Here is a 144,179-nt window from a genome sequence, read left to right as displayed (position 1 = left end):
TCCAGAATACCTCCCCTATTGTCCCATTACAACATCAAGCGGTTGCTTAAATGGGCCTTGTTCAGGTGAGCGTTAAAGATCCCATGATATTAGCTGTGAAGTTTGTCTCCAGTTTCCTGACCAGCAATCTCCAGATTAATTGGCCATTCACCTTATGGCTGTTTGCTGTGCAGAAAATTGTGTGTCTGATGGCAATTTCTATGGAACACTATTTTCAGCACTATTTAGTTTCTTTTTCCAGCGAGGTGGCCTCAAAAGGTTTCTTCTTCTCTGTGTTCTGGTGAACAATTCCCCCAAAATACAACCGGTCACACATTCCATCTGGGACGTTGCTGTGCGCAGCTGGCTGCCGCATTTCATCTCACAAAACTTACGGTATTTCCATGAAGCGCTTTGAGACGTCTCAATGATCTGATAAGGCGCTAGGTCAAATGCAAGGATTATTTTTAGTATTTCCTGTGGAGGAGGAGGAGAGAGCATACACAGCACCGCACTTTAAACTGGGATTCATTTACAATGAAATGAGTTTAAGTGGAATGAGATGGGTTTTGCCAGATTACTGGCAGCTTATTGTCACCCTGAATCAAGCTCACTATTAGGTCGATGCGTTTAGGCTGTTAGGATACTGCATTTTGCACACTTCCTGATGAACGCTTTATGCCTCACAGCAGTCAGGCTTTGGAAAAGTGTTGGGATCAGTGGCCTCTTGTTCGGACTTGGGAGACTGTGAGGGGACAATGGTTGTCTGCGTTTTACTCACATCTCAAACTCGGCAGAGCCAGGGATTATTGCCCTGTGACTATCCCTGGTTATCACTTTAAAATGAGTCTCTTGCTTTCTCCCCATTCCCCAGGTGGCTGCCCTCACAACCCCAATTGTCAGTGAGTCACCACCACCTGCCTCACCCCCCACACCCAACCACTCACCGACTCCTTAACCCTCCTCCGCTCTGCTTACACTTAATAAATACTTGGGGGATTGTTGGCCAAGACACAGAGAGAGAGAAACTCCCTTCTCTTTTCCAATAGCGCCTTGGGATCTTTAACATTCGCCTGAACAGGCAGATGCGATCTCACTGGACGGCCTTGAAAATGAGGATTTTGAATTCTATCCTGTGAGGGATGGGAGCCAGTGGAGCCGGGAGAGGGTGGTGGTGAGGAGGTCACAGAGCCTGGTCTGGGAGAGGACACAAGCTGCAGAGTTCTGGATGTTCTGCAGCTTGTGGAGGGAAGTGTTGGGGAGGCTGACAAGGAGGGAGTTTCCGTAGTCGAGCCTTGAGGTGACGAATGCGTGTATGAGGTTTTGGCGGCCTGAGGGGGTCGGGCAACATTGCGGAGGTGGGGGAAGGCAGCAATAGACTCATCAGATGTAATATCTTTGATCTCCTGCCACTGAGTGACATAGATATCCCGTACACTGCCTCAGCTTATGCTCGTAGCTGTTAAGTGTACTCAGTTCTCAACGGAGACAGAATCCTGCCCATAAAACTTACAAGAGTTGTATTACAGCACTGCAATAAGCATGGAATTGCAGAGAGCTGTATTTATGTCCTCCTGAACACATCAGGTGAAATACTGTAATCATTCCTACAAGCACAAAAGCAGAGATTGAAAACTCATCAGTTGAACAGACACAGTTGGGGGCAGATGCATGGTTTTATGCAAGTTTTTGAAATACTTCAAAGACTTTAATCTTACAAAGCATCTTGCCCTGAGGGTGGAATGAGGCACGTGTATAGTGGTAAAGCTGATCAGGCATTTGATTTCACAGCATCCTTCACCGTATCTACCTGCTGTTTCTGAATTGTAAATGCTTATTTGAGGAACAATGCCTACGAGATTACTTTAACAGTATTAAATGCCTTACATTTAACAGTATTAGAACAGACTGGAACAGTGCTACCGACATTATAATTATGAAACGGAGCAGTCAATTGCACACAGCAGTGTCCCACAAACAGTCATGGATTGAGTGACCAAAATCAATATTTTTTTTTGAAAGGATTATTATCCCTGGAAAACAATCTGCCAATCAACTAACAACCAGGTTCCTACTTATTGCTAGGTAAACAGAAGCATGTGGAGTAAGGAAAGATTTCGCCCTGCTGGGAATCAAACCCAGGTCTCTCGCTTGTGAGGCGAGTGCTCTAACCACTGAGCTACAGGACTCCACTTCTCTACAGATGTTTTATAACAGCCCTGTTATTGCAGAGTCTGATTTTATACAGCCAAACAGGGTCTTAGAGTCTGAAATTTCGATTTCAAGATCCTCACACAAGTCTTCAAATCCCTTCACGCCGTGGAACCTCCCTACCTATCCGACTTGCTTACTCACCCAATCCATACCAGTCACCTCCGCTCAACAGACTTCGGCCTCCTGCTTCTTCCTCCTGCCCTCCGTTCCACCATCAGCAGCCGCGCTTTCAGCCACTACTCCCCGAAACTGCGGAACTCTCTCCCTCCATCCCTCTGCCTTGATCCCTCCCTATCTTCAGGTCACACCTGAAGCCTTTCCTCTTCTAACATGCTTACGGTCAACTCCCCACCCCCCATCTCCCGGCTTAGCATCAGGCTCCGCCTCTGACAATCTCTCTGAGATGATACCCTGCGTGAGGGGTGCTATACAACAACAAGTTGGATTTATATAGTGCCCTCCACGCTGGACAGTGTCTCAGAGCGCTTAACAGTAACAGATCCCGGGACCGAGCCGGGGGGGAGGGGGGGGAAGGTGACCAAAGGCGCGGTCGAAAAGAAAGGTCTCCAGCAGAGACCTGAAAATGGGAAGAGAGGGGGCGAGATGAAAGGAGTGAGGAAGGCAGTTCCAGAGCCTCGAGGCATAGTGGCTGAAGGCACAGCCGCCGAGGGTGGAGTGGAGGACTCGGGGAACGAGGAGGAGGCCAGATATAAATCCAGTTGTTGTTGAGCATCTTTTACTGGGATTTCAGTCAACATCTTTAGTTCTCCCTTTGAGACAACAGCTCTGGGCTGGAGAATGGTCTTCCTAAAATCAAGCCTTCCTTCCTCTTTCTTCCCTCCCCCACCCTCCCATTTTTAGTTCAAGTCAATCATTTCATATTTTCATTAATTTGAAGGCTACACCCAGTTACAAGTGAGGAGAATAGCTGGAATAAGTTATAGAAGGTGAAACAGGAAGCACCTTCGTAGCTACTGAATAAGGGTTACCTCGCACTTATCTATATTAAACATCATTTGCCAGTGATCAACCTACAACTATCTAGCTCTTTATAAGGCCTTTGCTGCTTCCAATTCCCCCAACCCTCTTGGACGTAATAATAATAGCATTTGATATCGCACCTTATCACATTATTGAGACATCTCAAAGCACTGAATGGCTCACCTGTCTTAAAGGGGTCTGACCCTTTAACAGATTTTTCACTCCCCCCCCAAAAAAAAAAAAGTATTTTCACCTGCTGCCTATGCTTGCCTTGGGCATTCGTTCCTCCCAAGTCTTGCCAATCACAGCATTTAAGGTACTTTCCATCTCATCAGCACCACCACAACCACAGGGCACAACTCTCAAACTATCCTCAGGATTCATGCTTTATAATAGTCACTAAGTATTCCTGAGCCTTGGATACAGTGCTCTAGGTTGATCAGAGCCTAACATGAAGCTGGGCCAATGTTGGTTACAGGCTTCACAGGGTTCTGTCTGTGGGTGGTAATGAATCTAATTTGATCACAGACAGACCTGGTTTATTTCCATTCAAGGAGATGATTGGTAGCTGATGAGAGAACTCAATTCTCGGGATTTTAATTCAAGATGGTAGATTGAGTGACACCGTCCGAGTTAAGCTGCAATCACGGCCCGCACCTCAGCACGGCGGATTGATACAGGTGGCTCCATGTTGCTGCTGATTCAGTCGGAGGATGTGCGTGGGCAGCTTGAGGAAAGCCGTCTTATTTATACTCTGGATTAACATCGATGCTGTCGGTTCTACCTGTGTGAGGAGAGGGGCATAAAAAAACTCCAGCTAATCCACTTACTCTGTCACTCTGAGTGAGCCAAGTCCATGGCTGCACTCTTGTGGGGTAGAAATTGAGCTTCCTATGTCAGAAACCCAGCTATTGCACACAGTTTTCTCCAGAGTTTCCTTTGTTAGAATGGCTGGAAGGAGTCGATGTGATTAATAATAGCATTTGATATACTCCTTATCACATTATTGAGAGATAACTTCACATTATACTCTGTGAAGCAAGTGCTTCACAGAGTATAATGTGAAGTGGATTGACTGTATTTTGTGTCAAAACGCAAGAGCCAATTGCGCACAGTAATATCCCACAAAAATCACGGATTGAAAGACCTGTTTTTTTGGAGGGTGGGGGGGGAGAAATTATCATCACCAGAAAGGGATTCGCCAATCGACTATCAACGGGGTTCCTACTTACTGCTACATAAACAGAGGCATGTGGAGTAAGGAAACTTGCCTAAGGGAATCGAACCCAGGTCCTCTCTCTTGTGAGGCGAGCGTGCTAAACACTACGATACAGGACTCCGCATTGGGACACTGTATAGTCTTGCCTTAATCAGCCAGGACTTTACAGTGCGCAGCCTACAAATTGAAGCCTGAGGTAGGTGCCCCATCCCCAGAAAATTAAGATGCAAATTGTACTGTGCACACTGCCTGCTGCAGGTTGCTTGTGCTTTGATCTACAAATATAGTGTCAGCCTGACACAGCACTCACTTCTGGATCAAAAGGACACGTGTTCAAACCCTCCCCCCACCCCAAAATCAGGTTACTGCTAACCAGAAATAGCATCTAAAGAGAGAGCGAGTCAAAGCTGGGGGAAAAGCACAATTAACCAAAGCTTACATATTGGGTTGTACATAGTAATCTTTGATGATCCTCAATCTCATCACCGTGTATAGGAGCAGAGAAGGCTGGTATGTCAGATTGACGTCTGCCAACTGTAAGGAGTCTATAGTTTGAGTCCAAGAATAGTTAAATAAAGCAAGTTAAAACTCCTTTGGTGCAAGTGGATCGAGTTAACACAATGACTGGATGGCATTGCACATTCCTACCTCACTGCCATAGCCATGGAGGAGCTATACACAAAGCCATACCACAGGTTAGGATGTTTCTACTATGCGAGTCTCTTGCATTTCCAATACATCCATCCCACAAAATACAGAGTCCATCCACTTTACAATATATTATGACGTGATAAGGCGCAATATCAAATGCAAGGATTATTATTATTATTCTCATCCCAAACCTCAATTCATTCCATGTCTAGGCTGACCGGGGCTGGGGAGGGCTGCCTTGTTGGAGATACCATTCTATGGATGAGACAACACCTGAGCCTGTTCAAGTAGACGTTAAAGGTCCCATGGCACTATTCAAAGAGAGAAAGGGTCTTTCTCCTAGTGTTCTGACCAACATTACAGCTAAAAAAAGCTTTCACTTCCTTTCTGTCCATTTGTGGGACATTTTATGGTGCACAAATTGATTGCTGTTTTCATCCACAAATAGTGTTTTGAGACTTCCTAGATAAAGAGATGGACACTCCTGGTGTCTATTGTAAGCTTGCTTTTCATATCCCAAATGAACACATGCTCAACACATGCCCTGTCGCCTTTGGTGAATGTAAAGCACTTTCAATAATAATATTAACAAAGATAATCCTTGCATTTGAAATAGCATCTTCTCATGTCGTTGAACCATCTCAGGATATACTGCAAATTGTATTGACTGTGGATTTTGTGGCCAAAATGTGGCAACCAGTTTGCACATGTTACATATTGTTTTGAGGCTAAATTGGCAATTGGACATTAACCAATGTGAAGCAAGCAGGAAGCATAAAAGGATTCTGGCAAAGGGATTGGACGGAGTGTTGAAGAGAACAGTTGAAATAAAGGAGCTATTGAATCTAAACCGTGTTGTGGATTGACAAATAATACATGGTGTCAGAAGTAAAAATGGAACCTGGAGTGAAATGGGCTATGAGATTGAATATGGATTGAAAAGCAAAATGCAGAGAGAAGCAGAATTGAATCCCATGTGCAGATACCAAGACCACTGAAGTTATTGGCTGGAAGTTTACAGCACAATTAATTGGCAACGGTTTGGAAGAGACTTTAAAATTTTCGGATTAGCAGCAAACATAATGAAACTGCCACAGAGACGCAGAGTTTGTGATCTTTTTGAATGTGGCAGGCGAGGAAGCAAGGGAATATTTTGTTACCCTGGAGAGGGGTGGACATGCCAGTGGAAGAGATGATGACTATTATGATGGAAAGATGCTGTTGGAAATAATGTAATAATTGACCAATTTAAGTTTGGAACAAAAAGGCAGGGACCCACAGAATCGTTCAATCAGTACTGTGTGAGACTAAGATGCCTAAGTAAAAATTGCAATTACAGAACATTAAGAGAGGAAATAATACAGGACCAGATTGTAAGAGACAGTAGATTATGAGGAAAGCTTTTGAGAAAAGGGGATATGTCGTTAATCGGCAGCGGAGATAATAAGGATTAAAGAAGTGACAAAAATATATGAGAAACATGGAGAAAGACACAGAAATCGAAATAGATGAATGAGCCAACAAAGTTTGGAATGATACAGATGAAGAGAAATAATAAAGAAGGTGGACAAACCCACTGAATAGGTGAGGTCAGTGATAATCGTAGAGAAACCAAACAAATCATTAAGGATAGGTTTAGATCCACAACAGTTAAACAGCACTATAAAACAGATCCATCATGCAATTCCCACTTTAGAAGATGTGAATGCTTTATTACATGGAGCTAGTTATTTCTCAATATTGGATTGCTCCTCAGGTATTGTCAAATTGTCAAAGGATAGTATGTATTTGACAATGTTTATGATACCGTAGGGAGGTATTGGTTCCTAAGAATGCCCTTTGGCATCAAGTCAACACAAGAGGCGTTTCAGAAAAAATTGTCACAAATATTGGAAGAAATACCAGGCGTGATCAATTTTATTGACAACATTTTGATATGATAAAATACAGAAAGAACACAATAAAAGGTTGGGGAAAGTATTTAAAAATGTTTGGAAGAAAATATAATGCTAAACAAAGAAAAATGCAGGATAAGAGTAACGGAAGTAAAATATTTAGGACGTATAATTACCCAAGAAGCATTAAAAATTTATCAGAAAAAAGGTAATAGAAATAACAAAAATGCCCGCACCGATGGAGTAAAAAGGTTTATGGCAATGGTAAATTGGGTGGTAAGATTTATTCCAAAAGTAACTGAAATAATGGAGCCAATAAGGTACCTTGTAGAAAAAAAATTGTGAGTTCATGTGGGGGAAAACCCCCAGAAAAAAGCATTTCAGCAAATAAAAGAGGCTATAACAAAAGCTCCAGTATTAAATTTTTATGATTTACATGTGCCAGTTAAAATATCTGTAGATGCAAGTAAAACAGGGTTAGGACTGATGTTAACTCAAGAAAAAGATGCATAGCACATGCATCGAGAGCTCTATCAGAGACAGAAAAACAAATACCCACAGATAGAGGAGTGTTTAGCAGTCGTATTTGGATGCAAGAGATTTAAACAATATGTATTTGGAAAGAAAGTAATAATAGAAAATGATCATGCACCATTAGAGGCAATTGTTCAGAAGGAAGTGAAACACCGCCTAGGTTACAGAGAATACGGCTCAAAGGTACAATTTAGAGTTGAGATATAAGCCAAGAAATACATTGTATGTGGCAAATACACTGAATAGAGCCGTATGTCAAACTGGGAACAAGGAGGATAAAAAATTAGAAAGGGAAGTGAAGTTCCGGGTATGGGAAATCACAAAAGCAACAAGGCTCGAGAATAAAATAATAGAAGCAAAGAAAAAAAAAGATAAAGTGAGTAAGGAAATTCAAACGATGTTGAACAGAGGTTGGCCAGAAAATATAATAGATGGACCAGAGGAGGTATGACCATGTTGGGAGTATAGAAAAGAAATATCAGAAAAAAGGAATAATAGAGGGCATATGGGACAATAATTCCAAGAGAGTTAAGAAAACAAATGTTGAAAAACTTACATGAAGGGCATTGGGGAACAGAAAAAGTGGAGAAGAGCAACAGAAGTAGTATTTTGGCCAGGAATAAGCAAACAAATCAAAGGAAGATTTACATGTGGCATTACTAGCCCCCAGGAATACCCCGATAGATGACCAGGGACAGTCACCGGCACATATTTTGATGTCCAGAAAATTAAGAGATGGGTTAATATGGGAGGAAACAAATTTAAAAACAGAAGGATGGATAAAAGGAAAAATTGGGGGCGGGGGGAAAGATAAGAACCCCAGATCATATTAATTAAAAGATGAAAAAGGAAAGATATAGATGGACAGCATGGGAGATCACACAAAGAAAAATAAAGGACACCAGGAGAGAGAAATTTGCATTAAAAGTGTCAGTTTAGACTGTGATTCCAATCCCGTGAGGGACTTGATCTCACAACCTTCTGACTCAGAGGCGAGAGCGCTACCACTGAGCGAAGGCTGATGCACATCTCAATACTATTGAGATATCCGCAGCAAGAGCCCCAACATATCCAGTCATTAGTCAAAGTCCATCCTCCTGATGCTGGAGATGAGGCTGTGCATTGCTGGGCAGCCCAGTTCTATTGTGGCAACCAGGACTGAATACAGTTCACAATGTGTGTCCACCTTCCATCAGAAGAGGGCAGTTTATAATGGGAGAGGGATAAAGGCAGGCATATCAGCCAGGAGAGATATAGTGCTTTCCACTCGAGCATCACATTCGGATCTCCTCCATGCATGAAAAGCGAGAGAATATAAAGCAATCCATCAAAAGCAAGTGTCTACAGCACGGCTCAACATCCCAACCCCTGCAATTACACTCCAGCTGAATTGGGAAGAAGTTAATAAAAGCAAACAGAGCTGCTCCACACAGCAGACATGTCTGTCTCCGTTGACAGCCTCATTGCAATTAATTTAGCAGTATCAAGACGCATGCATAATGATGCCACATTTTAGACTCAACTACACAATCCGGATTCTGTCACTTGGTTGGTGCCTGAACAGACATGCTTTAGTCAGCGTCTCAACTTACAATGTTGCCATTTAGGTGGTGGGGTGGAGAGGAAATGGTCTTAGCTCAGCCCATCATTGCATGGTTGTCAATTTAGCAGCAAGATGTTGATTAGTGGATTGATTACATGCTGCTGAATCTTGTTGTTGCTCAATCTGTCGCCCTCGCCCATCTCCACTGGCTCACACTCCCCCAGGGGGTAAAGTTCCAAATCCTCACCTTCAAAGCTTCCACGATCATGCTCCACTGAACCTCTGTGACCTGCTTACTCCATACTGGACTATCCTCTCCCTACGCTTGGCCTGCTCCATGTCCGCCCCCACACGCCCGATCCACCATCGACAATCAGATCTTCAGCCTCTCTGCCCCCCCCCACTCCTTTGAAACTCCACCTCACAGTTCCTTCGCCTCGCACCCCCCAAACCACTCAAGACCTTCCTCTTTGATCCCATGACACGACTTAAAAACAAAGGGAGTTTCTCCCAGTGTCCTGGAGAACAATCTCCCAAACAGCAGCAGCCAAATTGCACAAAGCAGTAGCCCACAAACAGTGGTGGATTGAATGACCAAATTATTATTTTTTTGGAAAAGATTATTACCCCCCCCCCCGCCCCCTGACAAGCGATCAACCAATCGACTAAAAAAAATATGGGTTCCTACTTACTGCTGGGTAAGCAGCGGCGTGTGGAGTAAGGAAACTTACCTAAAGCTTCGCCCTGTCTGGGAATCAAACCCAGGTCCTCTCGCTTGCGAGGCGAGCACACTAACCACTACGCTATGGGACTCCACAATAGATAGAACAGTGCCCTTTGTTCACACTTAATGTGGTTATACTCAGAGCGGACTGACGTTAGCCTGTGAGTGATAGATAGAGGTACAAGCTTGTGTGTGTATAACCAGCTTGGTGCAGGGCAACACAGAGCAGACACAAGTAGCTTGATGCAGGCAGGGAGTGACAGCCTCTGTTCTAGTCAGCACCTTTTTTACCCTCAGTCGCCGCTGCCTGAAGCACAAGCTTAAACACAACCCATCGTGACTTACTGCCACGTTACTTCCACTTAACTTAAGATTCAATTAGCAGCTGCATATTTTACATGCTAGAGTGAGCCGATTTATCAATGCTCCCAGGCATTAAATGCCAAAGTACATTGTGTTTTACGACATTATATAGCACATGCTAAAGCTTAAGCCACGAATCAGCTATTCAAAGGCACCTCATGCAAATACTGAAGTCAGATTGCTGAGTGCTGGAGAGGAGAGGGTGCCGGTAGAATCTAGATTTATTTCTTGTGCACAACATGTCTTATATAAGATTGCCCTTTGTGGCTGTATGGGAAGTGGCAGCAGCCCTTATTTTGTGTTATACTTGGAATAGAAAATAATGAGCTCAGGCTGATCTCTTTCTTGCAATTGAAGCCACTGGAACAGTATTAGCTCCTGGTGACTTGCTTACTGCAAAGTGTTCCACCGCAACAAGATCAAAGCCAGTCACAGCACCAGAGGTAATTCAAGAGCCTCTCAGTAAATGCTGGTTATCATGTTGCAAGAATTTGCTGGGAGAAACGGGTCTCACCTACAGCCCTCTGCGTTGAAGATGCTTTCAGGCGAGTAGCTAGGGAAGCAGTGAGGAAAGCTAATGGATTTTTTTTTACAACAGCCTAGTTCCTGCACTGCATTATATTGTAACATGTGGAGTAATAGCTGGCAGGAGATGCCCTGAAGTGGAGGACTGACAAGGGCATGTAAAGTGAGTCAATTACTGCTTTGCAAGTGTTGGACTACAAGGACTAAAGTTTAACTAGGTTGAAGTTATAGTTAACTGGTCTGGTCTGTGAGGTCACAATGTTGACCATTGACCCATTAGGAAGGTTACAGTAACAGGAGATACATTGATAATAATATAGTACCTCATCATGTCATTGAGATGTCCCAAAGTACTTTGCAGAATACACTGTAGTCAATTTGCTATATTTTTTGTGGGCAAAATACAGCAGCCAATTGCACACAGTAGTGTCCAATAAGCAGTCGGGGCGATAAGGAAGGAATTTGTATCAGAATCTTGGAAAACTACCCTCCACCCAATGGATCACTCTAATGGCTGTACTTCGGTACACACAGTCACTACATTAAAGGTAGTTACTGTGGAAATTCTGACAAGGCTGCTCTCGTGCCACTTGTCATTTGGCTCCATTTGTTGTGTCAATGTTTGGCTGTGTCTCACAACTTGGTTTGGCTCTGCACCTTGTCTGTATAGCTAAGCATTTCTGATAAGTGCCTGAACCGAACGCATGCTAATGGATATGCTGCATTACAACTAAGTGTTGGGATCATTCACCAGGAAACAGCATCAGAACAGCATGTGGTTTCAACAACATTACTCTGTTCTCAGACAAGGAGGAGAGGCTTGTAATCAAACAGAAAGAACAGCCAGCCTAGCTAGCTCACTGGCAGGACTTGGAAGGGCAGACCAGTCACTGGGGCAGAGAATCATCCCACGCGGCTCCTGTTAACCCTGCAAGCCAAAGTCCTAACAGGTAGGGCGGTCCTAGCTGTACAAGCATCAGGAAAGCTTGCCAGATAGTGATATCAATGGCAAGCTATGTGGTTTTAGCTGGTTAGAGTCCAGCAGTTACCCCAATGCACACTCTGGGGTCCTCAAGCCTTGGCTCTTGTCAACCTGCGCCTAATACTTTCCGGAATTAGGTAAGCAGGATGCATCCCTCCAGGGAGAGAGAGCACATCCATTCCAACAATCTATCTCTGGGATTTCCATGTGTAGCTGGGTTGCATGGAATTGTCAGTTTGGTTACTCTTAAGCACGGTGATGGGTTTCTGAATGCGTCAGACACAAGGCTGACCAACAAAAAAAATTCAAACAGTGAAGCTCTGCTCTCCAGGCTGGAGGCTCACATCAAACAATGAGGCTGTGGGTATGACAGGCATCAAGGCAGGCTGTGATTTGTGTTGAGTAGGCTGCTGACTCTGGACTGAATTGGATGACTGTAAACTGAAGTTAAGCTTTTAAAGCCAAGAATGACAAGCTAGCCTCTGCCGAGTCTTGCTGGGAAGACCCTGGGGAGGTGTGCGTTGGAATAGTAAACTGATCTCGATAAAGATCACAAGAGATTCTGATGTGAAAGGTCCTTCGGCTTATTTAATCTCATCCTTCAGAATCCCCCACTCGAATCACAGCATCAAGTCATCTCATAAGATCCAGTTACCTGGCCTCAAACCTTCCTGGTAGCTATTTATTAATTGATAATAATTTAATGTAGCCTTATCACTTCATTGAGATGTCTCAAAGCGCTTCATAGAATATATTGTAAAGTGGTGTGACTGTATTTTGTGGGCCAATCGTGGCAGCCAATTGCCAGCAGCAGTGTCCCATAAACAGTTGTGGATTGAGTGACCTGTTATTAGCAACCTGAAGATGGGAAAGGATGGGACAAAGCGGAGGGATTGAGGGAGAGTGTTCCAGAGTTTTCTGGTGTAGTGCCTGAAAATACGGCCACCGTTGGTAGAACCGAGGGCGGAGGCAATGGGTAGTGGGTTGGGGAATAAGCAGGTCAGAGAGGTTGGGAGGTGCCAGGGCATGAAAGGATTTGAAGACGAGTGTGAGCATCTTGAAATCGAAACGGTTCAGTGATAGAGAGCCAGTGGAGCCTGGCAACAACTGGTGTGATGGGGGTATGGAGTTTAGTGTGAGCGAATATTCAGGTGGCGGAGATTTGGATTAACTGGATTTTATGGATAGTGCAGCTGGGGAGACCGGCGATGAAGGTATTTGAGTCATCGAGGCGGGAGGTGCTAAGTTACATGAACAAGGTCAATGCAGCCAATACAGAGCCAATAGTGAAGCCACCCCAATATTGAGTGTTCAGCACATCGCAAAGCCTTGGTTTCAGTTGTGGGTCTTGGCAGAGAGCCTCCAGGCAGTAAAATGGATTGATGTGCACTTCATCAAGAAGATGGGTTGAGCAACCCTGTGATGTCCTGAGTAAAGGTTACAGCTGCTCTCAGCACACCCAGAAAAAAAATGGCATGTTAACTCTTTGAATGCTGGACTCCTTGTATCCGATTTCCTCCACCCTCTAACCAACAGGAGACGAGGAGTCCTTTGGCTCAGTGGTTGGAGCACTCGCTTCGATTCCCAGGCAAGGCTTAGGCAAGTTTCTGTACTCCACACGCCTCCGTTTACCTAACAATGAGTAAGAACCCGTGTTGCTGGTCGATTGCTTGCCAGGTGAAATAATCCTTCAAAAAAAAATTAGTCACTCAATCTATTGCTGAGCACAATTCACTGCTTGCTAAAATACAGTCAATCTACTTCTCAATATATTCTGTGTAGCGCTTTGAGATGTCTCAATGATGTGATAAAGCTCTATATCAAATGCAAGGATTATTATTATGCTTCCTCTTTTCCCGATAGTGTTGCAGGACCATTGATGTTGATTTGAACAGACAGCACCTGTTTTGCCCACAAAATATACAGTCAATATACAATATATCCTGTGAAGCACTTTGAGACATCTCAACGACATGATAAGACGCTATATCAAATTCAAGGATTATTATATTACAAAAGCCCTAACTCGTCTAATCACTGCCTTTAGCTCATTCCAGCCACTCATCATGCTCAGAGGAAGAAAAAAGTATCAAAAAAATGTACAGGGAATTTCATTAGTTCACCTGTGATGGGCCTCCAATGCTGTAATCATACACTGGCCTTGATATTATATAATGAAAAGAGAAGCCCCATAACTTGAAGCTGAATGTAAATTGGAAGTCACGGCTTAGCTCAGACCTGCAATCCATTACTGTAATGAATAGCCTTGCTCATACGGCAATTCATCAAAACAGCCATTGACCCCACAGTCCAGTCTTAATGTACCGTTCCATCAGATTTATGGGCGCTTTTATTAAAATCAATTCAGCCTCTGATTAGCAATAATAAAAGGGACCTGAACTCATTCACCATTATCCCAGCGCTGTTCTAAGGTTGTTGGCCAGGACACCGGGACATAGTATTCCCTTCTCTATTTAAATGGTATGAGAACAGGATCTCAGTTGACCACATCCTAATGGAGGGATTTAAAATTTAAAGCATTCAATAAGGTTAGCATAAATAGATGGTTCTCATTAATTGGGGGCCCCATAACCAAGGGCACTGGCATTAAATAGCAACTAGGGGCATCCAAGAGTATTTAGTAGAAACACAGTTATTAGTGCGAATGTGGAACTCACTGCCTGGAGCAATGGTTGAAGGAGATAGGATAGTGCTGGGAGGGTGTTACATTGTCAAAGGTGCCGTCCTTCGGATGAGACAATAAATTAGGTCCTGTTTGTGGATGTTAAAGATGCCATGGCACTATTCAAAAAGAAGGGGGTTTCTCTCTCCCAGTGTCCTGGCCAACAATCCCCCAAATAAAATTAGTCACTCACTCCATGGCTGTTTGTGGGACATTGCTGTGTACAACTGGCTACTGTGTTTCACTCACAAAATATAAAGTCAATCCACTTTACAGTATGTGCTGTGAAGCACTTTGAGACATCACGATAAAGTGATAAGGCACTATGTCAAATGCAAGGATTATTATTAGATGGATGTAGAGGAAGCTAGAGAGATACAAGTAAGGGATAAGGTCATAGGAGGGAGCGGAAACTCATGTGGAATATAAATACTGGCACAGACTGATTGAGCCAAATGGGCTGTTTCTATGCTCTACAGTCTAGTAAAATCTATAGGATGGACTACATCTAACACTGGAATGTTGAGCTGGTCTAGACTGAGCTCAGGCCCCAACAAGAGCTTTACAGCTCCAGTGTTCACAGAAACCCACAGCATTGTGGACAACAACACTTTAAACACCACCTTAGTTGGATCCAATGCAAGACGAGTTCAAGCCAGTTTAACAGCAAAAAAGTTAACCCAACAGCTTCCAAAACAGCACACAAACTAAAGATAAAATAATAATGAACTTACATTGGCTGCCCTCTTCACCAAGACCACAACGAAACACACTCTCCCCTGGGTGCAGCTACCACATGTTAAGTCCCATCTACTCTCAGCGACTGACTTCCTTTACCAATGTTCCAGCCCTTACACACCTGTTGCTGAAACCCCCAACTCATTCCCTTTAATTACCTCATCATGAATTCTCAGAATTATGGATTCACAGAGCGAGCAGTTAGGCTCAGCCCCACCTCATCTGTTGATGAGGCTTTTCTTAAAGAACCCACTTCATTCTTGGGCAAGTAGCAAAAAGACTCTCATAATAATAAATCCTTGCATTTGATATAGCACCTTATCACATCTTCGAGACATCTCAAAGTGCTTTACAGAACCTACTGTAAAGTGAATTGACTGTATATTTTGTGGGAAAAACGCAGCAGCCAATTGTGCACAGCGGTGTCCCACAAACAGTCGTGGATTGGCTCACCAATTTTTTTCTAGAAGGGATTATTATCTCCAGAAAGCGATCCACCAATTGACTAACAACTGGGCTCCTACTTACTGCTAGGTAAACAGAGGTGTGTGGAGAAACCTGCCTAAGGATTAAACCCGGGTCCTCTCGCTTGTGAGGCGAGTGCTCTAACCAATCCGCTACAGGACTCTACGTACAACAGTGTCACACAACCCCACAGTGTAGGATAGTGTCTCACACACCCATAATGTAAGGATTTAAAATAAAATTGCCTCTGTTAGTTGTTTTTTTTCAAATGTAATAAACTCTGTTGTTGGATTGCCTGGTGTATTGGGAGGGCTGTATTAACACCCCTGGGTTCAGTGCTAAATGTGACCAGATTACTGAGGCAGAACATTTAATATACTGGGAATTACAAGGAGGACGTGCAATCTGATGATTCAATATTAAATAATAAACTAACGTGGCCTGACCTAACTGCTGTACTTAGCAACAAGTTCAATCACCAGTGTCTCTCTACACCATCACTGCCTCAGTTAGCAGCCGCAGACTTGTCACAGGGTTGTAAACGTCACACCCCCAACTAGTCAATGGCATGAGACCACTCAGACTCTTACACTCCACCATACCTGTTCTGTGCACTGTGCCTAACACAACCCCCTCTATAGTGTCCATCCAGCTCTCCCAGGTCAGTTACAGCACCGGTCAGACACAGAGGAAAACACATACAAAGAGACTGCATCCACACAATGATAGACACACACAACATGCGCACACACACAAACACACCCAGAAACAGACAATCAGAGGAAGACACAAAGGCAGAAACACACCAAGAAGAAGGACCGACAGACTAGAGATCACACAGCAAATCTCAGAGAGGCTTCCTGTCAGTGCTGTAGAATGAACATGATTCCCTTTTTGCTCTGGGAAGAATAAGTAGGAGCAGGACTAGTATTTCACTGGTCCGGTGCAGTCTTGGCAATTATTGTTGTATCGATCAGGTACATTTTTATGAATGGAGTGACGTGCTCGCTCCCCGTGACAGGAAAACGTGAGCCTGGCAACAGCCCACCAATAATATTCAGGCAACGGACAGAGAGCCTGCACAGAGAGAGCAAAGAGCTAATTTAACTACAGGCTATTAACATTATGTAAATTACTGTTAATTACCAAGCTCTTGATCTGCTTCTCTCCTGATGAATTAAAGTGTAACTAAAGAGGAGGAAGATTCGGAACACAAGCCAAGCCAGGTTTAGCCCAGCGGCTGGTTGCTATATTGGTTTGCGGCAGGATTACCACAGAAATTTATGACTTAATTTCCATATTTTTATAACTTTTCCCTCTCCCTGCTTCTCCAAGAGCTGTGCTGGGATACAGTGCATATCGCCCACCTCCCTCACTGAGTGGTCATTCATTCGCACGATAGTTAGAGGATAATCAATGCCACCAGGTTAGCAGGCATTCATTGGCAAAAGAACCAGAGGGGAGTTGAGAATTTTTTTTATGACGTGAGTTGATATGATCTAGAATGCCACTGCCTGAAAGGGTGGTGGAAGCAGATTCAATAATAACTTTCAAAAGGAAGCTAGATTTATGCTTGAAGTGGAAATATTTGCAGGGCTAAGGTGAAAGAGCAAGGGAGTGGGACTAGTTGGTAGCTTTTTCAAAAAGCTGGCACGATGGGCCGAATGGCCTCCTTCTGTGCTGTAGGATTTTATGATTCAGACAGGGGTAGAGGCCAGCTCAAGGCACTCATTGAAGACCTGTGTGCAGAAATGGAAATTTGCAGGGTTGGATTTTGGAAAAGATGGGATCACTGAATACTGAATTTATCATTTCACTGAATACATGTCCAGTGTCCTGTCCAGTGTATGCATTAAATACTGATGGAGTGCCCACACTGAATACCTGTCCAGTGTCCTCACCGATTATCTTCCAGTGTTCTCGCTGCTAGTGTCAAAACAAAATCTGCGAAAACAATATTTTGGTGAGTGAATAGCGAATGTGTGGAACAGGCTCCTGAGGGAGACGGTGGAAACAGAAAGTGTTGATTCTTTCAAAAGCAAATTAGATAGATTTATTTTAGGAAATAATATCATGTGATACAGTACATAGTTTGGGATATGACATGTACAAACAACAGCCAGGATGGCAGAAGGCGAACTGGATGGACCTTGGTCTTCGTTTGTCTAGCAAATCTTATGTCGGTATGTCAAAACCTGTCTCGGTATGTAAAAACCTTACAAACTTCTTACATTCTTGATAAAGGAGAGAAGAAAGGGTAGCGACAGAGGAAATTGCTTTAGAAATGTACAAGCCACACAGGGAATATTAAAATCTCTTGCCTGTGAAGATAGAAAGACTCCAGAGACTATGTTATCCGGCAATATCAATCCTGTTGCTGTCTTTGAAAATGTCCTCTTTCAAAAGTGCCGAGACGTTCCTAATTAACATGTCTCATAAAACTTCCATTCAATTTGCTCTGGTTAATGACTTGTGCGCGATTGCCACACCCAGTCACTTAATAAGAGAGCCAGCAGCCGGCCTGGGCTGGGTCTCTGCTTAATTTCAAAGTCAGAAGAAACGCATGAAGGTCAGTCAGTTGGAAAAGGTTAACTGCTGGCACACATGACTTTATGCCAGTCACACAGTATTCTCTGTAGCAAAGTGCTAACAGATTCTCAGCAGACGCAGTGTTCTTCTTCCAGATGAGGGCTGTTTGCAGCCTTTATCTATTCTGCATTTCCCATGTCTATTCACTTTTTCTGATGAAGGTTGCGAATAATAATCCTTCCATTTGATAAGGCGCCTTTCACATCAGGCGGGTGTCCCAAAGCGCTTCACACCATGGAGTGTAAAGTGTAGTGACTGTATGTTTTGTAGGTGACACGACAGCCAATTTGCGCACAGCATTGTCCCGCGAACAGCCATGAGGTGAATAAACAATTTTATTTGGGCGATTGTTGGCCAGACAACAACAACAACAACCAAATTACATTTGTATGGAGCCTTTCATGTTGGGAAGATGTCCTGAAGCGCTGGACAATCAGTGTTTCGGACCCAAGCTGGGGGTCGGGATCGGGCAGGGTAGGGAGGGAAGCACGGTCGAAGAGGAGGGTCTTGAGACAGGTTGAAGGAGGTAAGGGAGGGGGCGAGGCGGAGGGGCTGGTTTTAGCTAGTTAAACTCCAGCAATTACCCTAATGCACAGTGTGGGGTCCTCAAGCCTTAGCTCTTGCCAACCTGCGCTAATGCTCACCGGAAATTGGTAAGCAGCATAAGTCCCTCCAGGGAGAGAGTGCACATTCAATCCGGATATGGGAATTTCCATTCAGACATGGGAATTTTCACGTAGAGGTAGGATGCACAGAACTCCATCTGGTTTGGATACTCTTAAGCACAGTGATAGGTTTCCACATATATCAGACACCTGCCTGGCTAAAAAAAAGGTTCTTCTGTCTTACATCCTCATTTTGATGAGGTATCCAGCAATGACAGACTGCAAATTATATGTGATGACTTCAAACCTCTCAGATCCAAACTGTATAATCGAACATGTGAGGAAGCATCCTATAATTAATAGATTTTGGTTTAATTACACACTGGGCCACGGCTTCCAATCTTTTGCATGTTTCATTGAGTTAGTTACGATATGCAAGGAATAAAATGGAACCTTGCAAGAAATATTATTTCAGGATCATTATACGATATATGGATTAATATTTCACCTCCAATGAAATTGATTTCATGTGGTAATAACGAATGGTTCAAGACATCCTTTTTAATCATTTTAACCTGAACCGTGTTATAATCCCATTAATGTTTGTGAGAATTTTATTACCACGTATATTTTAATTCAATGCTCAGTTTATTTCATATCATCTCAAGATTAAGAGAGATTCAGAAAGAGAAGCCAGCATTCTGCCAAAGCACTAACTCCAATGTCCTACCATCATAGCATCGAGTGAGCGAAGAGGTCAGGCAGAGTGGAATAGATATACCCGTCGATCTAAGCCTATATCTCAGTGAAATAGATCTGGATCACGTCACCTTCTCAAAACGATTTCATAATGAGAACAAGTTCATTTCTGTGAACCTTTCCTCATGTGGAAATATTGTCTCACCAATGATCTATACAAGCTTAAAGTAACTTATTTCCACCCGCAGTATAATGGCCTCAAGGGATTCTTTCCTGGTGGCTTCGTTGACAGTAGTTTCATTGATTGGAAACTTTTATTTTCAGATCAATAACACACCAAAATCCTTCTCAACCTCTGCTAATGCACATCTCTCCGCTGTGTTCATATGTGCTCTGTTTGTCATTCCAATATGCGTTTGCCTTTGTTCAACTGTAGCTGCTACTCTGGCTTCTCTACTGAACAAGCACAAATCTTCCTGAATGCCATTTATCCTTTATACATTATCATTTACTGTCTATCATTTACAGAGAGAAAGCAAATTCACTATTGGAGCTGTGCAGGCTTGTTCCCTTTCGAATATGATTGAGGAGTTTCAATAATAAATCACAAGCAGCAAAAAGCAAGTGAATCGAGGCAGAAATGTCATCAGGTCAGCCTCTCACTACAAGTAACACAGGAAAAGCTTCTGTAACTATCAATGCTTATCAAACTTTCCCTTGCACCAGGCAATCTCACAAGACCATTCACGTTGCGAATACAAAAATCAGGCACAGATTTCATAATAATCATTGTTGCATTTGGTATAGCGCCTTATCACGTGGTTAAGACATCTCATAGCTCTTCACAGAATATACTGTAAAGTGAATTGACTGTATTTTGTAGGTGAAATGTGTCAGCTAATTGCACTCAGCAATTAGCAACTCCCACAAACAGTCATGGATAGTGACCAAATTATTACTATTATTTTTTAAAGGATCCGCCAATCGACTAACAACCAGGTTCCTACTGATTGCTAGGCAAACAACAACAACAACAACAACAAGATTACATTTGTGTAGCGCCTTTCACGTCGGGAGGACTTCCCAAAACAGAGGCGTGTGGGGTAAGGTAACTTGCTTAAGGTTTCGCACACAGCCCGAGAATTGAACCCAGGTCCTGTCACTTGCAAGGCATGTGGGCTAACCACCCGCTATCGGACTCCACACAAAATCATGAGAAATCAATTTCGGATCAGTTTTGGTGCATTGAAACTCAACTCCTAATGCCAGGCTTGTGCAGCCTAGCTCTGGAGAGAGAGAGAAGCGGACAAAGAAAAGATTGATCACTGGAATGGTTCTGAAAGAACCATGGGATTGAGTTATTAGAGCAGCCCTGGGGAGGTAAGACCTTCAGCATCCTCCACATTGATTCGAGAGCTCTAGCTACAGATTTGTTCATTGTAGCGGCATGAGTGATGGTCCACCTATCTAGGGAAAGTGGTGAATTAAATACAAGCCTTTTACACTCCTCTCTCACGCTCTCATTCTGCACACTACCTACCCCTTGATTTGAATTGACAAGTGGGTGTTGGTCTGGCTCAGCTGATGGTGCTCGGCTCTCTGGGTTAGAAAGCTGCTTGTTAATCATAACGATAATCCTTGCATTTGCCAGAGCACACTTCATGTCGGGACCGAGGTTTAACGTCTCATCCAAATGAGACGTTCAACCTCCAACACACCCCTGGCCCTGCATTGGAATCTCAGCTTATACAAGTTCCAAGTCTCAACATCGGGCTTGAACCCACAAACTTCTGACTCAGAGACAAGAGTGTTACTAACTGGGTCAGGTTGGCTCACTAGCAGGTCTTGACTAACACTCCCGTGTAGTACTAGTGGAGCACTATAGTGGAGCCTTGTTAGGGGTGCTACCCATTAGATGTGATGCTAACGGTTCTGTCCGTCGATAATGATGGTTCATGTGGACATTAACATTAGACATTCCGGGAGTCCTCCCAGTATCCTAGACAATATTCCTCCCTCATTCGTATTCATCCCAAAAATCTCCAGCCGATCAGTTTATTCGTCAGTTTTGCTGGCATTTTTGGAGAGGATTAGTGTTTCCCTCGGAGAGCACTTCAATGTCACAGGTGCCGTTCTTCAGATGAGACATTAAACAAGATCGCATCTGCCTGTTCCATGGCACTATTCGAAAAGAGAAAGATGTTTTTCTCCCAGTGTCCTGGCCAGCAATCCCTCAGATAAAATTAGTCACTCGCTGTTTGTGGGACGTTGCTTTACGCAAACTGTCTGCTGCGTTTCACCCACAAAATACACAGTCACTACACTTTACAGTATATCCCATGAAGCCCTCGCGAAGTGAAGGCGCTATATCGAATGCAAAGAATAATATTATTATTTATAATTATTATTACATACATTTTAAATGCACATCAATCTGGCAAATGGTTATTTACAATGGTGCAGTTTGCAGCAATGCAGTGAGTACAGCAGGAACGACAGTGATATAGTAGGTACCTGCAGTGACTCGCTGTAACGGAAATGGCTTCAGAGATACACAATCACCAGAGGTTTAGGCAAAGACAGCTCATAGCTCCATTTAAGGATTCTCTTTCTCCCTGAATCCCACCCTCCCATCTTCCCTTTACAGCATCAGGCTGGTTCTTAAGATACACAATTATAACAATAATAATCCTTACATTTTGATACAGTGCCTTATCACGTTGTTGAGATGTCTCAAAGCGAATCACAGGATACACTGTAAAGTGTTTCTGGTAATTCTTTCTAACTGTTGTGTAAAGGAATTCTTGTGGTTAGGTTCTCATGTTATCCTCTGTCCTCTTTGGTCAGCCAGGTGTCCGACACGGGAGAACCTCATCACCACTCTTAAACGGTATCCAAACTAGACTAAGAGTTCCAACAACAACCACAACAACTTGCATGTATATAGCTCCCCTCGTGCAGGGTAGGGTGCCAGAGGCTTTACAGTGGCAGAGTACGATGCCGAACCGGGATGAGAGGAGATGCTGCGAGGAGATGCTGGATTTCCTTGAATCCAAAATCAAGGGAATTCGCTCCGCGGTCACTTCCCCTCCAAGATTCACCCACCCCCCCATCCCCTCCCTCCCACACTCTGACTCCTACCCATCCTCCCCTACACACTTTCGTACCCATTTCCCCACTCTCTGTCACCAAACTCATCCTATCCCTGAAACCCACCACCTGCTCCCTTGACCCCATCCCCACTCCTTATCTCCCAGCTCCACCTCCTTGCCGCTCATATCACAGACATCGTCAACCTGTCCCTCTCCTCTGGCTCTGTTCCCATTCCCTTAAAAACTGCCACCATCACTCCCACCTTGAAAAAACCCTCCTTTGATGCGTCGCAGCTATCAAGCTACCGGCCCATTGCAACCTCCCCTTCCTGTCCAAGGTACTGGAACAAGTTGTCGCCTCCCAGCTGCACTCTTTCCTCTCCACCCATTCATTATTTGAACCCCTTCAGTCGGGTTTCCGTGCTGCCCATAGCACAGAAACTGCCCTGGTCAAGGTCACCAATGACATCCTGACCATCTGTGACCAGGGCTCCCTCTGCCTCCTTGTCCTCCTCGACCTATCAGTAGCATTCGATACGGTCGACCATGCGATCCTCCTCCACCGCTTGTCCTCCCACCTAAACCTGTGGAGTCCTGTAGCTCAGTGGTTAGAGCACTCGCTTTGCAAGCGAGAGACCTGAGTTCAATTCCAGGCAGAGGGCGAAACCTTGGGCAAGTTTCCTTACTCCACACAGAGCCTAATAATAATCCCTCCAAAACAAAAAACAATAATTAAATTGGTCATTTTTCAATCTACGACTGTTTGTGGGACATTGCTGTGCGCAATTGGCTGCCGCGTTCGCCCACAAATATACAGTCAATTCACTTTACAGTGTGTTCTGTGAAGCGCTTTGGGACGTCCTCCCGACGTGAAAAGCGCTATATCAAATGCAAGGATTATTATTATTATATTTATAAACCTTCAAGGCACTGTCCTTGAATGGTTTAGGTCGTACCTCTCCCACCGTCTTCACTTTGTTTCCACGAATGGCTTTTCCTCCACCCCCGCACTGTCTCGTGTGGTGTCCCTCAGGGCTCTGTCCTCGGTCCCCTCCTCTTCACCCTCTACATGCTCCCCCTCGGTGACATCATCCGCAGACATGGGGTTAACTTCCACATGTATGCGGATGACACCCAACTCTACCTTTCCTCCTCTACCTCAACTCCACGACCACCGATGTCCTGACAGCTGCCTGTCCGACATCGAGTCCTGGACGAGAGACAACTTTCTTCAGCTCAACGTGCGCAAAACTGAGGCCCTCCTGATTGGCTCACGTCAGCGCCTCCGCACCTCAGGCGCTGACAGCATCAGCATCCAAGGCTGCACTCTCCACCTCTCAAAGCCAGTCAGGAACCTCGGGGTTCTGTTCGACCCTGAGCTGTCCTTTCTCCCCCATATCCGCGCCACAACTGGCACCGCCTTCCATCACCTCCGGAACATCGCCAGACTACGGCACTACCTCACCCCTCACGCTGCTGAAACTCTGGTCCACGCCTTTATCACCTCAAGGCTGGACTATGGGAACTCTCTCCTCGCCGGCCTTCCCGGCACCTCCCTCCACAAGCTGCAGGTCATTCAGAACTCTGCAGCTCGTGTACTGTCCCGCACCAGGCTTCGGACCACATCACTCCCACCCTCGCTCGCCTCCACTGGCTCCCCATCCCCCAGAGGATCGAATTCAAGATCCTCATCCTCACCTACAAGGCCATTCACGGCCTTGCTCCCTTCTACCTCTCCGACCTACTATCCCCCTACCTACCTGCCCGTACCCTCCGTTCCTCTGGCTCCGGTCTGCTCCACATCCCCCGCCCCAACCGCCCTACCATCGGTGGCCGGTCCTTCAGCCTCTCAGCCCCGAGGCTCTGGAACTCTATCCCCCAGTGCCTTCGCCGCCTCCTCCCTTTCCTCCTTCAAGGCCGGTCTCAAGACCTTTCTCTTTGACCGTGCCTTCAGCTCCCCTCTCGACTCTCTACCCCCTCCTCGCTCCCTCCCTTCCCTCCCCTCACCCTGACCATTTCCCCCTGCTCGGGTCCTGACCCAACTGTACAGCGCCTTGGGACGTCCTCCCGATGTGAAAGGCGCTCTATAAATGGAATCTTGTTGTTGTTGTTGTTGAGAGTGGAGAAGTGATCGTAGGCACGATCGAAGAGGAAGGTCTTCAGGAAGGACCTGAAGATGGGGAAGGAGGGGGCATGGTGGAGGGATAGATTCCAAATTCACATGTGCAATTTCCCAGTGTCTGGTATGGAAAGTGCACTCTCTCCCCGGAGGGATTCAACAACAATGGCGACAAATTGCAGTTATATATCCTAGACAGGGCAAAACCTTGAGCAAGTTTTCTTACTCCACACCCCTCTGTTCACCTCGTAGTAAGCAGGAACTGGTGTTAGTCGACTGGTGGATCGTTTTTCCAGGGGTAATAATTCCTTCAAAAAAATTAAAATAATAATAATAAATTGGTCACTCAATCCACGACTGTTTGTGGGACACTACTGTGCGCAATTGGCTGCCGCGTTTGCCCACAAAATATAGTCAATTCACTTTACAGTATATCCCGTGAAGCGCTTTGAGACGTCTCGAAGACATGATAAGGCGCTATATCAAATGCAAGGATTATTATTATATAACGTCTTTCACATCTGCAGCTCAGCTTCGAGGCGACCCTCTTCCCTCTGCCATAAAGATACATTTTCTTGTCATGCTTCATTGGCGCCTGAAAGTATTGATCCAGGTTTATTTTCTCTCTACTATTATCTTAAATACTTTGTTAAGGTCCCCTATGAGACAGCCCTAACTTATCTTGTCTCTCCTCAAACCTCATTCTCCCAATAGTGCCCCATTGTTCTAAGCACTACCTGGGCAGCTTCTTACAAGTAAGTGACCGTATTACTTGTTAAAGCCCTGATTGTTGGTGCTTTATTTACTTTGCAGGGTAAACGTGAAGGTTTTTGAGAATACAATGATCCATTACCAATACTACATTGACTCACAGCAGTGTTGTATGAAGCTGTGAAGTACAAGTGAGCCTCACACATCGGGAGATTGCAGGAGCTGCTATTTACAAATCGTTTCACAAATATGGCAAATTAGATGCCAATTGTGAAAGCAATTACTCGCACTTCGAGCTATGGAGAAATGGCTTTCACCAGCATAGTCAGAAGCTGGTTCTTCACAGTGCCTGAGGGACATTGACACTAATATACTCCAACACTAACGTTGGGCAAGTTTCCTTACTCCACGCGCCTCTGTTCACCCAGCAGTAAGTAGGAACCCGGTTGTTAGTCAATTGGCGAATCGCTTTTCTGGGGGTTATAATCACTTGAAAATAAATAAATGAATGAAATAAAAATTTGGTCACTCAAAGTGAGTTAGTGGGATCCTGCTGTGTGCAATTGGCTGCCGTGTTTCGCCCACGTAATATACAGTCAATTCACTTTGCAGTATATTCTGCTTTGAGACGTCTCGAAGACATGCTAGGGCGCTATATCAGATGCAAGGATTATTATTACTAACACTAACAGACAATAACACTAATAAACTCTAACATTAAACGCTATTAAATAACACAAACACTAACATAACCACTATACACTAACACTAAACAATAAGACCTCACCACTCACACACTCACCATCACACTCATCATCACCCACACACTCACCATCACCCACACCCAGGAATGCCAAATAGATCCTACATTGGGAATGAGAGCAGAAGAATCGGACATGGAAGCGGAGAGAAAGAGTGTAGATAACAACTTGCATTGATTGCCCTTCATACGGGGCAGCGTCTCGGAGCACTTAAGACTCTCGTCTCACACACATCCTAGAGGAGCCCAACTGCAAGTGAGGATTAAACCAGACAGGCATCAACCAGAAAACATGTTCAACATTGACTGTACGCCCAACAGAACTTCCATCCTCGGCCCAGGCAGTCCAATAAGGTGTGACTGCCGAGTTCAGCAACTTCAGACACATTGAATTGACAAGACATTCCCCAAACTCTTGGAGCCATCTCATTGAATCAGGTGCTACATTCTGAATAGGCAACTAGCGGGCAGCTCAGAAGTGAGAACACATTATATTGCCACTGCAGCTCTCTGGATTTTCAATCTAATCCACCGGCTCTGTGAAGAAGTGGAGATTAAACCATCAACATCCAAACCTGAGCATTATTACAGTGTTATGCCTGTAAACCGGTCACCAACTCCTAACACATTCCACTTTAGCAGCTGCTGACTGCCCCAGGTCACTGCTGCTCTCTTTTGAAGAATGCGATGTAATTATATGCCAAATTCATAGCCGTGCAGATCTCCTTAATCCCACTTCACCCGTTACCTTCAGTCTCTTTGTGTCTTTCAGGAAATTACAAGGGATCACGGCCGTGGCTTTCAGGCTGCTGCACTCCCAAGTGTGTTTTCGCCGCTGCTGGGCTACTGAGACTGAGGCCCTCTCTGACTGTCTTCTCCCCATGAACAGGGAGCCAACACACACTGCATGTATCACCATGTGTTACTTGGCTCAATCAAAGGGTATGGAGAAAAAGCAGAGAAAAACAAAATAATCCTTGCATTTCATAGATCCAGAGAAATATACCGTGCATAAGGCCATCGGTGTCTGTGAGCAATCCATTCCGTCCAATTTACCTGCCCTTTCCTCATCCCCCTCTCGATGAGTCCTTTCTAGGACTGTACAGTCCTGGAAAGTACAGCCCTTCCCTGCACAGTCAAACCTGTTCAAGAAACCACCTCCATTCAGCAACCAACCTGTTAACAATCACCCTGGAACAACTCGGTTCTTGATCCATCGATGCACGGGCAGAAGAAGTTCCTTTTCCTACGATTCAATGCAATTCCAACGTTTGCCGGTAAGTGGCATGCGGCAACAATAGGTCAAGATGTATCGGGAAATGATCTATCACCACATGCATAACAACTTGCGCTATTAATCCATATTGATATAGTGCCCCTCACGCAGGGCAATGTCCCAGAGAGCATTGTTTGCGGTTGCATTGAATTACAGAGATGCAGTGTAAATTATTGATTAAATTGGATTTTCTAAGACTTATAGTTTGCCTGTAACTCAAGACGTCACGCAAGTCATATTAAATGTTACGGTCCTGACTGATACAATTTAGGTGAGTTTTATTGTAGTAAACATCCCCAAAACTGCACTCAACATCCCAACCGCAACGGTGATAGTCTTTCCATTAAGGGTGTGAAATTGCTGTCAGGAAGGTACGTCCTCACAGTCTTCGCTCTTCACACAATGAATAAGTAAGTGTTCTTTAGCTGCTCAATGAATAGAAGCAGAAGCCAGGGCTAAGAGAGCAGGAACAATTTAATTCCCTCTGCCTCTCCAGTGAGGTAAACCAGAGCAGGCTCAGTGCAGGCTGACAATCCCCCACATGAGGTTAGTTTGAAACGCTGAGAGCCATGAATTCAGTTTGGCTTGTTTGTGAATGAATGCTCAATGTTCATTGTCAGTCCTGTCAGGTACAGTCAGGCTCATGTCTGTCTCAGCGTCACCTCCCTCCTGTATATAATAATCCTCGCGTTGCATAAGTGATGTGTGCAGTATAGCACAGTAAAGGAGAACCACTCACTCTGGTCTGGGACTGTACAGCTCATATGCTCACACATTCTCACCCTCTTGTTCTCGTGCTCTCCCACACACGCTCCCTCATGCACGCTCCCTCACACACATTCTCCCACATCTCATAATCACACACACTCTCACAAACACTCTCTCACACACACTCTCTCTCCCACAATCTTTGACTGTACGACAGCTGTGAGTGAATAAGTGGTTGCAATTTTACTTTCTCTGAGCCCATTGGTGACTGCAGTGTCAAGATTTACATCACAAATGTTGTGGGCAGTGTTCTAAGTCAATGGTTAGTTCAATGGCCCGGTGTAGTGCTTCCAAGTGAAGTAAATTTTCACCTACTGTACTAAAGAGATACAGCAATTCATCAGCAGGTGCCTGAAGGCCATCAATAATAATAATAATCCTTGCATTTGCTATAGCCCTTTTCATGTCGTCTAGACGTCTCAAAACGCTTCACAGAATATACTGCAAAATGAATTGACTGTATATTTGTGAGTGAAACGCGGCAGCCAATTGCGCACAGCAGTGTCCTACAAAGTCGTGGATTGAGTGACCAAATTATTATTGGGTTTTTTTTAAGGATTATTACTCCTGGAAAAGCAATCTGCCAATCAACTAACAACCGAGTTCCTGCTTACTGCTAGGTAAACAGACGTATGGAGTAAGGAAACTTGCCCAACATTTCTCGCTGCCGGGAATCGAACCCAAGTCTCTTGCTTGCGAGGCGAGTACTCTAACCACTGAGCTACAGGACTCAATCTCCACCTACGCATCAAGTCACAGATGCAGATGCAATGCAGTCATAGCCTCTGCAATAACTTTCAATCCGACTCAGTTTGTGTCACATTGAGATAAATTTCCATTGCTGCCTCTTGTTGGCTGAGAGGGATAGAAATAATCAAAGCTGGTTATATTGCAAGCAACACACACATCCCACATTAGGCAAGTTTCCTTACTCCACACATCTCTGTTTACCTAGAAGTAAGTAGGAACCCACTTGTTAGTTCATTGGCAGATCGCTTTCTGGGAGTAATAATCCCTCAAAAAAAATTGGGGTCACTCAATATACCACTATTTGTGGGACACTGCTGTGTGCAATTGGCTGCCACAATTCGCCCACAAAATATAATCAATCTTCTGTAAAGCACTTAAGAGACGTCTCAATGACGGGATAAGGCACTATTTCAAATGCAAGGATTATTATTATCAGTCCTTCCAAACAAAAGTCAAGTCTTCCATCAAACTCTGTTGTAGTCGTGAAATGCCAAGTCTACCCTTCATGGCTTACTGCTATGACACATAACCTTTCAGGCGGCACTGTCGTCAACACTAGGCATGGCAAGTGCAATGGTACTAACAGATGCTCACTCAAATCTGTAAAATAGGCTCGAGGATTAATACAGTCAGTGAGAATTTTTCAGCAACATGCATTTAATATTTTCTGGTGTATTAATTAAAAATAAACTCAAGAGTGAGATGTGCAAATCTGATTATGGGATTGGTGAAAACAGGGAAACAAGCTGTTAGCGAGGTTCCGCCTGCTGGGATTAGCCATCAGGAATTAGAGAGACAGAAAATACATCAACATCAAGCTCCAAATGCAATTATTTATCAACAGACCAGACTCTTTCATACCAGCGAACATATATAGGAAAAGTCTGAACACTTGAAACAGTGTGTACAGTAACTGGGGGAGTGAATGTTTCCTGGTACCTGCTGTGTACAGGAATGCACGCTGATATAGGATGTGCACAGTAACGGGCAGGAATGAATGGTTACGTTTTACACTATGATTGACAACAGCTTGTATCATCGATGCTCTGGGGAACATGACTGCAAGTCGGATGATTAAGGATCTGATCTGAAATTCAAATAGTTCCTTTGATAAATGAGAATTCCTCCACTGACAGAGTCTGGACTCTGTGGAGAATGCGATAAATCCCTCTGTTTTCTGCATACGTTGGGAGTCCTGTAGTCCTGCAGCTCAGTGGTTAGAACACTCGCCTTGCAAGAGAGAGATCTGGGTTCAATTTCCGGCAGGGCAAAACCTTAGGCAAGTTTCCTACTCCACACGCCTGATAATAATCCCTCGAGAAAAACAATATAATAATAATTTGGTCACTCAATACATGACTGTTTGTGGGACACTGCTGTGCGCAATTGACTGCCGCGTTTCACCCACAAATATACAGTCAATTCGCTTTGAGACGTCGAGAAGATGTGAAAAGCGCAATATCAAATGTAAGGATTATTATTATTATTACTGCACTGTATTTTATCTTTGAGGGAGGAGATTGCAGTGTTACAGCGCCCCCTAATGGTAATCTGCAGTAAATACTTTTGCTCCATTTTAACATTTTTGTAAGAAAATTAATTGGGGTCAACGTTGAGATGCTTTGCCTTGGTTTCTTTAGCAGCGTTTTCTAGTCATAGAGACATGGCTACGTGGGCCCTGGATTACCCAGGACTAAAGTAACACACACTCATGCTGACGCCAACAAGTGCCTGGCTGAAATTAGCCATTGATATTCAATCATTGATAGCCATTGCCCTCCCAGTCAAAAGGTTGTGGGTTCAAGCCCCACGTTGGGACTTGGAATCACATAGTCTAAGATGACATTCCAACGCAGCGCTGGGGTTGTGCTGCATTGTTGGAGGCCCTATCCTTCGGCTGAGACGTTAGACCCGTCTCCCTGATCAGGTAGGTCAATGCCACTGAAACTCAGTAGTTTAATAATGTTTAGCGCGGAATGGAAGAAGGTTTGAGTCCGCTCTCCTGAGGTTGGTTTACCAGTCACTCCTACTCCATCCATGGCCGAGCCTTAAGTCACCTTGTCCCTGGAACTCTCTCCCATAATAATCATCATAATAATAATCCTTTCATTTGATATTGCACCTTATCACATTGTTGGAGACGACTCAAAGCGCTTCACAGGATATACAGTAAAGTGGATTAACTGTGTATTTCGTGGGCGAAACGTGGCACCCAGTTGCGTACAGCAATGTCCCACAAAGAGCCATGGAGTAGGGACCAATTTTTTTTATTCGAGGGATTGTTGGCTAGGACACCAAAAGAAACTCCCTTCTCTTTTCAAATAGCGCTGTGGGATCTTTAAAGTCCACCTGAACAGACAAATCGGACCTCGGTTTAACGTCTCATGCAAAGGATGCTTTCCAAAATTCACAACAATCAAAATAACAGTCGCGCATGAACGGAGCCGGGGTCATATACAACAGGAACAGCCATGAAAAACCGCAGCCAAATCCACAAAATCCAATTAACACGTGGGTTGCATTGAAGTCTCGGTAATTGAAACATTTGTATTGTACTCATCCAGTGGTTGCACTTTACATGTGCAGAGAATATGTAATCTTCCTGAAACAACAACACTCTGACCCATCGCTTGATGTTGTTGGATGTAAACACGCTCGCTGAGCTTGCTGTCACTTACTCTAAATGCTTGTTATTCTTGCTCGCTGGATCGCTGACTGTGCGGCCTAGGTCTAGAGAATACAACAATCCTGTCTAACGCTCGAGTCAATCTCACCGACACCGATAGGGCGAGAGTTAGTGATCACTGTGAAAGGAGAGAGATCACTATAATAATTACAGTATTGTGCAGTAAATTGACTGTATTTTGTGGGCAAAATGCCCACATTCGTAGATTGAGCGACAAAAACATTTTTTTTGATGGATTACCCTTGGAAAGCGATCCCCCAATCGACTAAAAACCGTGTTCCTACTTACTGCTAGGTAAACAGAGGCATGTGGGCTAAGGAAACTTGCATAAGGTTTCAACCTGCCCGGAATTGATCTCAGGTCCTCTCGCTTGCGAATCAATCCCAAGTACCTCTTGCGCTAACCATTACTCTACAGAACACCACAGTCAGTAGAGAGAGAGAGATCACTGTAAGAGGGAGAGACTCTGACCTCAAGTGCTGATGAGTAACTTGAACCCAAAATTCTTCTGACCAGAGGTGAGACTACTAGCATACTGACAGCAAATCCTCTTCAACAGTCACTGTCATAGCTCATGTTAATAATGGTCCCTTGGTCAGAGAGACCGGAATCTATGAGAGGGAAAGCTCATGGGTGGGAGGTGAAGATAAGTCATTCCACGGAGATGTAACAGGAGCCGACAGTACCTGACTCCATCAATTAGATGCTGTATATTGCCGTCACCAGCATCCTGGCTGATCAACTCACAATCTGCTTTTCCCACCAGAAAAGCAGACAGCAGAAACTCAGGTGAATGAAGAGAAATGGCTTCAGTGGAAGGCAGCAAACCAAGGAGCTCATCTTCATGCCCTCTGCATTAAATAAATCAATGAAATTGAACCATCAAACCACAAACAAAACCCTGTTGGCGGTTTTATTGATGGATTGACTGATCCTTCTCCCTATGCCTAACCAGGAGAAATGGTCTCAGATAAATTTCTGTAGAGGGTCACGGAATAAAGATCACTGTTTCGTTTGCTGCTCATTCTCGAGTGGGATATGAATTGAAGAGAGTCGCATATCACACGGACACACACAGCCATTGTGTAACTGGTCTTAGAAGGAAAGTGAAGTGCTTCATAGGATTGTACTGTGAGGTGTAGTGACTGTATTTTGTGGATAATGCTGCAGCCAATCTGTGCACAGTAACGGCATACCGTAAGCAATCCCAGAATTCTGGTTTGCCTTAAGTTGACAAAAGAAAACCACAAAGCCTCATGGACTTGTTTACTTCATAAAGGCTGACTATATAATGTAAATGCAAAGCCTCCAGGGTCAATGGAGGAGAAGTAGGATGATTACAGAACAAAGGGTTTCTGCAGCATCCTGAAAGATAAGGTTGTCCTTGGTCAGCAGTTGCAATGAGCGGGGCAAAACATAAATAACAATTCCTTGCAATGATTTAGCGCCTTATTATGTCTTCAAGACGTCTAAAAGCGCTTCACAGAATATACTGTAATCTATCGACTAACAACCGGTTGTTGTCTACTTACTGTTAGGTAAACAGAGGCGTGTGGAGTTTTGCCATGTCATCGGTCTGATTATCTCATTAATATGAATTGTACTACCAGCCGTAAGCATTAAATGGATTCTTTGTATAACACTGCTAACCTTTATTAATAAATCTTACTAATGGATGGAAAATTTGTGTCAGTTCATACTTCACCACAGAATCATAAATTTGCGATGCCCTGCACCACAAACAGTTGTGAAGAGAATGGCCGAATTATCTGGCGGGATTGTTGGCCAGGACACCAGGAGAGATAAAACTCCCTTCTCTTTCCTAACAGTAGCATGGGATCTTTAATTTCCACCTGAACAGGCAGACAGGACCTCGGTTTAACATGTTACCTGAGGGTCAGCACCTCTTGCGATACAGCGCTCCCCCAACGGGAGTGTCAGTCTAGTCTAGAGCGTGAGTTTTAAGACGGCAAGGTTAAAGGAAATCATTCATCCTTACCTTGTGACAAATTTTAGTGACAAGACATTTTAGTGCCTTTAGAACTCATTCATTCTAATCTGCACCAGCAACAATCCACAGATTTGTTTGGTCAGCCGGGTGTCTGACACATGCAGGAACCCATCACCATGCTTAGAGAGTATCCAAACCAAACAGAGGATTCCATACATCCCACCTACACATGGAAATTTATAATAATAATTCTTGCATTTGATATACCACCATATCAAACCTTTGAGATGTCTCAAAGGGCTTCACAGAATATAAATTCGCCTTGTCCGGGAATCGAACCTGGGTCCTCTTGCTTGCGAGGTGAGCGCACCAACCTTTATGCTACGGGATTCCACGTAGACCTATGTCTACATGAGGCTAACCTTTCTCAGCTTTTACTCCACTAGCCATTCAGAAAACTGCAGTACCCACCGATCCGACACCTCACGGGCTTGGTCTCATCCCACCACAGTACAAACCCTACCGTGATTCAGTGCTGCGAAAAGCAGTCCTGCATGAAGGGCTCAATATAAATGAAAGCAGTTGTTGTCTTCCTTATGCTGCACTCAGCTGGTTCTTATCTGGGTGGAGTCTGGGTTCCTGCCCTCTGCTCTCTGACTGGTTACCTGTCTCAGCTCTGCAGAGAGAAACATATCCTGGTGGCTCTCAATGTGACCGTCACACTCGAAGCCCCTGCCTGCATCTGTCTCCCTGCAAGCATTGCTCTGGGTGTGAAAAGAGAGGGGAAAAGACACAAAGCACAAATCTTCCCCCTGAATTGTAGCAGGAGTCTTCCAGCATTTATTGTTTTTAAAAAATTCAAAGCATTTCAAAATTACACCCAAGACTCCCAACTCATTGTGTAAATTAGTTTTCAGATGACGAGATTCCCAAAGCATTCGATCTGATAGCAATCCAGCAAAGGGGGAGCCCTGCTGCCTTCAGTCACTCTCCTTCTAAAGGATTAACCCAAGAGCAGGAATTTCAGCGTCTCGTGATCTTAAGTACAGATCAATTCTTTCAAAGCCGTTACAGCGTTAATGGTACATTAGATACAATCCACGTAGAGCACAATTGGGGAATGGTCAGGGCTGGAATCTGCTACGAGCACGGGTTTAAGACTTTACAGTGACTTCACCAGCCTCAAATCGATTTAGTTCTTCTCTCCACCAGTTAGTTGTCTGCCCTCTACAAATAAAAAACTAACACACGGCGATAAGAATCGGGTAGCAACATACACAGTCCCACTGCCTCGCAGGGAGTCTGTGGTGCCGTGTTCTCATGCCACACGATGTGTGCTAAAATAGTCCGGTTAACGGGAGCGGTAACAGAGGCCCTGCCTGCCCGACAGGCTCACGTCAACTGGATGTGTAAGCGCTCCCCGTGTGTACGGAGCAGCTTACTGTGGTTGTGAACCACTGACCACATCGGGGGCAGGTACTTGGGCATCATGCAGTCCAGGAAATGTTGTCGCCAGCGTTTCTCCAGTAACATCAGGGGTCGGAGACCACCACTCCCAATGGCCTGCATCACCTTCAGCCCGTGAGGCATGTAACTCTCATTGAATATCCTGAGACAGAGCAGAACGAGAACAGGTTACTATTGTAAATCAATGTCAATGTCCAGGCTCCATGGCTCCCCATCTCCGTCTCCCATCAACTTCATGATTTTCACCCTCGCATTCAAACCCCTTCACTCCCTAGCATCTCTCTACCTTGCTGAGGTGCTTCCCCATTCCACTTCCCCTCCACCTTCTCTCAGCTAACACTGGGCATCCCTCGACCCCTCCGTGCTTTCAGCTGCCATGGTGCTAACCTCTGGAACTCCGCCCGAATCCCTCCGCCTCGCGCCCTCCGTTGCAGGACCACCAGGAGAGAGAATATCCCTTCTCTTTATGAATAGCGCTATTAACGTCCACCAGCACATGCAGGTGGTACCTCGGTTTAAGGTCTCAGCCGAAGGACGGAGTCGTTACACTCCTCACCTTGTTTCCAGCAAGGCCGCTTCCTGCAGCAGCTCCTGTGACAGGGTGTCTGTCTTGTAAAAGGCCTTTAAGATGCCCTGCAGCTCCTCTCTCCTGGCCTGGGGCAGGCTGTCAGCGTGGAGCAAGGCTCGGGCGCCGGAGCGGACCTGCCTGCGATCGTGGTCCTCGAGCAGCCGTGTGGCTTCCTCACACCCGATTGGGGCGTTGAACTCCTTGGCCAGCGTCTGCTTCAGGAGGTTGTCGTGGCAGTTGGAGGTCGCGTGGCAGGTGGTGCAGAGGAGAAGCACGTCGTGAGAGTTGTGGTCTTTCATCTCCACCGGGAAATGCCTCCGATACTCGTGGGGCACAATGTTTTTCCTGAAGAAACACAATTGGCACGATCTGTAGTTACACTGAAGATTAATGAAAGTAGCGTTCCCCAGTGCCCCCAGTGGGTATCAGCACTGGTCAGTGCAGCACACACCAGACTTATAATAATAATAATTATCCTTACATTTGATATAGCAACTTATCACGTCGTTGAGATGTCTCAAAGCGCTTCACAGAATATACTGTAAATTGACTGACTGTACATTTTGTGGGTGAAGCACAACAGCCAATTGCACACAGCAGTGTCCCACAAACAGTGGTAGGTTGAGTGGTCAAATTACCATCATTATTTTTTTTGGCTGAATTATTTCATTTTGCTTAATTTTTTTTTGGCTGAATTATTACACTCGGAGAGCAATCCACCAATCGACTAACACCCAGGTTCCTACTTACACACGTAAACACACGGAAGGAGTAAGGACACTTGCCTAAGGCTTCGCCCTGCACAAGAATCAAACCCATGTCCTGTAGCTCAGTGGTTAGAGCACTCGCCTTGCAAGCGAGACACATGGGTTCAATTCCAGGCAGGGCGAAACCTTGAGCAAGTTTCTTTACTCCACACGCCTAATAATAATCCCTCCAAAACGAAACAATAATAAGTTGGTCATTTTCAATCCAGGACTGTTTGTGGGAGACTGTTGTGCGCGATTGGCTGCCACGTTTCGCCCACAAATATACAGTTAATTCACTTTACAGCATAGAGCTTTGAGATGTCGAGAAGCGCTATATAAAATGCAAGGATTATTATTATTATTATTATGTCTTCTGGCGATTGAGGAGAGAGTTCTAACCAATACTCTACAGGACTCGAACACAGGGCACTTCTGTTATCTGCCGTGATGTAGCAATTGGGTACTGGATGCCAGCAGCTATCCACAACCCAATCCTATCTGCCCCCAGCTGAGAAGCTCATGCCCTCTGGACTCCTGTAATATCCCGACAATACTCTTTACCCACATTCACAGACCTTCTGTCCCAAAGGTGAGAGTGCTACGAACAAACTCACAGGTTTTAGTTTCATTTCTTCAGCAATCTCGGATATAAGAAATTGAACTTAAACCTGTAGGAGGTGGGTAAATAAAGCCGGCAGAGGTGATATTTCTACACGAGGCCACACCTGATGTAGGAGTCTGTCTTGCCGCACACGACACACAGGTTTTCCTTCGCTGTCAAGTAATAATCCTCCTGAGATTCGGGTCTTCCTGACGGCTCAAACTTCAGCTTCACTATGAACGGGTCCTCACTGAACAGCTCTACCAACACACAAGAAACACAATGTCAGAGGCACAAGTCGCAGCACGAGTTAATAACACAGCAGAACACTCCAAGTTCCAACTCCCCCCGACCTCACGTGCAAGTTTCTAAAAATTCAGACTTGATGAAATCAATGCTCTGGAATTAATCTTCTGAATATAAATCTAATATGCGTAAAATCTGTAACGTGTTTCTGTGTTGTCATTGCGATCTTGTTTCCAGGTTATCACTACAGTTTCTACAACATGATAATAATAATCTTTGCATTTAATATAACGCCTTATCACAGCGCTTTACAGAATATCAGCATAAAGTGAACTGACTTTATTTTGTGGGCGAAACGCGATAAGGCGCCATATAATGTTTGAATTAATTTATTGAGTGGGTGAGGGAGGACAAATAAATTATTACAGTGCATAACAATAGAGCGTGACAAATCCAATATGAAGGAAACCGTTTAGATCCAGGCAGTATAGTAATCTGTTTCTATCAAAGCAATGTGTGGAGTACAATTATAAAGATAGTTATGAACACAAGGGCAGGAAAAAATAATCCTTGGGTAACACTTCATCAAGGCTTGTCAAAGAATAGAATCAGTTGCAAAAATACAACTAAATATTGAACTGTAATCATAGATCTATGGGGAGAAGTCCTAAGATGAGGTACTGACTCGGTAAATCATTGGAGAAACACGTAGAGAACAGGTACTAGCTTTGCTCAGTTGGTGGGAATCTCGCCTCCGAGTCAGAACTAAGATTCCATTGTAGTACTGAGGTAACGCTGCAATGTCAGAGAGGCCATTAAACTGAGAGCTCTCTGCTTGCTCAGGTCAACCATAAAGATCACATCCTACCGATTAAATAAACATCCTCGTGGATGTTTACAGGACTTCGTGTGAATGTTTGCTGACAAAACAGTCACTACACTTAATAATATTTTGGCATAGTATCTTTCACAAAAGTAGGATGTCCCAATGCACTTCACAGGATTTACTGTAAAGTGTAATGACTGTCTTTGTAGGCGACGCGGCAGCCCAATTGCACGCAGCAATGTCCCACAAACAACCATGCGGTGAGTTACCAATCTTATTTGGGGGATTGTTGGCTTGGACACTGAGAGAGAGAGAAACTCCCTTCTCTTTTTGAATAGTGCCACGGGTTCTTCAACGTCTACCTGGACAGACAGACAGGACTTTGTTTTAACAACAACAACAAGATTCCATTTATAGAGCGCCTTTCACGTCGGGAGGACGTCCCAAGGCGCTGTACAGTTGGGTCAGGACCCGAGCAGGGGTGAAATGGTCAGGGTGAGGGGAGGGAAGGGAGGGAGCGAGGAGGGGGGAAATGGTCAGGGTGAGGGGAGGGAAGGGAGGGGGCGAGGAGGGAGTAGAGAGTCGAGAGGGGAGCTGAAGGCACAGTCAAAGAGAAAGGTCTTGAGACCGGCTTTGAAGGAGGAAAGGGAGGAGGCAGCGAAGGCACTGGGGGATAGAGTTCCAGAGCCTCGGGGCTGAGAGGCTGAAGGCCCGGCCACCAATGGTAGAGTGGTTGGGGCGGGGGATGTGGAGCAGACAGGAGCCAGAGGAACGGAGGGTACGGGGAGGGAGGTAGGGGGATAGATAACGTCGCATCACCAGAGGACGATCTTGACAATGCATTCCCCACCCACCAGCACTGCGTTGGGAGTGTCATCTTAGACAATGGGATTCCAAGTCCCAATTTACGGCTTGAACTCACAACCCTTCTGACTCAGAGGCAAGAGTGCTACCACTGAGCCAAACTGACACACATAATCACTTGTGAAGTGCTTTTGAGATGTTGTGAAGTGACAGTGCGCTAAAAATATGTTCTTTCTTGTAGAATGAGCAAGAGGGAAGGATTCACAGAAGGGCAATAAAAATGTTTCCAGATTGTAGATCATTTCTCTGTGAAAAGAAGCCAAGGGAGCGCAATACATTCTCACTAGGAGGAGGATAGATAAAACCGATCCCCAGTTTCCAACGAGGTAAATTATTTATTCTACAGCAATCATCAATCCTTGGAATCTCAACTCAGTCTTTGAAACTGACTCCAGAATGACATATGCAGCTATGACCATTAAGTCATTAGTCTTGTTTGTCCATTACTTTTCTTTTTCCCATGTGCCTAAACCCTCCACCGGGCAGTGGTGGAGAGGATTACTCGCACTGAATAACTATATTTCTCCTTGCTTTAGGAGGGATCAGAGACAAACCCACCCCCAATGCCCTTGTCTATGTACCACTGAGCCTTCTTCCTGTCGCATGTGCACAGAGGCTGGCCGTCGGGAGCGTGAAGGAAACAGTTGTCGTATAACGGAGATTTCCTGAAAACCACAAAGAAACAGCATTTATTTTGCTGTGAGGACACTGTCGATCGATGGCAAGCTGAGCGGTTTTGGGTGTTAGCTGTGGAGTCCTGTAGCTCAGTGGTTAGAGCACTTGCCTCGTAAGCAAGAGACCTGGGTTTGATTCGTGGCAGGGTGAAACGTTGGGTAAGTTTCCTTACTCCGCACGCTTGTTTACCTAGCAGTATTTTGGAACCCGGTTGCTAGTCGATTGGTGGATCGCTTTTCAAAAAAAAAAATGGTCACTGCTGTGCGCAGTTGGCTGTCGTGTTTCGCCCACAAAATATACAATCAATTGAGTTTACAGTATATTCCGTGAAGCACGTTGAGATGCTTCGAAGAAGTGATAAGGCGCTGTATCAAATGCAAGGATTATTATTATTAATACTTTCCGATATTAGGTAACCAGGATGCGTCCCTCCAAAGAAAGAGCGAGTGTTCCATTCCAACAATCTATCACTGGGATTGCCACGTGTTGGTGGGTACATGGAATTCTTTGGATAATCTTAAGAACGGTCACAGAGTGAGGGGCCAATAGACACCAGAAAGGGCTGAGGGAACCACTACAGGTAGAGCTGTCTTTAAAATTGACCCTGGCGTAGAGAGGCAAAAGGAGTCAGGAGCCTCTGGGAGAGCAGCAAGAAAGTCATAACATAATAATAATTCTGCCTTTGATATAGCGCTTTTTACGTCTTCTAGTCGTCTCAAAGCGCTTCACAGAATATACTGCAAAGTGAGTTGACTGTATATTTTGTGGGCAAAACATGGCAGTCAATTGCGCACAGCAGCGTCCCACAGTCATGGATTGAGTGACCAAATTCATTTTTTAATTTATTTTTTGAAAGATTATTAACCCTGGAAAAGTGATCAGCCAATTGACCACCAACCAGGTTCCTATTTATTGTTAGGTGAACAGAGGTGCGTGGAGTAAGGAAACATTCCCCAACATTCTGCCCTGACCGGAAAAAGAACCCAGATCCTCTCACTGAGCTACAGGACTCCATGAGGGGCTCGATGAGGACTGATTGAAGCCACAAGCCAACCACTGCTTGTAAGCCTCCCCAGTTCCATCACATTAATCCAAATGTTCAACACTGCTCCAATCTCTTTAAGATGTCTTCGAAGAGAATGGACTAAGTTAATCACAGGACACTTGACTACTGCAATAGTCAGATATTATAATTGGACATTAAATCTCGTTCAATTTGCTGTGGAGTTACTGGCTGTATGTCTTCCAGATGATGCTATAAAATTAACTCGTTGAACTAGTTAGGTTGCAGCTCTGGTTGCATTTTACATGAAGGTTAATTAAACATACAGACCGCCCTGCGGAGGCATCATTTCAGGAGCCTTGGCTGAAGGTTAAATATACAGTTCTCTGGCATTACTACGTACAGACCATAGCAAAGTAATTTAATTAAAACGATAAATTTTAAAACCACAGCAACTCTTAAGTCAGCAAAAGACTTATGCAGCTTTAATTGTTTTCATGAAATTACTCAAATCCCAAAGAGGGGAAGCAGCCAACTTCTTCAAAGTAAGCAGAGATTTACATTGCACTCCCACAGTAAAGAGAGGGCAGGACAGAGAGCTGAAGGGCAAGACTCGCTCACTCGCTCCATTTCTTTCCCTTCGTGGATTCTTTTGTTTTGGGTAGACAGGTTTCTGACACGTGCGGAAACCTATCACCATTGCCTAAGTGTATCCAAACCAAACTGAGAATTCTATGCATCCACCTACACATGGAAATCCCAGAGATAGATTGTTGGAATGGAATGCGCTCTCTCTCCTTGGAGGGACACGTCCTGCTTACCTAATTTCAAAAAAACATTAGGCACAAGTTGGCAGGAACCAAAGGCTTGGGGACCCCAGAGTGTGCGTTGGGTAACTTCTGAAGTCCAACCAGCTAAAACCACAGAGCTTGCCATTGATATTACTGTCTGACAAGATTTCCTGCTGCTTGTCCAGCTAAGACTGCCCTACCCGTCAGCTTTGGCTTGCAGGAGCTGAAGTGGGCTGATTCCCTGCCCACAGTGACTGGTTACCTTTCCATGTCCTGCCGATGAGCCAGACTGGCTGTGCTGTCATCAGCAGTGCCCTGGAGTCCTGTGGACCTGTCTGGCTCAGGAACTGGGCTACTGAGACCGCCACAAAGGACTGGCTCGATTCCGACGTTTTGTTTCCAAACATGTCACCTCTGAGCCAGTTCAGCTCTAAGGAGACCCGACATACCACCAACACAAGGAGGATACACAGATATCGTGGCAAATAGCCCACCTACCCCTGACGAATAAATGGCCAATTGGTCAGGCACCGAAAGGGCTTTGAGACTGTGCAAACACTGTACAAGCTCAGCAACACCACCCAGGTACAGCCCACTGGACAGAACGCGCATCAGAAATCACCTGGCAGAATATCCCACACCCAGAGGCTTGCGCTGGGTTCTCCTGGGATCCTTGCTCTTCTGATCTGTTAAAGTGAAGCCATCGATGCTCGGCTTGCTCCTCCATTGCTGCTGAGAGCTTGTTTCTACAGCCCTGTACTCCCCACGGCTGCCTCCCATTTTGCCCTTAAACGGGATATCCAGAAGCCCCTGGCACTTTGCCAGCACCTGCTTCCAGTTGGGCTCCGATTCCCAGGGGCCATTGCCCTCAGCTGGTAGAGAGCTGAATCCCAACAGGTGAAAGAACAGAGCCATTGACACACGGGCATCCTGCGCAGCGTAGGTTATCTGTCAGAGCAGAAAATAAAATGCTACATGTGATCAACATTGTCTAAATCTGGGAAAACAATCTTGTTGTGGGACACTGCGATACGCAACTCTCCTACAAAATAGTCAATCCACTTTACAGTGCAGCCTGCGAAGCGCTTTGAGATGTCTCGATGATGTGATAAAGCGCTATATCCAAGACAAGGATTATTATTATTGTCAGCTCCATTGCTGACCTTTGACTCATTCTTCTCAATGGTGACTGGCGTTGGTGTTCATGGATTCAGAGAAATTCAGAGACGCTCCTTTATTACCTGCTCAATGGCTAGTGCCTCTGCCTCCCAGTTGCTGCAGCGCAGATGAAGAGACTTGTCAAGTGTGATGTGCAGGACTTCCTGAGCCAGGGACTTGAGGCTGGGAGAGCAGGAAAATACAGTCTTCCTGTAACACAAACCAAATGTACAAGGAGTGTTAGTGAAAGGGACTCGGTAAACAAACTAAACAACTTCCTCAGAGTGTGTCCTGCTGATTCCAGATCAACACAAACCTAATAATTCCAATGGAAGGTACTTCTTTCAATTATACCGAGTTAAATTATACAGAACTCATAGATTGTTAGAGGCGCAGTCCCTTGGATAAGACGTTAATCTGTCTGTGAAGCTCTCTGAGATGTTTTCCCAAGTGTAAGACCCTTGCCTCTCAGAGATTGTAGGTTGAAGCCCCTGAGATTTCAGGATTTGAGCTCAAAGTCCAGGCTGACACACCAATGCAGTGCCGAGAGTGCTGTATTGTTGGAGGTGCTGTCCTTCGCACGAGACACAAGGTCTGTTCAGGTGGATATTAAAGATCCCACGGCACTATTCAGCAAGAGAAAGGAGTCTCTTCTGGTGTTCTGGCCAACACATTCACTTCATGGCTGTTGTGGGGCATTCCTATGTACAAATTGGCTGCCGAGTTTGCTCACAAAATACAGTCACTACACTTCACAGTATATCCTCTGAAGCACTTTGAATTATCTCCTGATGTGAAAGTGCTGTGCCAAATGTAAGGATTATGATTATTATTAAACTTATTGTTGACACTAAATAATGTGACAGGTTAAAAATAAGACAGCAGCATTCAAAGGGATCTGGAAAATAATAATAATAATCCTTGCATTTGATATAGAGCCTTATCACATCGTTGAGACATCTCAAAGCGCTTCATAGAAAATATTGTTAAGTCAATTGATAATTGCACACAGCAGTGTCCGACAAACAGTCGTGGATTGACTGACCAATTTTTTTTTGAGGGATTATTACCCCAAAAAAGGGATCCGCCAATCGACTAACAACCGGGTTCCTACTTACTGCTAGGTTACCAGAGGCGAGTGGAGTAAGGAAAGTTGACTGAGGTTTTGCTCCATCCAGGAATCGAACCCGGGTCCTCTCACTTGCGAGGCAAATGCTCTAACCACTTCGCTACGGGAAAATAAACAACAACCTTAAATAGGGATGAATATTTTAATGGGAATAATGTAATAGGGAATGGTGAGGAGCAGGGAAAAGGGATTAGGGGAGTTATCTCCTGTGCGGAATCATTCGTAGTGTAATTGAGTACTAGGATAAACTTCGAAGGTATTGAATTTAAATGTAAAGGAAGCCTTTCTCAGGTCAACAGTGATAACTTCCCTAATTGTGTGTAGTTTGGGGTGACATATCTGTAAAACAACACCATCTTATTGGAGCTTGTTAACAGATGAACCAAGTGGAATTAGAGATTTAAAATACAAATGCAAAGAGACGCTCGCAGAATCGAACTGGTTTTCCTCACAGAAAATACAGAGACATAATTCACAGCTTTTAAAATGCTGTGATGCAGAGACGAATGGAAGCATGCCATTTAACATGGACTGTGAGCAGAGATCGAGAGAACACAAGCATAAAACAACCTACGCAAAACAAGAGATTGTAAGACATTGCTTTACATAGTTAGATATGGGAATAGATACTCAGCCAAAGTACGTACTCTATGCTGATTTAAAAGATGGAGTGCAGTTAATGGCATAGTGTTTAAATGCACCACATTATAAGGCCTTGTGCTTACAGACCCCACCACTGTTAAAAGATGGAGCGCTGTCGAAAGCCCTGAGTGCATAAACACAACATATTAGGCGATCCTAAAACTCCCAGGTTTGATGTAAGGCTAGATTAGCCACTCTTTTTTTTAGTCAGCTGGGTGTCTGAAAAATGTGGAAACCCATCACCAGTATGGGAGGATTCCCTGACCCCAGTGACAGGTCTGGCCTTCTAAATCCTACTGATGAGTCAGACTGGCTGTGCTGTCATCAGCAGTGCCCAGGAATTGTCGGGCTCATGAACCGGACCTCAGGAACGACAGTGTTAGGACAACAATCGACTCCTGTGTAAAGGAAAATCTGGGCTGTGGCTCCTCATTGCTATTCAGTAAGGAATTCAGAAAAGAGATTGAATTCAGAAAGAGAACGAGGCTGCTCCTAATGCCACATTGCCTGGTGACAGGCACTCTCCAGGCTCACAAATGAAAACGGTAACAATGATAGATGCTGCCACTAATCAAGTAACTACAGCAACAAGAATCAATCGTGGTGTCCAATAGCATTGTGTTCACGAACTCGCTCGAAAGCGAGAGGACCCGGGTTCGATTCCCGAGTAGGGCAAAACGTTAGGTAAGTTTCCTTACTCCATATGCCTCAGTTTACCTACCACTAAGTAGGTACACAGTTGTTTGTCGCTTTCCAGTAATAATCCCTCAAAAATAGGGCCACTTAATCCACGTCTGTTTGTGGGACACTGCTGTGCGCGATTGGCTGCCACGTTCCACCCACAAAATACAGTCAATCCACAAAATACTCTGTGAAGAGCTTTGAGAAGTCTCAATGAAGTGATAAGGCATTATATCAAATGCAAAGACTATTATTACTATTACCAAGAGAAGAGGCCAGGAAACTGAAAGGAAAAAAATGTGGCATTAGAACGATAGTGAAAAGTACAAGTCTAAAGACAGACATCAAATGATTAAATTCTGTTCAGAAGACAAAACTGGAACCACCACAACAAGTGGAATGAAGCTAATTACAGTAGTAAAATTTGGACCCAATTTTAATGGTAATCCTGGAGTTTTATTCAAGCTTATCTTTGTGTCAGCCTGACTCAGTTGGTAGCACTCTACCCACTGAGTCAGAAGCGTGTGAGTTCAAGCCCCACATTGGGAGGCAGAGTTTCACTCCAATGAGGTGCTGGGGGAGCGCTGGGCTGTTGAAGATGGCTCCTTCGGGTGAGGTGTTAAACCGAGGTCCTGTCTGCCTGTTCAGGTGAACGTGAAAGATCCCATGGCACTATTCGAAAAAAAGTCAGGAATTTCTCCTGGTGTCTTGACCAACAATCCCCCAAATAAAATTGGTCGCTGGCTTGAATCTGTGAAACACTTTAGTTGTGATATGATAACGACATTAACTAAATGCATTATCATTGTAAACCACAACCAGTCGTTGACAACAAGACGAGAGTCCAGATCTTAACCATTGCTGGGATGTCCTCTCAACGTGAAAGGCACAATATAAATGTAATTTGTTGTTTTGTTGTTTTATTCTAAGATCACCAGCTCCGTTCAATCCAAAGTAGATAACTTGCCTACAAATTCTTTCACTAGCCTCAATACTTTATGTTCAAATGTATTTTTTTAAAGTCTTGCAGACTGAAGGATTGGGGAAGGTTCTGATCCACAACGCTGGCAAATTGCATTTCTTCAGCTAGAAAAATTCTGATTCAGGCATAACTCGCTCTTGGTAAACTCACCCAGCAACCAACCAACTCAGCCAACATTGCATATATTTATTGACACTAAAATGGAATTAGGTCTTTAAGGGTCACACGTAAGTCAGGGATGATCACTTATTCAAAGGGTGGTGTGAATTTGTATCTTTATAGTCTAACACACTTCAGTGAATTATTGTGGTTATTGGAAGTTTACAATCAATTTAGGAGAAGCAAATGGGTACAATATATTTTGACGGGTTTAAAAAGAGCGAGTCATTCCCATGCCGGGGACTGAGAGGCACTGACAGAGGGAACACTTCCATTTCTGGCTCCTGAGCTTCACTGAAACCAACACCGATGGGTTTCATGTGGAATCAGGGGAGGATGTTCCAGCAATGGTCAAAGCTTACACTTCACTGCAGTGCTAGGGGGGGGGTGTCCTGTAATGTCAGAAGTGACCTCCTTCAGATCAGATGTTGAACCGAGGTCCCATCCGCCTGTTCAGATGGACGTTAAACATCCCATGGCAATATTCGAAAAGAAAACAAAGTTTCTCTCCCAGTGTCTTGGCCAACAATCTCCCAAATAAAATTGGTCACTCACTTTATAGCTATTTGTGGGACACTGGTGCGCGCAAATTGGCTGCCACATTCACCCAGTAAACACAGTCACTCACTTTTCCCAGCAGGTATATACATGGCTCCTCCACAGTTTGGATAGTTACTAAGCGGCAGCTCAGTATCACCGAAAAAGAAAGCAACTGCAGAATTAACACCCCAGATGGTGTCACTCACCTTCTAACGGCCCTTTAGTCTGACATTTGGTTGAATAAATCGGGCCACACTCAGTGTCTTACAAGAGGCAAACAACATTTATAATGCGCCCTTCACACAGGTGGTGCCTGGGAGCACTTAACAGGTGTGGTTTGACTCCGAGCCAGAAAGAGAGGAGCAGTGACCAAAGGCACGGTCAAAGCGGAGGTGTGAAGAGGGGGCAAAACAGAGGGATTGAGGCAGGGAATTCCAGAGATTCCGAGTAAAGAAACAGATACATTGATACCATCATCATAATAATAATCCTTGCATTTGATATACAATACAAAATTACATTTATAAAGCGCCCTTCACATCGGGAGGACGTCCCAAGGCGCTGAACAGTCAGGGATTAGGACCCAAGTGGGGGGGGAGAGGGGTTGGGATCAGGGAGGGTGGAGGGCAAAGAGGGTAGGAGGTGGGTGGCTGAGGGCATGGTCGAAGAGGAGGGTCTTGAGGTGTGCCTTGAAGCAGGCAAGGGAGGGAGCAAGGCGAAGGGATTGTGAGATGGAATTCCAAAGGGTGGGGGCAGAGAGGCTGAAGGCCCGACTGCCGATGGTGGGGCAGGCCGGGCGGGGGACGTGGAGCAGGCCGGAGACTACTGAGTGAAGAGAGCAGACAGGCGGTAAGGGGTTAGAAGATCAGCGAGGTAGGAGGGGGCAAGGCCAATGAGAGCTTTGAAGGTGAGGACGAGGATTTTAAAATGGATCCTCTGAGGAATGGGGAGCCAGTGGTGCCGGGCGAGGGTGGATGTGATGGGATCACGGAGCCTGGTGTGGGAGAGGATTCAAGCTTCAGAGTTCTGGATGATCTGCATCTTGTGGAGGGAAGAGTTGGGAAGGCTGACAAGCAGGGCATTGGCATAATCCCACCTGGATGTAATGAAGGCATGTATGTATAGCGCCTTATCACGTCGTTGAGACCTCTCAAAGTGCTTCACAGAATATACTGCAAATACAAAATAGAATAATAATAATCCTTGCATTTGATATAGCGCTTTTCACGTCTTCTAGATGTCTCAAAGCACTTCATAGAATATACTATAACGTGAATTGACTGTATATTTTTGGGCATAAAGTGGAATGACTGTATTTTGTGGGCAAAACGTGACAGTAAATTGCGCACAGCAGTGTCCCACAAACAGTCATGTATTGAGTGACCAATTTTATTTGGAGGGATTATTGCCCCCACCCCCCCACACCCAAAAAAATATTATCATCATCATAAAGTGATAAACATTCAGCCCCCACCCGGCCCATGAACGAGTGTCATCACTAACCTCTGCCGCATGGCTAAGTATCTCAGGTCCACACAGCCTCTGACTGTGGCGCAGTAATCTCGAAGCAATTTACAGCCGTCCTCGTGGATCCCCACGCCGACCTTCAGAACCCTGCTGTCTCCCAGCACCTCAAGCAAAGCCTTTGGCAGGGGGCAGCTGCACCGGGTTACCTGGGGCAGGCGGACAAGGACACACAGGCCACTGCAGGAGGCCATCTGAAGCAAGGACACAGGGTTCCGCTTTCCTCTGACTGAAATCTAGGAACAGGAGAGAGAGAGAGAGAGAACGTCAAGCTCTGACTCCCCACAATGTGATGGGCCATACGTTTATCCAGCGAGAAGCTGAGCTGTTAGATGTGCCTACACTCAGCTAGCTGATCTCAGCTGAGATGGCAGCAGGGCTGTATATAATCAGCTTCAGTGACAGGTAGGCTAGGTTATGAGAGGGAACATCACGTCAGTCATAGCTCCCACTCCTGCAATCCAGCAGTCAGGGTGTGTTGTGCACTGACACCAGAGTATAATAATAATAATATTTGCATTTTGATATAGCGCCTTGTCATGTTGCTGAGCCGTCTCAAAGCGTTTCACAAAATATACTGTGAAGTGAATTGATTGTATATTTTGTGGGCGAAACATGGCAGCCAATTGCGCACAGCAGCATCCCAAACAATCATGGATCGAGTGACCATTTTTTTTTGGATTACCCCCGGAAAATGATCCGCCAATCGACTAACAACCGGGTTCCTACTTACTGCTAGGCAGTCAGAGGAGTGTGGAGTAAGGAAACTTGCCTGAGGTTTCGCCTCGCCCAGGAATCGAACCCGGGTCCCCTCGCTTGCAAGGCGCGCACTAGCCACTGTACTACAAGAATCCACATAACAGAGAACACAATGGTTGAAGCCAGGAAAACTTACCCACTCACAGTCCAGCCCAAGGACCGGGTAATTCTCTAACTCAGTCTTCACCAAGTGCCACGCTGCCTCCCACTCCTCCTCTGACTGGACCACAAAGACCCTCGCTGCCAGCAGCCTCTCCTCCAGTGGTCGGGAGCTGTGGCCCAGCTCGGGCTCTTGCTTGCCTTCGGTGAGCGGGGCTCTCTCTGAGCTCCCGCCGACATCCTTTGGCTCGGCTCCACTGTTCTGCTTGGTGTTTGTGAAGGTCTTCCATAGGTACAGGCAGCCCACCGCGGTGCCCAGCAGTGTGGCTGCACTCACCGCCAGGGCCTGCGGTCTGGACATGGTTCAGTGGCCTGGCTGGAGCTGCAGGTATCTCTGTACATTCCTCATTAACCACTGGTGAAGTCAAAGGAGTGGCTTCCTCTTCAATACAGCATCGCTACAAAGACTGGAGCATCTCTAGATCACACCAGCTACTGGCTCAAACAGCCATCAGGTCCAGTCATTGAGCTAAAAAGAAACATCACAGTTAGTATTTCAGAACACTGGCGTAAACAACAAGAACTTGCATTTATATAGGCATCTTCACACGGGGTAGCAGCTTTCACAGCTTGTGTAATAATCCTTGCATTTGATATAGCGCCTTATCACATCATTGAGAAATATCAAAGCGCTTCATGGGATAATCTGTAAAGTGGAGTGACCGTGTATTTTGTCGACAAATGTGATAGCCAATTTGTATACAGTGAAGTCCCATAAACAGCCGTGAAGTGAATGGCCAATTTTATTTGAGGAGATGGAGGTCACCCAGACACGGTTCATTAACAGTGCTGAAGGGAAGCTTGTCAGCAGCCACAAATTGCAACACAGCACCTCAGAATTGCTGAACTGTTAGCTATGAGTGTGACCTTGTCATCTACTGATCTGCTGGATGAGCAAGCGTTTCTCTTCACAAGTAATTCTGCATCAGATGGATGAATTTGACGTGACAGAGGCACTAGAATTAAGTGACGAAGGGCTTGTTGATTTACTAGTCATGGTACATCGCTTTTAAATTACTGCCTCATATTCACTTTACTTAACAAGGAACTTAAAAACCAACAAGCCATAGCAAATTAGGCCTCAACCCATCTACTGCATACCCGCAGCTAGACCCTGATCCCAGGACAATCCCGCCCACAGAGGGAGCCAGAACCACCATTGATTGTCCTTTAGGCCACAGAAATAAACCCCGGAGGAAACCTTCTTTCACACAGGTCTAGCTTGATTGGGAAAAAAATCAATTCACTATTTGATCAATTTCTTGATATGGATAAACTCCAGTCAGCCTGGCTCAGTTGGTAATGCTCTCGCCTGCGAGTCAGAAGTTTATGGGTTCAAGCTTCATGTTGAGACTTCTGAATTCATAGCCCAGACTCGAACTCCAGTGCAGACATGAAAGGTGCTGTATCAAATTCAAAGATTGCTATTTTGCTCTCTCATTACCAGTTCCTCCTTTCACTATATACCATCTTTACTGACTTTTTACTGTTATATAATATTTCTTACATTTGATATATCACTCAACACATCAGTATGTACGTTAGCCTGGCACAGTGGTAGCACTCCCACCTCTGAGCCAGAAGGTTGTGGGTTCAAGATCCAAGTCGGGACTTGGAATCACATAGTCTAAGCTCCAATGCAGCACTGGGAGGAGTGTTGCTATGTCAGAGGTGCCGTCCTTCGGATGAGACATTAAATTGAGGTCCTTCCCTGTTCAGATGGACGTTAAAGGTCGCGGGGCACTATTCAAAAAGAGAAGGCAGAGAGAGAGACCCCCCTCAGCTCACACGCTGATCGAGCAGAACATCGAGCAGCTGCTGGTCATTTCCTGAAAGCCTGTGACGTCAAAAGCCGGGACACACTGACCGAAGGCTACTTTACACCCTCCTTTATAACACAGGGTGAACACTTCTAGAATGAAGAACCATATTATAACAGGGTTTCTCCATGTGTATACATATCATCTCTCTCTTTCTCTCTCTCTCCATTTATATATCTCTGTGTTTTCCACCTCTCATCTCTTTTCACTCTCTCTTTTTATGAAATTTAATATATCTGTTTCTTTTTATTACACATCATATATCTGTGTATGGGTTTCCTTTTACAATACATATCTGTGACTGTGTCTTTTTATTGTGCACAGTATAATATATTGGAGTCTGTCTTTTTATTATACACAATATATCTGAATCTATGCCTCTTTTTTATTTATATACAGTATTTGTATCCTTGACTATTTTTAACCTCAGTTTCTTCTTTCTCCATCTGTCTATATACAGAGAGATATTTATTATATATAATATATACACACACACAGTGAAGCCTCGTTATAACCAGGGGTTCTAATTTTTGGTTTAAGCCAACAAAAATAATTTTTGCACAAAATACACAGTCAATTCACATTACAGTATATCCTGTGAAGTGCTTTGAGATGTCTCGAATGCAAGGATTATTATTAAAACAGCACCAATACGAAAAAAATAAATTCAGTGTTTATCCAATAAAAGGCTCTTTTAACCCCGAGTGGAGATTTTCTCGCCCTCGCTCTTGGCAGGATCCTGGTGTGTATGTTGCTCTGTACCTCTCCCTCTCCTCGGCATGCAAGGAGGGAGATGCCGCCCATGCGTGAGGCCGTCTCTCTCTTTGCAGTACAGCAACGAATACCCCTCAACCCAAACCCCCAAAATAGCCCAAAATAAACCCGAAGAAATCAAATTAATAAAGCCCGATAATCAGAAGCCCTTGTTATAACTCAGTGATTGGGATCCATAAAATCCCATCCCTCCTTTGTAACAAATCGGTCTAACTTCACAAGCACACGACCGGCTTGCTCAGTCCCCGCCCCAAAACAAAGGCTGATTTCCAGGTCATGGGAGTCACCACCAAAGTCACTTAATGGACAGACTGACCGTTATAGCGTGACTGCTGGGAATTCATAGTGAGACCCTGCGTTGTATTAATCATTGTTCTAACAAAGCTCATTATAGTGCGGCCGCTCATCAACATTGCCACTGTTGTCAGGGATATCACTGAGCCCCGCATGTGGTGGAAGCCGATCAGTCATTGCCAGAAGCACCCTACACCAGTATCCACTGCGTGTCCATTCTACATAACATAAGAAATAGGAGTAGGCCAATCGACCCTCGAGCCTGCCCCGCCATTTAATAAGATCATGGCTGATCATCTAACCTAACTCCATTTACCCGCCCTATCCCCATATCCCTTAATCCCTTTAGTTTTTAAAAATCTATCGATCTCAGTCTTGAATATGAATGAGCCTTCTGGGGTAGAGAATTCCAGAAATTCACTACCCCCGAGTGAAGAAATGTTTTCTCAACTCAGTTCTACAGGGCTGACCTTTAAGCTTGAGACTATGACCCCTAGTTTTAGATTCTCCAACCAGGGGAAATAGTCTCACACTATCTACTCTGTCAATACCCTTAAGAATTTTATAGATTTTTATAAGATCACCTCTAATTCGTCTATATTCTAGAGAATATAGGTCTAGTCTACTCAACCTCTCCTCACAAGTCAACCTCCTCATCCCAGGGACCAACCTGGTGAACCTAAGTTGCACCCCCTCTAAGACTAGTATATCCTTTCTTCGATATTGAGACCAAAACTGCACACAATATTTCAAGTGCGGTCTCACTAAGGCCATATACAATTGCAGCAAGATTTCCCTACTCTTGTACTCTGACCGCTTTGCAATAAACGCTAACATGCCATTAGCCTTTCTAATTGCTTGCTGTACCTGCACACTAACTTTCTGTGATTGGTGTACATCTGAACCTGTGCTGTGCTGAAACTCACTATAATGGTGTTGAAAGTGTATTACCTTATCTCTCACTCACTCTCCTTTTCACTGGAAATAAAATATATAAAATACAGTGTATGAATACCTGCAAGCCACACAGTCACTACATAGGCAGCCGAAATCCTTAAACAAGCTTTCATTACACCAAGGCTTGACTATGCAAACTCCCTGCTTGTCGGCCTCTCCAACTCCTCCCTCCATAGGCTGCAGATCATCCAGAACTCTACAGTCGTGTCCTCTCCCGCACCAGCCTCCATGACCCTTTCAACCCCATCCTCGCCCGACTCCACTGGCTTCCCATCACACAGAGGCTACAGTTCAAGATCCTGGTCCTCACCTTCAAAGCCCTCCATGGTCTTGCTCCCCCCCATATCTGCGACCTCCTAACGACTTACCATCCTGCCCACTCCCTCCGCCTGCTTCACGTCCCCCACCTCCCTCGCCCCACTATTGGCAGATGGGCCTCCTGCCACTCTGCCCTCACCATCTGGAACTCCATCCCACAGTTCCTCTACCTCGCTCCCTCCCTTGTCTCCTTCAAGACCCATCTCAAGACCCTCAACAACAACAACAACAAGATTCCATTTATTGAGCGCCTTTCACGTCGAGAGGACGTCCCAAAGCGCTGCACAGTTAGGTCAGGACCCGAGCAAGGGGGAAATGGTCAGGGTGAGGGGAGGAAGGGAGGGACCAAGGAGGGGGTAGAGAGTTGAGAGGGGAGCTGAAGGCACGGTCATAGAGAAAGGTCTTGAGACCGGCCTTGAAGGAGGAAAGGGAGGAGGCGGCGAAGGCACTGGGGATAGAGTTCCAGAGCCTCGGGCTGAGAGGCTGAAGGCCCGGCCACCGAAAGTAGGGCGGTTGGGGCGGGGGATGTGGAGCAGACCGGAGCCTGAGGAACGGAGGGTACGGGCAGGTAAGTAGGGGGATAGTAGGTCGGAGAGGTAGGAGGGAGCAAGGCCGTTAATGGCCTTGTAGGTGAGGATGAGGATCTTGAAACTGCGGGACAGTACACGAGCTGCAGAGTTCTGGATGACCTGCAGCTTGTGGAGGGAGGTGGCGGGAAGGCCGGCGAGGAGAGAGTTCCCATAGTCCAGCCTTGAGGTGATAAAGGCGTGGACCAGAGTTTCAGCCGCGTGAGGGGTGAGGTAGTGCCGTAGTCTGGCGACATTCCGGAGGTGATGGAAGGCGGTGCCAGTTGTGGCGCGGATGTGAGGGAGAAAGGACAGCTCAGGGACAGCTCCTCTTTGACCGTGCGTTTTTTGATCTCCCTGCTTCCCCGCCCTCCACCCTCCCCAATCCTGACCCCCAGCTCAGGTCCGAAACTCTGTCTTTCCAGCGCCTTGGGACATCCTCTCCACGTGAAAGGTGCTATACAAATGTAATATTGCTGTTGTTGCTGTGGAGTCCTGTCGCTCAGTGGTTAGAGCACTCGCTTTGCAAGCGAGAGACCTGAGTTCAATTCCAGGCAGGTCAGGGCGAAACCTTGGGCAAGTTTCCTTACTCCACACAGAGCCTAATAATAATCCCTCCAAAACATAATAATAAATTGGTCATTTTCAATCTACGACTGTTTGTGGGGCACAGCTGTGCGCAATTGGCTGCTGCGTTCGTCTACAGAGGATGGGGCGCGTCTCCCTGGGGAGGTGCCAGTTGCACACCGGCCAACATAACATTCCCGGGACTGTCTCGCGGGACTGTCTGGTTTTAAGTCCATCTGAACAGTTTTAACGTTTTTAACATCCGAAGGCCGGCACCTCTGATAATGCAACACTCTCCCCCTCCTCCTCACCTCCTCTCCTCCTCACCCCATCTACCCCTCCCCCCATCTCCCCCTCCTCCTCACCTCCTCACCCCATCTCACCCTCCCCCTCCTCCTCACCTCCTCTCCTCCTCACCCCATCTCACCCTCCCCCCATCTCCCCCTCCTCCTCACCTCCTCCTCACCTCCTCTCCTCCTCACCCCATCTCACCCTCCCCCCATCTCCCCCTCCTCCTCACCTCCTCCCCCCATCTCCCCCTCCTCCTCACCTCCTCTCCCCCTCCTCCTCACCCCATCTCCCCCCCCCTCGTCCTCTCTCCCTCCTCCTCACCTCCTCTCCCCCTCCTCTCCCCATCTCTCCCCCTCCATCTCCCTCTCCCCCATCTCTCCCCCTCCCTCAGCACTGCAGTGGATCGTCAGCTCAGACCACGTGATTCCCGAGTCCCCACGTGGGACACGAACCCCCCCCACACCCCCAGACCCTCTGCCTCGGGAGGTCGGAGTGTTCGCCGCCTACAGACAGCACTGAGTTGTATTAATAACATTCGCCGTAAGAGCGGCGGCCGCCGGGCGGTTACTGACGTGGGGACCAGTGTACCTCAGCGGCTCGAGCGGCTCGAACCTCTCTCCCATCCGCCGACACCACAGCGTGTGTACGTGCGCGGCAGCGCGGCAGCGCGGCAAGATGGTCCCGCACGCTCGGTCCTCCCGGGTCACGCTCGGTCCTCCCGGGTCACGCTATAGCAGAGCAGCTCCTGACAACCGCACATACTGTCGCTCTCCCTTCATCTCTAGTTCCTTCCGCTTTCTATCCCCCCTCTACTCCCCCCTCTCTCTATTCCCCCCTCTCTATTCCTCCCTCTCTCTCTATTCCCCCCCTCTCTATTCCCCCCCACTACTCCCCCTCTCTCTCTCTATTCCCCCCTCTCTCTATTCCCCCCTCTCTCTATTCCCCCCCTCTCTATTCCCCCTCTACTCCCCCCCCCCTCTCTCTGTATTCCCCATCTTCTCTCTCTTCCCCCCTTTCTCTGCCTCCTCTCACTCTTTAACTCCTCCCCCCGTCCCCCTTCCTCCCACTGGCTCAGTGAGTTGTTCCATTTCTCCCGCCGTCTCTTGTGAGTGAGTTTGTGTCAAGTGTGATGGAGATCAGATTAATATTGAATTACGGGTACTTTATGAGCATTGGAAACTAGGCTATGGCTGCATCAAACTCATTCCACTCTGCGAGCTCACAAACAGCGCTGGGAGCGGGCTGGTGATTCATAGCCAGCGATGATTTGCATTTGGTTATTGAGGTCGGGCAATATATGTTGTGCTGCAGGTTGTAAACTATGACAGCTGGGCAGGTGTTGTGCCCACTGGATGGAAGAGTTTATGGAAGCACTCGGTGATTTATGATCAATGTAAATGGTTTACGATGTCAAATGTGTTGGAAATTGCCTTTCATAAGGTCACGTGCTAGCGGATTACGTGCTGCAAAGTGCTGATTGAGATTGTGCTGAATTAATGCTCAGAATTACTGCAGCATTAAAACAATGTGATTCTCTCGCACTCAGCCATTTGCGCTCTAAACATCTGGGTTCACACACTGACTCGGGCGAAAAACAGCAGCAGCAATAAAGCTAGAAGTTGAAAAAGCGCTTACTTTATTGTACAAGAAAGCACGCTTTCGAAACTTCACAACTTGGGTCACTCACTCATCTCGCTCTGCGAGCTCACAAACAGCGCTGAGAGCAGACTGGAGATTCATTACCAGCGATGATTCGCATTTGCTTATTGAGGTTGGGCAATATATGTTGTTTGTGGGACATTGATGGCAAAAATGGATAATGCAAGGATTATTATTATCCGTCTGAACGGATCTTGATTCAACAAATCTTTAAAACAGCCCCTCTAGCAACTAAGGACAGCACCCAATACTGCTCTGTGCTGTCAGAGTAGACTACACACTCAAGTCTAATCCAGAACTTGAACTTAATGTTCTGAGGTAAGAGTTCTGTCAGTTGAGCCAAACTTAATTCCACCTGTAACTTAATCTTTGTGTGTCTTGTTTATATACTGACCTTCGCTTCTATGGCACGTCACCATCTGCTCCAGAATAGGCACTGATAGTATTTAATCTTTGATGGATTGAAAGCCAATTCCAAAGATTTGGATTGCAGCCAACAGAGTAGTACATTTAACTCTCATCCAATTTCTTATTAAAGTGACTTATATCATTGGGGGGGGAAAGGTGGGAGAGAATAGCGAAACGCTACACACATTCTTTAAGTGCTCAAGTGGCTTGACAACCAATATACATTTACCAAGAACCTCTTCCACCAGGAGGAAGTCTAAAACACTTAACATAGCCAGAAGGGCACTCGAGCTAAGGGTAGAAGCTATAGGGGTCAGAAGGGGAAAGTTGACCAAAAGCACAGTTGAAGAGATGCCTCAAACGATGGGAGGAAGAGACTGAGTTGGAGTTCCAGAGAGCAGGGCAGAATACCTAAAAGGCCGCCCACTGATGATGGGTCAGTTAGGGTGCGGGGGAACATGAAGCGGACAGTGCTCACTGAGATAAGGGGGCAGCTGGGTCAGTAGTGAACAAATTCATGAAGACAACCTGAAACTCAAGGCACCCTGAAGAAGGTCACTGTTTTGATCTTGCCCAAGGTGGACAACAACTCATACAACACATAGAATATTCAGAAAATACAAAGAAACCATCAATAACTTTCAATATACATATATTTTTTATTGTAACAGTCAAGTGTTAATTCTTTGATACTGTGGTATAAAGGGTGCTTATGTGTGCAGAAATTTGTACTGTCAGCCTGGTTCAGTTCAGTCAGACCTGTTTAAAGTCTCATCCAAATGATGGCACCTCTTGACATGGAATAATGACAAACCAGGAGTGGAGGTTATTTCATGTTTTAATTGTAGTAATCCAATGTATTACATTTCAATTATGTTCCATCATAGTTATTTCATCAGTACAAAAAAAAACTTGTGCTAAAATGGACTTTGTGAAACACAAAAACTGTAATCCTATCATGTAGTTACTAGAGAGAAATTCATTATAGTTTTTAAAAAAAAAATTGGGACAGGAAAACAGTGCAAATTGTCACATCAAGGTGCGTCTGTATCTAAAATCCTTTCATTTACACGCATTTTACACAATAGTGCTTGTATACTGCTTCTAGTCCTGAGCCAACAACAACACAGCTTCACAATGGGCCAAATTCCGGCTGCAAACTGCTGCTTAAATGCCGCGTCCACTGGGGGTCAGAGATTGGCAACTTTACTATTTGCCGGGTGAGTTATAAATGTCAACTTGAAGAAGGTTATTTATTTACTATTTTATAGTTTGCTGTAAATATCAGCAACGCTTAGTCTCCTCTCCCCTCGCCCTGGTAAGTGTTGTGGAAATGAACAAATTAAATGCATATCAAAATCACTCCATTGTTAAAGGGTCTCACAATGTGAAACAACCACACAGACCAAGGAGACACAAGGCCCATCCCCAGGCTGTGCTGTTGATATCTCAGCCTGAACGGCACTAGGTCAATTGCTGTCCAGGGCACTAGGTTATTATTAATATTAATGGCAAGCTATGCGTTTTTTGCTGGTCAGACTTGAGCAGTTAAATCAACGCACACTCTAGGGTCCCCAAGCCTTGGCTCCTGCCAACCTGAGCCTAATATGTTCTGGAATTAGGTAAGCAGGATGCATCCCTCCAGGGAGAGAGTAGGTATTCCATTCCATCTATCTCTGAAATTTCCACGTGTTGGGATGCATGGAATTCTCAGCTTGGTTTGGATACTCTTCCAAGCATGGTGATGGGTTTCTGTATGTGTCAAGACACCCGGCTGACCAAAAAAATAAAAAAAATATGATGGGAAGTAAAAGCAGTTTGTCTCCACATTTAATATAAAGATTCGGGACAGCCTTATTACAAGATAAATAAATAAAGAGACAGGAGTAACAAAGGACAACACTCAGTCATTCAGCAACGTGAACAATCCAATCCCACCTTGTGATTCACTACCTTCAAGACATCGGTGTTTTCATGTTGTGCACACATGAGCAACTTGTGTTAAATAGAGAGTAGGTTGAATGAGGGCAGCACTTCCTCCCTTTGAAATGCGCATCACTACCTCAGGATCAGAAGCAGTATATGAATATCCAACAATATGGACCAACAGCACAGATTAATGTGGCACCACTGAGAGCAGACAGACTGCTCCACAGATCCCAAGCTGGTACACAGTGGGTTAATTCAGTCGCTGCATTATGAATAATTTTACGCTCTGTCACAATACAGTATTATATAATATCGAGAAGTAAGAAAAACAGTGGAACTAATCAATAGGACAGTGCAGCAGTATGGAAATCAGAAATCCGTCACTCTCTTTATTAATGAAGATTAGGTCTGTTCCCACTCCTGCAGATCTGTATCCTGGTGTATAACGAGACCTGCTGTTGGTTCCATTGTTGAATAAATCTGTGTTCTAAAACTATGAGTGTGTGTCAGTGTGTGCATGGGACCTTCTACACTTTCTCACCACAAAGGAGTATGGTGGCTGCAGCAGGTACTTGCTTTATTCAAGGCTTCAAAACCTTTCAATCCTCTCAGGACCTCTTGGCTTCCTGCTGCAAGCCTCCTGCCCTCCTGATTGGTATTCCCAGTCAGACGTGGAGTGTAAAGGCAGGAGAGCGAGCTGTGAAACTGAATAGGATTCCCATGCAGTACTGAGAACAGAATCAAAGGAGTTGCAAATCATTACATGTACGTGTATGCACCCAGACTGAGTTTGTGGAACCTGTCGAGCACTGGCTAGGAAGGCCAGCAAAAGCCGTTTATCCACTTGGACTTTGGGGAAGATTCCCATACAACCCAGATCAGAAATCAGGCCCTCTCAAAGGCTCATCCAGGAAAGAGATCAGCTTTGGGAGTGGTCAGATAAGCTCTTTGTCCAGTTCAGGAACCATTCAACAGGAAGCAATACCTTCCTATGACTGCAGTGTCCAACACATAAATGGGGCAATGAGCAAGCATTCCAGCATCACGGTTATCTCAGTTCAAAACCACTTCTCTTACAATCCAGAACAGTCCAGTAACCTAAAGCCCAAGACGTTTAATGTTAATTCTTTCTCTTTCCACGTGCAATAACTATCACCACTGACATATTGGCATGTACCTGCTTGAGTTAACTTCAAGGGCTGGGCTCCAGTTAGTTTCTGCCCAAATAAGGTTTGGCACAGTGAAGAGAGAGAGGGGTTGAGGTATAGAAGCAGAAACACAATTGAGCGATTGTTAGCTTGTGTGAGGCGAGGTTATAAATTCATCTGTTATAACAGAAGCGGCGCTAACATGGTTGCTCACTTATAATGAACTAACACTCAGTTCGAACCCAGATACTCTGACCAATGTGATATTATTTAAAAAGCTTTTTGTCGATGCAATCCTTAGAAGTGAATCGGTGGGGGGGAGAAACACCGAGGACATTATATTAGGAGTGATGCCAGTTCTTCCATCATCACTGCACCAGCCTATATAAAACTGTACAATATAAATTATTAGTGTCAAAAACAGTCAGTTTGCTATCCTAGACACGGTGTGCCTTGCAGGGATCTATTGAAATTCATATCAAGCGTGGGTTAATCTATCAACACAACGAGAGCCAAAGCCAACAAACTCTAATATATACTTCATATTGAGAGCAGCACCAAAGAAAGCAAAGAAATTGCCATCTATTTTTAGGTTCCACTCACATTAAACTCTAGCCTTGTTATACTTAACTACTGGGTCGCTGTGTTACAAGGCCTGAGTGTATCTTGTAGCTGGGAGTTGTGGCTAAGCCTTGCTTTTGTACAAAGCAGAGGTAAAAAGCTGGAGGTTGTGAAGGTTGAACCAAACCCACTGCTTGTGAACTGTGTTGTGTTCCCAGCTTTGAACCCAACAGTCACAACACAATATCTGGGCACCACAGCGGCTATTCTACAAAACTGGAACCTTGGAATTGGCAATCCTTATTAAGCAGCAGTGGCAAGAGTAAAACAGGAGCTGCTAGTGACCTCAGCACAAACCAACCCACTCTATCGCTTACAAACGTAAGAAAACCCGAACAGGCTTCCCCATTGTCACACTCCTCAGGTAAGCCCTGGACCAGCATTCGAATGAGCACAAAATTATTCCAAGGCCCCGCGCAATATAACAGCTCTGCACCTAGCGCCGTAAGCATTGTTAAAAACAAGTCATCACAAAGTAAAGCACTCCCACACCTTGTGTTGCAAACCCCCTCTGTAGAGGGATCATACGTCAACAAGTTAACGGAGCACTTGGGAGAGGGAGGAGGCAGGGAAAGGAATGACCATGTCTCATATGCACAGATTCCTTTAAACTGCAGTCACGCTTCTTGCCGGAACTACTGTAAGCAAAGGATAGGCTTGTCTGCGTGGTTGTAAACAGATGTTAACACCCTCATTGGAGATTTGTTCTCTCCCACCCCCTCCTTGTGGTTTAAATTGAAGCAAAGCGCTGAGACTCGGGATAAGAAGCAGGCGCCCGAGGCTGCCAGGCTCTTGGCACTGACTGGTGTGGTGCTGGTTCTCTGACCAGTTCCAAGTCATTCTTGGCACTTGGCTGGCGAGGTTAGTAGGCGGATTTTAAGTGGCCAAAGATGCCTATTGGGAAGTACTTCACATGAGAGGACCACTGAGCTGCCAGCTGGAAGAACTTTACATCGTTCCATTCCACTCCATCGATCATCACTGTAAAAGGAGAGAGAATCAGCGTACAGCCTTACAATTCCTCTTTAACACCTCCACCCCCCACTCCACCCCCCCCACGAACTCCCAGTGGTGAGTTAGTGCCAGTCACTAACTAGTCACTTGAAGACACACAGAGCTACTCAGTCCCCTCCATTTTCCTTCCCTCTGGGTAACACAACCCCTGGGTTGCTGTTTCTAGGAACCAGAAAGCTCTTGATTCAACCCCAGTGGGTCCATCCAACAATGTTGATGGAATGCGGAGGAGGAAAGTAAACAGAGCCCCATTTGGGAAAGCCATGTTGCTATTCTAAGGCACTGTTGATGGTTGACCAACCTATTTAGCTCATCAGTGAGACTTAAAAGATTTAGACGTGTCCTGAATGCTTTTGCAGCCAAAATCCTGGTGGGAAAGGATATTATAGGTGGTTGTGTGCTCTGCTGCAGAGCTCAGCTCGTCTCTTCCCCACACCCTCCTGGTGAGATTAGGTCCTCTCAGATAGGGAATCACAGGCTTGACTGTTCAATGGACCTTTAACATTTTTGTTTTACACTTAATAGCCCGTACTCCTGACAGGCTATTACTGAGCCTCTAAATAAATATTGTTGTACCAGGTGTCCACAATTCCTTTAACTCCCCCCATCCACCCCAACCCCCCAAGCCAACCCGTTACAAAACAGCGATGTGACACTATGGAGGAGCTGAAGCAAAATGTCAGAATTTCATTTGGCCTCGTCACTCCATCCAGTTTACAGAAGATGTCACACTGGATCATTATCTGCCATAAAAATGATGACACTCACTCACACCAATCCTCTGGATGTCCAATTACAGTTAAACACTTGTACTGAATACAATTGAGTACTTCTTTTGCATGTTTCAGTTGTTGGTCAGTGCACTGTAGAAAAAAAAATGGAGGTAACAGGTCTTTGTGGACACCTTGTACAATACTAGCTCACATAGTCAGAAGGAACAGGAGGTGGACATGGGCCACTTAAGTCACATGCACTTTGAAGAAAAAGTGAGACTGTGAAAAGAATGTCAGAATCTTCCAGTCAGGATAAGATATTAATTCAACACATTGCACCATTCTGAGCGAACTACACATAACCACATCTCGGGCACGAACTTGTGGTTCATGAACCCAGTCACTGGGGAAAGCTACTCTCAGTCCAAATTACCTGATCTCCAAACACAATCGAGCAAAATCTCCAGAATATTCAAAACTCCTCCCCACCCGCCCCCCACCCCCGGTTTCCACCATCTTCCCTCTGTCGCACCCACTCGCCCCGTACCTCTCAGCATGGTTTGTTGCTGTTTGGCAGTGCAGATCAGCCGGTTGATGCCTTCAATCACCTGGCTTTTCGATTCCACCTCCTTGTCCTTTGTTTTCTTTGGCAGAAATATCACTGCAAGAAATAATGATTTTCTCCCATACAAAAAACATCAAATAATTCTCTGCTCTCCACATTCTCGTCATCCACATCCTCTCTCATATCCATTCCCCTCTGTTGTCCACATACTCTCACAGATCCATTCCCCTCATTGTTCCCCATATTTCCTCACATAGATTCCCCTCATTGTTCTCCACATCCTCTCACACACCTGTCCCTCTCATTGTTTTCCACATCCTCTGTCTCTCCTACCTTTCTTGTTCTTCTCTTTGGTCACCACGGTCATGGACATGGTTGGCAGGGCTGGGACTTCCCCACTGCCGGGTAGGCGACAGACCTGCAGTGAGCGGAAGGTACACTTCAGTGTGTTCTTGGCTGTGGTGTCCTTTTTCTCTGGATCCTTCTTCTTGTCGATAAGTTGCTGTGCGATCCAGTAATCAACCTGCAGTCCCATGAGCTCCCCACTGTGGCCAGGGCTCTGCAAACTGACACAAAGGGGATTGTGCTGAAAACGCACACTGACCACAGACTGCTTTAGAATCATAGAAATTTACAGTGCAGGAGGCCATTCAGCCCATCGACTCTCACAGCACTAGCTCTCACAGCAAGCTGTTCATTCAATCCCACTCTCTGCTCTATCCCTCTATCCTATTGAACCTTTATCTTTCTACTGGTCTACTTCCCTCTTGAAACCCACAATGGACTCTGCCTCTACACCTTATTTGGCAGGACATTCCATATCCCAACAACTCTTTGTGTGAAAAAAATTCTCTTAACAACAACAAAATTACATTTGTATAGTGCCTTACACGTTGGGAGGATGTCCCAAGGCGCTGGATAGACAGAGTTACGCTGGGGGTCGGGGTGGGAGAGGGTGGAGGCCAGGGGGGGAAATCAGGGAGATCGAATGTACAGTCAAAGAGGAGTCTTGAGATGTGTCTTGAAGGAGGCAAGGGAGGGGGCGAGGCGGACGGATGCGGGATGGAGTTCCAGAGGGTGGGGGCAGAGTGGCAGAAGGCCAGCCTGCCAATAGTGAGGCGAGCAAGGCGGGGGTTGTGAAGCAGACTGGAGCCTGCTGAGCGGAGGGCGCGAACAGGATGGTAGAGATTTAGGAGGTCGCAGTGGGAGGGGGGAGCAAGACTGTGGAGGGCTTTGAAGGTGAAGACCAGGATCTTGAATTGCATTCTCTGGGTGATGGGAAGCCAGTGGAGTTGGGCAAAGATGGGGGCTGATAGGGTCGCGGAGCCTAGTGTGGGAGAGGATACGGGCTGCAGAGTTCTGGATGATTTGCAGCCTGTGGAGGGAGGAGTTGGGGAGGCCGACAAGCAGTGAGTTTGCATAGCCGAGCCTCGATGTAATGAAAGCATGTATGAGGGTTTCGATGGTCTGGGGTGTGAGACAGTGGCGGAGCCGGGCCACGTTGCGGAGGTGGGAGAAGGCAGAGCGGGTCATGGAGCAGATGTGGGGTGGAAAGGATAGTTGAGGGTCAAACAAGATCCCAAGGTTTTGGACTGGCTTAGCAAGGTGGAGTGTGCAACCATGTATGGTCAAGCTTACATTTCACTCTTACTATGTTCATAGCTATGACCCCTAGTCACTGACTCTCCCTATTTATCCTGTCAAAACCCCTCAATATTTTGTGCATCTTATCAGGTCCCCTCTCAACCTTTTCTGCTCCAATGAAAACACACTCAACTTCTCCAATCCCTCTTATAATTATAGACCCTCATCCTATACGAGAGCCTCAGATGGTCGTGTTCACAGACATTTCGACATGGCAAAGTACTATACCCACACATACACACACACGTATACACACATATTTAAGGTCTTTCTTTAGAACATTCCTTACGCCGAGACATTTTATCCCATTATCATCCTTCACACAGGACAGTCTGAGGTTTAGACATCTTTAGTCTCACAAAGTTCATGGTCTCTCTACAGCACATCAAAGCATCAAAAGGTTGAGTTATTATAGTAAGTGTAACAACTTCTTTTTCCCTCCTGACATGCACAGACACCCATCTCCAGGAATAAGAGTATCCAGACCAGAATTTCACCTGGGCTTGAAAAGTTTCCATTGCCTGGGAAGGATGTGACTGTCTCCTGGTGTGAGTTACGCTGCTCACCTGTCCCTGAAGGTTTTCGGTTCAGTTTGGCAAGATTCAAAACTTGGGGATTCCAGTTGGTGCTAGAGTTACTGCTGGAGTTTAACCAACTGAAGCACAGCTTACAACTGTCTTGCAAGCTTCCCGCTGCTTGTGCAGCAAGGATCATTAGAGATTTGGCTTGCACAGTTAACAGGAGCTAAGTAGAAAGAGCTCCAACCACCAGTGACTGATCTGCTTCTCGATCCTGCTGGCAAGGAACCATCATGCTGGCCCTCCATCCTGCTGGTCTCTCATCACGTTGCCAACTGTGGGCTCATCTATTTGCCCAGTTAAATGAACTGTTTGTTTTCCAGAGGCAGACAAAACCACATGACAATCCCATGACAAGAGAGATCTTTTGACAAAATAACAGAAGCAGAAATTGTGCTTTGATCTGAAATGCATATCTGAAATATCCAGACGTGAAAGTTTCACCCCAGGAACAATTCACAACTGTTGAAGAATGAATCAAAGTGAGGCGCTGACATGCACGCATGTACGCACACATGCACACACACACATAGCGAGGAGCTCACACGCGAACACACAAAGAAGGAAGGGTGCGCACACACACACACATGTGCGCGCACACATACACACACACACAGGCTGATGCATGAACTAACAAATACAGAGAAAGCGGTTCATACACATGAAAGCACACATAGAGGTACCACTTACAATGCACAGGACTACTTACCTTGAGTAGAGTCCGCTTCCGACTGAGGGTGAGGAGGGTGGGTTGGCGAGGCTTCCTTCATTGCCGGGGACATTGACGGTGGGGTGGAGGACAGAATATTGGATCCTGAGGTTGCTGCGTCATCCGAGTCGCCTGCAGTTAATAATCAGTTTACTGGTCAATAATGAATCCTTCAACCTCAACTAAACATCAAACACTAGACAAAAAAACATTTAAAAGCACATCGAGTCATGTAAATCCTTCGAATGCTCAGACAAGGATGTGGGCTGTATTTAGAGAGACACTACTTACCCGAGGTGGCCGAGGACTGTTCCACAATCCCAACTTTCACAACCTGCAAACACGTTTATAGTCATTCAGTAAAACAGACCCGATATGATCCAGCACATGGCGTGTTGTAAAACAAAAGGAACCCGTTTCACCAACCTTTCTCCTACCCCTGTCTGTTACACAGTCGCACTGCCTTTATTTTCCTCTAAGCGGGAAACGTGTCAGGAAAAGAAATCAGTGGTTTCAGGTCTATTGCTCAACACATGCACATAAAGCACCCATTCTTTCTACCTCATCCAAAGCACACATAGGTCCTTCACCATCCCATCACTAAAGTACATACAGATTTCAACCACTCCTCCCATCCGTCACACACTTTCCTTGTAGGTCCTCTGTTCCTCTTCACCAATCGTACTGAAATAAGACACGATTTAAAAATAGCAAAGCAATGCAAGTCATACTCACTCCAATAAAAGGGATAAACTTCTGGCACGAGTCTTCATCTGGGCTATAGAAAAGGAAACCAAACAATAAGAGCCAATGCCACAAGCTCACGCACCGAGGATAGCCAAGCGGACGGAGAAGGCACTGGCATGCACCAACAGATCAGCCTCATCTACATCTTCAGATTGAATCGCTCATTGATAGGCAGAGAAATCATTGTTCAGATCAGCTGAAAATGCCACGTACAGATTGCACAAGCAGGAGGAGTGTACACTGCAGGGTCACCTCAGGCACAGAGCGCTCCAGGCACCGTCCCCCTTCCAAAGTACTTGTGCAGATCTTGTATTCTAGTTATATAGCGGTGCTGATAAGCAGCTTGCCCTACCATGTGCATTGATGGAGATCCAGTTGTAAAGATGTTGTAGATCCAGTACCATTTGCACAAAGCAGGAGGGACACATGATCACAAATAATCATAATCCTGGGATCGTCCACACTGCTCCGCAACACAGAGACAGCAACTCCCAAAGTCAATAAAGGGCTCAGTGTGTCAAAGAGGCCTCTCGCGGACAGTGTTAAAGGGAAAGTGGCTCTCGGAGCCAGTGTTAAAGGGCGGGTGATTCTCAGGGAAAGGGGTAGGTGGGGACAGTTAGCTACCAGACAGAGTCTCACATAGGCACAATACCTTCTGATGCAAATTACACTGTGTGTGGAATGGAGTGCGCACTCTCACCTCAGAGGGATGCCCAGGGTTTACCTAATTCGGAAGGGTATTAGGTAGAAGCTGGTAAGAGTCAAGGCTTGGAGATGCCTTCCAGCAACTGTCATCTGGAGCCTCAGTTTCCTCAGCAGCCATTTGATGGCTGTCTATTGAATAGTTCCTGGTCTATGCTGTCCACCTGTGCTTGTCAAATGTATGAGGTTGGGATGCCAGGTGTTGAAAGATGGGGTTATAGTCAATCTCTATTTTACAGATGTTGTCATTGATGGGAGCACAGATATCAATGCACATGGCATACACTGGCAGCAGGTTACCCACTCATGTGGGTGCGCGATTTTCTCCAAGCACCGCAGAACATGTGACGGGGTACAATATATGGTCTTCTTTCGCCCAGCAAAATTTTATGCTCTTATACAAGTAAATCTAGACAAGGGAAGGAATCGATTGCAGGAACAGCTGTAAAACTCAGAGACCAGGTTCAGCCTGATCAGTTGTATAACACTCTTTCCAGCACACTGTGCCTTATTTCTGCACTGCCCCTGAAGCACCATCAGCTCACTCCATGATTAACAACGTGTCCAAATCACAAGCACTTGGCTCTCCAAGGGCAGCCAATAAGATGTCAAACAGTTAGCAAATCAACAGAAGGGACGAAAAGCCAGGAAAAAGGCAAGGCATTAGTCTATATAAGCTAGGCTTTTTCTTTGCATGCTTGTTTAACAGAAATGAAAGTGGGGCAGGAGCATTTAAAAAATATGCTTAAATAAAATAATCTTTTAGCATTTCAGCTCTTTTCATCAGCTTGTGTTAGTGGGTAGCACAAAGCCTTTGGGTCAGGAGTCTGTGGGTGGTTTTGAGCCCCTCACGAGGATCTAGGTTTTGTGTGAGATGTTGCTCCACAGTTTGAAACTGCAGTTTATTGCAGGAAGCGGTTTGAGATTCATCCAATGCAGATTACCACAAACTGGCAAATCAACAAATAACTGTTAAACAAGCCAAACAAAAAGGCTATATGTAAAGAAAGCTTTGTCTTTGAAAAGAAGGGAGAACCAAGCAGACTCCGGTACCTTATGTTAAAATCAAAATGAAAGCTCTTTTTCCTTTATTGAAAGCAACCACAAGAAACAAACAAAAGGAATAAATTATTTCAGCGAACACGTTGTACGGAGGCTTGTGTCAACATAAAGATTTACCCCATGGTCAATGGGGCCTTACAGTCAAGTCCAGTCAGCCCGTGCATAGTGTTACGCCGCCTTACATTGCTATACCAGGTGGATTTTGCACACCACGTGAGAACATTAATGCTTGCTACTGCAGCTCCATGTGGGTCTATTAAAACGGAATAAGAGTTACCCAGAGAACACTTTCATTGCATAAAAATGGGACTTTAAATGTACCCAGTTTGTCCTTTCTCTCTTCACACCCACTGCCGGGAGCTCTGGCTCCACTACATCACTGTGTCTTCACATTCGCCAACAAGGAAACCATAGAAATCTAGGATTATACCAGGGATCTTCTGTGTGACACAGATGCACACTGTTGGGGGGGGGGGAGGGGGTGTGGTGAAGGGAAGCAATACTAATAACTGTATTTAGAAAGTTAAATGCATAGTTTGTTAAGTAAAGACAATTGCCTTGTGATCGTCTGTCAAATGCATATGTATTACACGGTCTTCAAGTTTTCATTAGAACCTCTCACCTCACCGATCATGTTCCCTGCTCCCATTCCTAAAAGGCTATTGAGGTTGATAATTCTTTGCAACTGGTTTGAATTTTGAAAAGGTGTTAAGTGTTATAAAAACAGAAGTGGCTGGGAACACTCAGCGGGTCAGGCAGCATCTATGGAGAAAGGAAAGTGAATCAACGTTTCGGGTCCACGACCCTTCGTCAGAACTGAAGAAGGGTCGTGGACCCGAAACATTGACTCACTTTCCTTTCTCTATAGATGTTGCCTGACCTGCTGAGTTCTGCGACTTCTGTTTTTGTTTCATATTTCCAGCATCTGCAGTATTCTGTGTTTTGTTAAGTGTTATGGTGCAGTTAGCGTCCATCCAATATTTAGCACGAATGCACACACATAAAAGCCAAAGACTGCAAATCACAGACCACCCCAATTCTGACAGCTCTCAACAGCCAAACACAGTAAGGGTGAAATCCCCCACAGCAAAGAACAAACAAATTCAGTCAAAACCCAGCTGGCAAAGCCAGATGCTATAAGAATAGGACATACAGACACTCGGTGATGATATCCCGTCTCTGTGCTGAAATTCTGGACAGTGCTGTGCTTAGCACCTTTCTCAATGTGCGATTATAATAAGGAAATCCCATTTGCAGCCGACATGGCCAAAGACACTATGTCTAATACTGAATGGAAGTTCAGTCCATACAAGCTCATATCTCTGAGAGCCAGTCTCCTGGAGCTCCATTCCTATCTGAGAGGGTTAGCAGATCTCTGCCAACTAGGCAGTCTCCACACTAACAAGAACAGCGGAGAAAGACTCAACTTGCTCTGGATTGGATCCTGCTGGCTATGATTTAAGGAAATTATGCAACTAATACACAAAATTTGCAAAGTGTTCAACCAGCAAAAGGACCCTGAGTTTCTTTTCCAGGGACTCTCTGGTGCATCTAGTACGTGTGATGTTGCCTCCAATCAGATGTATAAGATATCAACTAGGTGATCTAGAGAATTTAGAAGAAACTTCTTCATGCAGAGGGTAATGAGATTATGGGACCCGCTGACAAAGTGGTGATTGTATCAGATAGTATAGGTCCATTTAAGAGGAAGCTAGACCTTCACATGAAGGAGAAGCAAATATGAGAGAAAGTAAGGAATTAATTTATATTCATGCAGAGTATAAACATTGCCACGGACTAGTTAGGCCGAATGGTTTGTTTCCATGTTGTACAGTCTATCCAAATCTATGTAAGATCTCAGTCTGAGATACAATCTTACAGCTCTGTATAATCTACACGGGATCCCCTGGAGCAATTGTTTGCTATGCAGGAATTATCCTGCTAGAGGTGCTAAAGCAGATAAGAATCTCTCTGCAGAGTTCTAAGTGAAGACATAGCAGAGCAGGGGAAGATATAAATGGGGAGCAACAAATTGCATTTATATTGCGCCTTTCATGATGGGAGGACGTCCCAAGGAAATAACTTTCACAAACCCTAAAATGTCTACATTTGAAAAAAAACACCAAGCATATTTGAATATGAAAAGAGTTACCATACCTTTTTTGCTTGTAAGTTAACATAGCTTCCGCTATAGGCAGCTGGTGGGCAATGTTAGCATTGGAGATGTACTGGGTGACCCGAGCAACAACATCCGGGATTTCCTGCACTGGAATCACAGTCAACACATTAGACTCACTGCAATCTAGCTGAGAGACAGCAGCATAAAGTATGCAGCAAAAAAACAAGTACAAATAGGGAGTGGGAGTGGATTTTGTCAAAAGTGATTGAAGAAGGGAAGATGTATGATATGGCATTCACAGTTCTTTACATTTCCATGGTCCAGTGTAGAAGAACTTGCATTTTTACTTTGCCATGTGAAACATATCATAACCCTTATATATAATATAATAATCCTTGCATTTGATATGCCGCCTTATCGGGTCATTGAAACGTCTCAAAGCGCTTCACAGAATAAATCCGTAAAGTGAATTGACTGTATGTTTTGTGGACGAAACACGGCAGCCAATTTCGCACAACAGTGTCCCCACGAACAGTCGTGGATTGAGTGACCAAATGTGTTTTTTTTTAAAAGGGATTAGTACCCCCGGAAAAGCGGCCTGCCAATCGATTAACAACTGGGTTCCTACTTGCTGCTCGGTAAACAGAGGCGAGTGGAGTAAGGAAACATGCCCAACGTTTCGCCCTGCTCGGGAATCGAACCTAGGTCCACTCACGAACAAAGCGAGTGCTCTAACCACTAAGGTACATACAGCAGCCATTTTATACCAACAAGATCCCACAAACAACCGCATAGTGAATGACCAATTATTAAGGAGGATTATTGGCCAGAACACGGGAGAAATTCCCTTTTCTTTTCAAATTCTAGCATGGGATCTTTAACACCCACTTAAACGGACAGAATGGGACCTCAGTTTATTGTCTCAACCAAAGAGTCAACTTCCTTAGCAATGTGGTACTGCTCTGGTATGTCAAACTCTAGACTGTAAAATGGTTTGATAAAGAGAATGAGAATCCCAATTTGAAGTTGGATTAGGACAGTCATGTACTGTGAGTCTATGCCCAAGTAGACTGCCTCAAATTCACTTATTAACTTGTGAGTTCAGATTCCGTTACAGTCATCATGTACAGGAGATTCTCATTCCGTCACACAATACTTTCTTTTAAACCAAATAAGTTGTTTTGATTGCTCAACTTTAGAGGAAACAACCATTATAATTCAATAAACTGACCATTAGATCAGCAAGACAAGCGGTCGACAGTACGTTCACAGTGACTGAGTGACCCGATATAGCCCGATTTACACAGGGAGGCAGATTCATTCTTTACCTATAGTCGGGGCATCCGGTTTGGTGAAAAAATCTCGCCATGTGGCATCCTCAAAGAAGTTGCTGTACCTGTAGTCGATGGAGCTGAGGTATTTAGCTACTGGGTGAAGGCCTGAAGAAAAGCAAATACAAAGGTTTCAGTAAGTCCAAGTCAATATTAGCCTCGGCTTCACTTCTGTGACTAACTACTGTTACTCCACGGAAGTCAGGAAAATCGAACAAAACCCCCGGCCCCGATTCATTTGTATTTGTATCCGTTTTAAACATGCCTGCTAATTTGGACGAAAATCCGGTTACTGCGGGCAAAATGTCGGGTTGGCTGCCGCTGAATGTAGTCATTCGGGCCTTCTGTGTGTCCCACGGCTGCATTTAGCCACGAGGAGCTACCGGAGGTAGATGAGAGGAGTCAAATTGTGATTGACAGCGGACTCCAGCTATTCACCAGCAGCTGGAGTTGTGCTGTCAATCAGTGAGGGGGCGCGGAGGAAAGGGGAGGAACAAGGGAGGGAAATCGCAATTGATTGACAGCTGAGCCACTTGTGAATGGGTAGAGTGCCTCTCTATTCACAAGCGGCTGAGGCAGTCAATCACCTCTAATCCACCGCCAATTGATCCCCTTCCCGTCCAACAGGAACACCAATGGGAGGGAGGAAGCGTCATAGCTCCTCTGTTGGGGGGGAAAGTACTGGACTGTATTTTGCAGCCATATAGACCTCAATATATTTTAATCGATTCTGTGAGAGTATTTTAACTTTAATTGGTTAGTTAACTTTGCTTCAAAATGAAACAACATTATTGCATTTTATTATACTGTGTTGGTGGGGTGCCTCTGCTGGGCGGGAATGGTATTTCGATTAAACTCGGACACCTCTTAAGTCGGACAAAATGTCCGACCCCCATGTGTCCGGCTTCCGGCTTCCACTGGATATTGCATATAAATCCCCTTTACTATAAATTATTTCATTTTATTCTATTTTCACCCTTTACAAGTCTCCCTGACAGAAATCAGCATCAACCCTCTCCCAGTTTATTGCTAGAATGCTGTTATAGCTGGACCTGATTCTCCCTCCAATTTCACCTCTGTCTCTGATGGTGGTTCCCTACTGTGGCTTAACCTCCAATGGGCATCCCTACATGGAGAGCCATAGCTGTGAGCCTGTCGTTCTGTGGTATTTAGCCCCAAACAGAAATAAATCTTCTCTGCCTAAATCAACGCAGAGCACAAACCCTTGGTTGGGCAGGTGAGAGATTAACACGAGTCTGATGTAAACGCACCCAGGGGGATGATGAGGAACCTCATGTAGCCGAGCCAGTCTGGAGTCTTGAGAGTGAGCTGCTCCACAAAGAGCTGCAGAATGGTGCTGAGATAATTCTGCGCTCCTGCCACTGTCACTTTAATGGGGTTTGGTGTCTGCGAGTTACAGTTACAGCTGAAAGTAAGCAAGAAGATTGAAGTTTTAATTAGTTTTTCTAAACAAGTAATGATTTCCCTCCAGCGATGTGTCTTTTTTACTGGGTTCATAGGGAGCTTTAAAGTCAGATTTCACTATAAATCAAAGTAATAAACTATGTTCTCCAAAAACTCAAACTATCTGATTTCAAATCAGCTTCCAGTCTGTGCACACAGCACAACTGACACGAAAATAATACTTCTGAACCCTGCAGCAATGAAAGACCTCTGTGTGCCACTGTACTTATGTAAAGGAATTTGGGGATGTGTTATTTAACATCAGAATTGTACTCATTTGTTACTACACTAGGGAAGGAGCTGTTTAGAATTAAGGTATTGCTGTTCTCTGACTGCCTTTAACATGGGCAGAAAATGCAAACCAGTCTTAGAAACACAAGAGAGGTAGGATGCAGACCCACATTTTATTGTAGTAAAGTGCAATAACTTACAGCTCTGATCTGGGCCACAATGTCCTAATCAACCACCACCTCCAGTCAGTAAGCTTGAAAGGTAATGGATCTGGCTGTTTCTAGTTAGCTGCCCCGAGAGCAATTCTTCTTTAAGAAGGGCACATTTATAAAACACGACAGAGTCATTTTCCAAAAGTTATTTGTGATTCGATAAATCAAGCAAACACTCTCTGCTTTGCGGGCATGAAAGATTGGGCACTGGTGAAGATGAAAGCACTTACTTGTTTCAAGAAAAGCTCTGAAACAGACTAGGGTTCAGTGGTGTGGCAGTGAGTGGGGAGAGGAGACACCCACACACCCTGTAATGTCTTGAACAAGGATTGTTGGAACTTACAAGCGCTGTATCCTAGAGACGATGGTTGAGAAGGCTGCCTGTATGTCAGCAGCAGAGCACGTGCACACAATAGGAAGGTTGTGTTTCTGCAGTAACTCCGACACGTACTGAAAGACATAAGTCATTATACCACGAGAGTAGTTCAGATACAATGGCACTTTAGTTAAATTGATCTACTCCTTCCGAATACCAAACCCTGTTTTCCCATTGCACATTGTTGAGAGCACAAGGTTCTGGCCTCCACCTCTCTTCCTGTTGTGGCACATTGATTTAGTTTCTTTAAGCATTATATCTCTATAAGATTCCCTTTAAAGCATCTGGTTTTGAGGCATAGGGACCTTAGATTATCAGTTCATCCTGCACCTGGGAGCAGTCCCATTATTCTCCTCTTCACTGCCTCTAGCCTCGCCATATTGTAACCACCTGAACTATACAAGTTTTACTTGTACGACTGTAAACGAGCACCTCGGGGCATCCTCCGGATATAAGGCGAGGTATAAATGCAGTTTGTTGTTATCACTGTTTATCAATTAGTGGAGTCCTGTAGCTCAGTGGTTAGAGCACTCGCTTTGCAAGAGAGAGACCCGAGTTCAATTCCAGGCAGGGCAAGTTTCCTTACTCCACACAGAGCCTAATAATAATCCTTCCAAAACAAAACAATAATAAATTGGTCATTTTCAATCTATGATGTTTGTGGGACATTGCTGTGCGCAATTGACTGCTGCGTTCGCCCACAAATATAGTCAATTCACTTTACAGTGTGTTCTGTGAAGCGCTTTGGGACGTCCTCCCGACGTGAAAAGCGCTATATCAAATGCGAGGATTATTATTATTATCAGTGTAGATTGCGTACAAGCAACTCTACACTTGTAAGCACTCTACATTGATATATTGATAAACAGCGATAATTCCTCTATAGCCTGATACGAATGAGCCTTTTATGAGAGAAACTCAGCCCCACGTCAGCCTCTTGGGTTGGTGCTTACCTGGCCCTGCCACTCTGAAGTATTGATCAGGATTATATTTTCCGGTAACTGCTCATCCGATATTAGGATGTGGTTCAACTGGTCATACACTGTTTTCCGAGGGATCTGCAAACATTGATAAAAACAAGACTTTTATTTTAAAAATCACCATTTCGTTCCCTCCAGTCTTTCTTTCTTGAAGGTGTTTGATTCATTTCTTCTCCAGGGCAGGGTTCCATGTGCTGAGTTGGCTGATCTCAGTTGGATGGTGGTAAGGGTGCTAGAATTTGCCTCTGTGTCCTTATGGAGGGGAAAAGAAGCCAGTTCCTGCTCCTGGTCACTATTCAGAGACACCACTGGTTGTTTGTTTGTGAATCAGATGTGGGCAGATCTGGCTCAGCGGAAGCTTTCTGCTGCAGACTATAATCAATTATCCAGCCAACACTCATTGTCAGAGCTAACACATGCCTAAATGGTGGGGCCAGAATCAGATTCTGTGCCTTCTCGTTGGCTAACCACAGTACAGCATGATAATTCACATACTACGTGCCTGTATTTAGCAGCAATACTGTTCCTCTAATAGGTGCCAATATTGGACCCTGGTTTACATTGGCTCAGAGGGCTTTAACTGTACAATAATGGACAACAGAGAGTGAATGGCAGCGAGAGAGAGACAGAGAGAGAGAGAGACGGTGCCTGAATCAGACCACTCAGGACAGGGCCTCCATCATTCGAGCACCAACCAATGAGCAGCTGCCTCGATATCACTCCTCGCCACCTCTGCGTTTAGACAAAGTGTACTGTTTGCAAAGTTTTGTTGAGTAAACTTAAAAAGCTCAAAGTTTTAAACGGTACAGAATAAAAGATTCACCGCTCACTTACTTGAGTGAATGCGGCTCTCCTCACGTTGGTCACCAATGTCATGGTAGTGCCCTTTGAAGTCAATGGATGAAGATTAGCAGTCACACAGCTTCATTCAATGTAAATTGAGTGGCAAAGGAGGGCAAATGAGAAGTGGGGATTTGAAATAAGAGATGATAGATACATTTTTTCCCAAAAAATCCACTCCATTCTTCCTCCCCTCAAGGCCCGCTCACAATGAGCTCTGGTTCCAAGTGCTCCCTCACCAGCGGCAACCGTTAGTACATGCTCCAAGAGGCCACTGGCTGTATGGATCTAGACAGTGAAAAAAGCCACTACCTCACCCAAGTGGCCACTGGTTGGGTCAAGCCCAATATTGTCTTTACCTGACTCACTATCACATACACTTGTGAACACTAAACAGACACTCACTTTCCCCTTCATAATTCAGACCTGTTTAAATCACTTCTGTCTGCAGATAATGTTGAACCGTATCAACAAGCTTTACATCCAACTGCTGTCAATGGAGTGACAAACCCGGCGGCCAATTTGTGTACAGAAGGTCCTAACAAGTAGCCATGGGGTGAATTTATCTGGAGGGTTCTTGGCCAGGACACTGGGGGAACTACCTTTCTCTTTTCAAACAAGGTTATGCGATCTTTAACATCTAATTTAACAGATGGATGGATCCTTGGTTTTAACATCTCATTCAAAGGTTGAATGAGATGTTAAAACTCACCTCCGATAATACAGCACTTCCCTAACATTATCGCAGTGGACTGTCAGCTAGAATACAAACTCAAATGCCAATATGGGGCTTAAACTGACAACATGCTTAACCAGAGGCAAGATTGCTTATAGACTGAGCAAGCTACCTATTAGATTTAGAACTATATAAATTGAAGGAAACTGGATTGATTAACGGCTGCCTGAAACTGTTGCTATGTTATCAGTGTTGAGAGCAGAAAATACTGGATTTGTGTCAGATTTCCAGTGTTATTCTCTAGTGCCAACGAGGAACGACATGGAGTTTGAACTGGATTAAACGCTCACTGATGAACTGTGGGAAGATGACCTTCAGCACAACAATCTACGTAAAACTAATTCGGAACTGTTGTGCTATCAGCTTCAACACCTCCATTTTGTCATTTAAGCAGGATTCCAGATGGTCAAACTTGGTCCTTAAACATCTTATAATGCAGGTTGATTTCCTGTAGGAATTCACTGCTCATTTCTCCCGTTAGCTGGACGCTGCAGCTGACAGCTGAGGAAATCGAGGAACCAAAACAGAGCATCTCAGCCAAAACCTCTCAGTTCCAGACATACCCTGGAAGGAACAGAGCAGTGTCAGTCTGAGCCAAGAATTGTAAATGGTTCCAGAATATGTAACAGAGGGAATCACAAAACCCTGGTATCTGGTCACAGTTGTGTTCCACATACCAAAGGAGGTCACCAGATAAGCTACAGAAAAGAATAGTGTCATGTCAGCATCATCCGCTTAAGGCAACACTTGACACAAACAAGGGGCTGATATGGTTTCCACTCCATCTCCAGTTATCTTTCTGCCGCTCATCATTCCCAGGTAGGAGTGGGAGCAAATATTCTAATAATAATAATCCTTGCATTTGATATTTTTTGAATATAGCACCTTATCACATCATAGACGTCTCAAAATGCTTCAGGCAAATACTGTAAATTGGATTGACTGTGTATTTTGTGGGCGAAATCCAGCAGCTAGTTTATCCTCGGCAATCTCCCTCAAACAGCCTCGGAGCAAGTGACCAATTTTATTTGGGGGATTGTTGGCCAGTAAACCAGGAGCAACTCCTTTTTCTTTTCAAATAGTACCTTGGGATCTTTAACATCCTCCTAAACCGGCAGAGGGTTTAACATCTCATCCAAAGGACAGCGCCTCTTTGCAGTGTCAGTTTAGGCTATGTGATTCCAAGTCCCGAAGTGGGGCTTGAACCCACAGCCTTCTGACTCAGAAATGAGAGTGCTACCACTGAGCCAGCCTGATTCTACTCTTGAGATTTCTGCAAATGTCCATTTTATTTCGTCAAAAGTGTGTGCAAGTGGGCAGGGACATTGGTGACATGGCATTCTACCTTCTCTTCCCCACAATCTAAATAATAATGATATTTCATATGGTGCCAAACATCAAGATGTCTCCATATGATTCATAAAGGGTAATGACTGTAATGATTGATTTGTTGATGAACTCGGCAGGCAATTTGTACTTGGCAATATCTCATAAACAGCTATGAGTGAGTAACTAATTTTATCTGGAGGATTGTTGATCAGGACACCAGGAGAAACTCCATTCTCTTTTCAAAATAGTGCCATGGGATCTTCAACATCCACTTTGTTGGTTAAATGTTACCTGAAACTTTTTCACTCATTTGCACATTCAACTGTAAGGTGACACGAAGGGAATGGCCACTTGGCTGAGGTATCGGAGAGTTTCAGCAAACACGCAAAGCACAAGTTGGTGCCTTCAGGAGAGGAGGTAAAGGAGAGGAAGTTACCTCCACACACAACTCCTCTATCATGCCCAGTCATAGTTCCCTCACAGCTAAAATTATTCTGCTTACACTGAATACTGTGGTCCATATTAAATGCACCTCTTTCAAAAGCTCCTTTTAAAAAGAAATTAAGAATGGTTACAAGTTGCAGCTAAAACCACTTCAACACTAACCCTATGTCAGTGATCAGAAAGCAAGAGAAAGCAAATCACACACGTAGAGCTGTAATCATTGTATCATACAGCTGCAAGAGACAGAATTGCCATTTAATTTTTTTCCCCTTCGGATAGTTTTATTTGGGTTTGGAGAAGCAGAAAATGATTGACCAAGTTAGCTTCTTAAGACCATGCTGTGTGGCTGCTGCCTCTAAAGCGCTCTGAGACGCTGCCATGCACGCAGGGCGTTATATAAGTGTAAGTTGTTGTTGTTGCTTACCTGCAGGTTCTGCCGATTCTCTGGCGAGCGCTCATTGTCCAGGCTGTTTGCCCGCTCGTTCTGCTGCCGAGTGGGCTGGCGTTCCTTCAGTGAAGTACTTCTGCCGCGGCGGCCTGTCTGCTTCCCCTCCGATCTGCCGCGCACACAGGGAGAAGGCAGACATTAGGAGCACATGGCTGAAGGCAACCTTGTCAAACACAATACTAAAAGCACTATTTGCCAGGCAGGGGCAGGTGGGGGCGGGGAACAGGTCACAAGACAGAGGGAAACGTTTACTGAGACAATAGGCTTCCTAATAGGAAACGTAAGCCACAGTCATGGTAACTACATTGTGATATTAGGTGCTCACAAAAGTCAATACTGAAAGCCAGAAGTGTACGTTGTATATTGTGGAGCCATAATGTGCCTGCACTAAACATCGCACTGCAATATAAGAAGTCTGATGGCATTGCCTTGTCCTTAGTGTCTTTCGTCAAAAAATAAAAGCCTCATAATGCTTCACATGATATACTTTGATGTGCAGTGGCTGTATATTGCAGGTGAACGTAGCAGCCAAATTGCGCACAGGAATGTCCCATAGCCAGGAAGTGAGTAAGGTCGATTTTATAAAGTGTCTTTTGTGTAAAAATAAAAGCCTTGTAGCACTTCACTAACTTTACTGGTTAGAAATGGAGTGATCATTGTAGAGAGGCTACAGGATAATTCCCGTGTGAGACACAGGCCCACACTGCTTGTAGTTATGCTATCAGTACACAGAGGTCAATTCTCACCCTGTTACATGCAGTAATCCAATCAAGGAGTTCTGATGATGTTATTTACTGAGAGGTGAGTGATTAATGTTCTTCATCCAAACACAAGTTACATTACTGGCTATAATTCACTAGCTGCCATTCAGCATTTACAAGCAGCAGTGGTGAGAGATTTGCTTCAATATATTTTAAGAGGCCCCAAAACCACTGCAGAAGTGGTTATGGTTCACTATTCTGCAATGTAGGACCCTGGGGAAGAATACATCTTTCATATTAACCAGTCATTTGGGTAGTTACAGAGAACTGCTTGGACAGTAAACATGAGATCTAGGATAATATTTTAGCAGCTCTGCAATAATGTAATAAAGTCATGAGGGAGACTGGAATAGAGGGGTATAAGAGGGGGATTAGGCAGGGTGAAGGCTCATGTGAAATATTAACACCTCAGGGACTCGTTGGACTGAATATCCCGTTTCCATTCTATATAATTCTATGAAACAATGTGATATTAATATACAAATCTTAAGAACAAGACCCTTTGTATAATCGTTATATTCAATATTCTTTTACTCCCTAGTTTGTCGAAAGTGGCTTCCTTTCCCTCAGCCATTTGCCTGCCAATTACATCCCGAGTTTGTATCTCAGAGGCACAGAACGCACTGTCTGTCAGAGGTGTAACAGGTCATAAGACAGATGGGAATGTTTACTGAGACAATAGGCTTCCTAATAGGAAATGTAAGCCACAGTCATGGTAACTACAGTGTGATATTAGGTGCTCACAAAAGTCAATACTGGAAGCCAGAAGTGGTATATTGTGGAGCGATAATGATATTAGATCAGGCAGTCTGATCATAACTCTTTAATTGCTCAAACTCCACAACTCCAACTGATGAAACCATCACTCAATAGGAAGCGATGTATGTATGTGAAGACAGGATATGCTATGAAGTGCGGTAGTGACTGTATAATATAGGTAAATGCGGCAGCCAATTTTCGTACAGCAATGTCCCACAGACTGACAGGTTGTGTGTAAGCTTGCATTTATACAGCGGCTTTTACGTGAAAAAAAAGGCCTCGTAGCACTTCATTTATTTTTTTTCATTTATAGAGCGCCTTTCACGTCGGGAGGACATCCCAAGGCGCTGGACAGCTGGGTCGGTATCCACTTCACAAAATGTACTGATCAGAAATGAAGTGAATGTTGTAGAGGCTACAGGATAATTCCAGGGACAGACACAAACCCACGCTGCTTATAGTTGTGTTATCAACTAGTGTAACAAGCCTACCTGGTAGAAGAGATGATCAAGGACTCTGTCTTGGTGATTTTTCCACTGGGCGGAAGCTTCTCCAGGAAAGTATCTGAACTGATCGTTTCAGCTGCTGCTGCTGCCTCCTCATGACGCTGCATTTGATCCTTACAGGGTGGGTGATGGGGAGATGGGGACGAGGGGGAGATGGGAGAGGGGAGGGAAAGAGTAGATAAATAAACATTTAAAGGCACGAGCTGTGCATAGACTGCTCACAGGCACATCACACAGGCACTACTCACAACCAGCATCAAAGGTTCTCTCTTATCTCTCTACAAGCTGTCAAGAGGATTGTCGCTTATAACAGCAATCCAAGCAAATATCCGCGACTTCACTGCAGCCTAATCAGGCAGCTGGGAACAGTCTCTTAGGATCAGGCAGCTGGAGTATTGGTGCTCAATATTTCACTGGATTCACAAATCTAAAAACTTTAGATTGGGCTACATTTTCACGTATCTCCTATCATGTCAGTAATATTGCAAAGATAGGTAATGACGGACAGATTTACAACAACAAAATTACATGTGTAAAAGCCCCTTTCGCGTCGGGAGGATGGCCCAAGGCGCTGGACGGACAGAGATACGGACCCGAGCTGAGGGTCAGGGTGGGGAGGGTGAAGGGCAGAGGGCAGTGGGGGGGGGGGAGGAGAGAGATTGAAAGCCCGGTCGAAGAGGAGGGTCTTGAAAGTGGCGAGGGAGGGGGCAAGACGGAGGAACTGTAGGATAGTATTCCAGAGGGTGGGTGCAGAGTGGCGGAAGGCCCGCCCGCTGATAGTGGGGCGAGCAAGACCAGGGACGTGAAGCAGACCATGATTCCACCCAGTGACCTTGCTGGATCACTGTCTTGACTGGACAGCCAGGAGAGACTTACAGGCTGGAATCTAACCGAGGAGTTCAAATGGTTTATAACGTTCACCTCAAAAAGGGTGCACCATTTGAGGACAAAGTCCCATTTCCCTCCATCACCAGCACAACACAAAATACTCACCACTGACAATGTGTCGGAAACGCTGTCAATCTGGAACCTGCTGGCAGAGCTCTTGAGCTTTTCAGGTCCTTCAATCTGCTCAGGAAAAAGTGGAAGAGGAGAGAGAGGCGATTGTAGTAGGGCATTATGCAATACCAACCTCATATGCACGAGTTACTACATGGAGCAAACTTTATTTTAACATTGGATTGTTTGTCAGAATATTGTAAGTTAAATTGGCCAAGAATAGTGCTTACTTAACATCATTCTTAACACCATTAGGAATATATTGGGTTTGGAGAATGTCAATAGAAATTATCGCGAAGACTAGAAGGGATTCCCAGTGTAATACATTATATTGACATAAATAATTGGGAATAAATAAAGGGGGAATGAAATGAAGTACAACGCAAGGTAATTAGCCTTGACAACAAAACAATAGAAGGAAACAAGAGGCACTCATACGAGATGGAAGCAGTAAATAATATGTTAGATGATCTGAAAGCAGGAAGAAGGCACCAGCAAAGGTCAGAGAAGAACAAGAGAGATGATATTTTGGCCTGGCATTAATAGTCAAATAGAAGACTACATTGGAAAATGCAAAACGTGCCAGATATCAAAATAAGGAAGCGTGTGGAGTAAGAAAACCTGCCCAAGATTTTGCACTGCTCGGGAATCAAACCCGTCTTCTCGCTTGTGAGGCAGGTGTTCTAACCAATACACTGCAGGACTCCATCTTCATAGTTGATTTACACATCACGATATTTTGAATATGCGGAACAATAGGACACGACTGCAGAAATGGTAATCAATAATAAAACGAAATGTTTGCGTGGTATGGAATATCCAAGGCTATAATCAGCCACGAGGATCACAATAAGAGTGAGGAATATAGAAGATTCACCGAAGAGTTGTAGGACAGAGCACCAGACAGCCTCCCCAGCATATCCACAGAGCAAGTGGACTGTGGCGTGAACAATCCAGACAAAGAAAATGTGGACAAAAGCTGAGGATACAAGAGGACAAACACTTGGTGATCTTGGCACACAAAAACACACTTATAGAGAACAGTGAAATGTCACCAGTACAAATACAAATACAAATGTTGAGGGAAACATTAAGAGAAGCAGAGGGAAACCGTAGGAACAGGCATCAGATTGGGCAGAAAGATCAGATAAATTAAGCGAACGTGTGAGGACAAAATCTGGAGAGGGGGAGATGTGGAGAGATCCCTTTAATGATGACAATTAATGGACACCAATAGAAGAGATTCAGGAAGGACATCAAAGGACACCAGGAAAGGGGTTTTGCCTGTGGTTTTGTGGTAGGTTTGGAGTATATTGATTTGAGACGACACCTGTACTTCAGAGTACTTATCCCATCTCCCCTTGGGTCGTTGTCAGTCTCCGCCATTGTGAAACTCTCTGGGATGCTACCCTTGTGAAGGGCGCAAGTTGTTGTTGTTGTAATCAGTTACTATTGTGCTATTTGGTCTGTAGGCTGTGTTATTTAAATCTACATTTAATTCAATCGCCCTGTGTCATAGTCATACTTGTTGCTTACTGAAGGACAAATAAAGCATTAAAGTTTTAGACTCTTGTAACTCTTCATTAATAAAGGTTCGGTAGTGCCACCTGCGGCAAGCTTTGCAAATAAGGAATATTGTCATGCAAGAGAGGGCCTAGATCAAGTTCGTAGGACACTTGCTCTGCTTATCAGAGCTCTGGGCACATGCACATTTAAAGATTTAAAGAGTTACAGAAAGCCTTCACAAATGATAGCTGGCGGCAGGGAATCAGAGCAGAGCAGAGCTAAAGTCTCTTCCCGCTTGAGGGTCTTACACTGGGATATTTACTAATCTAATGTACCGAAGACTAACCTATTGAATTCAAGTAGGTAAAATTCACAAAGGAATACAGTTTGGCTGATTAATATTTAAACTTGTTGTTTTCTAGTCCTGTACATTGTTATAAAAAATAACTATTGAGAAGTGTGGAGAATATTTCCCATTCACCCCTTTTTATTTGCGTGCTGAAGGAATCAAACTGCCTTAAGCCTTCCAACCACAAGTCAGCTCCATGAATTGCTTCACACACCGATCTCTGCACCCCAGCAGATCACAAGATTAGAAGAAGGCCCTTTGGCCCATCCGATCTCATCTTTCCAGAACACCCTCCGACCCTCCCATCACAGCATCAAGCTGCTTTTTAAATTCACAGACTTAAGTGTTGGGGCATACTACAGAAAGTCAGTCACTCTAAAAATGGGTTGCGGTAGTACAGTTCTCCATGCATTATTAATTCGGCTGCAGTCAGGAACCAGTGCCCTCAGCTTCTCCCATGGGCCTTTTTAGGCCACAACTGAGTTCAGGACAATTCATAAATCAGAAGTAGCCAGATATAAACCTCTCGATTTGCCAATGAATAATAGAATCAGTATTTTTCTACCTGCAATCCATTTTCTAATTAGGATCAAGGGGGAATGTTTCTCCTCGAACAATAAGCTTACAGTAATCATCGCAAATTAATTGCTACAATTAACAGAATTTGTCACGTTAGCAACCTCCTATCAGTTAATGAGAATCAAACTCTTAACGCCTCATGACTGTGTATACTCTCTCCAATTCATTATGACATTTCTCTCGCTCAGTTGATAAAGCTCTTATTTAATGGTTTGTCTCTTCCTGCTCTCACTTGATATTAATCTACAGATGTCACACAATTCCATTTGTTGACTGAATTGGAACATTATCTCTCTGCCCATGTTAGAGTAGAGAAGGCTTGGGTAGTGAAGATGATCCCTCATAGCTCAGTGAGTAATGCTTAGTGTGAAACTGAACCTCAGACCAGGCCTGGAAGGCTCAATTAACTGACTACAGTTATGCTCGGCTGTATAAGTAGTATAACTATAAGCATCGTTGGGCTAAGGACTCGAGAGGCGGCAGGAGGAATTTAAAACCATCAGCACTGTACAATATTCAGTAACTTTAGCAGGAAAATACAAGCACAGAGTCATCCTGTGACAATAAGCCAGTTGGGGGAGGTAGTGGAGGAACGTCAGCACATGCAGAACTATAGTCCAGCAAAACCTTCCAAAGCTGAGGGGAGAAAGGAAAATAAAAGGAATAATTTGTATTCCATGATGACAAGGGTGTTAATGTGTGTCAGCACATCTCGATCATTAACAGTTTAACCATAAAGAGGTTCCTAATGTCAAGACTCCCTCTTTTCGGCATTAAGTGCAGGTTGTCACAGTAACAGAGGTGTATAGGTGCAGTACAGCATTCCTTCCATTGATCTCGGCTGTAATGTCCTGGAATAGTGTCAAGCAATGGCCACAGAGAGGAAAAGAAACAGAGGCTCTCGCGTCCACTGACACACTAGAATCTCAGGACGTTTCAAATACCAAAGTACTGAATCATTCCTTCATCCTGCTCAGATGACTTTGTGTTAAAAAAATGAACTTTAATCTATTAACAAATACTGTGTGTGCTGTAGTACTGACAAGTTACCACAGGACAGTGCCATTTCCAGTGATTTAATATAATAATACGGCTCAATATTAACATCTAGTGGTGGAAAACAGGTACGACAGTGGGAGAGGTAAACAGACAGAGACTCAGTCTCAAGCCCAAACAACTGGGAACAAATTAAGATCGTCAGCAAATTTACAGATTATTGGAAAACTAGACTCGGTCAGTTGGGTTCCTCCAATCTGTAGGAACAAACATTCCACTAAACTAAACCTGCTTCAGATCACTTGTGATGAAACATCAAGGTAGGAACGATCAGGAGCACAAGTTTCGCTTGTATCAATAGAAATCTATGTGCATGTGGCTTACTGGACTAGGAGGTTCCTTGGTCTGGCTCCTCAAACTATGGATGCTGCCGATTTCAGTCTGAGAGCTGGAGTGTGATAAGCCTTCAAAATAAGGTCTGCAAAGTAACATACATAGCTGCGGTCAGAACTGGCAGCAGGCAGTCAAACACAAACACATTTACAATTCAAATAAACAGATACTTTATAGACCTGGCACATTTAACATTGTTTAGCAAAAATTAATTAACTAGGACTGGTATAATATTTTGAAAGGCTTATTTTAAATACATATTACTATTGTACAGTACTATGCCATTAGTACAATGTGGATGTTAAATAAAAGCAGAAATACCAGTGATCTACAGGTCAGTAATCGAGTCAAAAAGAACTTGGCAACCGTAACTGGTTGTGCTCCTTCAGATGCTGATCTGCCTGCTGAGGATTTCCAGCACGTATTATTATTGTCTGTCAACTTGCATCTCATTTAAAGCACAGAGCCAGCTGTGGTGGCCTCGAGCCAGGCGGATCCACAGTACTCCAGGGCATTGTTGATAACAGCCCAGCCAGCCTGGCTTATCAGCAGGACTTGGAAGAGCAGACTAGTTATTGGGGGCAGGGAATCCTCCCACTCAGCTCCTGTTAACCCTACAAGTCAAAGCCCTAACGGGTAGGTGGATCTAGCTAGACAAGCAACTGGATTTACATCAGCAAATCTCAAACTGATAAATGCAAAATAACAGTGACCAGAAGTGGAAAGACAGACTGATTTCTCCCCCTCCCTAACCCATGAGGACTGAAGCCCTCTTGATAGACATCCACACAAAGGGATCAAACCCAGGACTTTTATATATGGCTCAGTACTACAGCGAGCTGTGCATTCACCCACTGAGCCATTGAGGGAAGCTTGCAACAGCTTTTAATTAGTTTAATTATTTACACCAGGCACAGAAGACACGCGTGTCGAACAGAGGCCTCCATACTTGAGTTTGGGTTTAGGAGTGCTGAGTACACTGTCATCGTCATCCATATCCGGACCACTGTCACTGGGGTTCTCCACGTCCAAACTGTCATACAGCAGGTCCAGATCCTCCTCCACTTCCTGCACATTATCTGTGGGGTCCTGCTCCGAGTCCAGCACCTGTAGCACCAAACAACACCCTTAATTCCACACTGTTACTGAAGCTCACCCACTCAATATAAGCAATACAGGCCTTTTTTCAAAAATGCGCTCACTTCACTACATAAAACACAAAGCAGCTTGCTATGAACTTGGGTGTGGGTGTGATTGGGAATCTTTGGGGGTAGAGGATATTGGCATTAAGAGTAGAAAGTCTCACGAGTTTGCAGGAGGGATTGACAGCAGCAGCGCTCTTCCCCGGACTACAGGAGCCTGTAACGTTAGGATCTCTCCGCCCAGTGATCAGCTGATAGCAGTAATGGGATCTCTCTTGCCTTCTTTGGCAATGAAAGGAAGGACCAATTTTATCTAGGAGATTGTTGCTCAAGACACCAGGAGAAACTCTCTTCTCTTTTTGAACAGTGCCATGGAATCTTTAACGACCACCTGAACAGGCAAAGGCAGGACCTCAGTTTAACATCTCATCAGAAAGATGATAGAACACAGGCTGGATTTTAAAACCAAGTTTAGGACATGATATTGCATGTGGCTGCCAGGATGGTGGAAACAGAATTGGATGGATTTTGGACTTTTTTTGAGTAGCAATTCTTATGTTCTGATGAATGACTGGGAGAAGGAAAGAGTTATACTTAAACCATTCGTTCCGTTCAGTTCATAACCCCCTTTAACCTCTAACAATACACGTACCTCATCTGAAACTTTAAATCTCTTCAGCAATGCAACCACCTTCTGCTTAAAATTTTGTTGCTGGAAAGATAAAAGTATACATTAACTCTTTCAGGACCACAGTAGTGTGTATCAAACTAAAGAGATTTCACAGTAGGGGAACATCAAAACAGACATCATTCGACCCATCTTGTCTGTGAAATACTAGTTCCCCATTGGAACCATCCACTTAAATCCCTACTTATATCTTTATAATTGGAAATTATTGTTGTAAAAGAGAAGGAAAGTGTAATACTGAAACCGTAACCCATGCTGTAGCTGATCTGGGAGTGCTGGATGGACAGTGTAGAGGGAGCTTTGCTCTGTATCTAACCCGTGCTATGGCTGACCTGGGAATGCTGGACGGACGGTGATGGACAGAGGAAGCTTTTGCGTATGTGATCAGCGTCTTTCTCACAAACCCATACACACGCCGATTAGAAAGCAAACACTGATCAGATAAACATACCCTTGTGATGGAGGTTGTTCTCACAATACTTCGCCGTTGTTTTTTTGGTTTTCCAACCTCATATTCATCATCATCTAAATCCTAAAATATAAATAAAAACTGTCCTTCATATTGGAAAATTAATATTATTCACACTTCCCCTTTTGTACGCCTCAAAAATTGACTGGCAATTCGGGCATCTTTCCCCCCCCCCTCTCCCCTCTCAATTCTAGTGCACAGCCCAAATTATCAAGCGCTTTAATACTTCTCCCGATGTGGAAGGCGGTGAAAGGCAGTCTAAATTTGATTGTAAATTGTATTACAACAGCTGTATTACAAAGGTCTGCTCCACAACACGCCTTAATCCCAAAATATAACTGAGCACCCAATACTAAGAGAACTGAAGAATCGTAAGTCTTAACTGCTGGATATTTTGCCATCGACCCACTGGAAATTCACTTTGAATGCCAAATTTACAGAGGTGTCTGAGTGGATTATCTAAAGGGTTGGCTGCAATGCATTTGGAACTCATTAGTTACGAATGTTCTTGTGAATCAACTCTTGTAATGACATTGACTGTGTGAAGCCATACAATGTACTGCACTTCAACTTCCAAAGAAAGCATTTGTTAAAAGAGCTTTATTAAACATTTCTTTACAAACTAAGGTCACAGGGTCAAGAGCAAGGCATGGATTAAAATGTGCTGAAGAGAAGGAAGTTTGGGAGCTTCCCATGCTGGCCCATCCACCCACAACCCCCCACCTCCACCCATTCCACACACACAAACCAACCAATGACTGCCCCGAAAACACTTGGCTGGCCTGAAAAGAAATATTTTGCAAATATTTCCCACGGTTTGACATACTTGTCCTTGAACAGCATCATCACTGGCTTCCTGCTCGGAAGAAAAGCTTTCATATTCTTCTTCTGAATAATTGTCTGTAAAATAATGGAAAGATTAACAGCACCATTCTTGTGCAAAGATGCACGTGTGCGGGCACACACACACACACACACGCATATATACAGGCACGGATGCACACATGCACACAGATATATATGCATGCCTGACTAGCTCACTTGTTAGAGCGTCCCACATTCATGGGTTCAAGCTTCATGTTGGGCAACCTCTTTTTGAGGAACGCTTAAGCATTAAAAGCATTGGGAGATATGGGGAGAGAGCTTGACGATGGGATTAATAAAAAGGGTAAGAGGAGCACAGACACAATGAGGTGAAAACTCCCTTCTGTGTAGAAAAGTTGTATGATTCTATGCAAATGCGCTCTTTGTGTGTGCATACACACACACACACACACACACAGATGAAACTAGACTCGATGAAATTAGACACTATTGGCAATTTTTTAAAGCTCATTAATTCTGTCATAAGAGCGAAATTCAACTAAATATACACACACACACACAATTGGAACTGAAGTCAAGAAGCATTTCTTCACATAGATGTAATGTGAAGATGCAGAATGTTCTGCCCCAGAAAGCCGTTTAAAAAGAAAAAATAAACTAAGGCAAGTTTCCACAACCCTCTGTTTACCTAGCAGTAAATAGGAACCCGGTTGTTACTATGGATCAGTGGGTCGCTTTCCAGAGATAATAATCCCTCCAAAAAAAATGTGGTCACTAAATTCACGATTGTTTGTGGGACAATGCTGTGCGCAATTGGCTGCTGCTTTTTGCCCACAAAATGTATAGTCATTTACTTTATAGTATATTCTGTGAAGCGCTTTGAGACGTCTCAACGACGTGATAAGGCGCAATATCAAATGCAAGGATTATTATATTTTATTATGAAATACCTGCCAAGTTCTAATAAACTACCGGAACAAGCTTGATTTTCTACACAGAAGGGGGCTGTTTAGCCCTTGATGTGTGTCACTTCTCCCTGGTTTATTAAGTGCCCTGTACTACCAGATAACTACATTTAGAATGATCACACAACAATAAAAGTGCCCACCTCTCCCATTTCTAAGTGGATGGTGTAAATGGGAAATATGGTGGAAATAATTAAACAACACATCTCACTGATTACTACCACTCAAGCACATGTTCTAGTCCTACCTGTTGACTTGATTTTCTGAATGGGCTGCATGGCGCTGTCCTCGTGGTCAATCGGTTGACTGGACAGCGCAAAGATCCAGATTTCAGCCACTTTCACAGCTGCCTCCTTCAGGTTACTGAGCAGAGTAAGTATCTGGCCTCCCTCTGTCGGGTGTTGCATCACCTGCATTACAAAAATACACAAAACCCCATCACTTGTCACAAAACATTGCTATGTTCAAATACTCTGCTCCTGCTCTGCCACGCTTGAGATCAAGGTGAACTGATCACCACTCCCGCCCCCATCTTCGCCTGGTTCACTGGCTCCCCATCCTCCAGATGATCAAGTTTAAAATCCCTGTCCTCACTTTCAAAGCCAGTTCTCACTGTTAATATCAGACTATACAGAGGTTCTCACTGTTAATATCAGACTATATAGAGGTTCTCACCGTTAATATCAGACTATATAGATGTGTCACTGTAATATCAGACTATATAGATGTGTCTCACTGTTAATATCAGATTATATAGAGGTTCTCACTGTTAATATCAGACTATATAGAGGTGCTCACTGTTAATATCAGACTATATAGAGGTTCTCACTGTTAATATCAGACTATATAGATGTGTATATCTATATATATGTATATATATATGTATATGGCGCTCTGTATATAGCGCTATATCAAATGCAAGGATTATTATTATTATTATTATATAGCTGGGATGCTATATAAATACGATGTGTTGATGTTGCAGTTTATTGACCAGGTATTTCTATTGCTCCCAGCTCCTCTCACCAAACTGAGCCAGACAGGTATTGCTATACTAAGAAAGGTGCTAGTATAGCAACATGGACTAAATCTGCTTCAGGATTGCCCTCCTTCCTAATCACAAGGTGTTCATCCACTCGATGCGTCCTCCACATTAGAAATCAGGACCTCAGGATATGGCGATTCAGCCTGTCACCACATGGTGGGGCGAATCCATTGCACCACGAATCGGAGTGGATTTGAACACATTCTGTTGAAGAGAAAGATTTCTTGGTCTTTTCAGTCTTAGACCCTTAACAGTCCAGAGGTTTGGGACATCCTGTTGACGTGAAAGGCACTATACAAATGTTATTTGTTGCTGTGTTTCAGGCTGTACGTTTCCAATGTTTCTTGTGGTTAGATTTCAACTGTCCCCACTTTGACCCTCTACCCCGTTTTTGTAACAAAAGTTTGCCAACAAGTTGGCTCTCACCTCTGCCATGCTGATAGAGCCCACAGCCAGAGTTTTGTATCCCAGAATGGTTCGGTTCTTGTACCTTTTCCGTCTCTGGAGCATAATCTGCAGCTTGTTTCCTTCCCTTTTCAGAAAATGAGGATACTGTTTATGTGGCAAAAAGAAAGACAAAGTAGTTAACAGTCAGACATATATCTCTAGTAGCCCCTCCCCAATGGCATTTCACCTCACTGACAGTATGATAGCATTAATCGCGGCCCTTTCCGATTCTCTCTGGACAGAGCCAGCTGCCCAGAACAGAAATCCATCGTCACCAGAATTCAGTAACTGGTACTACACCAAAAAGCAGTTTCAATTTCAATCCAACTCATTAAATCAAATGAATTCTTACCTGCAGTGAGAACGTCAGTGCGAGGTCAGTCTCCACGAGGCCACTGGGTGGGAGTATAATCTCATGTGATCGCAAGATTCGTTTAGAGCCCTGGCCAAGAGAAAAGTAGATATTAACGTGAACTGATATAGTGCTCATCACACAGGTTAGGCACTGCTTTGTATGGACAAAGTATACTGTAGATACTGCTGACTGTCCTTTTCCATGGCGAGCATATTATGAAGATATACGCTCGCACTTACAGCGCAAAAATTTAATCGTTGATTCCTTGTCAAGTAATAAAAAGTATCTGGTTGGGAATGGTATTGGCGAATATAAGACCGGTTTAGATTGGGGAAAAAAGGATGAGTTTGTATTTTATAGCAGTTTACAGCACTGAACCTCAAACACGTCACAGGTAATTGCTGTTGAGTCGAGTGACTATCTGCGTACGAACTTCGTAGTCATTTGTGCCAGCAAGATCCCCTAAACAGCCAGGAGGTGAGCAAAGCGAGAGTGCTGTCAATCAGGCTGATTGAATAAATGCTCCTCAGGACACAGAGTGGGTGTATTGTTGGGACACTGTGTGGCAGAGTACACTGGATATGCAGGGAAGGAGAGCAATGTGAAGGATGTGGTGATAGATTCTGAGCAACTCAATTACTACTCAGAATATCCCTCGATATCACAGTATCTTGTGCTAGCGATGACCAGGACTTGTCCAATGCTTTGAGCGGAGGAGATCATATGAAGCTTGGAGAAATCAGATCAAGAAGAGCAGATTAACAGGGAACTCGGATTAATAAGATATTAAATACTCTACAAGCTTAGTAAAGAAGTCCTTCTACCCTATAAATGGAGCATCCCATCCCAACCAAGTTTCAAGTATCACTGGGCCTGTGAAAGGTGAGTAGAGTGTTCAACACTACATTCCCGGCACCTTGGGACATCCTCCCGACGTGAAAGGTGCTATACAAATGTAATTTTGTTGTAGTAGTAAAATGATGGGATGCCTTTTTCTCATTGGACTATAGACCTGAGATAAGAAAACCCTTAGTATCCTTAGAATAAAGAAAAAATAAAAGCAACACAGGAATGCTGTTGGCTTCCTGAAGCTGACTAGTTTTCATAAATTTGCATTGGGCTTTGATCTCAACAATGCTCTTATTCAATATAAACCTTGGTTTGAGCTGCACTGATGCAAATTAATTGAAGTCATCTGATAGACTGACACAGAAAAGAAAACAGGAGGTAGCAATTCCAATGACAGAATATGAACAAATCAGAAATGTGCAAGAGGGGAAAAGGGAGAATCTAGAGAATGGCAAGGTAACAGAGTCTCCACAAATGTTGTACGTACTGATTTACTGCAACATGAAAGGTTTCTTCATGTTGATTTAATGCAACATGAAGGTTTCAGCATTAAACATACAACAACAACAAAATTACATTTATAGAGCGCCTTTCACGTCGGGAGGACATCCCAAAGCGCTGAACAGTCAGATATCAGGGCCCGAGCATGGGGGAGGGGTGGTGTAGGGGTGAGGGAAGGCAGAGAACTGGGAGGGAGACCAAAGGCACGGTCGAAGAGAAGGGTCTTGAGACCAGCTTTGAAGGAGGCAAGGGAGGAGGCGAGGCGAAGGGACCGCGGGATGGAGTTCCCGAGTGTGGGGGCAGAGAGGCTGGAAGCCCGGCCACCGATGGTAGGGCGGGAGACATGGAGCAGGCCGGAGCCTGATGAGCGGAGGGAGCGGGCAGGTTGGTAGGGAGTCAGCTGGTCAGAGAGGTAGGAGGGGGCAAAGCAATGGATGGCCTTAAAGGTGAGGACGAGGATCTTGAACGCGATCCTCTGGGGGAGGGGGAGCCAGTGGAGTCGGGCGAGGGTGTATATAATAGATGCCTTCCTTATACGGTATCTATTTCAGCAATAGTGCTTCACTGGTATCTCAGCTTGTATTAGAAAAGTAGCATTTGTTCCCCGCCCTGCCCGCTCCACCATTTCTACCTATTAGAAAAGCGGATCTGCCTGACTTAGGAACCAGAGTACTGACGGTGCACAGGAGAATGTTTGTCTGACAAAAAAATCTTTTCTTTGTACGGTCTCCCCTCCGCAACATCTCTTGAAGGTGCTGACTGATTTGCCAATATATTCCGTTGCAGGTTCACACGAACACACTGCAGAAAGAACATAGTAAGCCGAGTGAGATGAGCTAGTCAGTGCAACCGTCCAAATTCTACAGATATCCTTGAGGCTACAAGTCTGCTCGGTTAAGTCTAGTAATGAGGAAATCCGTGCAGATAACAGAGAGGAGAGAGAGATCAGTTCCCACTATTTGCCTCCTTCAAGGCCCGTCTCAAGACTTCCCTTTTTAACAGTGTTTCGGCCACCCTCCAACCCTCTTGATTCCACCCCCCAGCTCGGGTGCAAATCCTTAACTGTCCAGCGCCTTGGGACTTCCTTCCGACCTGAAAGGCGCTGTGTAATATGTAATGTTGTTGTCAGTCCTTATATTACTGATGAAAGATGCTGAAGTCAGTATCTCCGCCAAACGGGCAAGTTCATTTCACTGACAGGTACAGAGGGAACTCAATGAACTCCATAATCGGGGAGGCTGATTGAAAACAATCTCAAGGGGAGGACAACAAATGATGCTTTAGTGAGGAAACAAAAAGGAACGCTGCCATTTCAGAGTCAAAACTACAATAAAGGCTGGAGCTTATCTCGGTTCTGCTCTATGGGTTCTTACACATCCAAAAAGGAAAGTACAGGACGTGATTCAAGTACCTTACCTGCATTTTCACTGCAATTACGACAGAGGTGAGCTCCTTGTCCAATTCCTTTATAACAATCAGCTTCTTTAATGTTAGACTGCACAGCCTGGAAAACAGACAAGTGGCAAAGCAAATCAGCATTTATAATTCATTTGAACCTTGGTGGACCGTGATCTCCCTTGATCTCGACATAGAAAATGAAGGTTTTACAGTGTATCCTGTGAAGCAATTTAAGACATCTTGATGACATGATAATACGCTATATCAAATGTAAGGATTATTACTGTTATTATTATTATCTCTCAAATTAGGGCTTCGTCAACAAATGGCATGAAAAGTTTCCAGCAAGACTACAATCAGCATTTGTGTTGAATTTCCATTGAATAAGCATTAAACAGGCTTTGTTTCGCAGGTTCCCTGCTGTTATTGGTAAATTGTAAAGATTAGATACCACCTTTATAGTTCTTTATAGTCTGTCATACTTCCAGTGGGATGGTCACTTTACAACATGAAATAAATAAGTGCTTGTGTTTCAGACGGAGCCGCAGACTGTGATTAAGCTTAATTGTTCACTCACTCCATGGCTGTTTTGGGACATTGCTGTCCGCAACTGGCTGTCGCGTTTTGCTCAAAAAACCCAGTCACTCCACTTTACAGTATATTCTGTGAAGGACTTTAAGACGTCTTGACGACGTGATTTGGCGCTATGTCAAATACCACGATTATTATTATACATCCTGAATGTGGAATAAAATGTTTCTCAGTGCATTATACCCAGAGAGCTATCTTCCTGGAACACCTTAATCTCTTCCATGATTAGGTCAAAGATACAAGAGTGATGAAGAATTCCCTTTTGTACATTTGACCTCATCCTTCCTGAATGCCCGCTATATCATGTTCCCATTACAGCAGTAAGATGCTTCTTATATAAGTTCCAGCAACTAGCCTCAACCTCATTTCCTAGTAATCCATACGTGTAACTTTGCTACACATCAAACCAAGATTAGACCAGCCTTGTGCGTGTCTATTGCAGCCCCTGGTACCTAAAAAGGCAAAGTCGAACATTTTCTGAGTGCTAAAATCCCTCATCACCTTGACCTGCACCAACATTCAACATTATTTGACAGTTCTTTCTCTGCTAAACAATCTTAATCGGGACTTTGTGGAGTCCCGTAGCTTAGTGGTTAGCGTGCTCGTCTCGTATGCGAGAGAACCCAGGTTCGATTCCCAGGCGGGGCGAAAACCTTAGGAAAGTTTCCTTACTCCACATGCTTCTGTTTACCTAGCATTAAGTAGAAACCTGTTTGTTAATCGATTGGCGGATCGCTTTACGGGGTTAATAATCCCTCCCTCAAAAAATATGATCACTGAATCCATGACTGTTTGTGACACTGCTATGCACAATTGGCTGCAGCATTTCACCCACAAAATACAATCCGCTTTACAATGTATTTTGTGAAGTGTTTTGAGACTTCTCAATATGGTAAAGCGCTACATCAAATGCAAGGATTATTCATTGTTATTAATTATGTTACCTTCGTAGCTTTGAAACTCCAGCCCTACTGATAGTTTTATTTTGTTAAACTCATATGGCGTTATCATCTGCGATAAATAAATCATTGCAGCGACTGAAACAATGAACGAATTACAAAGAAAAGCATTGCCGTTCGATCAGAATAAAACGTTTCAGCAACGTGTACTTAAAAGTTCGGAACATTTTATTTGACCAGAAAAATAGCCTCTCATTGTCACCGAACAATGAGCCTGCTTTCTGAACAAGCAGGAGCGAAATCGTCAAATTCCTGGTGCTGAATGGTGCCGAGTGTTAGTCACAGTGGACAATGAACGTTTCTTTGCTTTACACAATAGAAAGACATTCATGCAAACAGCAGAGGACACAGCTCCTCGGTGACTCACTTGCAATCGCTTGGCTAAAAATAACAGGCTGGCTTTAGAAAGTTACCCTGAGGCTGGTCTATTGGTGGCCCTCAGAAGGGGAACGGATAATAACAAAACCTCAGATCAACTGTACTCCACAGCAACTATTTCTACAAACCATAATTCATCTCTCACTCTGCTTTATACTTAGGGCATAAACAGTGGAAACTACCAAATGATGTTGACAAGATCAGCACAGCAATTCTACAGAGATTAGGAGCCAGATGTTCATGTGTTGCAGCAATGGTGATTCAGTTTATTGCAATTTTTTCTCAACACTTCTGTAAAACAAATTGATGGCAAAGCTTCCTTTGGTTTGAGATTGTAAAATTAGCCTTGGTGCCTGCTGCAGGTTGGTATCCTGTGATTTCTCCCCACTCCTGTATCTGCGTATTTTATAGACAAAAATGGCAGACAATTAGTGCACAGGAATATCCCACAAACAGCTATTAAATGAATAACCAACTTTATTTGGGGGTATTATTGGCTAGGATAGCAGGAGAAATTTTCTTCTCTTTTCGAATAGTCCCATGGGATTTTTAACGTCCACCTGAACAGGCAGATGGATCCTTGCTTTAATGTCTCACATAAAGGGCGGCACCTTGAACAAAGCAACACACACACACACACACACACACAAGTACGCACACACAGTGTGCAATGAATTATCAGAATAGTAGGAGATGACAGATTGAGAATCTTAATCAAAACAAAAGTGTTTCATTGAGTTGCATATGTGACAGGATTATAGATGTAAATCAGTTCAAACAATGACTGACTGGTGACATCAAATAGTGAGTAATGGTTGCCCTTTGTACCTGAACGTGAACACCTGAGTGAATTTGTTTACAGTGTAGAAGCTGCCGTGGTGAGTATCGACGAGTAGGTTAACAAAGTAGCATTAGTAATAATAATCCTTGCATTTTGAAATAATGCCTCACCATTGAGACATCTCAAAGCGTTTCACAGAATATACTGTCCAGTGAATTTACTTATATTTTGTGGGTGATGAATACACCCCTTACACTTGATGTTCTCCCCAGAGTTAGCAAAGCTGTAATGTTAGTACAGAGTGCCTGGAAGTGAGGAAGTGCTCAGTACGTACTTATAATATAATCTTTTTTTAAATTATAGTTTTCAGGGGGTGAGATAGTAACCAAATCAGTGTGCTCTTGTTGGCTCGTGAAAAAATCATCTCCTAAAACCAACATGTGAGGCGAACGAATTAGTAACAGATTAAATATCCATAAAGGAAGCGTTGTGGCAGAGTTTGTTGTACCATCAATCCTGGTTGATGGCTTCCCCTCTCCCTAAACCTAGCCCAGGGTTAGTGATGTTGTGCCCTTGCTTTCTGCCCCTGCTGAGAACCGTTTTAAAGTTTTTTTTTAAGCGTGTATGTGGATGTTCTCAGTTTGGTTTAGATGCTCTTAAGCATGCTGATGATTTCCGCATGTGTCAGATACCAGGCTGAGCAAAGACAAATTGCTCAGACCAAGCCAGCCTCCAAGATAGAAAAACACAGCTTTATTGATATCCGGTTGGTGGGTTGAAGGACTGTTTACACAGAGCAGCAACCTCAGGCTTAAGACTGTTAATAACCCACAATGGTACATCATATTTCACAGAAAATAATACGGGAACAGATGTTTCTATGAAATCAATGCCGACTTTAAAATGGTTTCTATTAACTGCTAGATTAGTAGCCAGAGGATTTATTACCATTCATTTGATGCATCAATACAATAGCATGCTTTTTCCCCTCACTTGCCAATTTCCCCCTTTCCTGGAGCTGTTTTCTACTTCTATTAATCATCCTCCAGTACCTCATTTACTTTCGCCCACAAAATGTAATCACACCACTTCACAGTAAATCCTGTGAAGCGCTTTGAGACATCTCGCCTACGTGATAAATCATTATATCAAATTAGATTAGAATTATTTTATCATCCGTGTAATGGTGAGAGTCAGAAATATGTAAGGCTGTGGCTATCCAAGCGTGATCCTGTCCTCACCTAATCCATGCAACACACAAGCACAGTATGGTTCAATGGATGGGATAAAAAGTGGGGGACCATGGCTGATTTATGCCTCACTAACAGTGGTGCCGGGTGATCAAGCCACCTTAGTCCTACTCTGGTGGAGATCAGCAAAGCCAGCACAGACCAAGAGTCAAACCCAATATCATTGATATAGCTCTACGCAGCTCACTTACTCTCTTGCTAAATCCATAGAGGAAGCTTCCAAAAGGATATTCTTACCCATTCATACTTGATCTCTTAAAACATAATAGATGACCTGAATATTTTTTCATTTAAAGAAAGTGATTGGAAGCAATTACATTGGCACATCTTGGAGCTCTTCACACTGAGTCACACCACTCAGGCAGAAAAACAAATTAATTAGCATGCAAATCAATGTAATGGACTGGAGCTTGTGCTGAGCCTACCATGAGGCAACAATAACTGGTGCCTGAAACCTCGGGGGTATTCAATTCAGTGTGGCATCGGAATTCAGTGAGCTCGGGGCCAAACGGTCCGATCTGCTTCACAGCCGGAGCAGAAGACTGACAGCCACATGATCCTGCCACTTCCAAATGAGAATGTAAACATAGACGACAGCATGTAGGCTCACTCATGCTCTTTATTTCAATAGATCCCCAATCAAAACCACATTTACAATGAGCAGGGATTTTGAGATGCGAAGATTCAGTCCTCTGAGTCCAATAGTTCAAAGGCCTCATTAGCTGAGAAATATTAAATTGGTTTACTGGTCATCAGTACTGATCTGTTTCACATCCCCTGCCCTGCTGGTCCCACTATTGGTAGCCATGCTTTTAGCCTTTTTGCCCCCACTTTCTGGAACTCCATCCCTGAATCCCTTTGTCTTACCCCTTCCCTAGCCTTCTTCAAGGTCCATCTCAAGACCTTCCTCTTATGACCTTGCCTTTGGTCATCTTCCCACTCCCATCCTCCCCTGATCTCCATACCATCCAGTCCACTGCATCAAAATCATCTCAAAATGCATGCTAAGAATCAATGTGAGCAATCAACCTATTGTTAACAACCAGCAGTTTTGACTGCATTCATCAACAGGACTGATGTTGAGTGGGCCTCAATGCCCACCTCATGACACTGTTCTTTCTTGGCTAAATTTAAATCAAAAAGCTTGCAGAACAAACCTACGATGACGCACCGCAGCACTTTATTTACAGCCCTCACACTGCTTAGGCTGTGCAATCAATAGGAAAAATTATCCATGGTTGCCTGAATATTACCAACAACTCAGAGTCAATATTTGAGCCAGTCCATCACAGTAGATGTTTTATGTCTTGGCATCAGTTTGATAAGTAAAATATGGGGTCTTATAAAGAAGCCTTAATGAATATACATATCCAAAGATATCAAGCTATCTATAACCCCCCCCATGTCTTTCCATGGTAGCCTTCCTGCCTTAGGCACACCATGTACAATTGGCTGCCTCGTTTTGGGCACAAAATATACAGTCAATTCACTTTACAGTATGTTCTGTGAAGCGCTTTGAGATGTCTTAACGACGTGATAAGGCGCTACATCAAATGCAAGGATTATTATTATTACTATACCACTGGGCATAATGCTAACATTATTAGTCACAATAATCATCCTTTCATTTGATATACCACATTTCACATCAAGTGAACATCTCAAAGTGCTTCACAGGATAGACTGTAAAGTGTAGTGCATTTAGTCAATGCACAGCCAACATAGCAGTCAACATAGCAATGTCCCACAAAGTCACAATCCTCAATTTTATTTGGGATTGTTAACCAGGACCCCGGGAGAAACTCCCTTATTTTCAAGGTATCTTTAAAGTCCACCTGAAAAAGCAGATGGGACCAAGATTTTTAATGTTTCATCCAAAGGACGGCACCTCTGACAATGCAGCATTTCTCCCAGCACTGCATTGGAGTGTCAGCCTAGACTATGAGCTCAAAGTCCCAAAGCAGGAGTACAACCCACAACCTTCCGACTTGCTACCGACTGAGCCAGGCTGACGCCAGCTATGCTCCCTATTGTGAAAGCATACTAACCAGCATATTGATTAACGACCTCCCAAGGGACAGGGTATATTTGGAGCTGGTGAATAACCTGGACTACCATCGAAAACCATTCTCTCACCCATCATCCAGCTTTTGTTTATTTATTTGTTTGTGGTTTGTTCACCCGGGTGTCTGGCACATGGCAAACCCATCACCGTGCTTAAGAGTATCCAAACCAAACTGAGAATTCCAGGCATCCCACCTACACATGGAATTTCCAGAGATAGATTGTTGGAATGGTATGCACACTCTCTCCCTAGGGGGACACATCCTGCTTACCTAATTCCCGAAAGTATTAGGTGCAGAGTGACTATTTTTTGTAGACGAACGCAGAAGCCAATTTGCACACAGTAATGTCCCACAAACAGGAAGGATGCCCACAATGAGCAGAGACTCATGAAATATGCATTTAATTTATAAATGTATTCAGGAAGCTCGATGAGAAAGCTGTGATCTCCTGTACCATGGAGTGATGTGAAACAGGTTTGCATCTATAACCCAGGGATATCCAGATTTCAATCACGACACTGCGAGCAGCTGCCAAATAGAGGTCGGCATCTGTCCATAGCAAGAACCATAAAAAATATGGAATGCAAACCGGAAATAAAATCAGAAAATGCTAGAAGTTCACGACAACACAGCTGAATAAAGAGACCCAAATCAGTTCAAGGTTACTGTTCAGTCAGCATGCATTTTATAAAATATACAGTGTAGAGCTGCAGTGAAGCAGCAGCGACAGAAGAATGTTCTGCAAATGTCACAGCACCGATTCCAGAAATGTAAACTAGAGCATGACACAATGGGCAGTATTACCTACTACATGATGGGATTTTGTTAGCTCTCACAACACAATCAAACTTAAGATCTCCAACAACTGCCACACTTATGCAGAATATTCTTTTGAAATTCTAATTGCTCTCTTCCTATCACTTTCTTCCCGTTCATGGTGACTCACATTTCTGGTTACAGAACTCCGTAACTGCCTGCGATGGATAGGTTGCATGTTGGTCCATCAATAGCTAGTTCCACGCCAGCAGCTACTTTGCTCAGGTCAAGAAGAAGCGGTAACCTCAGTGCCATGATACAATAGAAGCTTGTGGCTCAATCATCTCTCACTTCTGGCCCCCACCACTCTAAGTACAGGGACAGCAATGTAGTTGCAGGTTGTCCTGTGCAGAAGAAATATAGTTTACAGAGAAACAGAAATATCCAAGCCACAAATAGAACAAACATTAGTTCTTTGTTGGTTTCCCTACATTTATTTTAAAAATCTTCCGCTAACAGCAGCAAAGCCACAGAGGTCTTTATACATCGTTGTTATTTAACTGATTTCATTTTCACTCAGTCATTTACAGTGGAACACGTTAGATATTTATGAATGCTAATATGCACATTGGGAAATTAGTTTCTCAAATTGATCCGCTTAGTGGCTTTAGTCTTAGGAAAGATGCTTCACCCATTTGAAGCAACAGTCAAGCCTTGGTGTGAACCTGGGTTGACTAATATGCAACTGGAAGGAAAGCAACATGTAAATAGCAAAAATCTAAACTCACAGGCGCTGATCAGGGGCTGAACTAGACAGAGCAGTAGCTCTGGAAAGGTTATACCTTTGAGACTATGTTATTTTGTTATTTGCACCAGTTGTTATCCTACTATATGTCCATCAGACAGTAGCTTTACAGAAGTTGAGCCAGTTAAATAGGAAGAGGTTTTGATATGAAAGTTCAGGATTATACAAATCTAATTAAATTATATTATGCAAATGTTTGGTTTACTTATCCTCTAGTACACCATCTCAGCACCTCTTTGCTCTTGCCATGAGGAGCTTTCTGTCTCATTGAGGAGTATAAACACCAACACAGACTGGTTGGGCCAGTTTGTTTTAGTGCAGTACTATCTATGTACAAAACAAGTTCAATGCTACTTCACATGGTTGACACAAAGTACATTTCTGGTATCAACAGCTTCCCACCTCACCATGCGATCATATGCTCTGCCACCACATCTTATGGCCCAGCCAAGACTCCAATAGATCCACTGAAGGCAATCAAGACTAAGAGCTCTTCACAGATATCCCAAGTACTTCCAGCAACAATGCAATCCATTTATTGATAAAATGGAGAGGAGTTGACAGAGTTAAGATGCAGATGACAGGCGCGTCTGTCGAGGCTAGGTTTCAGTTGTTGGCTACAAGTAACCTCACTGCCAGCCTCAGAGGTCATATACCCGAGTTTATAATAGGTGGAAGGTCTGGAGGTGATTAGCACCAGCACAACAGCAAGACCTGAAAATCTCAGCATCTGATCCTGCAAACTGTTTCAAAATGTAAGGGAGCAGAATTTCGATCTTAACTGTTTTGCAAGCTGTTTTGCTGAAGTTTGCATAAAACGTCCAGAATGTTTCAAAATTCCACTTGTTCTTAAATGTTCGGGAAATAGACAGAAGGTAAAGACCATCAGAACTTCAGTTGCGCCCCTGTCGAACAGCCTTGCTAACACTCACCATCAAGGATCACACAAGAATAAATGTGGAGTCCCGTAGGGGAGTAGTTAGTGCGCTCACATCGCAAGCAAGAGGACCCGTCTTCGATTCCCAGGCGTGGCAAAACCTTAGGCAAGTTTTCTTACTCCACACGCCTCTGTTTACCTAATAGTAAGTAGGAACCCGGTTGTTAGTTGATTGGCAGATCCAGGGGTAATAATTCCCTCACTTTCCAGGGCTTTAATCCCTTAAAAAAAACAGTCCCAACTGTTTGTGGGACACTGCTTTGAGCAATTGGCTGCTGCGTTTCGCCCACAAAATACGCAGTTAATCCTCTTTACAATATATTCTGTGAAGCACTTTGAGATGTCTCAACGACGTGATAAGGCGCTGTATCAAATACAAGGATTATTATTATGGCCACCTGAGGGCAAGCACATCTATTGGAGTGACACTGGATCCATCCCCTAGCAGAAGGATAAAGGGCTTGAATGCCTTTAGAAACAAGGGAAAGGGAGAAAATTGGCAGGAAAGAAATAAGAATGAGAATACAAGATTACAGAATTTGAAAGAATACTTGCTAATCAAATTGCTAATCAAAGTTTTCACAAGACGTTAACGTAATTTTATTTTCAATTATCGAACTGGGACAAAAAAAAGGTTCTGTAGATTACTGGCAGCCCTGGGCCATGCAAAGAAGCTATCCAAATGATCCGAATTCTGTCCCTTACTATTGAAATCACGAACCCATCAAGGAACCTGGAAGTATGTGAAGCTGCGGTTATGTAGCAGAATGAGGAGTTGCCTTGATGTACTCATGCTCCTGTTGAGGAAAGCATTCCTTTATCACTGAACATTGTAATGTTTATCCCACACCAAACCTGCTCTCCTGATGTGTATCTGCATCTGGTGCACTGCTGTGTAAATGGCCTGTGATGGTTCAGATCCAACTGAGAGATGGGTATGTGCCAGCTTTAAAGGGAATTTACTGCAGCAGCCAGCCATTAATTAAATACTGACGCAACAAACATCAGACATTAAATATAGAAAGGATAGACAGCCAGGGAGACATTCCACAAAGGTACACATACACATTCTAAATCTGGTTTAGGATTCGAATGCAACACATTCCCGTAAATACCTTCGGCATTATCCGTTTCTCATCCCTTCAATTCCGCTCAGGGGGAAGGACAGGCAGACGATGCCTCTACGTTGACAATGCCATGAATGAATTTGCAACACTCGAGTTAGAAAGTAATAGTGTCTCGATCACTAATATTTCCCCCGCGCAACAGAAATTTTTATTTTGCTTTTCCCACATACACTGGTCTTGTAAAACATATTATGTGGGGAGGGAGAGAAACGAGATCAAACACAGTCAAGTCTGGTGTATTGATTTCTTTCTGGGAACGGTTCTATTCACGCTCACTCTCAGGCAGCTTTAACATGTGATCCTTTTCAGTTAGTAACAATCAGCTGTTCATCCATCTGCAGCGCACTACAGCTGAATCGCATCCTGTTCTCACCTGACACCAACTCTGATCCTGCCTTCACCTGATGTCCTAACATCCAGACCCTCGCACGGAGTGTTGTGTCAACTATAGCACCTCTAACACCATTTGAAGTCGATGACTGTAAAAACACTGAGCAAGATTCAGTCATCCTGATTTTATGGCTAAGATTTCAGAATTGTAGATATACTGAATTCAATGAAGAACCAGCATTAGGGGTTTTACTCTGATTCACATTTGGACTCTAATCTGGAAACTTTTCAGATCTCTTACAATAAAAAAAATCTATGAAAATAATTCAGGTTTAAAGGGATCTATATATAACCCATGCTCTTACTGAAGAAGAAATGTCAATAACCTTGTGCATTGGAGCATTAAGATTCCAGATTCATATGGGTTATATGGGTTTGCTACCCCATGGTAGCTGATACATAACCTGGCTATCAGCACAGGAGATTATGGTTCAAAAATATGTAAAATACCAGGCACTAAGGGTGCACATGGACACTGGCTTCACACAAAATGATGCACAGTGCCAAACAAGCACTGCAATAGAGTCCATGACCTTGTGATTTACTCTGTGCAGTCAGCAGAAAGCACAGCATCGAGGCTTCAGCTAGCAAAGCTCCATTGACTCCTGTGGCACTCGTTACATCATTGCATACCCCTGGCAGGCTTCAATGTCACATTCACACTTTTTAGGTTAAAAAAAAACTTGTCCTCAAATCCAAGAGCTGCAGTGTATACAGCATCCCAGAGTCAGCAAGTCTTTCTTTGATCACTTTGTGCCTGCAATATTGATCTTTGCCTCTATTGCTGTCAAACATGGAGAGGTGTCGGTACAATTGGAAATATTCATGTCCTGTACTATAGATAGACCTCTGCATCCACTGTCTCCAGATTTTTAGAATACAGTATACAGAATTGTCATTTCCTTTTGTATCTATACCCAACAATAACAATATTGCAACACGAACCTGGGTGTTCAGAGTAGAGGGGACTGTATGGTACCTTCACCCATTAACGAACTACAGTACAACTCGCATAAATCTAATCTGTATAAATCGTATAATTGCCTAAATTTGTACATCCACTGAGTCCTGTTCAATTTCCTATTAAATCCATTTAATTTTACAGTGGTATTAACCACCGTGTAACTCATAATGCTGTTACCACGCTTGCTCCAACACCCTTATCGACTCCCGGGTCAAAACGTCGCTGGAGGGTTAGAGGAGATAATAACAAGGCAGTTTGCTATAATGCAAGCCTTGAATTCAAATGGAACATTTTCTTGAAAAGAGGATCTGGTCCTCCCTTGGAACAACAATGTCCAAGTGAATCTCACAACATCCTTTTTCCTGTGAACAAAAATTGTTGAAATAGATGTGAGCAGAGAAGGCTCCTTGTCTGATGCCCTAACCGCTTGTAAACTGCATTTGTGTGTCCGTCATGTGCAAATTGGGAGAAAGAGAAAAACCTCCGCGAGGAGCATCTGTCAGCTGTACCTCAAGATTTGTCTTTGGTCTTATGATGATCGAGGTACTAGTTTTGAGATACGAAAGGTAATTGGGCAACATTTGAAGAGGAACAATATAAAAGGTGCAGGATGGAGCAGAGAATTGGGATTACAGCAGTTTCCTACAGTGGAGGAGCTGGCAATGGTTTAGGCTCCCTCCAACTACGTTGCTTAGATAGAAAATACAGCCCTTAAGGCCTCCCCTATGCTGCTGTTCCTATGATACAATCTTAAGATTTGAATGAAGCTTTAGAAATGCTGATACAGAAAGTATGACTAGGGCCAAGTAATCCAGTCAGCTGCCTGCAGTCTTATTCATACCCTTATTCGACTGAGTGACTAATTCTGTTGGGGAGGGGGAGAGAAGCAATGAGCTATATAAATAACAATTCTGAACAGAAACATCAGCCAATGCAAATTAGAATTCTGTAGACAGAGTCCTGCGGGGGGGCAATAAGTCAATTTTACGGTTAGGCTATCGCTGATTCTCTCCACACCAGAGTCAATCCAATACATTAACAGGTATAACTGTGACTCTAGCTGAGATTAGCAATTTTAGTACAGACTGGAAATCAAACCGGACACCTTGTGTTTTACATTGGTCACTGTCACACTGATCGATGACTTTACTCAATAGGCTTCTGGTTGAGACCCAACCAGCGTTTTTCTAGAGGTGTTTCAAGCCTCACTCTGCCTAGCTGCCGCAGTGACATCCAGCAGGTTTCTTTCAGGAAATCAAAACCCTGATCCCTCAGAGCCTTAGGAGAAGAGACACTTACTGTCCTTCATTCACCCCCACACTGCAGGTCATGTCACACGAATGCAGCATTATTCATGACCTTTCAAACAAAGCACGTTTGTGGTTTGCAAATGTAATCTAATTTGATTCATAGAACAGTTCCCTGAACCAGTCAATTGTGTAGCATACAATACTACTGGTTTAGTTTCTCCTAAATGTAGTGCAGGCTGCCCTCATTAGTTTACTTTTGCTGAGAGGTCAATCATGCTGTATTTCATTGCAATGACGGTGGATTAGGTGAGTAGTTGTATGTATTTGAATTGAATGCCCTCTGATGTGAGAGAAACCTCAGTTTAGTTTTAAAGTGCTAGCAGATTACAGGCAAATACTTCTTGTTAGGTGGAGATACCAGGTACACAGAATGAATTCCATATTTCACACAAAAGGGTGAATAATGCCTGAAACCAAGAAGGGTGGTTGAGACCAGGATATGGGACATTTAAACGGTGCTTTGATAGTAGGATGGGTATTCTGGAAGATTGAGATCAATATGGGTTGAAGGGCTGTCTTAATCCGAACCTATCTTGTAATCTGTTTTTGTAGTCTGGGTTTCATACAAAGTGATCAAATAAAATAAAATGATCCTGAAATGTTGATAAGATATCAAGCCACTGAGTGATCTCTCTGCCTAGTCCTTAGGGAGCTATCTGTATCTTTATTGATAGCTCTCAATTGCCATCGTATCACAATGCTGCAAGCTCTGTAAATCACTGTGAAACTGAATGAAACAGCAGAGTTCCTTCTGATTTTAGAACCAGCAGTGACATCCTGGTCAGTGTGGCACTGATCTGAACAGACCCCAAAAGATCCCAGACTAGATTAGTTTAACCTTGCTGAGAGGTCAATCATGCTGTATTTCACTACAGTGACAGCGGGTTACAATAATAATTCTTGACGTGCATTTCATGCCCATGTCTCTTTGCCAGGTCACTTGAGGCAGAGTTAGCTCATCAATAATGTGACTGGGCTATCCAGGGGAAAACTAGTCAGGCTTCCAACTCTTGATTATAATGTAGGGAGGGAGACAGACGTAAATGAACAAAATCCGGTTCAGCTGTGATTCTCTCGCTGTTCATCAGCCTGCCGATACTCAATGTCTGGGATCACCAGGGAAACAACAAACAACAATAAATTACATTTGTATAGCGTCTTTCAAGTCGAGAGGACGTCCCAAGGCGCTGGCTAGGCAGTCAAGGATTCACACCCGAGCTGGGGTTTAGGATCAGGAGGGGTGGAAGACAGGGAAGGTAGGGATCGGAGGGTGACCGAAGGTGCTGTCGAAGAGGAAGCTCTTGAGACGGGCCCAGAAGGAGGCAACGGAGGGGATGAGGTGAAGAGAATGTGGGAAGGAGTTACAAAGGGTAGGGGTAGAAAGCTGAAGCCCAGATAACCGATGGTGGAGAAGGCCACGGAGAAGGGGGACGTGGAGCCAGGCGGAGGGAGCGGACAGGTCATTATGGGGTTAGCAGGTCACAGAGGTAGAGAGGAGCAAGTTGTCAGACGATACCCCTTCACCTGGCTCCCTCCCTTTCAGGGGAGGAGAAAGAGAAAATGCCAGCGGCAGCAAACAGACTTCTCGGGAATGTTTGCCCTCAACCACAGCTTCTGTTCCATTGTTACACTGTCACTTTCAGCAAAGTTTGAAACGCTAAATCATGTTAATGTTAACATCTCTCCATGTGCATTTCATGCGATGTCTCTATGCCAGGTCACGTGCGGTAAATACATCACTGTTAAAGCAGTGATTAATGTGTTCAGCAACAACTTTTCATACAGTTTTTTTTGGGTATTTTGGAGAGTATACATTACAATTCAGTTTATTTACACAAAATATGACAAGATACATAGAGGTTTTACATCTATGTCTGTTTTTCTCTGCATTTTCTTACTTGACTTGAGTATGCTTTACATAAATACATTTTTGTATAAATATTTGTATATATTTACATAAAGCACACCCAAGTATTGTGCACACTGTTGGGGCACAATAGTAATCATTCAATTGGGGTTATTCATTTCACAAGATAACATTGAAATACAGTATAATAATTATCCTTATATTTAATATAGCAAGCAAGTACTGGACAAACTGAAATAGAAACCTCATTTAAAAACAGTTTGTAAAATCTTTCTGCAGTTCCAGGAAAGGTTGGCTTTGAGAAGCCTTCCTGGGGAATTGTATCAAGAGACTCTGGCACACTCTCTCCTCCCTCCAGATTTGGGCAACATGTGATGAAGCACATGAATCATCACAGCCAAGCTCAATTACGCTAACTCCCTGCTTGTCGGTCTTCCCAAATCTTCCCTCCACAAGGTGCAGGTAGTTCTGACCTCTGCAGCTCGTGTCCTCTCCCACACCAATATCCGTGACCCTATCATCCCCATCCTCACCCAGCTCCACTGGTTCCCCATCTCCCTGAAGAAAGAGTGCAAAATCCATGCCCTTCTCTTCAAAGCCCTCCATGGCCTTGCTCCTCCCCACCTCTGTTATCTGTTAACGCCATACCGGCCTGCTACTCCCTCCGATCTATATGGGACATTGCTGTGCACATTGGCTGCTGCATTTCACCCACAAAATAAACAGCCCATCCACTTTCCAATATTTTCTGTGAAGCGCTTTGAGACGTCTCAACAATGTGATAAGACACAATATAAAATGTAGGGATTATTATTATTAAATATTTTTATACTTGCAGTAGTTTTTCTATGTTGTTTGAACCTGAAATGTACAGCACCAAATATTTACCAGTGGGACAGGATGTGAGACAAGTGAACAAGTTGGCTGTTCTGATCACTATTTACTTTTAAACAGTGAATTTGTTCTTTGGCTTCACTCTGTGGGTAGTGGGTCTGCTTCACAACAAGCATTCTATAATGCAACGCACGACACGTAATGCTTCTTTCAACTGAAGCCGAGGCAAAGTGCCAGGGTCCATACTGCAGGTCAACACCAAGGTTGCAGAAGAAGGCAGAGATAAATGACGGAAGTCAATGGTGAGACAAGGCCAAGCTTGGATTTTAAAAGACTGTGAATTATAGGACAGGAAGAAGTTCTATTCTCTTGAAGTCATGGGAAAGAACGAGTTGGAGTTCTATTGCTTTGTAAGTCCAGAGCTTTCAGGACTAAGTCATATCTTCTCCAGTCCATTGACTGCTGTTAATGTGCAAGCTCTTTAACGTGAACTAAAAGCTATTTGCAACACATCGTGCCCTTCAAAAGGAGCAAAAATTCCTTTTTGAAATTTGGGAAATGGATAAAAAGCACTTTGGCTAAAATGCACCAAGTGTCAGGGATTTTGAAATTCAGCTACTGTGCCTCTCGTAACACCCAGGCCCTTCTCAACACGAGAAATGTGCTAAAGCCTCAGTGGTTACATTAACAAAGCTTTGGCTATTCCCCAGATTTCCACACACAGGAGGTCGGGAACGAGGACTAATTTATCACTAATCCCTCAGGCCCCGCAATGAAAGCCACGTTCACCCAGACCTCCTGGCAGCTAAGCTACACAAATCCCCCTCCCCCTCTTGTTTTGAGACACGTGATTAATATGAATTTTTTTGCTATTGTTCTACAACTGAACAACATATAGAAATATGCGAATATATCATCAGCCGTTTATACAGAGAAATAAAGCTTGAAGCAATAACTCCAGAGATATCCACAGCAGGGCTGTGTACAATGTGCATTTCACTGACAAGTTGAATAATAAATGATAACTCCTGCATATGATAATGTCTATAATATCAAGAATGTCTCAAAGCACCTCATAGAGTTTGGATACTCTTAAGCATGGTGATGGTTTCCCAAATCTCGTAGAGATCCAGCTGATCCAAAAAGTGCCTGTTAAATGTCGTGAGTGCATTTGTACGTACTCCGAGACACCACCTTGCATGAAGGGCACTATATAAATGCAAGTTGTTATTGTTGGCGAACACCGAAGCTAATTCACACACAGCAATGTCCCACAAACAGCAATAAAGTGAATGGCAGTTTTATCTATCTTGCTAGATGATATTCCCTCCTCTTTTCAAATAGTATCACTGGATGTTTAACGTCCACCTGACCAGGCAGGCAGAACTTTGGTTCATCTTGTCCCAGGCTGGTACCTTCATGACAATCTAGTGCTAACCCCGACACTGCATTGGAGCCTAAACCACAAGCTCAAAGTCACAACACAAGGCTTGAAACCATAACCTCGGATTTACAGACAAGAGACCGTGATTGACAAGAACAGAGTCGTTAATGGCACACGTTGGTTCTCAGCAAGTGCAACCAGACACCAACACCAATCACATCGGTAAAGAAGAACTTGCATTTTCATAGAAACGTTTAAGAAGATCAATTTCGATAACCAATAGTAAATTATAACAACTTGCATTTATAAAGCACCTTCATGTAGGATAACTTAGAGGAGCACTTTACAGTGATGGGGTTGGACATTGAGCAGTGTAGGGGAGGAAGGGGAAATGTCTATAGGCATGATCAAAGAGATAAATATTGAGCAGGGACATGAAATCAGATAAAGAGGAGCCGGATGCGCGGGAGGGGTGGGGTCCAGAGTTTAGGGACGTAGAATCTGAAAGGCCCCTGAGAGGGGACACAAGCCTGAGTTAGCCGAGCATAATTAGTTGAACACACTAAATATAACACTCTAAATATAATAAATAACATAATTAGCTGAACTTTCAGCACCTTGGGATGTCCTCCCGACATGAAAGGCGCTTGTTATAACAAATATAATCTTGTTATTGTTGTTGTTGAATATGAGATCAGAAATAGAAGACCGTTGAAGAAGGCCCTTTGGACCATTTGATCTCATTCTTCCAGAATACCCACCTTACCCCCTTCAAGACATCTTAAAGTGCTGTGGTGTGACTGTTTTGGTGGACTAATGTTGCAGCCATCGCTCTAGCAACATCCCACAAACACTACGAATGATCTAGAGATTACTGGTCTGGCTAAAGGAGAAACTTTTCTTTTTGAATAACGTAATGGGATCTTTAACAAAGTCAAGCCTGACCTCAGGTTTATTTCGCATGAAACGTGTGTGGTCCTAACAAGGTCACGCTCAACCTCCGGCTAGTTTCACATGAAATCTGTGTGGCCCTAACAGTTCTGTCTAATGGGTTCACCAGCCACCATCATTCTCCCCAGCTCCTGGCTGTAGCATTGACATTCTGCTACACAACTAGTGAACCAATCAATAGCTGAATTGAATCAGGCAGGACAGCCTGCATTTCTGAATACAGTACAACCAGACTGCAGACTCATTTAAAGATCTGATGTTTGTGACAACCACCACAGGACAGGAAAGGTAGAGGTTAAACCTGAGGGCTAATGCATCGAAAAGCAAAGGGGAAAAAAAACCACATCGAGCACTAAATCAGCCCAGTAAATATTGTCCTTGATCAACGTTCAAGACTTCAGTAGTTACACTGGAGTTGAGAGAAGCAGCTGACATGGCGCTTATTTTATACAGCAGCCTGCGGAAATGGAATAATTACTACTGAGGAGTTATTATTACAGCAACTCGTGGAAAATTGATCGCACACATTATCTCAAATTAAAAAAATTGTGAACTCACAGGTCTAACATCTCTGGCTTGAACAATGCTGGTTAACTAGATTAAGTCCAGTGATTCAGGCGGATTACTCATTTCAAACATCAAAAACTGTCTGTTCCAATCTCCTCTCTGGTGCTGAATGGGTACCATTTGTTGTGTTCAGTTTACCAATTTGCTGAAATATCTACAAGGCCAAACTGCCCCATGTTAACACTAAACTGATCCTCCAATGGTCCTGTTGGTACAGACACTGCAGGAAGACACAGTGAATCAGGGAGGGGTTGTTCATGTTCGCTTGCCCAGACTCCAGTGACAGATTTTGTGTGAAGTGCTGGTGATGAATTCCTGGTAAAACAAAGACTCCACAGATGGCACATAAGCATCAGCCAGTTGCATAGCTGTAATTTAACCCAATGGTTTTCCAATGCATGAAAAGCACACAAAGAGCTCCTGAATGCCAGCAGAACCAACACCAGGAACCACTCTAAACGCACTCGCACCTTATCCACATTTGCTATAGTGTCTTTCATATCAGTGGGGACACTATACAGAATTTCCTGTAAAGAGTAATGACTATTTTGTAGACGAATGCAGCAGCCAATTATAGCAATGTCCCACAAACAGCCGTGAAGTGAATGACTAATTTTATTTGGGGGATTGTTGGCCAGGAAACTGGGAGAAACTCCTTTCTCTTTAAATAGTGCCCTGTTAATTTTAACAGCCACACCTGAACAGGCAAACAGAACCTTGGTTTAACATCTCATCCAAAGGCACCTCCAATTATGCAGTGCACCCTGGAGTGTCAGCTTAGACTATCAGTTCAACGTCCAAGATGACAAGACTAGTTTGGATGAAGAAGGCCCTTTGGCCCTTGTGATCTCATGATTCCAGAATACCCAATGTACTATGTTCTCATCGGATAATCAAGCTTTTTTTTAAATGTCCACTGCCTTGGCCTCACCCAACCTTCCTGGAAACCTATTCCAGTTGTTACTTATGCTATGTGTAACTCAAGGCTTGAAATGACAGCCTTCTGATTCAGAGGCAAGAGTGCTATCAACTGAGCCAGGCTGACACACAAAGGGAGTAGGAGTGGGAGTAAGTTGAATCAAATTATTTCTAAATGTTTAGCAATATAAATATATTGCACTTAGGGAGCTGTAAACAAAATAGCAAAAGTATTTCATAAAACATTTAACTTTTTAATGTTATTTATAAATTCAAATTTGATCGAGTGCTAACTGATTTGTTTAATCTGTATTAGATTGAGAAACACAAGAGTCCAGTTGAACAGTAAATAACATTACTGTATTTTGGCACTTTATATTGCACTGCAGGCATTCAGGAGAATTTAACTGCTTTCACTTTGCTACAGATTTCACATAAATTATGACATTCTACTTGAGCTGGGAAAATAAGTCCCCAAGTAGGATTCACAGCAGTCTGAAAACCTCTCGACAATTGCTATGATTGAACAGTGCCATTTCTCAGATATTTGTGCTGTGGAAATGCTTCAAAACGCAGCTGGAAGAGAATGCAACACAAGGCAGATCAATCATTTACCACTATAAGCCTTCAGTGTAATATCTGACAGCCCGGCTGTTGGAAGCACACACTGCCCTTATACTAGGAAGTATTCATAGCCAGCACTTTACACAGAATTTGTCACTGGGGAAATGAATATACATTCCATGATTTGGTCTGATCATTCAGTGTATAGGTATAAGGATCACTGTCGGATCAGTTCAGAATTTTACATCGAGCAGGTTTTGTTTCCCATGATTCCAGGCGTATTGATGTTCCGACAACATGCCATCAATTTCTAGATGAGCCTCAACTTCCTTCAGCATAATATATTAATTTGTATCAAGATCATCACACTAGTCTTCAATTACTTCATGCCCTGGCACCGCCCTACCTCTCCGACCTGCTTACTCCCCAATCCACTAATCCCATCTCCACTCGACCAGCTCCGGCCTCCTGCTTGGAGGCTGCACTTTCAGCCATTACACCATGAAACTCTGGAAGACTCTCCCTCAATCCCTCCAGCTTAACCCCTCCTTCCCCACCTTCGGGTCGTGCCTGAAAACCTTCCTCTTCAACCATGCTTCAAGACAAAATATCAAAATTTGATTTTTTGATCACTGACTCCAATGCAGGAGAAACAGCTCAGCAAATTTGATCCGTATTAGTAAGGTGTTATGTCATTTTGTCCTTATTGGTCAGTTTGAGATTTTGCTCGTCGTCAGTTTCAAAGATAATAGAACAGACTGAAAAAGTGGCCTGAATAGGAGTTGCCTTGGTTACTCGGGTGCTCACAAGTTGAAGATCCACTATACAGTTTATCCACGTGACAACTGTCCACAGATCAAAACATAAAAGATAGCCCTTAGCAGTGCTCAGTTACTGTACTCTGCATGTTTGTGCCAACTGAGTAAAGTATGCAGCAATCTAAACTAACAGAAATAGTCAGTATTGACATAAGCTGTTTTGAAAGGTCAGTAGCTGAAAGGTCTTATGTAACCTCCGGCAATAACAGTAACAAGTTTTAAATCTCCCGGGTGCTGCACTTCAGTATTTATCCCAATCATTCGGAGTACAAGTCAACCTTATTTAGCCATTCTGCCCCCAATCTCTGGAACTGCATCCTTCCGTCTCTTTCCCAATTTTTAAACCTTCCTTAAGATGGGTTCTTCGATCGAGCTCTGTCATCTTCTCTTCCCCCTCAATGGCCCAAATTTAGTAGGATTTTCAGAAAGCATTCACTACATTTCAACATCTGAGATATTAAAAGATTATTAAGACTAATATTAAAAAAACGCTTGATAATATTAGTCACGAGTGACAACCTGTTTAGTCAGTGGTACTTTCACCTCAGTCAGAAGGCTGCCATGTCATGACTTTGAACATAGTCTAGGTTGACACTCCAGTGAAGTGTTGGGGTGTACTGCATTGTCAGCAATGGTGTCCTTCGGATGAGACATTAAACCAAGTTCCTATCTTACTGTTCAGATTGACACTAAATATCCCATGGCACTATTTGAAAAAATGAGTATTCTGGCCAACAATCCCCCAAATCAAAATGGTCATTCCTGGCTGTTTGTGAGACTTTATTGTGTGAAATTTGGATGCCATGTTAGCCTACAAATACCCACACAAAGTGCAAGGATTATTATTGGTAGTCAGTCTATTTATGAGTCTATTTTATGCAGTAATCAGAAAATAGCAGATATGTGTTCAATGAATTCTTCACATCAACTCTCAGAGGCTATTGTTGTTCCAGATCTGTCTGCATTGTCTGAGAATTCAGAACATGCTTTCAATGCATGCCGAAGAATGCTTTGTGCAGAAACTCAAAGTAATTAAATATTCTAGGTTTCAAAATATTCAAGGGTATAGATAATTGTGCTCTCAGTAAACTCTTTAAAAGCTCTATACATCCAGGTGTAACAAAGGACTAAAAACTACAGATAATCCAATAATATAATAAGAATCATCCTTATACTTGGAATAGCATCATGTTGGGAGGATATCCCAATGTGCTTCACGGTAAGTATAGGAACATAGGAATTGCTAGGCAAAAAAGACCAAGGTCCATTCAGTTTGCCTTCTATCATCCTGGTAGTCGCATGCTACAATAATGGAGATGTTGATTAACAATAATTTGATGACTGTGTGTCCTGTCATCAAAACAGTCTTAATGAAATAAGATATGAACCAGGCAAATTGAAGGCCAAGTAACACTAAACAATAAAATGTTCAACAGAACTTTCAAAGGAAATATTTTAAGAGGGCAGAGGACAGGACGGGTCATGTCTGAGACATTCACAGAAGCTTCATTGAGGCTGATAGTGAATGTAATAGGATTTTCTGAATGCATTCAATACGTTTCAACATCAGAGACAGTTAAAGACGATTAAGACTGATGGATTTAATGAGAAATTAGCTAGCAAGATTCATAGCTGGCCTGGAAATAAGAAAGTAGAAGGTAATCAATGAAATGGAGGATGACCAAAAGTGAGTGGGTATGTTCAGGGTCTTCGCTGTTTAAGCTATTTTTCTAGCACCAATTTTCCTGAGTACCAGACTACATGTAAAGGGAGAAATTAATTTGATTCAAAGGGACCTGGTAAATGGATGGAGTGAGAAATTGAATGTGCATTGATACAATAATTCCTGATTTCACAGACCTCCTGAGACTTTCCTGGAAGTTGTTCTTGCCTCCAGGTCAGAAGGTTGTGGGTTTAAGATCAATGCCTTGGTTGACACTCCAGGGCTGTGATGGGGGAAAACTGCACTTTCAAAGATACTGTTCTTTGGATGAGACAAACTGAGGTCCCATCTGCCTGTTTATGTGAACGTTAATGATCCTATGGAGCTATTCGAAAGGGGAGATTATCCCGGTGTCCAGGTCAACAATCGTCCTAATAAAATTGGTAATTCACTTCACAGCTGTTTGTTGGACATTGCTCTGTGCAAATTGGCTGTCGTGTATAACTACAAATCACAAGCAGTACACTTCATGCAAACTTTGTGAAGTACTTGAAGATGTTTGACCTTATCAATTTGCAACGATTTGCTTGTATAAATGCAGTACACGATGTAACATAACTGGACAGCTAATTACGAAATATAATACTAAAAGAATCATATCTTCCTGCTGGTCAACAACAACAAGACCAAATTATAGTGCCTTTCATGTCAGAAGGACATCCCAAAGTGCTGGACAGTTAAGGGTTTGCACCCAAGCTGGAGGCTGGGTCAAGAGGTTTGGGAGTGTGGTCGCTAGATTGATATGCTGTTTCCTTGCAATACCAAATGGTTCCAACTACTTATACTTTTCTCAAATCTTGTTATTAACGCACCAAGGTCCTGTGAACATCCACAACACGTCTGGAATTTACAAGCCTTTAAATCAAAATATAAAACTGAATCAAACGAGACACCTTAGGCGGAGTGCAGCAGTAAATCAATATGTACAAGCTGCTCTCCATTAGTTTTAGTTCACATCTGAGCACCTTGACAACTGCAGCTCCCTGGCACGATCCATTAATTGAGATATGATTATTCTAACCTGTATGAAGGTTCATTTAAAAAAAAAATTAAAAAGATATTTTCTGCGACTTGCTGCAATCCTATGCTATGTTTTGCACCACACAAGCAGCAATGCCTGGGTGATGCAGTCAGCTTTCATTTACACTTTCACTGTTCAACAGTTTGACAGCTGGTTGCTTTCCAATAGGGATGTCACAAAAAACATTGAGAGGCAAACAATATCAAGGCTGTTTGGACGACGTGTTACGCACAGTGAAGTTTCTAAACTGCGCATTGTTGCTCAGCTCCATTGGATAGTTGACCAATTGGGAGTTTTGGCTTATACAGTCCCTTTCATTATCCGTGTTCTATAACTAAGCAGATCGGGTCTCTTGAACAATCTAATCACTGTACGCTTTGGATGCTTTGCTTCAGTGCAAACTGACCGTGGCCCATGGTTTGAGGAAGAGGGCGTGTGATTGACACCGGACAGGTGCCGAGGACAACACCACGAGGCAATGCAAAACAGCACCAGTAGCGTCTGACAATTCAGAAAATCATGCACACAACTGCTTCACGAAATCCCTAAAATAACACAATGCGTGCCAACCGCAAAATTCATGTATTGCTCTGGAATGCTGTGATCTGGTGTCATATCGCTGGTATTTCTACAGCCGCACGCATATCCACTTATAGACTAAAACCTCAGGAGATTTCCAAGCATTTCTTCCATGTCGGTGTGATTTTAGACTACCATACTCTACATGGCCCTGCTCAGAAAATACCTTACGGGCTTCACAAGATAGTCTCCATTTTCACTACAGGCTCTAATAGCTCAGCCAAATGGACAGCAGGCAAGCTCCTGAACCAGTCTCTCCATACGTCATGGAAGTGTTAGAGCCCTTTCCCTTTCGCATGAATATGGTTGTAAATTTACTCTATAAGAACTCACAAGCACAATCCCAGCTCTTGTGGTTTGATGAACCAGAAAATTGATCATATGCACGTTAATGCTCCCTGAGACTTTTCAAAACAAGATCTATATATTGGTCATTTTTTTGGTGAATTCGTATTTCAAACTAATTTCTCTTTATGTAATTCCCAAATGAAGCAGATAGTCATGTTTGTGTGATGCTATCCCCAGGGATACGCCACGGATATTGCAGTTCGGGTTCAAAACTGCTCAAATGCCTATGCAAAGCTTGTGGCATTGAGAAGCAGAATAACCAGGTGCTGAATGCTAGAGGAGAATCCACTGCCATTTTACACCAAGCACATTCCTCTCCTTGCGATTTTGGTCCTTCATGCCAAACGGGCAACAGCAAGTAATCATTGACGTGCTATCTCACCGTGACTGCATCGTATGGCAAAACATTAACACAGCAATCATAGGCTTGGATTGTACAACTTAGCAATGCACTGCAACATTCTGTGTGCATTATTAATCGTTACTTATTGCCACAAAGGCATTTCAATCATCATCACCTACAAACTTCTAAAGCCTTCCACCTAACGATAGTCAGTTATTCATTGCTCTTCACACTTATGCTTCTCATTTGTAATAATTGATACTGGAGACACCCACACATCGTGCACTCTCAAAGGTGGAGTGAGACAAAATGTACTATCCAAAGTGCGGAATAGTTCCAGATTCATAAATAGGGTATTGAACCTCAGCTGGGCAGCATCAGAAATGGTTCAATTAGCTCGGGAAGACCAGGGAGAAATAACCAGGCTTGATGCTGCTATGAGGCTTGCTAAAAATTGCTTCTGTCCACATTTGGCAAGGGCAGATTCATGTTTCCAATAGCCTGCTGACTCTCACTGTCCAGCATTTCACAATAAGATCTGACACTTGGGTGAGGTGCCTGAGGCTGCCAGCATTCATGGAACTGTACTACAACGTGAATCTGGGCCTTTAGGAAACAAAGTTTTTTTTTAAAGTCTGGAAGTTAAATGCGATATGCTTAGGCCAACTCTTTGGGGGAGAAAAGATATTCTTTCAGGGCTGTCAAATCTCTAGCACATACCTCAAAAGACCTCTGTGTGGGCCTCATCACTCAAACAAAAGCCATTCATAAAGCAAACAGTTTGTAAAACATGATTGGTATCTCCACGACAGAAAGATCACTTTCATTCCACATTTCACTTCACATTACATCTCCAATCACACAAAGACTCTTAAGCACTTTTGCATTTCAAAAATAGCCACAGAAAGATTAAGATTTGCCATCTCAAGTTCATGGCATTTTCTTTTAAATGACATTCCTCGAAGATCGGGGGGAGATTTAGATTGTATTGCACAATATCTGCACCAAAGAGAAGACCAGGTGTTTGCATTGAGTATAATAATGAATAGATACAATTCAGAACTATTCCCATCTGTTGAATCTGTTCAAATAAACATTATTACCACTAGTCCATTCATTTAGAGTTTGCCAGCGTGTTCTCAGATACATATTCATAGTGACCTCACCTGTTAATGTAGACATTCGGAGTATACTAACCAGTCTCGTATTTGCAAGCCTATTAGCCTTCCTACATCATCTATATATGAAAGTATTGCAGCAGCTTTTCTCACCCACTTACCAAATATGTTTTGATTACAGAACACAAAGATTAAAAGTGCAACAGCATAATCCATTTCTGATGGTTTATCATTCACAGTATTGCCTGAGGCTCGTCACTGTTCATTTACATTGGAGCACAAATTTCACTTGGAAAAGTTAATCAACTGAATATCGTCAATTATCAACTGAGAACTGAATTTCTGCAACAATACTAACTGGGTAAGCACTGGATTCAGGTTCAGGATGTACCCGGTTAAACCGTGTGGGGTTTTGGTGTGTAAAGCGCTCCGAGATTCTAGCCTGCGTGAAGGGCCCTACAAGTTGTTTTATTAGTGCTGCTATTCCTGCTATTGAATACCCTGCTGTCATTCTTCTGTGAAGAACTTCTGGAAAGCAGTCAGCACCAAGGGCTGGTGCAGAAGTCTCCAGCCCACATTCTCTCCTGCACATGTGCATCACCCCCATTAATGCTAGGCTACACTGGTTCTTCGTCCATCAGTTGACTTCAAATTCTCCTTCCACTTCAAACCTCATCCCCGGTCAACATCCTCAACCCCTTCCCACCTTCCTCGGTAACCTACATCTTCTGTTTCAAGCACTTTGAGACGCTATCTTATGTGAAAAGCGTTACAGAAATTGCTGTTGTTGCGCTTCAAACCAAGCCCCATCAGAAGTTTAAACAGAGATAATGGGACGGGGTCGAGGAAAGAGAACAAGGATTAGCAAAGAATACACAAACATTGGCTGTTGTGGACAACGTTGCAGAAGCTGGGCAAATCAGCTACGAAAATACACTTTGAAAACAAAGAAATGGAGCTCCATTTCAGTTCTACATGAAGTGAACAGAATTTATTCAACCTGCTCTTTAAACTTCCCGTTGGAAAAGAATGTATTTGCATATGAATGTATTATAGAGTGCTGTCATATGCGACCTTTTGCTGTTGGAATTGTTTGCTGTCAGGTACAAAATATCCTTTGTGGGAGATTTTCAGGTAGAGTGAAACCTTCAGCAAGTTTCCCTACTCCACACGTCTCTGTTTACCTAGCAGTAAGTAGGAACTCAGTTGTTGGTCGATTGTTGGATCGCTTTCTAGGGGTAATGATCCCTTCCAATGTATTTGGTCACTCATCCACGACTGTTTGCGGGACACTGCTGTATATAATTGGCTGCTGCATTTCACCCACAAAATATACAGTCTCAACGACATGATAAGGCGCAATATCAAATTCAAGGATTAGTATTATAAGAATTCTTTTTTTTAAAAAAGCACCTCAACACTGCAACAAACCCGCTGTAGGTGTGTGTGCGTGTGTGTGTGTGTTGAGGGAGTGTCAGCAAATAGTAAAAGCAGGGAGTGGCAGATTGTGGGGCTAATATGAGTAACATCCAACGAGCAGGTCTGGATCAACTATTAACATTTATCCATAAATTGTTTGTAAAGGTCATAGAGATATGATGTGATAAGGCACTGTAAGAACACAGGATCTTTGTTTACGATTGTATTTGTTTCCAGGAAGAGAAATATGCAAATACACTATTACCAGCCAGATTGGTTGGGTCAAATAGTCCTGTTCTGTGCCATATCACTGGATGATCTGCTTTTGGTAGTTGTGGATTGAGTGGAGGGGGAGGAAAAGTGTGTGAACTTCCCTCATTTAACTTGCTTATTCCACACGCCTCTGTTTATCTAGCAGTAAGTAGGAACCTGATTGTTAGTCGATCGGCGAATCGCTTTTCCGGGGATAATAATTCCTAAAAACGTGGCCACTCAATTCACAACAATTTTCAACTGTTTGTGGGATACAGCTGTGCGCAATTGGCTGCCGCGTTTCGCCCACAAATTATACAGTTGATTCTGTGAAGCGCTTTGAGACGTCTCGAAGACATGATAAGGCGCTACATCAAATGCAAGGATTATTATTGTGATTATTGGTAATAATGTTTAAGTGTATCAGTCTCGAGGCGACTAAATGTTAAATAAACTATCTCTGCTGAGCCACTACAAAACTCTAATCATAGTATTAATATTATAAATAGCAACAATTTCACGGTTGTGAAGGACTCTTTGAGTCGCTTTCCTTCTCATCCGTTTGGCTGTATACACTGTGACTGCCACCCCGCAGAGATCCCGCTGGGCGGGACAGAATGAATTGCTCAGCGTAATGCTGAGTCAGTACTTCTGCTCCATCAGTCAGCTCCTGGTCCAACACAAAATGGCAAATTAATTTTTAAACAGCTGCTAAAAATAGAGGAATGAGGCATAAGACTGAATGGGTAATGCAGGCTTTGGAGAGAACCAGATCAGCCAAGGGAAGGAACTCTATTACTGACTGGTTTAGTGCGCCAAGGATAATAATAATAACCCTTGCATTTGATACAACGCTTTTCACGTCTTCTTAACGTCTCAAGAGGGTCACAGAATATACTGTAAAGTGAATTGACTGTATATTTGTGGGCAAAACTCGGCAGCCAATTACGCACAGCAGTGTTCCACAAACAGTCGTGGATGGAAATGACCAATTTATTATTGTTTTTTCGCTTGTTTTTTTTCTTCTTGAGGGATTATTATCAAGCGTGTGGAGTAAGGTAACTTGCCCAAGGTTTTGCCGGTAATCTAACCCAAGTCTCTCACTTGCGAGGCGAGTGCTCTAACCACTGAGCTACAGGACTCCACCTGAATCAAAGCAAAACACAGTGGAAATCGGGAAAATGCAAATCAACTATTGAAGACCAGGCCACAGGGCCACACCAAAGCAAACTTTAAAAGCACAGCTTTTTATTTGATTTGAATATCATTATTCTTTTTGGGGCAACACTTCACTGGAGTGCCATTATTGTAAGCTCAGGTCCTCACAGGGTGCTTGAACCCACAACCCTCCTGCCCTGTGCTACCAAACGGGACTAAGCCAACCCTTTGATATTTGGTGTTGGCGGGACCACACTTTTGTTGATCTCCGTGGTTTGAACTGACTATCAGGGACCATGTGTGAAAAATGGCCCCTACAGCAAGAAACCAGAGAACTGCCAGCAGCATGGAAGCAGTCTCTAGGAACAGCTGTACCTGCAAAGGAGGAAAGGATAAATTACAGACAGAAACAACTGGAGAGGGGATCTTGTTTTTGAAAATTCACCCTTACTCCACACGCCCAATAATAATCCCTCAAAAAAAATAAAGAATTGGTCATTTCAATCCATGGCTGTTTGTGGGACACAGCTGTGCGCAATTCGCTGCACAAATATACAGTCAATTCACTTTACAGTATAATCTGTCAAGCGCTTTGAGACATCTCAATGACGTGATAAGGCGCCATTTCAAATAATAATACTTGCATTTGATAATCCTTGCATTTCCAGTTTTTTGATATGCAAGGATGCAAGGATTATTATTATTAATCTGAGCAAATTTACAGGGAATGTGTACAGTATGAAGTGGTTTTGTCCTTCTTTTGGTCCGGATTATTGGTAATATTTGTTATTTAAGACAAGAACAAAGAATTCTCTCTCTGACCACATTGCCAGTTCACTAACAACACTGAAGAGCCAAACGCAAGCCATTTGCCCCGAAATCTGCCTTTCCATTCAGCTATGTACGTCTCGAGACAACATAGAATCATAGGATCATAGGATGCAGTCAATTCACTTTACAGTTTATTTTGTGAAGCGCTTTGAGATGTCTAGAAGACTTGAAAAGTGCTATATCAAATGCAAGGATTATTATTATTATTAATCCTTGGAGTATGGCAGTGAGTATAAATGCTACAAGTACAAGTTAATAACATTAGCATGCATGAACGGTAAAACAGAAAACTAATTAAAGCAAGACGTGGAATCAGGCAAACCACACAGCCAATGAATACCATTTTATACTCACATTCTGCAATGCCGTGCTGAAACGGTTACTAAATATCACAAGATTTAACAAGGCTTCGCTGCCTTTTGTTTTGTAAACCCTGCTTGATGGAAGTTAAAGCCCTTGGTACATTTTTTGTTTCACTCCTGAGGCCAATTGCATTATGCACAAGTGTGTTTCATTTTATTTTTGGCTTTTTGAAAAACAAATTGTGAAGTGTATTCAGGACATGAAAGGCCCGAGAAATTTCCGTACTTGGTAAACACGGTGGAATTCTTACCACCCTCAATCTTCTCTTCCTCCCACAATCTACAAGCTTTTAAAACCCCAGCTTGGCATTGTCCTAATCACTCTAATTTATCTTGTCTTCAATCCAGGCCTGAACTGTGAACATTAGCCTTTCAACCGTTTCGCAATTAAGACTTTAAAAGCTTTTGAAACCACAGCAGTAATTGTATTAGCACTTGGGTAGCCTGCTTTGAAAGCAAAGTAATCGCTCGCACAGTTAATCCAACAACATGGTTTCTCAGTCCCACACGATGATGAGCAGCACAACAAAAGTAGAAACAAAATCTTGGATACTGCGAAGTTATTTCAGATGCAATAATTCATTCATGTACTTTTATAACATTCTAAAGCGGCTGGAAAAATGCACAAGGGAATTTGTACAGTGCATCCATATTCAGCTTTACTTTAACATTACTTGCAAAAGCAATTAGCTCAGCCCCTGCAAAGCCATGTGATGACAAAACTCAACAGGGAACCGTCTTAGCACTGAACGCCCTCCAGACATGAATCAAATTGGTTAGTTGTGATCTGCAACCGATGATGGAAGAAGAAAGATGGTTGGTAGTTCAGTCTGAGGAATCATTTACCCATCATTGCTAGGTTCCACTGACACCAATACTTCAGTGGAGTGAACTCCTTTCACAATCCCGTTCCATCCTACTTATACAATCTTTCCAGCCTATTTTCCTCCATTCACTCTTCAGGTTCTGGTCTATTGCTCGCTACCCTTCAACCGTGCCTTCATCTCCCCTCTCGACTCTCTACCCCATCCTCGCTCCCTCCCTTCCCTCCCCTCACCCTGACCATTTCCCCCCTGCTCGGGTCCCGACCCAACTGTCCAGCGCCTCCCGACGTGAAAGGCGCTCTATAAATGCAATCTTGTTGTTGTTTTTGTACCCGTTCCACCAAAACAGGTCAAGACCAGAAATTCCCAGCACTGTCTGCCTGGATATTCTGAAGGAGAAACACTAGCGAAAATTTGCTATTGTATATACAGATACCTCCCATCGAGCGCTAACTAACAAGAAGCCTGTTATTCCAAGCTTGGGTGAAACTGAAAGTGATTTATTTGTCAAGAATTTGCTGCAATTTGTAAAAAAAAAGCACTGGTCATTAAACGACGAAGGTGTGACAAATTCACCTGTTTGTGACTTTTCTGAACAAGACTCCCTAGATCATTGAGGAAACCAAGCAGTCAGAATACTGGACACCCTTGGGTGATGTAAATGTAGACTCCGTTTGATTCAGTTCTGAGAGCAGAACTTGCAAACACAGAACTAAAAATTTAAAAGCTGCAGACCAGAGACTAGAAAAACACATTCTCCACAAAGCAGTGGATATTTGAAGCAGGTGATTAACTCCCTCAAAAATAAACTGGATAACTTGCCACTTTCCATTTCAACAAACTTAAACATGGTTGTACCTTTACTAACACCGTCTGAGCACCATTGTCTGGAACTTTAATCAAAAAACACTGCAAGGCTCTTTATTAGCTCCTGAGACACAGTTCTCACACCACAAGAGAGGTTTGAATGAAGAAGACTTTACGGTGAATTTGATCTCATCTTCTGGTATACCCACGCCTCCCATCACACCATCAAGCTGTCCAGCATCCTGGATAGGATTAGTTCCAAAGGAACCGCTAGAACTAACATACATGGTTTTTATCTGGCTATCAACGATTATGTTTATCCAACTACATTTGGAAGTAAAAGCTTTTTTTTTGTTTTACAAAGCAACAATGCAGACATAACTGGGAAGAGTCTACCATAAGCAGTGATTGCGAGAAACAAGAATTAAGAGTCAAATAAACTTTTTGAATCTTGGAGCCGGTACACGCAGCGTGCTTGATCTGTGATAAAGCTCTCACTTTACAGCTAATTATTTAAAATGTGTCGCGAGAACTAAGATTTGTAAGACTACAATAGGTTACAAACAACGACATACATAATCCAGTAGCTGCAAACAGCTGGGCGGGTGATATATTATTGAGCATTAACTCAATCGTAACTAAGTGAGCCACTTTGCACAGCCCCTACAAGCCCAGCAGGTTACTTTAGGTCATGTGTGCCATCAGACTCTCAAAACAGCACACGCCTGAAGCTGCCAGCCCGCAGTTGTGGCTTGGACACTCACACGTGCTGTTTATCTGCACTGCAAAGGCACTGCTTGTAACATAATCTCCCAATTAACAAATTTAAAGCCATTTCTCTTTGACTCTCTCTCTCCTACACACTCCTCAATTTACTGTGTTGAATTTAATGGTAAATTTACTTAGCCATATCCGCTAACTTATTTTCATTGTGATTCCAATTTCTTTAGTCAATATTATGTATATAAATGTTATATAGATTTTTACACACATACACACCACAGACCCCCCCCCCCCCCACGCCCACAGTGAGGAATCTCTCTTCACATGGTTTTTTGTTCATGATGAAAGAAATACATAATAACTTTACCAATGAACTAATCCAATACCTGCTTATGCTAAACGTCACTCCCTAAACACGGCCCAATCTAAAATGGTTATCTTTGATTCAGTTATTCACACTATCAGCTCCAAGGCTCAGATGCAACAACATGTTCCAAAAACATTCGCATTATTAGAATGCATTATTTAGGGGTCTAGTTATGCACCACGTGTAAACCATTTTGTCCCCTGTGTAAACCATGTTTGGTGGATTGGTTGCTAATTCCACTACTAATTGGTTATTAATTACATGATGCCGGGCTCCTGTAAATTCCTCTGTACACGGTTTACACTTGGTGCAAAATATGACAATGTCAACTTGTTGGGCTGATTCTTGAGCAACTCATGTAGCCGGGATTGAGAGTGAGAAGCAGAAAACAGCAGTAAACTGATATATGTATATAATATATAATAATAATCCTTGAATTTGATATAGCGCTTTTCATGTCTTCTAGACGTCTCAAAGCGCTTCACGGAATATAAATACTGTAAAGTGAATTGACTGCATTTTTTGTGGGCGAAACACGGCAGCCAATTGCATACAGCAGTGTCCCACAAACAGCCATGGATTGAAGTGACCAAATTATTATTGTGTTTTTTTTTCTTGAGTGATTATTATCAGGCGTGGGGAGTAAGGAAACTTGCCCAAGGTTTCGTCCTGCCGGGAATCGAACCCAGGTCTCTCACTTGTGAGGCGAGTGCTCTAACCACGATCTGTACACGTTGCAGCTTGCAACCAATGGATCCAATGTGAAATGTAGATTGACACACAGACAGACACGCATTTCATCTTTATCTATACTCATCTGGGAGAACGCCTGTGGGAGGACTCCTTTTGAGAGGACTCAGCACTTTAAAAACGTAATTTTGTTGTTGTTGCCATGGCTTAGCTTCATCTGTGTTCTTTATTTTGTTCCCGACACTTGGCTACGCACGTGCTCTGTGTCGCAGGATGCCACAGCGACACAATCAGCCGGCACAGCTATCAGGTGCAACTGCAGTGTGACTGTACATACGCACGGTGCCACAGAGCCTGTTTGACTCAGTGGCCACCAGGTGTAACTGCATCGAAACACACAAAACTGAAAATAACTCATGAACGATAGGAAAACCCGAAAACAAATATGCCCATGTCACTCCCAGTCGCAAGACCTTTTTGGTTAGGTATAAATCATGTCTCTGCGTCAATCAGTTATTGAGATCCTTCTTGAAGTGCAGACAGACATTGTTGTTTTATTAGTATAACAAATAATAAAAGATATAAATACACACACAGAGTTCTGGGACATTTATTACAAAAGGGAGGCAGTGATTGATGTAAGGCTGATGGACTTGTGAGCTCTTTTCTTTAAACGTAACTTACTTAAAACAGCTGTATTTGACTCCACGTTACAGTATAAGTCACAATATAGTCAAAAGTTAATATCTCAAAGACTGTCAGCTGCATACATACAACAAAACATCGTTTCACTCATTCAAGCTCATTCTACAAAGCTGCCATGAGATTTTTTTTATTAAGAAAAGCAAAATTGTACAGATCACAATATTTGGTTCAGTAACTTGAGCCACTTTGGTCTGCGTGTCTCCCTCCCCTTCCCCATACAGCTGTTGCACAGAAATATCATCCCATTCCATCTAAATAAATATTCTCCCAACAAAATTAATTGAAAATTGAAAATAAAAACAACACGAGCACTGACATAAGTCATACTAGTGTTACACAGCATTCTCAGTATCAGCCTTACACATAAATAATAATCCTTGCATTTGATTTTGCAGCTCATCACGTCATGGAGACATCTCAAAGCACTTCACAGAATATATTGTAAAGTGGATTGACTGTATTTTGTGGGTGAAACAGCGACATAAGTAACATAGAATAAGATGGCAATAATTGAAGTAACAGAGGGCAGCCAGTACCATACCGTAGTTGAGGAAAAATGAGTCAAATCCCTGGAGAAGGGAAGAAAGAAGTAGAAAGCAATAGTGTTTAATGCCAAACAAAATATCGGGAATTTCATTGTGCTTTAAAATTTCTGCAAGTTTTTGAAACTGATGTTTTAAATCAATAATGGGAAGGGAGGGTTAAAAGCTTATGGTTCACTTCTAGGCTAAAGCACAGTAATGTAAAATGTGGCTACAGGCCAATCTTGCCCAAGAGGGCCAATAATATTTAATGAGCGGTTTCATTGTCCAGCAGATTGAATAAGCTGTCACTGCTAAACTCCCTCAGGGTGACATCTCACTAAAACTGCTGTCAGCGCCGGTCACTCTCTGGGATCAGAAGCTGCAGTGTCAAAGTAAATCCAGCTTCAAAGTGCTGTACATGCACAGCTGTGCCCCAGCACTGACAGGAGCTGCATCAGTCTGATCCTTTCATGGTAATGCAGACAACTGCACACAATAATACAGTTCCCCTCCGCCCCCATGGGAATTTGTGGAGCCTCTGAATAATTAATGCATGAGAGAACCAAAAGAAGTCAATTATACAAACCATCACTCATAATAATAATAATCCTTGCATTTGATATAGCGGTTTTCATGGCTTTGAGACGTCTCAAAGTGCTTCACAGAATATACTGTAAAGTGAATTGACTGTATATTTGTGGGCAAAACGCAGCAGCCAATTCATTTTTTTAAAAACTTAACATTTAATTTTGAATTCAAGGTTTCATTTGTGGCTCCCTGGACTGAATATTGGACTGGGACTCGTGGAATCGGCTGAGTAAAGCACAGCACCTTGCAGGACACTGAGACACACCAGGAAGGTTCAACATTTGGTTCCTAGTTTGTGTTTGAGTTCTGCAACTCTCAGTCAGAACACGTTTCCCTTCTATGGAACCCAATACTGAGCTGCAGGAAGTATGGGTTATTCACAGCATTAGTCAGCTTACAAATACAACTTGAATTATCTTGTCAAAACATAACTAGATCAAGTGGAAATTACTTCACCTACATTTCTACAAGAATCAAACGGAGTAGAAGATGGCGTGCTGCAGAACTTAAGCTTTAAACACTCAACATCTTTTTAGATGCCAATGTTCAAAAACATCTTTTCTACTCTACTGAAAGGGCTGCCTCATGCTGGAGGCAGTTCCGTGGGTGTCAGCAGTTTTCTCTTGCTTTGCACGTTCATTGACTTGGTTCAGGCATGAGGGATAGCTTAAGCAGCCATACCTTATATCTGAACCTAGATAGTGAGTGTGACTATCAACGGTGCCACACAATCTTGTATAGCTGGATTCAATCCTGCAGGAGTCATTGCATAGTGGATCAAGAATCCTGTCTGTTGTTTTCCTCATCCCAAGCACAGAGCACTGAGCCTGTGAAATATTAAGTGCCACTAACAACACAGACCAGAGAGCGAACCTAGGACCTTTAGCAGTCTGTGTAGCTCAACACAACTGAGCCGTGAGGGATCTTGTATCAATAATTCATCAATAAATTGTAAGAAGATTAGCTTTTAGAATACAAAGTTTTTATACATGTCTTTTTTTCAAGAAGGGAAATGATTTGCTCACTCTTTGATCTTTCCCAAATCACCAACATTCCCATCAACCTTTTATTTCTCCAGAGCACATGAATTAAAAAAGCATAAAAATGATCTTAAAAATATCAAAATCCAAATTATGTCGCAGAGGGACACAAATAATCCATCCGTCACTATCCTGCCTATAATGAAATAAATGTAATTGTCAAGCAGCACAGTATTAATCGGCTTGCTTTAGGGGAGTCTCATTAACCTTTCTGCTGAGTATTACATTACGCAGAGACTGAGGGTATGCTCTTCACTCTTACAATATAAGTTTGATAATAATAATCCTTGCATTTGATATAGCACTTTATCAAATCTTTGAGACGTCTCAAAGTGCTTCACAGAATATACTGTAAAGTGAATTGACTGTATATTTTATAGGTGAAACCAACAGACTAACAATCAGGTTCCTACTTAGTGCTAGGTGAACAGAGGCGTGTGGAATAAGGAAAATTGCCAAAGGTTTCACCTCGCCCGGGAATCAAACCCGGGTTGTCTCACTTGCGATGCGAGTGCACTAACCACCTGCAACAACAACAAATTACACATGTATAGTGCCTTCACGTCGAAAGCACGTCCCAGGGCGCTGCACAGTCAGGGGTTCTTGGACCTGAGCTGGGACTTGAGGTCAGGAAGGGTGGAGGGCAGGGGGTGGGTGGGGGGGGGGGGCAGGGGAGGGTGAAGAGGAAGCTCTTTAGACGGGATCTGCACCTCCTAGGCTTTAATCTAGCACAGGGGGGGAGAAATGAGTGAGAAGAAAACTAACACAGTATAAGTATGATGAGCCAAATAGCCCGCTGTGATCAAATTTCTATGATCAATACATTTCTTTGTTAGGAAAGAGGTAAGTCGATACTTGCAAACTAATAATACGAGAGAAAATTGTGAGAAATGGACCTTAAAAATTGTGGTTGCAGCTGGAGGAACAGATTCTTCGCACCCGAGAACAATTTGATGCACAGCCCAACACGTAAATTCGGATTCCCATTTCTACAGGGAAGACAGTGCTTGATACAGGCTGTACTAAGAGAGGTCAACTGACAAGGCTAGATCAACCAAATTGTACTCTCTGTTCTTATGAAAGGTCAACACATTCTTCAGATTTTACAATAATTAATAAAACATCAATGCCCATACAAATATGATGAGTCATCGTCTCATTTCTCAGCGCCATTTCTCAAGCAAAGATCAAGACTAGGGGAAGACAGCAGCTCTACTGTTCATACCTAGAAACACAAGCTTGTGGAATGCCTTACATACCTCAATCCTCCCAATCTGCTGGTTACCAGCTTAATCTAATCACAGTCTTGATTTACCCTGAGAGCAATTGCCTGCTCGGTTTCGCTCACAAAATACACAGTCAATCCACTTTACAATCTATCCTGTGAAGCGTTTTGAGACGTCTCAACGACATGATAAGGCATTTTATTACCTCATGCACCTACCTCCTCTTCTTAACACCATGGACCTTGGCTCTTCAACCTAGATTTGAACAATACTACGAGGGAGAAATGCTAAAGTGACATTTTCTAAATGGCTGTAGGTTTTCGACATTAGTACGGAGATGTTAATTCCACAATAGGTGGATCAAACTTGGGTTGTGTGGAATCCAAATCGCTGATGCCTTTCATCAGCATCACAACTGCATTTCAACCCACCTCCTCATCATCCTAAGCAAAATTTTGAAATTCCTAAAGATTTATTAACAAGACCAGGGTTTAAGGTGAATTGTGAACCGTCAGCGGATTAGCCACCAACATACTGAAACACGACTGCCTACATGATCCAGTCAAGAATAAGTAATACATGAGCCACAGTTTGCAATCGCCTCCACTCCCCAAGATACTGCCAGGAGCATTGTTCCCACACAGATGAAAATGTGCTGAAGTGTTCTTGGTATTGACAGGGCAAAGTCGAAAGCTGACCCACATTCCAAGTGTTCCATTACAACGGTGGAAGAAAAAATTACGACTCCTGAAAAAGTCAATGGAACTCCAATTAAAGTGAGATTGTTTTTAAAAATAACAAAACATTATCGTCTCAACGTTTCTACCGTTTAGCTGTTACTCCTTTCAACTTTACATCTCCCAAAGTCTATCAACCAAAAACTATGGCAGAAATTGTCAAACCAAGTGTATTAACAGTTTTAGCAGCAGAATGATACTCAGGACAAATGCATGCTCAGAGGTCCACAGCTCAGGTGTCTTCCTCCTCCTCAGTACCATGAGGAATAATTTGTACTTCTGAAACCTTTGCACTGATTGTGCTGTCAGCAGTTCTGGATAGCTTAGCCTTCGCTTGGGAACTAGGCAACAACAACAAATCACATTTGTATAGCGCCTTCCACATTGCGAGGACACTCCAAAGCGCTGGACAGTCAAGGATTTGCAGACGAGCTGGGGGTTGGGATCAGGAGGGCAGGGGGTCGAATTAACGGGAAACTAAACAATGGAACAAAATATTCAATTCGGTAATGTGCACTCAGTTAAACTGCATACTAAACATTAACTGTAAGCAACTGCAGAGTGTTGAATATTTTATTCCGTAGGTTCAAAAATAACTTGCAGGAAACAAACTATGGAACTGAACATGGAGACAGCTTTCATAGAATCATAGAATTATACATCACAGAAGGAGGCCATTCAGCCCATCGAGTCTGTGCCGGCTCTTTGAAAAGAGATACCCAGTCCTGTACTGTGTCCTTGGGCTTCTGGTTGTTTCAGACAGAAAAAAAGATGTGTGGAGTTTCAATGCAGTCTCGTTTAAATTTATTTAAGATAACAAATGGAAAATTGGTTGCTGCCAGGTTAATAAACTGCCAAGTTAATGAATTTTAGAAAGACTGAACACGTTAGTGGACTGCAGCCTTGTAGACGCACGTTGATGGACTGCAGCCTTCAAAGCATATGTTAGTGGACAGAACATTTCCAGGGAAGCATATTAAAGCATCTAGGATTCCTTGGTTACAAGTTCAAATAATCACAAGAGTAGTTTGCATAAAGATGATACTCCATCTTCTTCCTATTCTAGATCACAACCCATCTAGGAGTCTTACAGCTCAGTGGTTAGAGCACTCATCTCACAAACCTGGATTCGATTCCCGGCAGGGCGAAACTTGGACAAGTTTCCTTACTGCACATGCCTGATAATAATCCCTCAAGAAATAAAAGAAAAGAAATAAATAATAATTTTGTCACACTGCTGTGCGCAATTGGCTGCCTCGTTTCACCCACAAACATACAATCAAAGTATACCTGTGAAGCGCTTGGAGACGTCTAGAAGACGTGAAAAGCACTATATCAAATGCAAGTTTTATTATTATTGTTATCTTCTGCCCAGCACAATTCTCCCCTCTTCCTATTATGATTTCCTCCTATCTTCTGCTATTATTGTATACAATACTATATTCTTCAATCACTATCTAGCATGTCTTGCTTTAATGCCTGAACAATACTGAACTATTATGCAGTCTTTAATTGAACGGTACTGCCTCTAGATTTTCAGTGCATATGTGCTGCACTGATCTGGAATGCCCCTCCAGCAGGGACAAGTCACGGGGAGCCTACTCCAGTAAGATCTTTCAGGAGGAGAAAGAAGATAGTTTTTTTGAAAGGAAGGTTCATGTGTACAGATACACCATTAGAAAGAAACAATACATTTTCATACAGAAACAAGAAGTCCTATCCCACGAGAAGAACCCTAAACCTATATTAAGAAAGTAACGACAGTGTGAGACTTGTAAAACTACACAATTTTGCCAAGTTCACCAGAATAGGTTGTCTTCTTAATCCCTAGCTTTTAAATGATGAATAATAATAATCCTTATAATAATAATACTCATCCTTACATTTGATATAACACCTTCCACGTTGGGAGGACATCCCAAGGTTTATTTTGTGGGCAAACACGGCAGCCAATTTGTGCACAGAAATGTTCCATAAACACCTATTAAGTAAATGCTTAAGTTTATTTGGGAGATGGGCAGTTAGGACACCAGAATGGAGAAACTCCGTTCTCTTTTCGAATAGTACCATGGGATCTATAAGAACCACCTAAACAGGCAGACGGGACCTCGGTTTAACGTCTCAACCAAAGAAAGGTACCTCCGATAATGCAGTGCATCCCCAGCACTGCAATGGTATGTCAGAATAAATTGCTTGCAACCACAACTTTCTGACTCTGAGGCGAGAGCGTTACCAACTGAGACAGGCTGGCACAGAGCTGAAGTCTTTCTGTCTTCATCCGATGGAACAAGAAAGTCATGCATGCAAAAATAACAAGACTACAGTAAGCGGTTATCATACAGCCCTGATTCTCAATAGCTAGTACTGTCATGCCCTGGGTGATAGTCATGTCACTAACCTTATTGTTGTGATGGGTCGAGAAGCCAAAATTGGAGTTTGGGGGGGCAATCATTCTTCACTCACACTCTTTCTACAATTACAGCAAGAAACAAGTCAAAGAGATGGAAAAAATGCACAAAATAATTCTTACCACTTGGTTCCTATGAAGAATTTCTGCATTTGTGCTCCTTTTACATTCACTCTCTGAGAATCGAGGTTGACACAAGTTGGCGATAGCAGGAATGCTCCACTGCCCATCGGTATTTGCAACACACTGAAAATAACAATGCCTCCGCATTCTCTTTTCACTGAAACTTCCCTTTTTTTCAACTTCAATAGGACAATTACTTCAGCAATTTTCACACAGCCTATCGGTAATGAATGAAGTGTGCATGCGCACAAATACAAGACCTCTCTGTGAGTGCATATTGGGTACCAGTCAGATCGAGCAACTATACCAATGACTTCAGAGAGCTAAGCAATGCAGACAGATTTAGAGCAGCAGCTATTAGCAATGCAGACTACTATCCGATTCAACCGGTCCGGGGAACGTCATGGTACCATTGTACAAGAGAACATGCAACAGCAATTTAACTCATCGGTCTCTGAAGCATGGTTAGATCCCCCCACCCCACAAGCCATCCCATCATTTTGGATACGGTTTTATGACGGAAGATGTTTGTGTAGAACAAATATTCAATCTTGCTTCTATTACTATATAAATACAAGGATCAGTATTACCACTGGTACTATACTCACATGGTTCATGATTGGAGGCTCCCTGATGATATAATAATCTTTGTATCTGATATAGCACCTTATCATGTCTAATATATTGCCTTATGCTATCAAAACATCTGAAAGAGCTTCACAGGATATTTACTGTGAAATGCAGTAACTGTGTACTCTGGAGTCAACTAATTTGGGCATAGCAACGCTCTACAAACAGCCTTGAAGTGAATGACCAATTTTATCTGGAGAATTGTTGGCCAGGACACCAGGCAAACTTTCTTCTCAAATAGATCATTAGTGTCCACCTGAACAGATAGAAGAGATCTTGCTTTAACATCTCATTTGAAGGTGACATCTTTGGCAGTGTTTCCGACAGTCTCTTTCATTGGAGTGTCAGTCAGACACTTAATACAGATGCAAACGCTTAATGATAGCTCAAAATCAAGTCTTACACTTGTACATGCATAAAATAAAGTCTATATAATTGACATTCATTAAAATTAGGTTAAATAAAAACAATTCATTGAGCAGACATTTATTCGATATTTTTCCACCCACGCAGCTTTTCCACCCACACTGGTAAAAAAATATTTAGAAGTCCATTCTTTGTTGAATATTCGGCCTTCAGCGTCTACTTTCCGCTTCTTTGATAAACTTATTTCGAACTAACGTCTTCTTCAGTGAGAAGTATTGCCGCGGTTGCCGCGCTCGCGTTTGAAAATCTGCCGATCCGTACATTTATGGGGTCAGCCTGATGCAACACTTACGGGAGCGCGCGCACAACTAAGCCGTGTGGTTGGCTGATGTTCCCGGTCAGATTCAAACGCGAAATTTGTGCGACTTTCTGGGATGGAATGAACTATAATTTGTTCCATTGCTGGACACAATGACGGGCCGGATAGAATCATTTGGCGGGCCGGATATGGCCCGCCAGGGGTATTTTGCCCACCCCTGGTTTAGACTATAATCAGCTGGGCAGTGTGGAGGCGGCAGGTGGAGGGGTGGGGGGGGTAGGCAAGAATATTACAAACATGAAAAGGTTCAACATTCTGTAATGAGATAGAAAGATATTGCAGAGTTTCAACCTGTCACCCTCATTCTGACACATATTCAGTCCCTATTTTGCTCCCAAGTTGTAAATTGAGAGCTCTTCAAGGGCACGTTATGATCAGACTAAAATGATCAGCTGAGAGTCACATTTTACTGCTGGCTGCTGGCCAGAACTGATGGTCATTTGGAGTTTCAATTTTGTAATAATAATAATCCTTGCATTGATGATTAAACATAGTCAATCCACTTTACAGTATATCCTGCAAAGCGCTTTGAGACATCTCGAATAGTGATTAGGCACTATTTCAAGTGCAAGGATTATTTTTATTATCATCATCAAGGCTGCCCTGACAAAACAGAAATCTTGTTCTAAATCTGTAATGACTTACAGCTCAGCTGGAAAAGGTCACTGCCCAGTGTGAAACTCAATAACCCAAAACAGAAATTCAGTTTTCACTCCTAGTGTGTGTTGGATTAGCTGATCTCAGCAGGAATCACGGTGGGGGTATGACAATTGGCCTCAAAGCCCCTGAAATAATTAAGACATTTTTTGCCAGTTAACACCATCCAGTGAACCTCCCTACACATCCATAATGCCCCCCACCCCAATTAGCTAGCTTCCCCAAACTCCTCAACCAGATTCCCACGGTAAAAATAGTCACTGGGTGAGGTAGCAGAGATCTACAACACCTGCAAAACCATATCCTCATATAATACAACAAACTCTTTGGTGAAGTATATAAAACAAAATATGGATTATTGCATAATTATCCATTGAGCAAAGGTCACATTTGTTGTCTTCAGAGAAACCTCTCGTTGCTTTTAATTAATTATCCAGGGACTCGAGCAGGAATCCTGCATCACAACAAGCACAGTAAGATGTCAATGTGCTCGAGTGTAATCTTAAATACCAGATGGAGGTAAATATTCAGTGCCCTTGGCATTAAAAATTTAGATTACCCTCCCTTCCCCCAAAAAACACATTATCTAAAATAAATAACTAAAATAAGTTAAATAAAATTATAATTAAATAAAGTTGTTTTATTATCAATTTTAAAAAAATCAAAGATTGATATAGCTGGTGTTGAGGTCCAGTTCAACAGAGCCAATTCACTAAAATAATCCTTGCATTTGATAATAGCACCTTTTTGTCAGGAGGGCGTCTCAAAGTGCTTCTTGGGATATACTGTAAAATGGTAACTCTGTAATTTGTGGCCCAATAGAAATTTCATTGCAACGACACAGCAAGAATGAGAAATTTGCAATAAAACCATAAAATCAGGTGATATTCTGAATTCCTGCCTCCCCATAAAACTCAACATATGTAAATCGCAGCACACACTACATTTGCATCCTCGAATTTGCAAGCCATACAAACAGTGCAAAGATTCAATTTTTAATAAATAACAATAACCCTCTCTTTTGATGTAGGTTATCAAGATATCTCAAAGCGTTTCTCATGATATATTGTAAAGTGATGTGGCTATGTGTATATTCTGTGGGTGAAAAGTGGCAGCCAAGTTGTGCACAACAATGACCCACAAATATCCAAGGAGTGAGACACACATTTTATTTGGGGGATTGTTGGTCAGGACAGCAAGATAAACTCTCTTCGCTTTCTGAATAGTGTCATGGGATCCTTAACGTCCGCATAGATAAATGGGACATACCTCAATTTAACAATGCTGTCGGAGGTGCTGTCCACTAGCAGTGCATTGGAGGGTCGGCATGGACTGTAAGAGCTCCAAGTCTTGATGTGGATCTTGAACCCACAAACTTCTGACCCAGAGGCAAGAGTTACATTGAATTCTACAATATTCAAAGCAACAAGTTGCACTTGATTCTGCACTCAGCTCACTTTTGAACCAGTAGGATGTCTGGGCATGATTGAAACACACGCAAGCTGGAGTCACCATGAGAGCTTGCTGCACTCCTTTTCAAATGTCACTGATAGTGTTCGTCTGAGCTGTTAATTGGGACAGCTTTCAGCTGATGGTTCCAACATCCAACGCACAGAAGGAGAATGACGTTAAAGAGTCATCGAGCACTTTGGTGACTACACGCTGTGGTGTCTATGTTGCAATTTATGCCCAGCCTGGCTTGCAAAGCAACTGGATGGGTGGCAAATCCACCACTCAATTGCTGCTAAATTGCTGAGCACTGGATGAGAAATACTGAGATCCCCGTGCGGTCTCTGAACACAGATTGTTTACATACTGTTCCCTTAGAACAGCCTCCCATGAACTCAGTACATTGGTTGGGATCGAGCTCCGTATCCCAGGAACGTTAAATAGATTTTGGCATTGCAGCAACCTCCCTGCAGCAAAATGTTTAGACGCTTGAGGGCAACACAAGTGTCGCTTCATTAGCACACGTAGCTTTTGTACGAAGAAAAAAAGTATAGCTCTATACAGTTCAAGTCAAAAAAGTTAAAGTAAATTAGCCTCAAGTCTAGAACTATATATAGCAGCAAAATGAGTTGCGATTTTATTTGGCAAAAATCCAACACAGATGGATACCAAAGGGGCTATTCTAACCATATTTTAAGCTAAAGTGGGAAGAATTCCCCCTGTCTTTTGACAAGTGTGTACAGTTACCCAACGGCACTGCGATCAGCTGTGTTCTGGTGCTGCTTTCCCACAGAATGTGATTATTTTAAACTGAGCGACAAGTTGGGAACATTCCCATCCAGGCTTGCCTCGACATTCCTCAAGATCACCGAAGGCTGAGCACTTAATCAATGAGATTTTCTGGGAGCGCTGGCCTCCGATAAAGTGCTGTATGCAGGGGAGAAATTGAGTTTAATTTGGTGTGTGTTTGTGTAGGTTTGGTGTGTGTAGAGAAGTGTGGGGTGGGGGGGGGGGGGGGGAAGAGGCAAAGTCTCACCTCTGGTACACTTAATAATAATCCTTGATACAGCACCTTAACACATCGCGGAGACATCTCAAAGCGCTTCACAGAATATAATAATAACCCTTTCATTTTATATAGCGCCTGATCACGTCTTCCAGAAGCGCTTCACAGTTCACAGAGTGCACTGCGGTGTGAATTGACTGACTGTATGTAAATTGTAAACCAGATGGATTTTGAGTCCTGACTTTGCTCAATCTCTCTTTACCCCCACGCCGCCCTGCACCGCACATGCCACTAACGCCATGGCCTCGCTGCACTACCCTGGGCAACCACTGCCCCCCCCCCCTGCACCAAGTATCACCACCAACTCTAATCAAATTATCCAGGATAACCAATAACTACAAATCACCAAGTATAATCGAGTAGCAGTACAATCAAAGCTACCAACCATTGCCCCCCTTGTGCCGCCCATCGTCCCTTGGCATCACCCCTTGGCCCTGATCCCTTCTCTTTTTTTTTGAAACAAAATGCGGTGACTGTTTGCGGTGACTGTTTGCGGTGACTGTTTGTGGGGACGCTGCCGTGCGCAATTGGCTGCCGCGTTTCGCCCGCAAAACCACACAGTCGATCCGCTCGACGCTGTGTCCCGCGAGGCGCTTTGAGACGCCTCGACAAGACGACGAGGCGTCGTATCAAATGCAAGGATTATTATCATCATCATCATTATTATTATTATTATTATTATTATATTCTCTATCATCTTCCCACCGTGTGCAAACCCATCCATTGCCCGTCTCCCAACCCATCCCTTGTACAAACCCGAGGGGCAATACCCCCCCCACTCCCTCCCTCCCTCCCCCACTTACCTACCCTCCTCTGTCCCCTCCAGGCTGTGCCACCCTCACCCTCACCCTCACCCTCGCCGCTCTCCCTGCCAGCCTTGCCCGAGCTGGAGGGCCGCCTCACCTGGGAATGCAGCTGGGCGAGGAGCCGTCGATCTCCCAAGTGGCGAAGAGGTTCATGGACACCGGCTTGTTGAGCCCGGAGGAGCCGGTCAGGCTGAGTCTCCCCTTCTCAGCCATGGCGTGGGTGTGCGAGACGAGGTGGAACGACTTTGCCGTTGGCGTCACCGTGCGCTGGACATACCGCTGAGGGGCTGCGGAGCGCCGCCGTGCGTCTCCCCCTCCCCACACCTTCTCCACCCGCCGCTCCGGCTGCTGTCACCGCAGCGCTGGCCCGGCCCAGCCCACCGGAAGCCCCGCCCCGGACCCGCCCCGGCCCCGCCCCCCGCCGCCTGACGTCACACCACAGCAGCCGCAACTCGCGTGCTGGCGCTGCCAATTCAAACCAGCGCGCGACCAACTGTCACCCCGCCCCCCCCCCCCCCGCCCCCCCCAACCGTCACCCCGCCCCCCAACTGTCACCCCGCCCCCCCCACCCCCCCCCCAACCTCACCCCGCCCCCCCCAACCGTCACCCCGCCCCACCCCAACTGTCACCCCGCCCCCCCAACTGTCACCCCGCCCCCAACCCTCACCCCGCCCCCCCCAACCGTCACCCCGCCCCACCCCAACTGTCACCCCGCCCCCCCAACTGTCACCCCGCCCCCAACCGTCACCCCGCCCCCCCAACTGTCACCCCGCCCCACCCCAACTGTCACCCCGCCCCCCCAACTGTCACCCCGCCCCCAACCCTCACCCCGCCCACCCAACCGTCACACCGCCCCCCAACCGTCACCCCGCCCCACCCCCAACTGTCACCCTGCCCCCAACCCTCACCCCGCCCCCCCAACTGTCACCCCGCCCCCCCCCAACTGTCACCCCACCCCCAACCTCACCCCGCCCCCCCAACTGTCACCCCGCCCCCCCCAACTGTCACCCCGCCCCCAACTGTCACCCCGCCCCCCCAACTGTCACCCCGCCCCCAACCGTCACCCCGCCCCCAACCCTCACCCCGCCCCCCAACTGTCACCCCGCCCCCCCCAACTGTCACCCCCCCCAACTGTCACCCCCCCCAACTGTCACCCCCCCCCAACTGTCACCCCCCCAACTGTCACCCCCCCCCAACTGTCACCCCGCCCCCCAACTGTCACCCCGCCCCCAACTGTCACCCCCCCCAACTGTCACCCCCCCAACTGTCACCCCGCCCCCCAACCCTCACCCCGCCCCCCCAGCCCAACCCTCACCCCCTCCCGCCCAACCCTCACCCCGCCCCCTCCCGCCCAACTCCGACAACACGACACCCTCCCCCAGCGCTGCACTGACGTGTCAGCTTAGACCATGAGATTCCCAAGTCCTGACCTGGACTGAATTTGAACCCACAACCTGCGGCCCACAGCGACGAGAGCCGTACCCACTGAGCCAGGCTGCCAGGCACATCGAGGCCGGCGCAGACCCTTTAACATGGCTGTGAGCCACACCAGACTCCACACGGTTCAGTCCCGGAGGCACAAGACTCCTCACTCAAGTGAACAGCTGAGAGGGTTTGTGCCTCTGCCTCGAACAGAACGGGAAAACCAACACGCTTGGGACTGGGAGGATAAATCCCTGTTGGATTCACAGCGACGCAGCGGGAGAGCGAGCAGCAACCTTCGGCAAGGTAAGGCATGGCGGTGAATGTAAAATAGCCGAGAGCATGTCCAATGTTGGCAAGCGATGTGGTTTTAGCTGGTTAGACTCCGGCAGTTACCCCAACGCACCCTATGGGAGTCCCCAAGCCTTGGCTCTTGCCTACCTGGGCCGAATACTTCCCGGAATTAGGTCAGCAGGATGCATCCCTCCAGGGAGAGGGTGCGCATTCCAGTCCAACAATCTTATCTCTGGAATTCCAGATGGGAAGCCTGGAATTCTCCGTTTGTTTCGGATACTGTTCAGCACGGTGACGGGTTTCTGCAATGTGGCCGCAGACACTGCGGCCGACCCTCCCCCCCCCAAAAAAAAATTAGAAGGAATATTATACTTCATTAAAAAGGAGGTAAAATGAAAATACACCAAACACGAACAACATTGTTAGGAATGACAAAGCAGAGGGAGCAACCAATAAATTATTTAGTTGTTCCCCTTTCTTTTCTTGCATTCATAACAGTCACTGAATTTAACAGCAAAACCAATGTTTTTGCAATTTGAAGGACCTTTACTATCTTGACGCACCATAACTGCTCATTCAACTAAAGCCAAACTCAAGCTTTTTACAACAACATTACATTTGTATAGCGCCTTTCATGTCGGGCGGACGTCCCAAGGCACTGGACAGTGTACCGCATTTCAAACCCGAGCTGGAATCAGGGAGGGAGAAGGGAGGGGAAGGGGGATGAGGCGGGACTTGAAGGAGGCTAAGGAGGGGGTGAGGCATAGTGACTGGGGGATGGAATTCCAGAGGTTGGGGGCAGAGTGGCTGAAGGCTCTCCCACCAATAGTGGGGCGGGTAGGTCGGGGGACGCTTTGACACGCCATCCAATGTGGAAGGTGCTATATAAATCCAAGTTGTTGCTGTTGTTGTTGACATGGAACAGGCCGGAGCCAGCTGAGCGGAGGGAGCAGGGAGGGGCGTAAGAGATCCCTGAAAGGTGGGGCAAGGCAATGGAGGGCTTTGTAGGTGAGGACCAGGATCTTCAACTGGATCCTGTGAAGGATAGGGAGACAGTGGAGTTGGGCGAGAGTGGGGGAGATGGGGTCACGGAGTTTGGTGCGGGAGAGGACATGGGCTGCACAGTTCTGGATTATCTGCAGCCTGTGGAGGGAGGAGTTGGGAAGGCCGACAAGCAGGGCGTTTGCATAATCGAGCCTGGAGGTGATGAAGGCATGAACAAGAGTTTCAGCGGCCTGAGGGGTGAGGTAGTGCGGAGTTGGGCGATGTTACGGAGGTGAGGGAAGGTAGAGCGGATCATGGCTTGGATGTGGGGAAGAAAAGACAGTTGAGGGTCGACCAAGACAGCTGGGTTCCTAACTGGCTTGGTGTTCCTAACAACTTGCATTTATTTTGCACCCCTCAAAATGAGGCAGTGTAGTGTCTCAGAGTGCTTAGAACTCAAGCCTAGCCTCTATCAGAGCATGGGACCTTCACAGTCATGCCAATCTTGCCCATTTTCAATTAATGTTATGGTACAATACCGATTTGGTGACTCTCTGAAAGAGGAAAAGTTATTAAAAATTTTAAAAATCAACTCAGGGAAGGAATTAGAAATATTTGGGAATGTATAATATGACGGGCGTATGGAGTTTAGTGGGTTAGTGTTGGGTTAGGATATGAACAGGAGAGTTTTACAATAGCTGGACCGTGCGGATGGTTCACAATGCAGATGCAGATTAGTCACACAAACTGATGTGGCACAGGTTAATGGTAGAGGCTTACAAATACAGGTTTTTGGTAGTGGTTAGTGATTAATGGATCATCAATATCAGAACAAAATCAATAGTGAGCCAGGGAAAGGGAACGGCAGTAGAAAACATTATACAGGAAGGTGTCTATCTTATTCCAGCAGCCAGTTAAACAACAACAAGTTGCCTACCCAGTTGGCCAGGCTATGGGACACAGTACATAGAACACCAAATCGGTAGTGCAAGTCAACTTTGGGAAAGACTTACAAGATCATTAGATTGATTTGGATGAAAAAGACCTTTCGTCCTATCTGATCTCATCCCTCCATTCTGCCCTACCGTCCACAGTCCCTCCCCCATCACAGCATCAAGCTACTTTTTAAATGAGTCCAGTGTCCTCTCCTCAACTATACTTTCTGGTAACTTGCTCTGGGTATTAATATGCTTTTGGTTATAATTTTTCTGAATAAATAAACCATCTGCTGATGATGTTCAATGACCAGTTTATTTTGCCAGACACGAGAAGCATGTGTGAAGTCTACTCAATGGTGAGAAGCATTTCTGAACAGCTGATAAACTGTGGAGGCCGGGCTGATCGTGTGCAGAAAACGCACCATTTGTTAATTGCTTTTCTCTTGTCAGTTTACTTCCAAAAGAGCCTGGGTGTACAGGTTGTCCACAAAGTCCTGTTACCCTCTGTGACAAAACAGCCTGAACCCTCTCCTCTGAGTCAGAAGGTTGTGGGTTTCAAACCCGTCAAGATTTTGAGCTCACAGTTGAAGATGACACTCCAGTACAGTGAGAAGATAGATGTCAAACTGAAGTCCTGTGCACATGGCATTATTCAAAAAGAAAGTGTCCTGGCCGACAATCCCCCAGATAAAAAGTGGTCAGTCATTCTCTTCATTGCAGTGCACAAATTGGATGTTGCATTCACGTACAAAATACCACAGTCTCTACATTCTACAGTAACTCCTACGAAGTGCATTAAGACATCTCGACGATGTGATGAGGCACTGTACCAAAGGCCAGGTTCATTATTATCAGTGTGTGTTATCATGGGTCGCCACCTGGTGTTAATGACGGGTAACTACA

The 144,179-nt window shown here is 44.0% G+C and overlaps 2 protein-coding genes and 1 non-coding gene across 4 annotated transcripts; all 3 read right to left on the bottom strand.

The window, feature by feature from the left end:
* Positions 1-2,096: 2,096 nt before the first annotated feature.
* On the bottom strand, positions 2,097-2,168 carry trnav-cac. Its single transcript has one exon. It is a non-coding gene; the product is annotated as a tRNA-Val (tRNA).
* A 32,147-nt stretch (positions 2,169-34,315) lies between these two features.
* exd2 (exonuclease 3'-5' domain containing 2) lies at positions 34,316-55,294 on the bottom strand. 2 transcript variants are annotated; one of them, XM_007893175.2, is made up of 9 exons: positions 55,201-55,294; positions 49,003-49,494; positions 48,087-48,343; positions 42,534-42,660; positions 41,915-42,240; positions 39,382-39,488; positions 37,012-37,147; positions 35,526-35,882; positions 34,316-35,111 (listed from the first exon to the last, which is right to left on the bottom strand). In XM_007893175.2, exons 2-9 carry the CDS (start codon positions 49,324-49,326, stop codon positions 34,895-34,897), a joined length of 1,851 nt encoding a protein of 616 aa, XP_007891366.2. In that variant the 5' UTR covers positions 49,327-49,494; positions 55,201-55,294; the 3' UTR covers positions 34,316-34,894. The 2 variants fall into 2 exon arrangements, with proteins under 2 accessions (XP_007891366.2, XP_042194224.1); XM_042338290.1 differs by lacking the exon at positions 55,201-55,294 and adding an exon at positions 52,929-53,037.
* A 2,205-nt stretch (positions 55,295-57,499) lies between these two features.
* Positions 57,500-139,970, bottom strand: LOC103178442 (phosphofurin acidic cluster sorting protein 2). Its single transcript, XM_042337961.1, is given in 26 exon segments — positions 57,500-61,358; positions 62,652-62,765; positions 63,003-63,235; positions 64,016-64,018; positions 65,601-65,643; positions 65,646-65,732; positions 65,892-65,934; positions 66,336-66,378; positions 70,269-70,377; positions 71,559-71,669; positions 72,833-72,987; positions 73,812-73,918; positions 74,798-74,902; positions 78,598-78,730; positions 80,633-80,760; positions 81,641-81,715; positions 85,461-85,554; positions 86,419-86,576; positions 87,264-87,323; positions 87,751-87,831; positions 88,595-88,668; positions 89,806-89,968; positions 91,030-91,155; positions 91,403-91,492; positions 94,172-94,259; positions 139,736-139,970. Coding segments are annotated over 26 exon segments (2,658 nt in total). The 5' UTR covers positions 139,852-139,970; the 3' UTR covers positions 57,500-61,239.
* Between the last annotated feature and the right edge of the window lie 4,209 nt (positions 139,971-144,179).

The sequence above is a fragment of the Callorhinchus milii genome, unplaced genomic scaffold (assembly GCF_018977255.1).
Source record: "Callorhinchus milii isolate IMCB2004 unplaced genomic scaffold, IMCB_Cmil_1.0 Scaffold9, whole genome shotgun sequence".
Taxonomy (NCBI): Eukaryota; Metazoa; Chordata; class Chondrichthyes; order Chimaeriformes; family Callorhinchidae; genus Callorhinchus; species Callorhinchus milii.
This window is presented reverse-complemented; position numbering and strand designations above follow the sequence as displayed.

Excerpts from the sequence above, each read along its gene's own strand:
- exd2 (XM_007893175.2), bottom strand. The coding sequence starts at position 49,326 with ATGTCCAGACCGCAGGCCCTGGCGGTGAGTGCAGCCACACTGCTGGGC. Across the intron at positions 42,241-42,533 it reads AGGCACTAGCCATTGAGCAG|ATAACCTACGCTGCGCAGGA; the intron begins GTAATAAAGGAG and ends CTGCTCTGACAG. Across the intron at positions 35,112-35,525 it reads GCGGCCTTGCTGGAAACAAG|GATATTCAATGAGAGTTACA; the intron begins GTGAGGAGTGTA and ends GCTCTGTCTCAG.